Source organism: Pyrgilauda ruficollis, unplaced genomic scaffold (genome assembly GCF_017590135.1).
Source record: "Pyrgilauda ruficollis isolate IOZ18807 unplaced genomic scaffold, ASM1759013v1 scaffold18, whole genome shotgun sequence".
Classification (NCBI taxonomy): Eukaryota; Metazoa; Chordata; class Aves; order Passeriformes; family Passeridae; genus Pyrgilauda; species Pyrgilauda ruficollis.
In genome coordinates, this window is record NW_024516984.1 from 1933249 (window position 1) to 2077427 (window position 144179).

At 39.3% G+C, this 144179-nt stretch overlaps 1 protein-coding gene across 1 annotated transcript in view; it reads left to right on the forward strand.

The window, feature by feature from the left end:
• The first annotated feature begins 134920 nt into the window (after positions 1–134920).
• CALB1 (calbindin 1) overlaps positions 134921–144179 on the forward strand; it is a 15943-nt gene continuing 6684 nt past the window's right edge. The window contains exons 1-2 of the mRNA XM_041464447.1: positions 134921–134992; positions 139601–139675. Of these exons, the coding sequence (XP_041320381.1) occupies positions 134927–134992; positions 139601–139675 (141 nt within the window). The 5' untranslated portion in view covers positions 134921–134926. The remainder of the gene's footprint in view (positions 134993–139600; positions 139676–144179) is intronic.

A 144179-nucleotide genomic window follows, 5' to 3' on the forward strand; every position in this document is an offset into this window, starting at 1 on the left:
GTTTTCAGTATTTTTGCCATTAAACACCTGCTGAATTTTCATGAGAGTGGGGTTGCTCATGTGCTCGGGAAGCTCTTTTGGATCAATCATTTTCTCACTGACAATTTGCCTTTATCTGTCAGCTTTGACTCCAGCCAGGAGCTAAGAGCAGTGAGCTGCTTGCTCGCTTTCCCTTGGTGGAATGGGTGAGAGAAGTAGAAGAGTAAAAGTGAGAAAAGCTGTGCATTGAGATATATTGACAGTGTAATAGGTACCTCAAAAGTCACATGCACAAGCAAAGAAAAAAAAAAAATTCATTTGCCATTTCCCATGGGCAGCCATGTCCAGGAAAGCAGAGCTCCATCAAGCATAGCAGTGATTTAGGGAGGCAAACACCATCACCCTCAATGTCCCCCTCTTCCTTCTTGCCCCAGCTTTTACTGCTGAACATGGTGCCATATCCCTTGGGTCAGCTGGGATCAGCTGTCCTGATTGTGTCCCATCCCAAGTCCTCGTGGACCCCCATCCTTCTCCCTGGTGGGGTGGTGCAAGAAGCAGAAAAGGCTCTGATTCTGTCTGAGAACCACTTAAAAATAATGGAAACATCCCTGGATTATCACCTCTGTTTTCACCACAAATCCAAAGCATAGCCCTGTACTGGCTACTGTGAAGAAAATCAACTCTGTATTGATCAAAACCAGCACAGTGATTTACTGGCTTCTTAGCTTATAAGGTTTCTTGGCAAAGTCAATTGAAGAGAACTATGTATGTGGTCATAGAGCAAAGCTCATATATTTCAGGTGGGATGTCCTTTAATCTGATTTCTGATATGTGCCTGAAATATTCCAAGTAGGTTTTTTTTTTCTTTAAACGTAAGAAGTTCTGCTGCAAAGCTGTTATTCTGTCCTGAAATAATGTGTTTTATATTCAGATAAGAGGGATAGGATACACAAAATTATTTTCCACCTTCCTTCAAATATTCCATTGCTTTGCACCTTGACCGTCTCTGAGAAACGGAGCTCTAACACAAAACTGGAGGATTAGCTTTTGAGGATAACCATGGTGTTCTATCAATACCTATTTCTACCAATGCATGCTTTCCTGGACAGTGAAGTTCTTAAGGGAAGAATTTCAGGAACAATATGGGGGCTTTTTTCTCCTCAAAGACTGGTGAAATTGTTAAAGAATAGAGAAGTTGCCATACAAGGCCACATAGTTGCTGTAAGGTGCAATTATTCTGATGTCAGTCATAGATGCTTCAAAGGAAAACCTACAAGTTTTGTCATAAACAGAGGTAATAGATCCTGCTTTGTCATGATGAAAAGGAATTAAAAGTTTGGTTTAAGAGCTGCATCATGGAGGCTAATATTTCTTCCAGAAGTGCATTGGTATGAGCTATTAAAACTCTGTCTGTTAGCAAGACAAAATGTTCAGGCTTCTTCCAAATTCAATTAAATTCCTGTATTGAGCAACTTCCTTCAGGTACAGGTTTCATGGATTATGCCTTTACTGTGGGTAAAAGTATTTTTTCACATCAGTTTTGATTATGCCACAGTGGAAAGTGATTTCCAAATACAGGAAAAGATGCAGCTCTAAAGAGCTCACATCCTCAGCTAATAAAAGAGATGATAAACAAGACACTGCAAATTTCTGTTGTCTGAGCAAAAGTGAATCACTTTGAAAAGGTTGCAGTTATGTAGAAGAGTGGAGGACAGGAACAGGCCAATACATTGACTCAGGAAATACAAAATTAATCATTATATGGGAAAACAGTGGAAATATGAAAGGTGAGCTGCTGTTTGATGTGAAATTACAGAAGTCAAAGCTTGCTTTCCTGTTCCTGAAACAATTAAAAGGTACCCTTGAGTATGTGGTCAGGAGAACTGAGAAGAGAATTATTATGGCTGACCAGAAGGCCTGTTTTTTATTTCCACAGAATTTGTTATTATGTCCTTAAAACTGTGGTTGCCAGGAGGTAATTTGACAAAAAGATTTAATGTTACACTAGAGGTTTGGAAACCAGAGCATGATTATCTGTAACCAGCACATAGTGGAGCTCCTGCAGATTGACAGCAATGCAGTTAAATATCAGAATCTATCCTAGTTGATCTGGTTCTCTATATGAGCAATGTTGCTTAAAACTGTAACACAGTGATGGTTTGTAAGGAAGGGAATAGTTGTTTTTTTTTATTTTTTTTTCTCATTGAAGCTTGAAAAAGAAAATAGAATGATGACTTAAGAGACAAAAGCAAAAGGATTAAATGCAAACCACCAATATAAGTATATTTAAAAATACGTGTTGTGTTCTTATTGCATGTGTGGGAGAAACCAGAAATAATTATTTCGAGTGAAGCGTGGGAGTATCATGAATTATCCAGCATTTCACAACAGTTACTTCTGCTTTCTCTTACTAACAGTTAACAAAGTTTGTGTCAATGAGTCTTTTCATTTGGAATCAGGGTTGAGAGTAGCATATAAAGGGTTGAAGAATGTGGTTTAAGAGATTGTATTTCAGGTAACTAACGTGATATTAAATATTTTTGCACCAACTTTCATATTACAGGTTAAGGATGTGAGTGAAGTCAATGGGACTTCACATGCCAAGGAGATCCATGACCACAAATCACAGGGAAATATCAAGTGAAAATAACAGTAACCAGGAATATAGGTAATTTTTGTGTTTTCTGAGTTTTCTTTGACATACCAGATCTCATAGTTGACCCTGCTTTGAGCAAGTGGCCATTGAACAAATGGTTGGATAACAGTCCTCACGAGACACTTTCTGACCTGAATGACCTAAGAACTGATGAGCCCAAAATGTAAAAAAATTTTTCTTTTCATATGTGCTACTTTACATCGACAGAAATGTTGTCTTATATTACACTGAAATGCCATTTTTCAATAAGATTAATGGAAAATTGTTAACTCATACCCACTGTTTATTTTTTAACCAACTGCAAATATATGTAATCATGGAGAAAATGTTGTGCATTATGACCAAGAGCAGCTGGATGATATGTTGTTTCCACATAACACTATTACATATTCAACTAATATGCTTAGAATGCAATCTACTTATGTCATTACATCTTTTAATTAATATTTCTATTTATAGGGAGATCACAGATAATATATGAATGTTTCAGTCTCCATGAATGGCTCCATGGCAGGATGACGTGATAAATGTGAAAACACAGATAGGCAGACACTGAGCTGACCTTCATTTAGCTTTTCTTGCATGCTGGCTAGTTCTGTAAAATTTCTATGGAATACTACTTCTATCAGGTACTACTTCTGTGAAAGATCTTGGTGAGTGCCCACTTGCCACTAAAACACAGCACCTTGAAGAGTATTCTGAATAGTGTATTGTAATATATTTTAAACTCAAAATCCAAAACAATTCTCAGGAAACTTGATTTCCATTTCTTAGCTTCTTAAAATTCCACAACTCTAAAAATTCCAAGAGAGTGCTGACCTCTGAAATTTAAAAAATATAATTTCACATTTTCTGCATTATTTAAACTTATCTGTTATGCCCAAAAGAATGCTAGTTCTGACTTCCATACTCACAAGGTATATTGAAAGTGTAGCTAAATTGCTTTTGTGATATTGGTACCTGCAGTCATTGACCTTAACTGGAATTGCAACTTGTTTCCTATAATGAAGATTTCAGCTTTTTTTTAATTTGATGCCTTATTTCAAGTCTTTACAGTGACATATATATGAGCACTGCTTTTGTTTGCCTCTGGGGAACTACCCTAATTGATGTTGACTGAAATTTTAATCTTTCAAAAGCTACGGGAGTTCACAGTTATTTTAGCAGAGTAAACAACTGCTGAAAGAATTATTGAGAAATTAAAGCAACCACAATAATAGATAATTTTAGTTTCTTAATTGCATAAATTAATCCTTGCTCAATTATTTTTCACACTGTCTCTACAACTCTTCATAATGATAGCTGAAAAGAAACTCCAAAATTAAGAAATTAGAAACATAATAAAATTCATAAAATGCTGTGGTTCACCCCCACAGCAGGTCTTTTTTTGTGTGAGGAATCTCTATGGAATTAAATAATTTCTATGTGAAAAATGTTCCAGCCTCATATTCACTAAAACATTCTTTTGATGATTTAATTTCTTTTTATGTGGTGTAGAAAAAATGCAGAAGTAAACATGTTTTCTTATAAGAGTTTCTCTTCAGAGTAACTACTACTGCAACTCCACTAGATACATTCTGGGGGATGGATATAAGTCTGTGCAAAGGGACTGAAAAGGAAGTTAATAAGCTTTATTGATTTGTCCTCTGAGGAATGAAACTGGGAACCTCAAAATTTTCCAGTCCTTCTCAGATACAATAAGTCAATCTCTGGTCTCCAGAGGAAAAGCCAGAGATTTTATTCTAGTGATTCTTGTGTGTGAATAGAAGCCAGTTTTGAAGATAAACACAAATAATACCTTGGGCTAAGAATAAAGCAGAAAAAAAATCTTTATCATGGAGTTGGTTTCACCACTTTTCACTATTTTTCATTCTGTTTTCATACTATTCAATATTCAAGAGCAAGTTCTCGACTTTTTTAGGCATTTTCTATCACAATTCGTGTCACATTATGGATGGTGATTGGCACTAGTAAGACATACTTTAACTAGCACAGTGAGTCAGGCAACTCCCACTATTCTGTGTGCAAGTGACCCCTACCATGTTAGCAATATCTGTTTAGCTGCATTTTTAACACAGTTTCAGTGCTTAAGGGGAAAAATTCCTGGAAGCAACCACTGCCTTTTATCAGCTTTTAAAAAAACCCGACAAACCACAAAGACCCCAACACACACACCCAGAGAAAACAGAGGGAGAAAGAAGGAAATCTTCTAGGAAGAAAATCCTGAAATAGAACTAGGTCACAAAGGCAACAAGAGAGCGTTGGATAACTCTTTCCTGGAGAGTTCCCACAGAAAGCACCAATAAATCCTGAATTCTCTTCTGCCTTTTTTGACACAGCTTTTTTGGAAAGCTGGTGACTCTGCTTTATTCAGACTGTGGAATACTTTCTGTCTGGGCACTAAAGGTGCTTACCAGAATGGTGAAACTGAATCTTGAAATTCCATTTTGGACAGGAAAGAAATGTCAGGCTTACACTTTTTTTTGGGAAGTTTGCTACAACCAGCAGACTATTATATAACGGAAAACCATGGATACATCACTATTTAAAAAAAAATTATTTATTATACACCTATTATTAATAATATATTATCTAAGTCTGTATTGAATACAATAAAAATCAACAGAGTTCAGTTTGGTTCTTTAAAAGAATGGTCTAGCCCTCTCTTGAAAGGATTCACAGCTGTGAGGATTAAAGGGACAGAAGTGCTTATTCCTTGAACTGCAGGACTTGTCTATAGCAACATCATCCTGGCACTATGTGATCATTTTGAATTAGAGTTCTTTTGGTTCAGGGTACTGGATGTTTGGGCTCTTATGCTGATCTAACTTCCTCCTAATATATCATGTTCTGTGGGAAAATCTGTAAGGTAAGTTTCTTTTTTTCGATATTTTCCACACATTAGATATTGCAGCACCTGACCTAGAAAGCTCTTTGTTCTTTAGTAGATCTAAGGGAACTTGGAAGATTATCCACAGGGATATGGAACAGGAGTGGAATGGGAACAAAATTAATTATAACTGTGCTCAGTTCCTGTGCAGCGCTGCAACGAGTGTTGAACTTGAATATACAGAATAGCCTCATCTATCTCTATAACTGGCATCTATTGAATTGTTTGAGACTGAACTTATATAAAATGAAATCCTATGATCTTCTCCCATTTTGTATGCACTTTTATTCCTGTTCAAAAACTGAAGCAAGCAGGAGGCTGTCCTGGGCTGAGAACCAATCAGCGTCTGCAACAGTCTTGCTAAGAAAGGAAATAGTTCTGTGGCTATGTCTCTAATTTTATCACATACCCAGCTGGGAAAGGATGAGGGACTCACCTGAATCCTGCTCAAAGAGAAGTACCTTTATAAGAAGAGAGAAAATAAAATGCAAGTAGAGAAAGCCAACAGTTATGCATTTGCAAGGTTGGACATAACTTTTGGTTTCTGTCCTGTTTCAGTACTAAGAATCCTTTACCTCATCTGATATCCCTCTGGAAGGAGCTCTGCATAGTCAGAAATACCATTTTTCAGGTGCTGAGGTGGTGTTACATTTGCTGATGACATAATTTCTTTGTCTGTGACAACTTTTCCTTCTTACCAAATGGGTGATGCTATGGTGAAGTGGATGTGTGGCTGCTCACCTGCTTCTCAGGAGGCCCCAAAGCCAAGCAGATATTTTCATCAGACTGCCATTTGCATATCATTTGGCTTCACAGTGAGAAGAGAACTACTGCTGAACAAAACACTTCTGGCTGCCTAATGGTGTCTGATTTGCTGTCTGTCATTACTCACAGGGTAACAGATTTTTGGGAGAGGGTGATGGGGTTGCTATTCTCCTTGGCAAGATAAATGACTCTGAGGGATGAGCTAATATCTGTACTGCAAAATTGATTTTTTTCTTGTTCCATAACTGTCCAAAAGTAGGCACTGTCACATTGCTGGGAAGGCTTCTAGCCCCACCTCTTGTCAGTCTTGCTGGATATGCTGTGTAAGATTTAAATAAAATTAGACAAGAGTTAGTCAAACTTTCCCTTGGGCTGAAGTTCCTTGTTGTGTGACTCCTCAGGTTGATTATACTTTCTTTTAAATTTCAGCCAAAATATTTAAATATTTTTTGTGATTTAGAATATTAAAAAGTGGGGGCAGGGGGGGTATTATCATAAGTGAAAAAGAGCTCTATCTTTTTTCTGCCATAGAGCCATAGAAGGAATAAGATTTGGGAGAGCAGTACCTGCTTTGGAGATCTTTCCACTGTGCTCTGCCAGCACTGCAGTTGAGCTGAAGCTACAAAGAGAAACACAGGAACATATGATGTAAAAAAAAAAAAAAAAACAAAAAAACCAAAAAAAACCCCACCACCCCCACAAAAAAAAAAAAAAAAAAAAAAAAAAAGTAGTTATTTTTCTTGTTTGTTGTAAAAGTAGGTTGGACATACATTAAACTGGTTATCCTGGGTCAACTGATAATTTTCTGTTTGATCTCTGTGCCTGTATTGGGTCTGGCTGGGGTGGAGTTTTTTCCCCAGAGCAGCCCTCAGTGCTGGGCTTTTCACTGGTTGCTGGAGGAAAGGTGTTGATAACACCCCAATGTTTTGGCTACTGCTGAGCAGTGCTGGCACAGCACTAGGGCTGTCTCCTGTCTCCCCAGCATTCCTCTCCCCATCAGCAGGCTGGAGGCGGGCAAGATCTTGTGAGGGGACGCAGCTGACCCCGACTGTCCAAAAAGGGACAAGCTGTTTGTCTGCCCAAGAAACCACTACATGTGCTGGTCCTGCTTCCTGGCAAGTGGCTGGACATTGTTTGCTGGTGAGAAGTAGAGAATAAGCAACTCTGTAGTTTTCTTTCTGCTTGTGCATGCACAACTTTTCACTTTTGCTCAGCCTACTTCTACCTTATTCTCCCTCCACCTTATTCTCCCTCCCTCCCCTGAGCAGCTGAGTGGCGTGGTGGGTGGGATCTGCTGTCTTTGTCATTAGTGGGATACCAAAACTGGGCTAACAACTCTTTCATCTGTCACAGGGGGTGGATAACTGGACTTTCTTGTTTTTTGAAAATCCCTCTATTTCTGGAAGAGCGAAGAGGAGGGGAGAGATAGGAGAGGAGAATGTGTTTATATTACATTCTCTTACATAAGTATGAGCACAGTGGGGAAATTTTTAATCCTGGTATTTCCACAGCTTTTAATAACTGATTTGCAAAGTTAATAATGTGTTTTCCATGAGGGAGTTTTTGTGATTTTTGTGCTTACAAACCCAGAACATCACAGAAGCTAAGTGTGTGCAAGGGCGGCAGCAAAGCCTCATAGACCTCATATTTTAACAAAGCCACAGCACTGACTGATGAAAAGGTGAGGAAATGCTTGTATAATAGGAAGAAAAGTGGAGTGTTCAGCTTTAGGGCATGATAGGTTTTCTGTCAAGGATAAATAAAAGAAAATTGTTTACTTCCTATATTGTTTCTTTAGAAGTTAATTTTCTTTCAGTTGTGGATTTATTAAAAAAAAAAATGCCAAGAAATTGTTGAAGAAAGAAGCTTCAACAGATAGCAATGAAAGCTTAGTACAGATGCACTACTAATAAACTGGCTTCAGGCAGCCACAAAGTAAATTTTGAAGGCTTGAATAGAGAGATAAACCATTGTTCTGGGCTCCTATTCAATCAGTTCTGAAGGACCTCTTCACTGAAAGCAAACCTGCTCTCCAGGGGATACTGTGGCTTACTTACAGCTGTAACTACTCCATAATCTTCCACATCAAACCTCTCAACAGGAGCTTTGAACTGTCTACCTCCTCGGAGAAGATTTAGCTATCTCTGAGAAAAGACCACATGTCCTTAAAATCAGTTGCACTTCCTACTTCAGACCTGGATGAAAGTGCAAACCTTCACCAACTGACAGAGAACTTTCCTTTATTCCTAAAGGCAAAATGAGCCAATGCTTCAGAGAGAACTCTACTGATAGGCACAGGGCTAAAATGTTTGTGATATGGAGTTGTCATGAAGCCAAAGGTTACCATCCTTTCCCCATAAGACAATATTCATCCTATCATCTGAAGTTAAAAAGCAAAATGGGAATCTATTGTCTCTCTTTCTTTGCTTTCCTATTTTCTTCTTTTCCACTCCTCGAAATGTGTGATTTAAATCTCTAAAACATGAGCACTTCTAAATTCTTTGCTCCCAACTTTGGATATAATGAATCTTTCTTACCTATGACATCCAAATGTGTGATAGGCATGTAACCAAATGTGTTTCCTTTACTTGGGAAAAAGTCAGCGTGGAAGACTGAGCACAGAGCTTATGCTGTGAGAATTTGTTCACATCTGCAAGGTGTGGTGGGGGCCAAGCTAGAAATTCCCAGTGCAAGTAATGGAGTGGTGTGGCTTCCTGCTCTGGAGTAAGATTTATCAGCTTGTCTGCACTCCGCTACCTGTAGAATGGCTGTTATTCATGCGACAAAGACAATACAAGTGTTCTTGAAGTTGCAACATTATAATTAATGTTCTATCTCTGTAAATGATGAAATGGGTTTAACAAAAGTTTTTATTTTTAAATAATAGCCAGGGAGAAAATGTTTTGATACAGTGTAATATTTGGTGTTGATCTTTCCTATTTTCAAATTACCTTTCTTTAACAAGTTCTCATTTCATATAATTTGTGCTAGTCAAAACCAGAAGGAAACAAGTAATTTCTGGTAAAATTCAATATTTTCATTCACCCAATATATTGTTTCCTGATTGCTATTTTGTATACAAGGCACATTTTGTTTGTGGATTTATTTATTACTTTCCTTCCCTTAAAAAACACAAAGTATTTTCTCAGTCCAGGGAAAAAAATGAAAAAAAACTTGCATTAGCAGAGCAGGAACTAATCATTTGGCAGGTTATGCTCAAACCATAATCAGTTCCAAAAGGACACCAAAGGAGAGGTGTCTGGGGATTATCTGCCTGCCCAGGAGGTTATAGGGGCAAGGTCAGTTGCATTGGCTGGGACCAGGGCAGCAGCTGTGCCACGCTCAGAGGAGGTGGCTGTCACACCTGTGTGATGTGTGGGATGTGCCCTGGTGGCACCTGCAGGGAGCTCTGTGCACAGCTGAGATGCAGCTCCTCCTGCAGCAGCACTCTGGTGCACAAGGGTCAAGGCTCAGGCGTGGAGTACAAGAATCACAAATAGGCATCCTGTACAATCTTGCCATTTATTGACCTGTTCCTCCACCCCATCTTACTCCAGGTGATTGGCATGAGGTGAACATCAGTCCACCTTTGTGGTCTTTGTGGCTCTCAGCTGGCTGGTGGGCCCCTGCTGAGGTGGGTGTGAGGCACAATAAAGTCCCAGAGCAGCCAAGAAGCTGAAACAAAACCCCAAGGCAGCAAGGAGCAAGAGTGAAATCTGCCACCTCTGAATGTCATCACCCATGTCTTGACCTTGTCCTGCTTCCCCACCAGCACCACGATGCAACTGCCTGGCAGAGGGGTATGAAGCAGCACAATGTCAGCACAGTGACCTCCTCAGCTGAGCTTTTGTGGTGCACACTGCATCACAAGGCTATCCTGGGGACTGAAACAGGCTTGCAGAACTGCCCCTCTAATCCCAGTGCTTGTGTCAGTGTCCCTGAACCTGCAGTTCTACAATATCACTTCATTATTTATAGTTTTCAGTGCTACTGCCCTACTCCCTAATTCTGTTTTCTTTCTCATTCTGCCACTACAGAATTCCATAGGATTTTTCATGCAACACAAACTCATTTTTTTCCACTTGAAACTAGCCTGTAACTCCCCTTTTTGACTAATTAGTCTCTGAACTGGCAGAGTCTCTCACCCTGAATGTGTAAGAGTGTTTGGACAGTCAGTGAACCAATCTAAAGTACCACTTATGCAGAACCATGGTTGTAACCCAGCGCTTTGGGGATCACCTGCTAAACTCCCGTGTTGGCCATACAAAAGAAAGGATGTTATTCCATCCCTCTTCCCCTCCCTGCTGTGGAGAGCACTGGGGCACAAGGACCAGTTGATGTGCTCCATGTCATCTGAAAAGCCACATCCATCTTTGTGGATGGCAGTAAGGTCTTCCAGCAGAGACCAGTGTAACACACCACAGCATGGAGCATGGAGCAGTGGCGGGGGTTGAGAACTTGAGAAGAAGGAGAAGTTGCTTGAAAGTGAAGAGTGGATCTGGGTTTTGGTTTGGGCTTTGATGCTGCTCACCCAATGTGATGAAAAGTTGTGCTAATACTGTGCATATAAAGATTTTATGAAGTTTCTGTACTTTAGAAGAGACATGGAGTTGCTTATCCTGGAAATGGGAGGGCTCTGGGGGCACCTTATTGTGGCCTTTCAGTACATAAAGAGGATTTAAAAGAAAGATGAAGTGAGAGTTTTTACCATGTCTTGTAGTGACAGGACAAGGGAAAACAGGTTTAAACTGAAAGATGGTAGGTTTAGAAATGAAATAAAGAAGAAATTCTTCACTGTAAGAATGATGGGGCACGGGCATAAGCTGCCCAGAGAAGCTGTGGATGTCTCAGCCCTAGAAGTGTTCAAGATTGGATGAGGCTTTGAGCAACCTAGTGTAGTGGAAGATGTCCTTGCCAATGATAAGGAATTTGGAACTAGATCTTTAGACATCTTTCAACTCAAATCATTCTATGATTCTATGATATTAAGAAACAACTTAGTTAACCTCTGTACTACATTGAGGAAATGTCTTATTGTTTTGAATTCTTTGTGGCATTTCAGCAATCCAGGGAGGGAAGTTTTACCCAGACTTTCTGACTTACAAATCTACTCTAATTTGATTTTGTCTTTTTTTCCTTTTAGGGCCCAATGTCTTCAGCTGGCACAACTGGAGACTTATTCTCTGTGAGGTTTAATCCAATCAGAGCTTTGCATTTAAGGGTGAAGTGTGATGAAAATAGAGTCTGAAGATATATGTGGGTGTATTAGAAGACAAAAATTACTAAAAGATAAAACTTATTAAAAACAGCTCAGAAAGTCATAGTTACCCCTCATATACACAGCCATGGCTTTAGGATAGTGTTTCTAGAATTTATGGTTTGGTTTATGAGACTAACACAGAGTGTTTTGGAATTAGGGGAGCAATGAGTGTTGGTTTGCTGCTAGGTTCCCCCTGGGGAATCTAACTTCTGCTATATTGCCCCAAATATTCAGCCTTTATTTTCAAGCTAGATATTATACAGCAGCATTTGCAATCTGCCTGCCAGATAAAAATCCCCTAAGATTACTGAAACTTTTCTTCAAAACACAGCCACAGTTAGGCCTGGGAGATGTGCTGTCTACAGGGAATTTCCTGCCTCTGAACACAGATCTGTCCAACTGCTAGAGTATGTTTGTGTTCGAGGGTGCCAGGACGAGTGAAGAGAGGAGAATCTTGACTCCATGTTTCAGAAGGCTGATTTATTATATTATGATATATACTACATTAAAATGCTATACTAAAACTATACTAAAAAGAATAGAGAGAAAAGGTCCATCAGAAGGCAAGGAAGAACAGGAGAGGAATGATAACAGAAGCTCATGACTCCCAAAGAGTCTGAGCCAGCTGACTGTGATTGGCCATTAATTAGAAACAACCAACATGCACCAATCACAGATTCACCTGTTGCATTCCACAGCAGCAGATAGTTATTGTTTACATTTTTTTCCTGAGACTCCTCTGCTTCTCAGGAGAAAAATCCTGGCAAAAGGATTTTTCAAAAAATATCATGGCTACACTAGAGTGACTCTGTGACATCAATTGTATAATTATTTACATAAAACACCTTTCAAATAAACTATTCCAGGATACTCTGCAGAATTAAATAGTACAACTACACATGGGGAAACTCTGCTGTCAGACAGTCTTGTGAACCAGGTATTGATTTCACCGGTGAACAGTTTGCAGTCTGAAAAATATCAATACATAAAAAGGTTAAAAAACACAGGCTAGAGTTTTGGTATCTGTCTTTCCATGTACAATATGGAAAGTTACAACACTGAAGTCCAGTGTTACAAGGTAAAGACATGATTTGTGGTCAACAAACCCATACAGGTTTTAACAACATGCATTTCAGATCACCACTAATTTCTACTGGTCTTGTTCTCTCAAGTGAGTGTAGTTCACTCTTCCATCTGTCAGCATAATCATAGAATCATAAAATGGTTTAAGTTGGAAGAGCCTTAATGATCATGCAGTTCCAACCCGCCTGCCATGGGCAGGGACACCTTCCACTGGGTTGCTCAGAGCCCCATCCAGCCTGGTCTGGACCACTCCCAGAAAATGGGACACCTGCAGCTTCTCTGGGCAACCTGTTCCAGTGCCTCACCACCCTCACAGTAAAGAATTTCTTCCTAATGTTTAATCTAAACCTGCTGCCTTTCAGTTTAAAGCCATTCCACAATACACAATATCACAGTACGTCACTGCTTAAAATTTATCCTTGCATTTCATTATGACTTTGCCTTCACTTCTCTCACTTCCCTACTGATTATTATTAATTTCTTTCAATTTTTGCAAAGACCTGCTGTGTTCACAGCTCCAGCCCTCACTCATACTTTGCTATTCAAGAGTGTTTATGTCCTAACTTTTTTTAATGTTCTCATAGTCTTGCTGTTGTTATGTTCCCTGTAATGTTTTTGGGTTTTTTGTTTTTTTAATAACTGGAATTATTATTATTATTTATTAGTTTCAAAAATGCTTTTCTGTGAAGCATTCTTAGTATCCAGCATCCTGAAAAATGCTTTCCAGATGAGAAAGGTGGGTTGCAAACTTGTCTTCAGACCAAGAATTCAGTCTAACTTCAGGTATCAAACCTGGGCAGTAGTATTTAGATTCTCACTCCTTTTTTAAGGCAAGAAAATTTCCATAGGGTCTTTTGAGCCCTCAGTGGGTCATGAGGAAATTTTATGGGTTTGAACACTTAAGTTGCATTTGAGTAATACCCTGCAGCTCCTGTGTACTCCAGAGGGAATGTTCCATATATTTACATTCTATAAGAGGAATTTTTTGGTGACAGAAAGAACAGAGAAAAGACTCTGCTTTTGCTCATGACTCTGCCCTACCCTGTTCATTCGGCCTCCTATTCCTTGAATGTCCTGTGAGCATGACAGTGATTTAGAAGTGTGCTGTAAAATAAAATCAGTAACCTATGTGAATGATCATGTTCTAGAGTGCAACGAGTCATAAATCAGATATACTGATAGCTATGGATTGGTTTAGAGACTGAAATCAAAGACTACCTGCCTGGTGAAATAACATCTCCTTTTAATCAATACTGTTGAAGAAGCAAGATATAGTAATGTGAAGAATTTTGCGGTGACCACTTAAGATACCAAACAGGTTTCACTAAAATCTATTCTCTGACATGTTTGTTATGACTGTATGTTACAAAAAAAAAAAAATTAAAAAAAATCACAATTAAGTTGTTACTGTCTTTTCAGCGTGACAGTATTATAATGACCAGTAGAAGAGCCACTGTCATTTTGCAGCAAAGATATTCCTTAAGCACAGCATTTACAGAATGGAAGAAATGTCAAATGTAAAGGAAACTTACCAAACTTCATACAGTTTTTCACAAAATAATTAATAAAATTATCAGTAGAGTATAAATATGTAGATTATATTGAGAAAACAATAAGAACAATTAAAAAAAAACAAAAGCAAGCAAAAGACTAAGGAAAAGTAAAATATTTTGAGTTTCAGCTTATCTTTAAAAAAGAAATATTTCTTATTCTTTAATTTTCTTTCTCTTCTTGGAAGGAAATTAAATTTTTCTCTAATTAAAAATACATCTGTTGAAAGTAGGATTTCATTGGTGAAGGTGTGCTAAAAGGTACTTTGGGTAAGGGTGCTTTGGAAAGGTTTTAATGGGAACACTCAGCTGGAGGTTATTTACATCACCTTTCCTGAAGCCATGGCATCTGAACTTTTTTTCCAGGCTTAATGTCATATTTATGATGGAAACATAAATATCTCTTTAAGAGCATATTATTAATCTTTGGGATTGCATAGCATTTTAGGAAATGCCAATGCATTTTCAAAGGCTTTTAAGGGTCCTGGCAGTTCTTCAAGAAAATACCACTAGAGGCAGAAGCACAATCCTGTCTCAGCTGAGGAGGATAAAAAAATGCCCTATCATTGACATCTAAACCAAGAAGAGAGACTAGAGAGTAGAAACTAGATCAGAGCACTAAGGATGGATATAAAAAGACAAACTGAGCAAGTAAAAACAACATCAGTAAAAACAACATGAACAGTGCCACGAAAAAGCATCAGGGGAGATTTGGAATTCTCAGAACTTTCAACCACTATGTTAAAGGAAGAGGAAGACAGACCAAAGTGCCTACTTTTCTGCTAGCTAATGGACAGGAAAAGTGAATAACGAAGAATATCAAGAAGGAAAATTGTATATATAGTTTTGAGAATGTCTTCACCAAAAAGGTGAGCTGTGACCTAATACAGCTATAGACAAAAAAAAGGAGCAAGACCTCTGAGTGCAATGTGGAAATTACAAATTAGAGAGTTAGCTAGCTAAATCACATGTTTTTAGCTCACCTAATCTGACAAACTTTATCTTAAGATAATGCATGAAGACCTAAAGGAAGGAAGCCTCTTGGAACTAGTGACAGCTTTGTGCCCCTGGGGAGAATGGATTATGTCTTTAGTAAAGAGAACAAAAAATGATACAAGACGTAACACTGTAATTATTATATTGTCAGTTTTACTTCAATCACTGGGGGGAAAAAAAAAAGAAAAAAAAAAGAAAGAGAAAATTAAATTATTAGAAGTTGTGGAAAACTAACTGGAGATGGGCAGTAGCAACAGACTTGGATTTCCTGAGAGCAAATCATGTCATACCAGTAAAATCTTCTTCTGCAGTAGCAGCTGGATTTTTGGATAGAACAACATAAATAAAATCCAATACTTAGGCTTCTGTATGATGATCGCCTAAGAAAGTTAATGATATCGTTTCCTCTTACAGAAACTGACAGACCTTACAGATTGCTTGTTTGTTTGTACTGAATTTATGCAGTTCCTTGAAAATCAGCTGTTTGTCCATTTGATTTTCTTGGACTTTTAATGTTGCCCACAGAGCAAAAAATGCACTATCTATTTGAACTAATAAAAGTAGTGATCAGAAAACTTTGAAAATATTTAAACCCACATTTCAAAACCATTACAGGCAGGGGGACTAAGGCTAGTTTTAGAGGATGTGCAACAGGTGAAGAAGCTCAGGATTGGGATTGAGAAATACTGAACATGCCATGAACATCACATTATATAAAAAAAGTACTAGGGTTAGTTTCTATGGAGCAAAGGAAGAAGTTAATTGCCTTAAAACAGAAACTAAAAATTTCCTTCTGAAGAATAAAAAACTCCTCTGTATCCCACTTGTCTGGATTCAAGATGCACATTTTTGCCCTTTACGGCCATTTCCTTTTTTAAGCCTTATTGCTTGGAGTTTCCATGGCTACCGACCATGAACTGAAATCGCTGTGTAATATAGTTTATTTCCAGCCAGAATTGTGCTCTAGCAGTCAGTTTTGAGCAATTAAAGGAGACAGACTATAAGATGGACTTCACAAAAGCCTCTAAACCTATGGGTGGTAAAATGTGCTGGGGTTTCTGGGCTGCTTGTTTTTGGCTTACAAGGTGCATTAGCATCATTACAGATATAGCCTAATGTGTAGTAAGTCTGATTATGAATGACGTCAATTTTTGCTGTTAAATTTGCTACTTATGAAGACAAAGGGCAGAGAAACAACCCCCATCCTTGAAATACTCACCCCTCCAGTCCTGAAAAAATTAGCTTGTCTTTCCTATTTTCTTAACTTGTGTCTCCTAGTTTGTTTTGGTGGAAGTCCTTCATCCATTTTGGCATGTGAATAAAGTCCTCAAATTTTAAGATCAGCCTCCACGTACCAGATGTAACCTGCCAAGTGAATGGTACCAGGTTAATAGGAAATCTAGAAAAAAAAGGAATGAACACACTGACGGAGAAGTAATTTTTGTGTTTTAAAGAGGAAGAATTTATTTTTAATTGTGATTATTTCCCATTGCACATGTCAAAATTATAATTATTCCTAATATATCTGCAGTGATATGGGTAGGCTAGGTTCAAATGGGAAAGACATTACTACTTAGTGCTGCCCTATGACATTAGCACTTAGTGACTTAAAAGGTTTTCTAATTCCTCCCTTCCTCTTTGCCTGTTTTGGTAATAACAGGCCCAGGCAAAAGGTTCCATAGCAGATCACCCTGCTCTGCTCTGAGAATAAGCACTGTCAGGCTAAAATAAGTCTGCTCTGGGACACCAGTGAGTCAGCAATGTTCCTTCTGGGTAGGAAATGTGTTAAGGCCTCACCATAACCTGTTAATACAGTGGGAGATGCTGTCCTCCAAATGTGATAAAAGGCACAGGAGAATTTCCTATTAAAAAAAAGCAGGATGCTACCTGCCTGGCCACCTACTCATGTGGGTGACACTCACACTCTCCTGCTCAGCTGATTGTCTTCTGAAGTCATCTTCTTCTTTCTGTAGTGACTATAGCATCACTTACTGTTTCCTGAAGTCACTTTCCTACCACAAAGTTGTTTTGATTCAATAGAGAAACTGTTTTCATTTGAAACAGGCTTCTCTTCAGAGAGCTGTTGTGTAGCTTGAGGAGATAAAGATTGTAAAAAACATGTAGACTCTGAGAATTGGTTTATATTTCACATTTTCTTATAGTTTTATTGTTTTTTTTCCAGAGTTCACATTTGTGTCTGGTAGATTTTTTGCAGTTGATTGAAAAGATTTTGCTCTCCAGTATAGAGCATGGCAAAAGAAAAGCTTATTCACACAATTAGCTGGACCAAGCCTGTTCTCACTTAAGTACCTGTGAGTACACTGATTGCAAAGAACTGATTAAAAAAGACAGACAGAGTCCTACTGTACAAATGAGATGAACTCTAGTTTTCCAAGACCCTGTGAGCCAAATTTCAATCCTACTTACCCTCTGTATGTCTGTGCATCCACACTACTGCATGATTGGTTCCCAGAGCAAGCACAGGAGCCTCATGATTTGAGTACTTTGAAAACAGACAGAATTCAGGCTACTTTTACACCCCACCCTTTTAGGGACATTCTTGCAAACACCATCTATACAAAACTGAACCTTTTATGTCACCTTGAGGATGGGGATGTATCCTGGTGCAAGTGACTTCTATACACTCAAGTAAGCATTTAAAAGCTGGATGTCTAACTCTGAGCTGGTCTAAGTCTATGCTGTCTTTACAGTTTCTGGAAGGAAAAAGTTACCTAGGAGCCCCTGCCCTCCAAGAAATGTGTCTGAGATCTGTTAAGCAGTGGAATTGTCACTCAGCTCCCTACAAAGAGTTATTTTGTCATCCTCCATCTCTCCTGGACCTCTGCTGTCATTTGTTTTGCTGCGCTGGCACTGACCCTGAGCAGATGAACCCCCTCTGACTTGCTTGAATTTGTTCACCCAGGAGCAGTTGTTTTCTTCTGGTTTAGTTCTCTGCCAGACTAAGTCAAAATGGCTCATAGAAAAGACTCACAAGTGCTGAGTTCAGAACAAAGCAAGTAGTAGGAGCACAAGGATAGATTCGTGAGTGATGGTGCCCGCAAGGTAGCTCAGTTTGGTTCCCTGAATTTGGAACAGGCAAATGCTGGTTTGTATTAAGGAGCACATCAAACATTTTCTGTTGCATTCACAAATTGGCCCAAAGCCTGTATCTGTGTAAAAGCTTGTGCCAAAGTCTGTGAAGGTGCTAGGAAGGTTTACTCTTTTATCTCAAGATCTGCACTCAGAATACAATGAAATTCCTTGAGTATTTTCACTTACCACTGACTGCAGTTCTCCTGGGAAAGAGGCCACCTGAAGAGGACTTATTTAACTTCTTCAAGCAGTCCTCAGAGAACTGCTAGAAATCCAACTTAATTCATTTAGCTTGTCCTTCCTCTGCTCTGAAACTCCAGTGCCACTCACTGCTATATGGAAATCCTCTTGTGCCTATGAACATTCCTCCTGTTCCTCTGTGCTGTGATCCACCAGATATTTCCATACTGCTTATAAAAATATATATTTGCATATGCAGACACCTTGCTCTACAGTTTTCCTAAAAGTTTTCAAAGCCTGTTTCCAAGTGTCTCTTACATCACTGGTTCTCTGCATGTCTGTGTCTGCTCCTGGGAGCTTTTAAAAGCCTCATTTTGCTGGAACGCAGCACTTACATAGGATTGACTGGCTCTCTACAAATTCAGTGAAGGGAAAATGGACCACCCTCGTAACTGACTGATGCTGTCCTCAATTCACTGGTCAAAAGTCTGCAGAGGGCCTTCTGGTAGATTTGGAAGCTTGTTGCTGTCATACCTGACTGCCTGCTGACCTACCCATCACCTGCTGTGCAAGTAGTCAGAACTGAAATTCACCCAATGCTTTGCTTGAGATCACTCTGGACCAAATGCCATCTGGACCTAGCCTCACACAAGTCTAAAGCAACCTTAAAAAACAAAGAGCACATTTTTATTCTAACTGATAGACAGCAATACTCTCATCCTTCATTGAAAACATGTTATGTGTCCAAAGAACATTTTAGAATAACTATGAAGGAAAGAGCTAATCCTGCACACTAGAGAACTAGTGAAAGTTATAGTGAAAGGTACCTGCTTTTCTAATTACCTCATAGCAATGTAGTCAATTTCAGTTCAAGTATGGGGCTAACATTTCTGCCAAAATATAGAATAAAAGGTAATTTCTCTTATTTTTTCCCCCCAGCCATTTTGACACTGAAAATTTTAAGCTAATTACTTGATGACAGGGATCAAAGGCAAATCAGTTAAGTCACTTCCCAAAGACAGCTTTTGATAATGCTCTTTTCAGTGTTGTTCTCTGATTAAAAATATCAATAAATTTGGTTATCCAAAGAGAAAGGGGAGGGAATCAGTGAGGAGATGAAAGATATTTTAATGCAGATTGATTTTCGATATTTTAATGCAGATTGGTTTTCATTTATGTAGATTGAAGGTAATTACGGAAAATAACTAACTTTATTTTATAGAAGAAATCCCAGAGAACTTGCTAATGTAAATAATAATGTAAATATCAGTTTTCCTTCTCTGGACTAAAAGCCACATATTACGCCCAGGGTGATATGACACTACCTTTTCATGTGTAAGTTTAGCAGTAGAGTCACAGTATCACAGAACCCATAATTCCATTCTATTCTAGAGCTGTGATGGGATCTCTGGGGCTCATTTTTTTAACCCCATGCTTAAAGCAGCAGCAAGGGCCTTGTCCAGCAAGGACATTTCTAAACTTGGAGATTCTACAGCCCCAAATTTTCCAAATTTTCAAATTTGGAAAACTTGTTCCAGCTTTGAATTGTCCACAGGGAGAAAATATTTTCTTGCACCTAACTGGAAATACTCTGGTTAGGACCTGTGCTGTTTCTCCTTGTGGTTTGGCTCCTTGCCTACAAGAAGAGTCAGGTCAATTTTCTTTATAGCAAAGTTGGAAGTTACTTTCACAGGAAAGCTAATCCATGTCCCTGTTCTCAGGAGAACTAAAAATCCTGTTATTCTCCCTGGCAAATATTTCCTGAGATTATCTTTAAAACCTTCAGTAATAAGATGACACAACTTAGATAGTTTACTGATGCTTATTGATCCTTGTGTTAGGAATACAGTCCATAAATATCTAAACTCTATCTAGTCCTTCAGAAAGTTAATTTTTATTTTCTTTCACTTTCTGGAAATGAAAAGTCATATATCACCACCCTTTCACTATATTTTCAATACTTTTCACTATATTTTCAATAGTGAATTTTTATCATGTTCTCCTATACTTCTTTTTTATTCAAAAAAAAAACCCTGAATTGCCTCTGTATTGATGGATAGATCACATTTTCTGAACATCTCAGTATTCCTGTTATTCTTCTTAATGTGCCTGCATCTCTGGTAAAGTTTAGTGCCCTGAGCTACATAGAGACAAAAAGATTAATTGCTTCATATGTTCTGAAGAAGACAGTCCTGTTCATTTGGTATGGTGATTTGTTTTGTTTATAACAACAGTGCATTTTAGTCCTGTCATACAGTTTGTGGTCCACAACAGACTTTAATACTCCAAGGTATTCTGTCTTTCTTTGGTATATATATATGTATGTATATATACACACATATATATATTTGTTTAGTTGCTTTTATCTTTCACTGGATTGGTCCTTGCTGTTCATTGATTTTTAGGTTGGGTTTTTTCTTGTTATTGTTTTCAAAGCCTTTTTTTCCATCTCAAGTAATTATCTTGAATTCTAATCCTGTCCTCTCCTCAGCAGTGTTTTCAGTCTGCTTCATGCCTTGATGTCTACACACTTTGTAAGAGATTCTGTTCCATCAACCTTCCCGTTAATCAAAGTATTCACTGGCATTCAGGTGAGTGCCCTGATTGATCTCACTTGACATGCTGTGGCAATTTGGCGTGATCTACTAATATTTACTCTGGAATATTTTATTGCAAAGCCACCATTTGACTATTTTATCTAGACTATTTTTCTCCCATTTTCTTGAAACAATGTTAGAGAACGTGGGCACCTAAAGCAATATTTGCGGGAAACCGAGACAATGAGCTCCAAAACATCAGTCTAAACAATTCTCTTTACTACCGTTCTGAGACTACAGTGTTCCCCAACACCTAGATCCTCCTGTTTTCAAACACACACTGTGCAGCTGAGAGCTAGCTCATACCTAAATCCATTCAGTATCTTGAAACTAGACGTAGGGATTTTCACTTTCTGAGGGGCCTATTGAAACAGGAGCACCTTTACCTGCATCAATAATCTTACCCCAAGACATTTATCTGTTTGTCAGCATAGCTATATCCTTCCCCTGCACAAGAACAGCTTTGTGACAAACACTCTTCCTTAAACATCCCTGTGTCTTCACTGTGGATTTTGCCAATAGACCAGTGTCAACTCTGTGGGTGATTTTCTAACACCTCTAGACAATACATGGTATGCCAGCAAAATCCTGTAGCGGAGACCTGGCTTCAATTTCTTCAGTTCCAAACAATGTGTTTGCTTTTAAAAGACTCCTCCCTTCCCCTCGGCTCTAAATTTACACTTGTCATTTGAGTGGTGACTCATACCCTTCTGACTCAGCCGCATCTAATCAGTGGCCTATTGAAAAAAATATTTTTCTCTGACTTTGAAGAGCCATGTGTCAGTTTGCACACTAACCACCAATTCATACGCTAACAGCCAACATGAAGAACAATCTAGAGAGTCAGCCCTTCATCTAGGTTCCGAATAAATAGTGCCCAAACTGGGTATTTGCTCTGAGATTGTCCAGTTCAACTAGTTTTGCAGCCCAGAAAAGAGTTTTATTATCTTCCAATACCAGGAAGGAAAAATAATGTTGTCATTTTTTGCTGAGGGCTTCCTCCATGCCAGGGCAACATACTCAAAGAAGCAAGAATATAGTGCACATCTGGGAGCAGAGTCCTGCCCAGACAGTGACAATCTCTTATCAACTGCTAGGTGTATCTACATTAGCATTTTAGTTCAGATGAGGACTAGGTATTTTACAATAACCCTGTCTTATACTTCCCATCTTCTGTTTCACATCACAGAGCATTCATGGAAGGCAGAAACTGGATTCCATCTGGCTAAAACAAGAACAGAAGATAACCTCTAGGTGTGCACCTATTTCACTACAGCTGCTAAGGCATGTACACCCCAGGGAAAAAGTTGGAGACTCTCCTGAAACACATACATGTTCATACAAAATGTTTCACTCATCAGATCCATGTTGGTCTGTGCTACTTGCCAGGGGAGACATAGTCTTTGTCAATTGAAGCACAATTTTTTTCCCACCCAGCTCCAAGATTCTTAGGCATGCTTACTCCCTCATCCCTGGCAGTGTGTTTCTGCTGTTTTCCTAGCAGTGCATTGAGGCATTGCTGAACAAGTCCTTTTCAGGAACTAAGTCATAGAAAAGTAATGTACTATTTTGGAAGGGTATTTAACTGAAATCTTTGTAAAATCACTAAGTTAATATTAATTGTTTTGTTGAGGTCCTCTATATTTCCTTTGGATTTTTAGTCTCTTACTGAACTAGTTGGTTTTCATTTTAAGAAGTCAAGTAGCTCAAATTATTCTCCAAAACAACAAATTAAACTCTACAGTCTTTTTTACCAACTTTCTGTGTTTTCAATTTCCTTTTGAAGTCTATTAAAATGTGTCCCTCTCATACATTTTTCTTTAGGTGGAGCTCTGGAGTTTTCTGCATCAGTTAAAAGGATTCACAGACACCTGCTCCCGAAAATACAGAGTTAATAAGTCATAAATTGGCAGGGGGAAAAAAAGCCATCTTATTTCTGACTTTTCTTTGTGTTCTGGAAGTGATTGTCTGTGAGTCAGGATGAAATGCTCTTTTATCATTCTCATGTTATTCTCCCTTTCAGAGAGTAATAGTTCTGGTAGGGCTTTTCCTTGCTCTCACTTACATTGAAAACCAAGTGATATTCAATAATCACCGAGATTTCCGTTCATTTGACATCTAAATTTCAACCACTCAGCCTGGTATAATGGAAAAAATTCCTACTGTAGCATTCATTCATCTTTGGCAGCTCTTTATTCCAGATCCTTACAGCTAATTTATCCTATAGAGTGCTCAGGAGCTGAGGCACCTAATTCAGAGCAGTTGATTTTAAACTCCAGGCTGCCAGATTTCTAGTCACTAAGGAACAATGGAAAAGAATTAAATCTTGAAAATTGACCACTTGATTCTCATAAAAGTCCTTGAAACACAAAACTCTTCCTCTCGGGCCATTAAAGGAGAGGAAAAGAACTGTTCTTATTCAATGTCAATAATTAAAGAAAGGTTGTGCATCCTTTTTCTTAGGAAGCTTTTTGAAATATATATCACAGCTTTACAAAATAATGAGGTTCAAAATAGCCAGAAAGGAAGTGGCTTCATTGAAATATCTATTTTAAAGTGTGTCCATTTAAAACAGCAGAAAGGGATGTAACAGTTTCTATGCTGGCTTGGAAATAGATCACAACCATCAGAATTACCCTAAACTCTGTCCTTCATTATGAAGAGTGGCCAACAATGGCTTCCTTTTGCCATGTTGATAATTTCACAATGTTTATAGGTGGCTTTAAAGCAAATGTGCAGAATTTATGAAATATGGCAAGAGAGAAGGGATTAATTGTCTTGGCAAAAAGGAGCCTATTCAATGTAGGTATGTTGATCAGATTGTGCAACAGTAAAAGAACTATTTACTTTCTGCCTAAGGAGGATGGCAGTATAAGTCTCTAGAAATTCTGTAGTCACTTCACTTGACAGCATGAGGATTTCCTGCCCACAAAAAATATAATAAGCCAAAGAAGGACAGTGATAATATCAATCACAAGCAATGACCTTGATATAATTTCAATGTGACAGCACGTCAAAAAATACTCAAAATAATTGCATAGTTCTCAAAAATTCAAACTAAAAAAAGAAAGGGTTGTTAGAGGAAAGCCAAATATTATTTACCATTTCTTTTTTTCCCTGATAAAATCTACTTGCCTTAAAAGTTTGAGATCTTTTTTTTAATTTTGTGTCTTGCTTCAAAGACTAACCCCAAACATATGAAAATGAAGATTATATAAAGGAAAATTCTGGATTGATGCTATTCTCTGAATTTAGATTCAAAAGGATGAGTGCCAAAATTTTAAAATCCTTCTGAAAGTTCACAATTTTTCAAGTCAAAAAAGTATTTTCTAAAGTTTTTATTATTATGAATATCTGTAACATTAACAATAAAAAAAATAAAAATAAAGAAATTAAGACAGTGGGAGAGATTGTCTTGAGATACAGAGCAATGTCTCAGTTTCACGGTTCAATTTATTTTAATATCACTACTTGTTTAGAATTTTACATTTCAAAAAACTTTTTGCAGAAAAGTTTGTGTTGAACTCTATAGTCACCAATTTTTTTCGACAGTTCAGCTTGTTCTTTGTCTTTTACTTTTAAAAGCTGAAGCCTCTTTCTGCATGTAAAAGCTCCAGGAATACTTTGGCAAATATAAATTTCAATACACATGTTCTTATGAATGTACATGTGTTTTTGTTTGTCTAACATCATTATCATTAAGTTCAATGTTTTCAAAAAAATGGGTTTTGACAGTGTACAACACTCATTGGCTAATACTGATTTATGAAGAACTTTGAGAGATTCTTTACACATTTGTTATGGGAAACTGAAATAACAAAGCAGAGAAAGATACACTGATGAAGGTCTTTAGGGTCTAAAGATGGATTTTCCATCCTTGAAGCTTTTCAAAATTTCTTGGTTGAAAAGATCTTCTGTTCAAGCCCCAGTTATTGTAATATTGCATGATTTTTTTTCTTAAAGGACAAAAATAGTGAAAAACATACTTTTCCTTCTCAGGCTGAAGCAAGCTCTGGAGACCATGCAAACCTCATTAAAAGGCAAACAAGCCTTTTCCATTGGCTTCTTACCTATCAGCTTGTCCTAGAGTTGTGCAACTCTCCCTGATTATTTCCCTGGGAATCTTGAGTCTTATTTGGCTCTATAATACAGGATAAATGAACCTATAGCCCTACCTCACGTGGGTTTGATGAGAATGAAGGGACTGCAGGTTATGAAGTAGCATGGAAATAAAGTTAGCTCAATAACTGTAGTAATTCCGTGAAATATCCTGAGTTGCTGCAATAAAAACATGCCTACCTAGTTGCTCAGACATTTCTGAGTGTGAACTGCATCTCACATTTTTTGAGCATCCTCCCCATGCTGGGTTTCACTTCCTTCATCTGTTTGAAGACAGAATCCTGTAACTGGACTGCTGAGAAAGATGAATGGGTTGTTTTGGTTTTCAGTCACGTGGAATGATTCAAGACAGTGTCTTCAAACAATTCTCCTTTGCTCAGTCAAAGGTATGCAACGTTTTTAAACAGAGTAGTGGAAGGTCTCTACCTTTGTGTGTGCCTGTGTGCCTGTGTTTTATGCTGAAAACTTCTTAAACTGAAGGTGGGGACTGATCCAACTGCCTGGGTCATCCTTTGCTGTTCTCCATCAGTTTGCTCTTCCCAAACAGGCTTATAGCCTTATTCACTTACCTGCCTTCCAGGAGAAGTCTATTAGCTTTTCAATATTCTTTCTGTATCAGGTCTTGACAAGGCATATTACTTTCCTAGTACCTTGTTAAAAAGCAGTTTCCAATGAATGTTCCACCTGTGATTGTCTTTCTCTCTTGGAACTGTTTACCTTATGACTACCATTTTTCTTCTTTTGTTTGCTTTACAACTCCTCTGTTTTGACATTCCTGTGACAGAATAATAGCAAGTGATGGACTAAATTCAGTTATACATATTATTCATAGAAATGATATAGCTATAAGACTCTAGCCTGTAATTTTTTCTTGAGTGATGAGAGGGCATGCTGTGGTTAAAACCTAATGTGCTGATAAATAAATTGCAACTGTCATACTTTGATGCCATGCAGCTATTGGCAGCATTTTCCAAAAGCAAAAGTAAGGCTATTCTCAACAAGTCATTGAAAGGGGAGGATTTTAAAGGATTGCCACAAATCAGATAGAAAAGACGAAAATTGGTTTTGTTGATTCAAATATAGAGGCTATAATAACAGAGTGTGTGTTAGAGGTACTTCAGTCAGATAATCAGCCTATACATCAAAGTGAAGAGGATATTTCAAACTCAAGCAAAATAGAGGGAGAGAAAGAGAGAAGGGAAGAGGGAAGCTTTTTCCCTGCGACCACCCATGAAGGGTAGAGTCCCAGGACACTGCCTCTGGGGGGCAGGGGCTGTTCACTGCAGTAGGTGGTAAGGATGAAGATGACAAGATACCTGGTGATTTTTGTCATATTTTTTTGTCCAACATTACAACTTTTCATTGTGAGCCATTCCTAGTCCCCCCCCCCCACCATTGTTTCTACTTCTGGTGCTCTTAGCTCTGAGGGGTGTATACTAAGAGGGTGTAAATTTTGCATATTAGCTACTGTGCAGATAAATTATTGGATAATATTGTTTAATTGTTTAAACTGCTGATCTTTATCTTGTTATTCAATTATTTCATTTTCTCCAATATGATTCAAGGCCTGCAAAACAAGAGGTAAGGAGTGAGGATAAAGAGGGGCAAAATGGTAGTTGCTTCCCATTAGACCCATGAGAACTCACCCTGAAAGCACTATTGAAGTTTCAAGGTGCAGGGCCATGAAGACAGTGCAAGAATAAAAGACAAAAAGGACCACTACTGAGCCTTAAAAATGCAAGTGAAAAAGCTGAAAATAGCATAACGCAGAATGTGATATCAAGTGCCATTTTGTTTCTTATATTTCCTCACAGGTTTATTTGTGAAATATCAGCTAAGTCAATAAACATTCTTATTCCAGTTTCACCTGGACTTTTAAAACTGTCTTTATTACTTGACAGCTATCATTGGCAGCTTCCCTAAATGGACATTTCAGCCCCAGGTGAATGCACAATCTCATATTTGCTACATGGCTTAAAAAATTTGCAAGTATATTACTTCCACAACATTTTTCTGAGTTGTTATAACCAATTGTTTTCTACCGTCCATGTGTCTGTTTTCTGTAACCTGTTGCTGATCAGGTTTTTTTTATTTGTCTAAACTTAGAAGGCCCTTTAGGCAAGGAATTTTTTTTTTACTGCGTATTTGCAGAGTGCAATCACACCCAAGGAACCAGGCAGAACAGTGGCAAAAATGACAAATAACAAAATAAAACACATGATGTGTTGTCACAGCATTTGTGAAAGTTAATGCACAGCAGTCCAAGATTATATGGTTGAGTATGTCCCCTTCTTAAGCACCTCAGCCAGTCTTTTCTGCCATTATGAATCCTTTTTATTATCATGTGTCATGGGTGAACACTGGTGAGATGATCTCCTCCACACAGTGTGAGAGCAGTGTGCCCCACCAAAGAACAAGGAAATGCTTTTGCATCTTCTGGGCTATTATTTTTTCATGGGAAAGAATCTTAGGTAAAAACAGGCCAGTAGACACACTAGCTTTTGTGAGAGGCATAGTACTGAAAACTGATGGGAAAACTGTAATTTTAATTTAAAAAACCAAAAAACCACAAAACACTTAAAGTGTCTGAGATTCCTCTTGAAAGGAATAAGATTTCTCTATAAGTTATCATTCCAGGCCAGAGCTGAACTGTTGGATATGATTATTATAGAAATGTGACCTTTCATGACAAGACCTTTGAAGAGTTTGACATTTGAAAAATAATAAGGTTCAAGTGGAAAGTGGTGAAAGTGGCCAAAACTGAGTATTTGTTAAAATAATGGACTTGATGGACTGTAATGAATGTAAAGATATGCAAAATTATTAGGCAAATGAACCCAAGTGAGATGAATTAGAGTAAATTAAAATATTGCTCAACATTGTAAACAACCTTTCAAAATTTCATGAGTTATCAGTAAATTTGATAAAATCCAACTCTAGCCCTGAAAATTATCAAAAGTAAAATTTTACACTCAATTGAAATTTTGCAAACGCCATAAATTTAGAGGAATTTCTCTGATTTGGTAGAGTCCACATGGAAATTGGTGTAGGAGTATCACTCATGCTGCCTCTTCCCTTCTAATGCAGTTATTATAGCTCCAGAAACAGCCCACATCTTCCTGTTTATGCTTTTTTTCAAAAAGCTCAGTCATTTAAAAGCCTAATCATTTTCCAAGCTGGTTGTTGCTACCGGTAGCAAAATTGCATGTTTGCTGTGCATCAAAGCAGAAAACCCAAACCTAGCCTTCTTCTATCGCTATTTCTTTAGTTAGAAAAAAGTCTTACACCCTGTAATCAGGGATGAATATTATATAAAGACTAGTTACTTCCACAAAATAAAGAAGAGGATATGAATGGGACACTTTAGAGAATTTTATTTCAGAAGATCCTATAGCACTTTGTATATAAAATTAGTTTTTTTCAAAGCTTCTTAAGAGGGTTCATCTGGTGAGGAGAATTCACATGTATACATGGGTGATCGGAGAAGATATGCACTAACTTCAAAACTAAACTATAAAATTCACATGCATTAACTTCAAAATACAGAAATTAGTTGCTAAGTTATATTATGCACAAGAAATGTTGCAACTCAGGTTTTGTGTGACCTTGTCCTTTGGTTTTGCTCTACATCTGCAATTGGTCACAGTCTGTTCCATGCTCCTCAAACACTCCTAGGCTTGTAACAGCCTTGTTACTCTAATTCCTCTGCACTTGATTTTTTTCCACTTCATTCTCTTGCTTTGGCAATCTTTTCCCTGTGAGAGATACATAATTTTGCTGTAGTCAAGTTAGGCTTTTCAATCTTCTTCCCATCTCTGGCACCAGCAATTAGAGCCTTGCAAGCTTGAAAGAAGAGTGATTCTCTCTGTTTGAGCTTTGCATCACAGTGCTCCAGGCAGAAAAGGAAGGGCAGGGTGAATTTATAAAATTCAGTACCCAAGAACTGAATTTATAAAATTCAGTACCCAAGGCTCAGAGATGGCCTGTGCCCCTTACAGGAGGTGCCTGCAGGATTTACCTATTGATTGAATTTCAATCATGCTCTATTGATGCCTCATAAATTTAACAACATGAAAATGTTGTGAATTTAGAAATGTTCTGGTGGAAACAGGAAAATAAATGACAGCAGAAGGGTCTTCCTATAAAGACTTTTTAAATTCCTGCTCCAAAGCTAGAAATGATCTGTTAAGATTGGTAAGGTGTCTTCATTCACAATATCTTGTTCAAACCCCATACTCAACCAGAAACAGCTAGAGAAATTTGTCCAGAACCATATCCATATGCATTCAGAATATCTTCATTAATTCAGCCTCCACAACATCTTTCACACTAAATAGATGTTTTCCTGTGTTCAGAGAGAGTTTCCTGTTTCAGTTTCGTGCCCATCAGTTTCTTCTCCTGTCAGTGGGCACTAGTTAGAACTGCTTGACTCCCTGTTCTTCATTACCTCCAGTCAGGTATGTATTCACATGGATAAGGTCCATGAACCTCCTCTTTTTCCAGATGAATAGTCTCAGCTTTTTCAGCCTATTTTTGTATGCAAGATACTCCTTTAATCATCTTAGTGACCTTTCTTTGGCTTCACTTCAGTAAGACCATGTCTCTTCTCAAGTCCATGTCCAGTCTCTTTGGAGTGCCAGGACCAGACCTGGCACTCCAGATGTCTGTCCTCAGTGTTGAACACTGAGAGAAGAACCAGCTCTTCCCACCTGCTGGCAATGCACTTTTTAATGCAGCGCAGGCTGGTATTTGCTGTCTTTGACACAGGGACACACCAGCTCAAGGTCAGTTGCTTGTCCACCCCGACCCCAGGTCCTTCTTTCAGAACTGCTTCCCTGCCAGTCAGTGCCTTCAGCCTGTCCAGGTGCCTGGGGTTACCTCTCCCCTGATGCAGGACTCAGCATTTCCTTTTGCTGAACTTCACAAGATTTCTGTCAGCCCATTTCTCCACTTGTCCAGGTCTCACTGCATGACAGCACACTCAGCTGGTCTATTATCCTCTCTTCCCAGTTTCGTATTTTGTTGTGCATTAGGCACCAAACAGGAAGCTTCTCCATCAGAAATAGCCAGACTACGTCAGGTGAAATTTTAAAGAAGGAGGTCATTTCAAAGCAAAAAACAGCATGAAGAACATCCAAACTATTAACAGTCTGCAAAATTTTAAGCAGCCAAAAATACAACAGGAAGCATCAGGGTCACCATTATTACCACTGGAGCTACCAGTTCCATTTATCATATCCTCATCACTGCCACTGGCAGAGGCAGCCAAGCCAGAACTCAGCACACTCCCACATTGTGTTCCACCAGCCGTCTCACACTGACCCTGCAAAAACAGGAATGACATAATTGAAATGTACAGTATCTTGGAACAGATAGTCTTTTTGTCCAGACATTTCTTATCTTTGATGGTTTCCCCTCTTCTCTCACTATCTATTTTTTGCCATGGAAGGCAACAAGACATCTGAAAATTTAATGTAATATTATGACATGCCATGCACAGAGAGCCCCAAAATATTAAAATGACACATTCATTCACACTCATCAGCTCTGCCTTGCTAATTTAAGTATTCAATCAATGAGGTAATTTATCCCTTTCTGAAGAGGCTACTCTTAAAAGAAATTTTTAGAAACATAGGATCATTGAGGTTGGAAAAGACCTTTAAGATCATCGAGTCCAGCCATTAACCCCACACTGCCAAGTTCCACCACCAAACCCTGTACCTAAGCATCACACTTAGGTGGCTTTCAAATACCTCCAGGGATGGCAACTCCCCCACTTCACTGGGCAGCCTGTTCCAGTACTTGACAACCTTTTCCCTGAAGAAAATGTTCAAAATATCCAATATAAATGTTCCTCAATGCAACTTGAAGCCATTTCATCTCATACCGTACCTGTGTTCAGAAGGAAGAGCAATGAGGGTATTTTTAATGAAAGATGGATGTACTTCATCCAGAAGTTAAGATTTGAACAAAACACACCAAAAAGTTGAACAAGGTTGGCTGGACACTTAAGGAAGTGCTGAGATGGCTTTGAAATGTGGTTTTAAATGGAGTTATGGCACCACAGCTGATCTAACTGCTGTGAATTATGGCCTCATTCTGGAGAGGCCCAAGAGACTTCTGCCTGAAGCACAAAAACAAGGCACAAGATTTTCATAAAAGTGCTCAAATTTTGTTATGTTTTAAAGAGAAATCTCCTATTTTGCTGTAGGGTAGACAATTCTTGCAAAGAAATCAGCAGTATCAGATTGAACTTTAAATCCCTCCTTACTTACTCCCAAAAAGACTCTTAAAATCTGCTGATAAATATGAAAGGGGAAACTGGTTTATTTTTTTCTTCTTGTTCCCCACAAGAATGGTGTCTGGACCTTGTGTTTTGCAAAGGAGTCACAACTGAAGCATAGCAAATTGTGAGGAAATGATGCCTCTTTTACGCAGCACTGATTATTTGTGTCTGTGCTGCTCCTGCTTTCTGTCAGCTGGTTTCAGAGTTTTCTGTGTGCCCCTTCATCTGCCTCATGAAACAGAAAACCCCATGTGAGCTCAAAGAAGGATTAGAGTATGTCTGTCCCCCTGAGTCTGTCAGTAACAGCAGCATAAAGGTAGGGATGCAAACTGATTAATGCCAGTTCTGTTTTCTTCTAAAAGACAGTCAGGAAAGTATGAAGAAACACCCCCATAAAGTTGAGGAGAAAAGGAAAAGGAAAAAAAAGGAGAAAAAAACCAAAAAGAAAAAAAGAAGGAAGCTTTGTGTTACATCAGTGTCTGTCTATTACCTGTTCCAGGAGGGACAGAACTGACTTATAAGACAGAGCCTTGTAAAGAGTCTGAATAAATAGTGGAGGTCACAACTGTGGATCTTTTATTTGCAGCACAAAGTTATGAAATGATGGAGTACCAGCTTCCTTAATTGGTGAAATGTATTGAAAGATTTGTTTTTCTTGATATTGGTAAATAGTCTCATCTAACAGTGACATTTTTAAAGTAGGGATGTTAGGGGTTGGATGCTATATTGACAAAACCAAGACTGCAGGGCTGGAATCCTACTGTTGGAAAGATGAAATCATTTCCATGGTAACCATGAATAAATTGTTTTGTGAAAAAGGAAGAGATAAAGGAGTGTGACTCAAACCAGAACTGCTCAATCCATCTCATAAGTGAAATAAAAACCTTGCAATGTTTTAAGCAAGAGAAGACGGAAATATATCATATGGAAAGTGTCTTAATAAGCTTCCTTTGGAAAACGTACTACTTCTCTTTCTCGGTAATAGCCATTTATTTTTCTTTTTTCGTTTTCTTCTTGAGTCTTTTGGTATATCGGCCATCTTCTGTCTTCCTCTTCTCTTATACATTTTAAATAATTGAGAAGGTAGGTTGATTTTTGGTTTTTTTGTGGGTTTTTTGTGTTTTTCTGTGGGGAGGGGGACATTAAAAAGATCATTCCAGACTGGGGCCTTAAGTCAGATATAGTTCAAATCTCAATGACTTTAAAATTACAGCCATTCAAGCCAAACAATTTATCACTCTAGCACTGACCCACTGTTATGGGCAGCTCAGCTGGCCCTCTGCACTGGTCACTTCAGCTGCCTCTGAATTCATGTCAGCTGTCAGTGTTTCAGCACTGCCACAAAAGGGATCAAACAGAGAAAAAGAAATTGTTAATGTGGCATTTTTAGAGATGAACTTTCACTTAGGCCCGCAAAACACACAGATTTTGCCTTTGCTTGCCTCTTCTATTTTATCATCTCTCGAATGTAATGATTTTGGGATAACAGGAACAGTCAAGTGTTTTCCCACATAAGTTATCAGCATGAATTAAAAGGTTAAAATAAAAGGAAAAATAAGTTTAAACTTTCTAAATACATTTTAGGCACTGATTAGGTTCAAGTATGGAGAGACTAATGAGAGATGCCAGGTAAGGATTGCATAATTCCTTCTTCCAAGTTACACTACTTTATCCTTAAAGCTAGGTTCTCACATAGAGTGAAGTAGCAACTTCATAAACAGTTTTCTTTCCTCATCTTGCCTGAATTTCCAAATGAATTCATGTGACAACAGCAGTGTCATGGTGCCACATGGTGCCTCTTAGCCTGCCCTTCTGGATGGATGGATAAATCTGTCAATGGCCGGAGCAGCTCATCCAGGTTAGGTACTTATGGGCACATGATGTTGTTTTAGGTGAAAGCCAAAATTTCTGAGTGGTTTTGATGCCGAATCATTCAGTCTGTATCCTTTCCCTTGCTGTGCTGTGGCTAGCACTGCAGTGACCATGCTATCACTGAATTTGATGCTGATTTGGTGAAGTTTTATGTGCTCACTTATATACTGTAGCCTACATTGTACATTTGCTTCTGTGTGGCTGCTGTTGCTTTGTGTTTGTACTAGGCCTTACCAACCATTTACTTTTAGTTATCATAACATTATTTTGAAGTTCTTCCTGTGAGTCACTGCTTGTTTTCTCGGTACATTTTCACTTGGTTTTTCTTGTCTGTAAACTTTGACATAATGACTTCCCTAGTCATAGCTTTTGTAAATGACTCAATATATTGAGAATTAATAATTAGAGGTTGTTTTTTTCTTCCCCCAAAAATCTTCCTTTAGTTATAATTTCCTAGTTTGTGTTTGTGCATTTTGCACATACTTGGTGCTGTCTTTCCTTGTAATTTTTGATCTTTGCTGCTTGGAGGATTATGTTTTTCTGCATCTGTAAGAAAGTCTATTCACTAGGTTTGCTCACATCTGTATCCTTGGAGAGTCTGTGCACATTCTCCACACTTTCATATACAAACTCTTTTTGCCTTATTCCTAATCCCCTATGAAGAATTCAATCTCCCAAGAACTAGGAGCAGGGTTAATGTTGGGATGTAGCATTTCTACTGATCTTTGATTATGTACCTTGATGCAGTCGAGCACTTCCACTATTTTCCTGGGTCCTTTCTCTGTTGTCCATATAATACATTGTGGGTAGAGAATGCAATAGTGCAATTGTTGTTCTTACTGTTTCCTTCTTTTCTCCTGGCCTTTTTCCATTTCCATTCGTATTCAATATTATGTATAATTTCCAACTAAATCCCTATTCAGGCCCATCTAATCAGAATATTTTCCCCTTTGTTTTTGTATTTTCTACATTCCCCACTCCTCCATTCTCCCATTCTTTTTAGTCTCTGATTATAGATCTTGAAAATCCTGACATATTTTAGTTTCCGGAATAATTTCAGGATTTTAATTCTGCAAGTGCAGAAAGATATGCAACATCTAGACCTTGTACAACACTCTAGATGTTCTTTCACGGTAAGCAGCTGCTGAAAGCACTTACTGTTCAGTGCTACTAAATTAAAACACAAACCACAAACACCTTGGCAAACCTTGAGATGTGAACCTGAAAACATCTTGTAACAATCAAATGCTCTTGAATATTTCTTGCTAGAGTTTATGTAACTATATGATTCTTTAGGCTTGTTCATAAAGGATGTAAGCTCAAGTTTCTCTCTAAAGCATTCCTGCCATGTCTTTAGAAACAGAAAGATCCTGAAATGGGCTGCACAAACCTCAGTTTGGGTGTGGCTCCATAGACCTGCATGCAGATTCGCGTAGTTCAAAAATCAATGCTGGAGAGCACAGGGCTCCTGTTATGGGGGAATGGAGGAGATAAGAGTACCATCCTATTCCACATGTCACAAGGGGAAGAAAGTGCTTCATAACATAAAAAATCACCTTTTAAAATGGCATTTTATTCCATAAAAAATTAAATTATAAGGAATAACTTGATTCTCTTCTGAGAGATTTACCTGAAAAATATGAAATTGTTTTGATGAGGATATATATTCCTTGTTGATGTTAAAACAAAACCCAACCCTTCAGTTAACTTCTCATATTATCAGATTATTTAACATAGTGTTTGAAGCTGTTGCAATATAGTGCAAGGATCATTAATTTCAAAGCCTTTCAGAAGCAGTTGTGATTTCCCAAAGGATCAAACAATTTAGGAGATTGCATCCCGCTTTCAGAGGCAACAGGCGTATTGTAGCCATTTACAATGCCATGATGCTGCTTGCTACCTGAGCCATCCTTGGAAATGAAGCTTAAGCTGCACCATCTTTAAAGATTATGGCACTAAATCTGTGTGTCCATGCTCTTCCCATAGTGACTGGGCTCCTGGTAGAAATTTGGCAGCTGGTTAAAAATGCCTGCACCCATATGGAAGGATGGGTACATTCTCTCTGGACTGAGACATGTTCTGATGAAGGCACAGATCACATTTTGAGGAGGTGTGTCTCTCCCATTAACTGAGGCTGCATTCCAAAACAATAGTTTTTAGACCAGATGTTTTTTGGAGGTCTAAAGTTAAGTAATAGGAATTTAATTGTCAGTAATTTTCTTCTATTTCCCCACCACTAAAATCCAGGCATCTCACCTAAACTACTGAGGCTTGTGACCCTTTGTTTACCAACATCTTTCCCTTGATTTGGTTACTTTTTAATGGCTGTTTTCTCTACATTTAGCCACAGGGGCGTATAAAAAATGTGATGCATCATGTCATCTGGGCAGAGACTAGCAGTACACAGCTTGCTTTGCCATAAAGATCAGGGCAAGAAAAAGCCGTCTGCAAACCAAAACAATTGCTCAGAAGGGCATGACAATGTGTTTCAATGGTTCCCTGTTTGGATATTGACTTTCACACTACCTGTGAAAGCACATAAAGCATTTGGAGAATGAGGCAGGCATTGATTACCTTTCCACAGCTCTGCAGGTTGGCCACACAGCTATTCATCTTGTCTGACAAAGGATTTGAGAGGGCTGTAGCAGGAGACTTTGAGGCCAGCCTGGCAATGTCAAAGCCAAACACAGCTGAAAGAACCAACAAGAAACGTTGAACTGGATATTTGTGTTTATTGATCTTAAATACCAAGTGGTGTGGGGGAAACTGCAATTTCTGAGGTGCCGTAACTGTTTCCTGCACATTCTCAGTTAAGAGCTCAGAGAGTCCTTGGACCTAGTTAAGAACTCTGAGGTGCTGTACATTACTTCATTGTTGATAGAGTAGCAAAAACATGTGGGTAAAATCCCCCATGTTTGTGTTGGCTTCATCAAACCCTCACAGAGCAAAGGCTTCAGGGTGTCACGTGAACAAATCTTTGCCAGATCATGCAACTCACGTGTGATGAGCCCTGGGGCATTGCTGCTGTCTCTTCTCTGCAGATTTCACTTTCCCTTGAAGGAATACCTGTGCAGACCACGTGGCTGCAGCTGTGCTGCCATATTTACAGCTGAACATGCTGTGATATCTTAGCTATGCTAAAGAAGGGATAAATTCTTCTGGAATCTGCTGCTGTACAGGATGATGATGCTTGGAGCAAGTAAGGCTCCCAAGGGGTCAAATTCCCCATGTAGGCAGTCATGGACTCACAGGCATGCATACATATCTACAGCCCCCTGCACACCACAAACTACAAATTGCAATTTTAAATAACCCTTTCCTGCACAGAAGCCACCTATCTTATAGCATCACTTATGATCCTGCCCCAGGAAGTGACTGGTGCTCGCTGATCACCTCACTAGGTTAAAAACATGTCAGAACACTGTGTTTCAAGTAATTTGTACTCCCTCAAATAAGCTTCCCTGTCTTCTTTTAGAAACAATCAGAATACACGGCAATGTACTAATGTGTCTTAGCCCAGAATTTGAAAAGTACCAGTGAAAAAGTTTATTTGTACCCCTTTCCCTCCCTGGATATTTCTTCCTGTTGTTGTTGTTGTTGTTGTTGTTGTTGTGTAATGAATGAGAAGCACAACTGTTTGCAGCTCCACTTCCAAAGTTCAGCTCCATCACCTGTGATCCCTATGGAGCATAGGGAAGAGTAGGAATCTCATCAGATCCTTCAGTTCCTGTCCAGCTCGAGCTGTAACCTTTAAAAAAATGCCTGGAGGTGCAATTAGGTGCTGTACAGTTTGGTTTGGTTTTGTTCTAAGTTGCCTGAGACTTCAGAGTGTAATAGACCTTCAGACTACAGGGATGCATTAAGAACAAGCTTCTTGACCTTTTATTCTTCTTGTAAATCATTTAATGGAGCTTCTACTGAACTTTTTTAAGACACCAACGTCTGTTCTTAATCTTTGTGCTATCATTTAAGTATCAATCAGACATGATTTAAAATTACTTTAAACTACTACAGACAGGGTCTTTAAAGGAAATCTGCAGTATAGCACAAAATTTCTCATAACCATCAGAAGATAACATAAGAACACATCATGGGTAAGTTCCTTTGGAGAAGAAGAGATGATGAATCTGTACATGAATGTAATCAGTGATTAGCAGCCACCCAAGAATTGCCTTTGTAGGGGTGTGTAGGCAAAGGCAGACATCAATAGGGACCCCAGGCAGAGATTAGTTGTGACAAAAACCACTGGAATTATATTTTGTAACTGCTCAGTGTCATATATGCTTTCTCTTGGGTGTTCCTAGTAACCTTTCCTATCCAGGAGTTCCCAGTAATTGAGGTTTCTCCATCACAGCTTCACTGCAGTTAATCTTATGTGGTCATCATGATACTAAAGATTTATAGGGTTCAGAAGAGGATTTTGCAGAGATCAAAAAGCGAACCCTGCTGTAACACAAGCCACAAAAGAAGTAACAAAAGTTACTGGGAATTCCAAGTACCCAATATAGTCTATTTGTTTTAATAGGGGTCACTAACCTTTCCTTGCATTCATCTTGTACCTTTTTGTGTCACAGGAACAAGGCCTCTAGCCTCTACATTAGGATGAAATTTTCCTCTCAGCAAAGTTGATCTTTTACTACAATTATCAAAGGTGATCCTTTACAGCAGTAATCAGATCTACAGCTACAGCAGCTCAAAAAGGAGAATACAGAGATGACCTTTATGCCCCTTTAGCCTTGATTCACTCTGTGTCTGGAAAAAAAAAGAAGACTTCTACACTAAAATTAGACTTTTATTGGCCCTCTGTTCAGAGCTGACTTTCCCATCAGGCTATAGATCTCTAGAGATAGTGTCATATGACACTGATGTCCTGGTTTACCTTTTTTAAATAGGAAAATTTTTATCTGTATTTTAACTTTACCTGCATTTTAATTATCCCTTTGGATAATTGCTACAGAAAGGCAGCATGCCTTTTCCTTAGCCATTTCTCCAATCTCTGGGAATATGAGGTGATACCAAATGTTTGGAGATAGTTCTTAAAGTTATTAAAAAACAATTTTTCTTTAATTTTTTTTTTTAACTGATGTAACCAAGATTACACTTGGGTATCTTCAGTTTTAAACCAAATTTTTACAAGGAACTTCAGGAAAACTTTTACCTTTACTTCAGAAAGAATCACTCTAGTTTCACTGTGTTAAGAAAGCAACCACTCAAGAATTCTAATGCTAGACTTCTGATTTTTCTCCATGCAGATTGATGAAGAACCTTAATGTTATATTATCACTTTTCCAATTTGCTAGCATTCATTGTGTGTGGGAAAATAAAAGACATCCTGCCACTGCTCTCTGTCCCACAAACCCCCAGGGGTTTGGCAGGAGCAAAGCCTCCAGTCTCTGGTGGCCAGTTTTGGCAGTACCATGCAGACTCTTTGCTGCAGTTCCAGTTGTGTTTAGAAGAAAACACTTTGTTTTCTTGCTGAATTTACTATGGTTCCAAAGCTTTTTCAATAAACCTGTCTGATTTTGGACACAGTCCTGAAACTTTTGTGCCTGAGGTTCTATGGTGGTTTGTTGTCTGTAATGAATATTTGAGGAAAAACCCGGCAAAACAGCTTGATATTCTGCTGCTTTCAAGTTGAGGAACAGATGGCAAAATAGTGAGATTATCCAATTTTAATTCTTCACATTTAATTTGTAGGCTAATGAATATTGAGCAATGTTGGCTCAAGTAAGATGCAATGAATATACTTAATGGGAAAGACTGCTTGCAGGCAGTAGATACAGCTAACACAACCACAGGTCTCCAAGCTGCAATATTATGCATCTAGCTGGCATCTCTGTCTGTACAATTTATCTTTTTAGACATATGTACATGCAGTATTTGAGAAGCATCAAATTACTTTTCACATACCGATCAGCATGTTCTGTATGAAGGACTGTTATCAATTTACATTGTGTCAACATCTGTATGTAGAGAACTGATAGAAGACACTTTCCTCGTTCCCCTTGTCTCAGTAGCCCCTGTATACATCTATACATCTATCATTTTGTGAATATAGAAAAATGGGTCTTCTGAGTTGCAAGTAGAATCATCTTGTGGAGAACTAACGCTGCCACGCTTGCTGGCTGTGATCCCTGAGCTCTGCTCAGGTCAGAGAGGAGCAATGGCCACACTCAGATCATGCTTCTGACATAAACATGGCCACTGATGTGACTTCAGAGTGAGCTGGTGTCAGTAACTAATTAGATATTAGCCATAATCCCTATCATGTTTTTATATTAAAAGTTCTTTTATATGTGTGGTGGATCTTTCCTTCAGGTGCTGCCATGTCCACCATGCAGAGGTTACCCTCAGCAATTTGGAGCTGTGTCTGCCAAAATCAAAGCTGGGCCATGTCACAGGCCTTGGTGCTGCTGGCAGCCTCAGCCACCCTGTGTGAGGCTGGATCCCTGGAGTGATGCCTCTGATCATCAGCCTCTGACACAGCCATCAGCAAGAAATGAGTACAATGACATGTTTCTAACAGCCCATGGACACATCTCAGTTGGCTTTGAAGGTCTCCTCACACTGAACTGATGCTTCTGCCACCAGCTACACAGAGGTTCTTGAGGCTGTGGTCAGTTTATTGCCTCAGAGACGCTGACTCAGGGTGAGTTTCACCATGGTACCTTGTAGCTCCAGCATACAGTGAAAGCCTCTTGCCCAGAAATGCTTCTAGAGATGATGGAAAGTGATGACCTCCTCCAAGGTGTGATTGACTATACCAAAGTAGAAGTGTCATAATGCCAAACTGCTTCCCTGCCTGCAATTAACTATTTCCCCATAGCTGTAGAAGAGTCTGGACCATCAGTGGACATTTAGTTTTCCGGATGACTGCAACAAGGTCAGAAGTAGACAGAAAACAGTACCTTTGGGAATTTCTGACTAGTTCACTCCCTCCTGAGCATCCAGACACGAGGAGGACCAATGATACCAAAACATGATGCCTACATTGGTGTTTGCCTGCACGCTCAGTGCTTTATCTAAGGATCTAAGAAGCAGAGCCCAGGAGGTGATGCAACTCTTCTTCCACAGACCCCATCTGCACCATTTGCTGGCCTCCCATCAGCTGGTGACAAGAGTTTCTTTTGTTGTAGCAAGAGTTCAAACCCCCCGTGCACACACAGGCACTGAAACTTACTGTGGGCTTGATCTCACCCCACACATGTGCAACAGCACTACCAAGGAGTAGGAAATAAAACAGGATCAGATATAAAACTGAACCTAGTAGAAGCCAGAGTCCTTTAATTATATATTTTGCTTCTTACCTAACCTTGAACTCTGCTAAAAAAATAGTATTATTCAGGAAAAAAATTGCCAAGAATCAGGTTTTAGATGTGCTGCATGATAATGTCTCATCCAGAAGATGGAATCAACAAAAAAGGATCACATTACCCTTTCCCTGGCATCAGTTCAGTCTGTAGAAAATTTCCACAGAAGTTCTAGAAAAAAAAAGCTATTTTCCAATACGTCATTTCCATATTCTGCCAATCCATTTTGTCTACTTTCCTTCTTTCTCGTTCATGCTGTGGATTCCTATGTCTTATTTGATGAGCTCAGGTGAAAGGCCAGCAAGAGAAAACACATCTAAGATGAAATTGATAGTAACTTTAAAAGTGTTCAACAAAATCATCTGCAGTGGAAAAGAATCTCTGTCTATGATGATAAGCTACTGTAAAATCAATTGCAAAAAGAGGCAAAAGTTTTCAAAGCTAAGTTTTGTACAAATATCTCTCTTTCACCCATTTGTTCACTCTTTGCTCCGTAGTTGGTGGCTATCATGTACTCTTGGGTATCATTTTTTTTCCAGACCAGCATAAAATTATACCATGCCAGGTTTATTTCTATTACATTATTATACTGCAAACAATGTCTCAGATCATGTTGCTTGCCTTAGAATGACACAGTGTGACTAAACTACAAATGATTGCTCCTCCCAAGAAACCCATAGCAATATATATTTCCAGATGGAAGACCCGCTGTGGATTCGTACAGCAATTTTCACAGTGTGAAAACAACAGCAAAATATCATGGACTAATAAGAGCAAATACATGTAGTCAGCATTACCAGGCAAAGATTGCCACTTGTGTTTGATTGATTGGGAGCTGTTCACTGACACAGCTATTTTTTGACAGTGTGTCTTCTATGCCATTTGGGTGTGAGGCAAGTAATACACCAGGGTTGGGGTTTTTTTTCCACTGACAAGCATCTTTGCAAACACTGAAAGAAACAGGATGCTACAGATTGTAGGAAAATAAGTTTACAAGGGAGAGTGACTGCAAGTAGCAATTATCTCCAGTAAGCTATTTGAAGAAGAAAGGGACAGGGGAAGTGAGACATTGCAGACTGAAGCTAATGCTTTTGTGCTTGCAGTCCCAGCACTTCCTTTGCCTCACTAGAGCTTCTGTTGTACGTGGAGACAGAAGTCTGACTAGGCATGGCTCAGAAAAATCTGTTCTCAGGTACCTCATGCTGCCACTGTACTTAAAGTACTTAAAGTAATTTGCTTGCAAGTGTTTGAAGCTTCCTGTATCATCGACTGAGTCAGAGGCGGTAACCATTGGTGGAGGAAATGCTGCATCTGGGGTGGTCCTGTGAGATGTGCATTGAATATGGGTCACAGCAGGTTATTCTGACAGAAGAAAAACAAGGTGTTACTGCCATCCTGCAAGGACTGTGCAGAAGCACCATCAGCCTTCAGGAGGTTTCATTTCACTCTCTACAGGATCAGGGTTTCAGTCTCCAAACAAAAGCTAGTGCTTTCAGAAAAGAACCTTAGCAAGTGTCAGAACCTCCTTCAATCTGCCACAATACTTTTTATCCAAGGGAAAGGAATTAACTTTTGCTGTACTGCAGCTCAGTTACCAGGACTTAGTGATCTTTTCAAATGCTTCATTGATGGCATGGTTGGTAATTAAAGGGATTAGTGCCTTTACCCTCAAGTTTGACATGGAGATACAGGATGAGCTGACATTTGGCCATGCTGAATTGGCATTCTCTTTTCTAAGCTCAATCCTTCTGCAACCTGTGTTCCTGCTCCTTGGTCATTTGCCTTGCAGTTATCTGAATCCACTGAAAAGGAGCTTTGGGTGCCTTTGGGGATGTTCAATGGAGACTGCAGGCCTGCCCCACCTGCTGAGGAGGAGGGGGGACACAAGTTTATGGGGCACTTCCTTGCATGCCTAGGGCCAGTCAGTGCTTCTGAGCATCCTGCCAAGGACCAGTCTCAACCAGGGCCAGGTGCTTAACAGGATGGTCCAGCAAAGACATAGACTGTTTTAGACAGTCACACACTGCTGTGGTCATTGAACATTTCTCAGGGCTGAGCCACATTTGTAACCCTCCACTCTTCTACTTATAAGTTCAGGCAAAGTGTTACCAGTAAATGAAGTTCTTCATGATTTTCATTTTGTACCTCTGTAGAAATAAATTGACTTCACCACAGTATTTAAAAATTTAAGACATTATAAGTAATGACTAACTCTGGTTTAGTGTTATTAATGAAGAATCACATTGCTAAGAATGTATTTCCAAGAGAGAATGTAAAAACCTGAAATTTATTGTTCAAATTTTCTATGTGTGTCAAATATGTGTTTATTTTGCTAGCAAACTGAATGTTTTGTGCCAGAGATAGAAATATTTGTCAGCTGTTGTTTCATTTCTGTCATTTTCATTTCTTGTTTTCCTTCTCTCCATGTAGAACTTCCAGCACCAGAAAATCTTCAGCACAATATAGAAATTTTTGCAGCTTTTGTTTATGGATACTAGAGAGAAAAATCTCTTACTTATTATATCATAAAGGCTATTATGAAAAAAAATCAGTTTAATACAAACCTGGAATGTTGTAAACTTTTTTGCTTTATTCTGAGGTATTTAAAGTCAGAAATGTCAATTACAGTATTAATTAAGATTAATTAAGTAAATATCTGTCACGGCAAGTGAAAAGAGGATCTTAGCCTGAACAGAAAAAATTGAATTTTTAAAAAAAAAAAAAAAAAATTTTGGTGTCTACTGCAGCCATGCTAAAAAAACTTTGCTTATAATCATGAGACCTATTGAACGTCAGTATCACTGCAAAGCAGATTAATACACAGTAAGTATGTTTTTAAAGAGTTTTGTTGATAATAAAGCTTTTTGTGTTGTGATCCCAGAATCGATATGCTACAAAAGCAATACTTTATACTGGAAGATTGTATCTTTACCTCGTGCAAAGACTTGTGATTGTAAATCAGTGCATTCACACACTGCTGTTCAGGGTGTACTACAGGGAAACCATCCAGCAATACTCCAGGATTACATCATCTACCTGGAGGATAGCCTCCAGGAGCACTGGACACCTACCATAATAGGATGCACTCTCGTAGGTAGATCTGTGAAGAAGTGATAAGAAGTAAACAGTAGCTGTATGCAAAAAAAATCGGGTATTCAACCCAAGGAAGAAGACTGTGACAAGAACGACTTCTCCATCTGTCTTCTTTTAATTGATACTATCACACTAAATGTTTTCTTGTCACTTGAAATCTATGAGAAAACCCCCAGGCTGTTTCCCTCCCTCTCTGTATTTATGTCTAGCATTTTTCTGGGAAAGAACTTCAGTTCCTGTGGTTATTTTCTTCTTAATGACTCAACTGGATGAAGTGGTTTGCTCAGAAAGAAATATATGTGTGTCCAGCTTTGCAATTTTTCACAGCAGATTGAAGTGGGGAATGAAGGCCATTGCTAAGTCAAGCACTGACCTTTACTTCCTAAAGCTAGGTGAGGTAGCTGGTTAGTCTTGTTCCAGCTGAAAAATTAAAAGTTCCTGGTATTTTTAGTATTCCCATTTTTAGTATTGCCAAGATTGCAGTGGAAAAAACCCCCAGTGGGTATTGGAAGGGAGCCCTTCTTATTCCTGTCCCTTGCAGTGGTCCCTGCGCAGCCGCAGAGCCAGCGACCCTGGCTCTCGTGCCCTGGCAGGGGGAAGGTGCCGGTTCCCATGGAGACTGTCTGCATCTCAGCACAAGAGGAAGGCAAGCCGGGAGGGATGGAGACGGAGGCACTGGGAAGAGCCAGAGCAGCCTGCATGCCTTGTCACCCTTGTCACCCATCCTCTTTGTGGGCCATCCTGTGTCTCAGGAAAAGCGGAGTCTCTTGCTCGGTCTCTCGCTGCCCACAGGGGTGTCGGTCTCTTGCTGTGCTGGATTCACCTGAGTGCACCTTCTCTGCAGCTGTGGCTCCTTGCAGTGGGTTATGCTCAGTCTTGCTTTTCCTAATTAATATGAGCCTCGCCAAAAATTACTCTATTTACATACTAAATCTGGGGGTAAATTTCTTAACAATTCCTGTTATTTCCAGATGTCATCACAAGACTTCAGTGAGGGCATCACTTGAACACAAATAAAGGACTGTTTAAGATTCCCCATTTTCTTTGTGTTAATGATCCATCTTTAATTCATGAACTTCTATTAAAATGAAAGGATTTAATGAATTAATGTTTTAAGTTCAGTAGTCTCAGTGTAAATAATTTTTCAAATGTCACAATTTTATATCCCACAATTTGTGGTATATTAATTTAAATTATGAGAGGAAATGTAAGACACACAAAGTATTTTGAAATTAACTTTTCCATATCTGAAATGTGATAGTTGAAAATTCTACTATAAAGAGTGTTTGTTTTAAATGTTTTTATTTCTAATGGTTAGTCACTGTGGCCTGAAGGCTTCATTTTAAATCAAAACATCCTTAAGGTCAGGATGTATTTGTGGGACACACAGAAGTTATTTGGACTGTGTAAATTTGAAACCTAGTTAGGAAGCTTAACTGAATCAAATTAGTTAGGACAGTGAAGCTGGAAGTGATGATGTGGTTTAGCTTACTGGTCTGAGGTAGAACCAGATCCTTTGTGCCCAATATTATCTGTCTATAATTCCCTCAGTGGAGGAGACTCTGCACCCTCAGTAGTTACTGTCTGCCTGAATTTCAGTGCCCTTATAGAGTCACAGAATCATAAAACGTCTGGAGTTGAAAGGCAAATCATCTCATTCCAACGCCTTTGCCATGGGCAGGAACCATCCACTAGACCAGTTTGCTCAGAGACCCATCCAGCCTGTTCTTGCACACCTCCAGGGATGGGGACTCTTCATCCCCTCTGGATAACCTGTTACAGTGTCTCACCATCCTAATAGTAAAGAAATTTTAATCTAACCCTGCTCTTCTTCAGCTTAAGACCATTCCCCCTTGTTCTGTCACCACATGTCCTTGTGAAAAGTCCCTCTCCAGACTTCTTGTAAGCCCCTGGTCATTAGGAATTTTCTATATGCTGTCTAGGTTTCCAGGCAGTAAAACTGCGTATAATTAAACTCTACTTTAATAGCACCAACAGAATTTTTTATTGGTCACTGAAGAGGGCTTATGAGAAGAAATCTGATGTAAACCAATTATAATTTCCATAATTTTTCACAATGTGTGTTGTTTTGGTTTTTATTCTTAAGAAATTTCACAAACATTGCTTCAAAGATGGAGTTGCAGTGAAACATTTGTCTTTAAACAATGGTATTCCTAGAACAGGTACCTCAAAATCTTGTCGGAGGGAAGATAATCAAGGGAATACCTAACAGTATCATTCTGCCTAACTCTATCAGGTTGCCAGAGCAGGTTGTACTAATGAAGGAGGGTGATATTAAAGAAAAATTAAAATGAAGCAAGGTAAATCCTGCAGAAATATGAATCTTTAAAGTATTTTGTCTAAGTAGGAATAGTTTCTGCAGTACTGATCACGCAATCAATATGGTGACAATTGTGCTACAGAATGGTAAGGGAAATAAGAGAGATTCTGAGAGCAGAAGTATTAAGAAAAGCCAGAAAAAAACCCAAACACAAACCAAAACCAAAACAACAAACAACCCACATTTTTTGGTGGGCTTTTTTTTTAGACATCATCAGTGATGGAGCTATAATGAAGATGGTCAGAAAGTCTACAAGAGGAGATGTACATCTTTGGTATCCTTTCAAGCATTGCACAGGATCTGGTTCAAGATGCAGCAACAGAAGGCATTTTACCATAGTGACTATCTCTGTAGGAATAACAGAAACCAAAATGGTCTGACATGGACATCTTTTAAAAGCCAGGATCTAAACAAAGACAAGAGCACATCTTAAAAGATTGTCAACAATAGTTAAGAGAAGAAAAACTGTTGAAAGAACCATGAATGGTTAATGAGAACCAAATGGTGATTCAGATTCTATATACACTCTTAAAATTAGGATTTCATAAAGACCAAACACATGCAGAAAACCAACTCAATGCTAAAAGAGATACTGCCTTTAAAAAAAACCACGTGCAAAAAAGCACAAATAATTATAAAAGGTAATGAATTCTGTATACAATTGTATGCAATAATTTCATGCCAGAAAATATTTCCAGAAATAATTTGCTAAATGGCTATAAAAAGTAAAAAGACTTTTAAAATATCTAAATAAGAAAGTGTCCCAGAGTCCTTGGGGTCAGTAGAAGATGGAAGTGTAAAGTGGAGCTACAAAAAAATTTTGCATAGAAAATCATAATTGTGGTTTTGGTGCAACTTTTCTAACTAAACTACTGGAAGTATGACTTGTAATTTTCCAGGAGTTCAGCCTCCTGAACTTACAATCACTGCTTTGTAAATTCAGATCTCTGCTTTTACAGGTAATAATGATCTGACATTTTTACAAATGGCCATTACCTTTCAAGATGATTATTTCAAAATGCAACCTCACAAGAAGATACGAGTGTATAGGAGACAATAGAGGTCTATACTTTCCAATGGGAATGATAAGACTGAATTTAAGTTAGTTTTCACAGTTTTCAGCCACCTAGGTGTAAATAAGAAGGTTCATGTATGCACATAGGTATACGCATTTCACCTTGTTCATTCCCAAGAAGACTTAATGGAAACTGCAGTTTGGATAAAGCCAATCACAATCTCAACATTTTATTTGCACATGCTACATTATTTGTTCAGTTAGTTATAGAACAGCACATCTACTTTTAATTCATATTTTTCTGAGCATCTAGTAAAATGATACCAGCAGTCCAAAAATGCATTACATCTGTTTGAATAGGATTCAAGGGTCAGTAAAAATAAAAATAGTTATAGCACTCCTTGAAAAAGACAGTTAATTACAGTTCTATGAAGAAGAACAAGACTGCAGAATAAGTACCTGCTATATTAGCACTCTCATTTCACATGTATCATGCAGGGTCCTTAGGCAGCTGAGCAAGAGTACTTCAGATTAAATTGTCTGGCATTTGTTGGCAAGGACCCTGCTTTAATACCAGCTCCCTCCCTAGAGTTATTTCTAACCCTTGCTTATCTGTTTTCCCTACCTTATTTTTATTTCCTTCTATAGGTTACAATATGTGATAAAAGCTTTTTCACCTGGTATTGTTTAGCATTGTTATGTGACCTTAACTTTGATGAATTAGAACAAACAGAAATGATCCTCAGAATACAGCCAGGAGGGAGAAATTTATTTTAAAAATGAACAGGACTAGGTTTTATGCTCTCAGAAAGGACTCTGGCTGCTCACATGTCACTGTGAGAAGTAAAATGGGGAGTCACATGGAGAGATTATTGTCCCTGCTCTTTTTTCCAAATACTGCTGTGGCACCAACACCTAAAGACTGCAGGTCCTAGAACCTTTCTGAGCCATCCTACGACAACCATTGCCCTCCCAAACTGTTTCTGGGCAGATTTGGGAGATCACATGTGTGAGAACATCTCCCAGTAACAGTCTGGTTACAGATGGACCATGTGGAGAACATGGAGACCATGCCAGGTATGGAGCTGGGGTGAGGAGATGAATACCTCATCAAATCTGCATGCCAAGTGGCACAAAATGTTTCAATACTAATAAAGTGCGTATAAATATATCTTCAAATTATGAAATCAGATTTTAAAATAATCCCCCTCCGCAAATAATGCACTTTTATTTTCTCTTAGCTCCCGATTTCCAAGTTACAGGTTTGACTTCCTGCAGAATTTTCTCTAGCCACAGAAGACAGAAACTTGTTTATGCAACTCATAAATGCAAGCTGAGACTCTTACATAATTACAGGTCTCCAAACAATATGCATACAGGAGCTGGCAAGGCTACACTGGATATACAGTTTTAAGACACAACAGCCTTTGAAACAAGCAGAGAATCTCATTACCCAGTTGCATAAATCCATGGTTCAGTCACATCTTGAACTGTTGTGGGCATTTCTTCTCCCCAAATCTCAGAAAATACAGAATATAACTGGGAAAGATCATGAACAATGTGACAAGCATATTAAAAACTACACTGTTGAAAATAATATATTAAAAATATTCAGAAGCTGGAAGTATTTTTTTTTTTTTTTGTAATATGGGACCTTTAATAAGTAAACATTAACTGGGAGTGAGGAGTAAGGAAAAGTGTCATATTAAAAAAAAAATGCACAGAGAGGTACATGGGGAATGGCTGCTCACAGTCTCTGGCAAAGCAAGACCTACAGGTTAACAGAAGTAAGCAGATGGCAGACTCAGAGAAAATGAAAGAAATTGATTTTTGACATTGTGCAGTTAAATACAATTCTTTTCAAATGCAAAGTATCTACATGAATTCAAAAGATGAAAAAATAATCAAAAGAAAAAAAAAAATCAGGGCTGTTAATTACAAAGAAAACATCTTGGACTCAAGGAGTCTCTAGAGCCAGAAAAATATTCTAAGGAAACATCATTATATTTTTGACCTTTTCTTTTTTCTTCTTCTAAGTATCTGCTTTTGCCTGCTTGGTGACAGGATATTAAGGAAAATGGATACTTCCATCCCATGCTGTGAATACAAAATCTTTTGTTTGTTTTAGAACTGCCAAATTAGAAATAATCAAAATTCTCCTCAAGATTTTTTTCCTCTGCATAACAACTCCAGAAGGTATGATGTAGATTCTGGTTTTGTTTCCCCCCATTATTTCTATGAAAACCACAAAGTTGCCTCCTGGGCCCTAAGCCTTTTTCTCCCCAGAAAGCTCTGAAAGTTGCTTGGGGACCCTTAAGTGACAAGGCAAGCTCAAGTGTAAAGGACATGCAAGACGTAAAGCTGCTTTACAGTATTTCATCACCAAGACTTTGCGTTTATGCTGGTGCGTTTGTTCTGAGAGTGTCAGAGAGCTCTGTGTGCTGCTCCTCCTTTACAAGGGCACTGCTAGTTCCAATACAAAGCTCACGAGAGCTCACTATAAGCCATGATGTGGGTCCCAAACTAATTCACACAGCATGAGCACAGTTCCCCTCCTCCTGCCTTGGACTGGGAATCCAACCTCTGCCTTGGACCTAATGATTTTGTGAACTGAGCAAATGATGCTAGGAGGCAAACTACCCTTTTACGGACTGGTCCAGGCACACAGCTTTTGCTCTTGTTTTTGTAAGGCAAATGGGACCAGAGCACTTGCATGAGGGAGGATGGACTTGGTATTGTGCAGCCCGGCATGGATAAAGGAAAGAAAAAGTTCTGCCTCTGGACAAGTGGGCTGGGGGATCACCCTCAGGGGTGAATCTTGTGTTTGGGGAAATTAGCAGTTATTCTGAATGAAGAGTTGTACTAAGACACATATTTACACAGAGAGATTTAAAATTAGGAAGTAGCATAAAATTTCTCATTTCTCTCTTTAATCAAAAGACTGCTTCATGACATTAAGGAGGCAATCAACCTACAAATGATGTCTCTGAAGGAATAACTGCATGTTGTTCATGATAACAAGTGCATCTTCTGTGAAAGATTGAAACAGTAATCAATTGGCAAACAAATATCTCTGCTGTCATTTGTAAAGGGGAGTTACAGAATTAAAGCAGTGTATAGTATATCTGACATAAAAATTGGCAGTTATCTAAAAATATGTAACCTCTGGCTGGCAAGTAGGTAAATAACATAGAGCTTAGCAGGGATCTTTATGCCAATACTTCCTCCATCACTTCGCATTGCACAATTTTGCTTTCAGTGTTGAGATACATACTGCTTCATTTAAAATTAAGTCCCTTATTGTCTCAGTGGGTATCTCAGGCAATATTTGAAGTAATTATGCCACTTCAAAAGCAGCACAGGAAGACAATATTGTGCCATTTTATTTTCTTCACAGCTGTCCAAACAATGTTAAATGAATCAGAAGTGCCTTGCATTTAGAGAAACAATATAAATTCAAAATCTCTCCAGCACAGCAAGAGCCATTGAACAATTAGCAGGAGTCCTTCTGACTAAATAAATATATTTTGCACTTCTGAAGCCATCCAAAGGAAATACACACCACCAAAAATTAAAAAAAAACCCACAATCTTTAACAGTATTAACATGTCACACAATAGAGATTATTCAATAATTGCTTCAATTTTATTTTTTTACAGTAGAGATGTGTTTCTAAAATTTAGCACACTAAATGCCATCCTACTTAGCCTGCATGAAAAATCATTCACATCTACTTTAGGTTTTTTTACTTGACAGTTATCATCTTTGTTTCTTCAGTGTCCTCTGTCATGCTCCAGGTATCTGCTTACTTAAAGTGGGGTCTGGAAATCATACCTTCAATCATAGGTCAAATGAAACACAAAAATAAGGAGATCTTACAACCTGACCTGGCTCCACACATGTTAAAGTGCAATATAAGTAAGTATGTAAGTATTTAAAATATGAATACTGATAGTAATAATTGCTTGTGACACAAATTGAGCTGTTGAACAGCTTTCTTGGGGAAATGGCTTTTTTCCCCCACTTTATACTGTTATGTTCCTGTAATACTGTTTCAGAGATTGGGGGAATCACAATCAACAGAGTCTGAAAAAGCAAGATATAGGTAAATAGAGAAATAACTAAAATGAAAATAGTGATATGAATAATCAGTGATGCCACAGGGGACTCATACCAAATAAGAGAGGTGCCACCAACAAAGGTATGACTGGAGCCTCAGCCCAGCACACTGCTAAAGCTAAATTTAATAAAATGAGTGATTTTCAGTCAGTGAAATGCTTATGGATCATGTTTATGAAAAAGATAACCAAATGAAATTAAATTCAACCAAATTCAAAGGTATTTACTTGGTGCCTCATTCAAAGCATCTAAGTAGCATTTTTACTGAGAGATAATATTCTGTGATCCAGATGTGGTTAGGATTATGTTCACGAATATGTTTGAATGTGTTCCAGACAGTTGCTCCTGTTGGAGGCTGGACTTCAGATGGACAAATTGAAGCTTTCAGAGCCAGTCTAATATGCATAAGAGAGATGGAAAATACAGGTATAGCTACCATGTGATGACTGGCACTGCTTAGCATCCATTTGGATTCCAAGCTACAATGGAGAAATGGTGCAAAGTTTGGATACACAACATTTATCAACATGATGAATAAAATGTAATCATCTTCTCTTTTCTCTGTGCATCATGAAGGAAGAAAAAGTCCAAATCTTATTACAGAAGTAAAATCAAAGGCAATTTCCACACAAAGGGGTTGTTGCTCAAAAAGCATTTGCAGGAGTCCTCTGAAAGATGAGAAGTTCTAATTTTTTTTCCCTATTGCAATGGGCAGGTCAGTTCTGTGCTTTCTTTTCCCTGTTTATAAAATAAGGACAGAGCAATAATGAGCTCTCAGGCTTTATGGTTCACTTAATGTTTGCATAGCACTTTAAAATACCAGGAGTAACATTAAAAAAATAACTACTGGATGTATTACAGCAAACACAAATACCTCTATTTCCAGCATGCTACCTTGTATTATTTCTATATTTTCTTGAAATATAACATGATTTTTTTTATTAAGAAATAAATTACTAGGTAGCATACCAAGTAAAAACTTGGCATGAAATACTTTAAACAGTAATTTTCATCCCAGGAGAAACAAAGGTATTTAAAAGATGCTTTTACAATAAAAATAAACTATTAAAAAGTTGGCAGAAATTCTCTGGGCATAATTGCAGCTGTGCTTGTTTCAAAATGCCTATTAAATCTGATTCACCAGGACTGTACTACTAGCATGCCTCTGCCTATGGGAAAAGCCTGGGCAATAATTTAAAAGACTTTAAATTGAAAATTTAGAGCTGTTGTAATTAATTGTGAATCATTAGAAACAGCTCAATTATATTAAAAAAAAGCACAACAAAACAAAACAAGATTGTTTACAACACAACAGATTATTAGGAAACTGCTGCAGAATCCAAGGATTTGCCAGAATACATGTAGTACAAGAGAGAAAAGAAGAGAAAAAGGCATATCACAGGCATAATCATGCTTATATATCAAACATCAAATTTTCCATCAAATCGTTTCAGCACTGAATCTTCCCTGGGGTTTAGTGGAGCCCATCCCCACATGTTTTTACAACCCCCAGGTAAACCTTTGTGAATGTTACCTAAACTTGGGCTGAAGAAAATTTGGAGATCTAAAACAGCCTGGCTGCCCTCTGATTTGTGAGGAGAGGTTATGAGGATCACTTTGGGAGGCGGAGTGATGAGGATGTACAAACTATAAATACACCTATGTGTTTAAGCCTCTTTTTTGTCCTATCAAGTAGTTTGTAAGATGAAATATGGGGTTTTCTGTGTGTCTTAGGATTGATGAGAAGGTTTAGCAAGTGCCACGTGGTGCTCATGCACTCGTGAGCCTGCACAGGTTCCCTCAGAGAGGGCTCCGTGTCCGTCCCAGGCCCGCAAGGAGGGCCATGTGTCAGCTGGAATGGGGCACGGTGCAGAATGTTAAAAGGCCTTTTGCAAAGTAAATGACCTTTTTTTTTTCTATTTTCTAATGCATGACAACTGCATGCGCCTATCTTCTCGGTATTATCTTGATAACTTAAACTGTTGTTTTTTTCTCCTTAAGCACATACTTCCATCTAGGAAAAATCTTCTGTTGAGAGTCACATCTGCTGAAAAAACCATTAAAAACCACGAAAACCTGGAAATTACAAAATCAAGGTATCAAAGTATATGCTTGGAATTCTAGCAGAAAAATGTTACCCTTTAAAGCTTGTATAGTCAGCGAAGTCACACGTAGTTCATAGACCTGATGAAGCTGAACCTGTATATTTAGTAGAAATCTAATGGCATATGAGCTTCTTGGCCAGTTTTACAGTTGTGTAGTCACTCAGCATAATCACATTATACTTGACTATTTTGAAAATATGGGAATCATTCTGGCAGAACAAACTAATGCCTTACATTCTGCATTGCATTGTCAGAAGTGACTTGCAGCAGGAGTTTTTCAGGGAAACAGAAGGAAGAGATAACCCTTCCCCTTTCTCTGGGTTTGTCATTTTCTCCTGTTAGGTAAAAAGCAGCTCCAGCATTGGCTGGGAAAAGCCTCTGTGACAGGACAACAGAGCTTATGGCTATTCTGTTCCTAGCATAGTTTCTGCAATTTAAAATAGAGCAATAGACCAAAGAAGAGAGTACAAACTGTGGCCAGCTGAAGTGAATAGACTCTGTCTGAATGGTAATTTAGAGACACCTTAGCACTGTCTTCAAATGTGCTTCAGAATGTACTTTTCATAAGGAGGAGATGCAATTAAATTAAATTCCTCTCCAACAATAGTTTACAGCTACCTATTATAAGCTTGTGAAAAGTGGAGATACTGAACACATCTCTTGCTAATTTGAACTTCTCTTAAAAATTAAATTTTCTGTACATTTGCACAGTATTATGCTGTTTCTGTCTAGCAGTCCTTTCTATTCTTTTCTAGAGGAGCTGTGTTCTATTATTCATGGCTAATTTTAATTACTGTATCTGTAATTTCAGCCACATCCTAATTTACCACATTGATTATCCATTAAGATCCTGTGAACTGTAAACTGTTATTTCCATCTCTTCCTCAGCAATCATGACTGTTATTCACTCAGTCTTCCCACTGCAGAGTTTTCTATTCAGAGATGAAGCTGGTTGATTATTTATTTTTGTAGTAATGGTGTCCAACACAGTTAATGTTCAACTGACTGCATATTTTCCTCACCGGAACAGTAATGGTTTCAAGCTGCACTATGTAAGACTGAAAGTCTGTACAATGAGAAAGGAACTCATTCTCTATGCTCATTCTCCTGTTTGGAAAAATACGCTGGTTTTGATTGCATGGAAAGCCACACTCTGAGTCATGTACCTTTCACAGCCATTTAAAGTCTGGGAAGAGTGCTCTGAGCATGGAGATGTCAGTCTTCAGCAATCACGGTCACTCCTAAGGAAATTGTGGAAAAGCTGTCAAGTTTGGGGGTTAAAACTGCTTGTTATGGATGGCTGGGAAGGAAGACCATGCCTGTGAGAGATATGAGCTGCTGTGGGTTTATTCTGCATTCCCACCTGCCCGAAGCTTGCCGCTCGCCTCTCCTGCCCTCTGGCCATGGCTCTCCACTGCAGCTCCCAGCAGGCACTCTTGAAGGAAGCAGGTGACCCCAAGCAAAAGGGATATGAGATTGTTGCAGCACCCCACAGGTTAAGCAGGCTCCCCAAAAGCAGGGCAGTATGGGCTGTAGTGACTCGCTTAGAAACACTCCTGGCTGTCCATTTTGCCAAAGTTTTGGTTATAGGAGATATTTCCTCCCATCACACCCAGGCCCCTAAAAAATCGGACTCACTCTTTCCACACAGAACGTACACACATCTGTTGAGAACCATTGTACCCTCTTCATTCATCCCTGGGAAATAGACTTGTCTTTCTTCTGTTTTCTACCTTTCCTTTTCAATAAAGTTGCAGCTGCCAACATTACAGTGTTTCCACACCAGTTCCTCTAACCATGTAATCCTTACATCCTGCTTCAATTTCCTCTTATAGCACATCATGTTCTTGATTTCTTAGACTCTTTAGTTCCATTTTTCTTATGCTCAACTTTATTTTCTATCTTGTTCTCCTTTCCCAGCTCTGGGCTTATTTCAGACACCCCTAATTGTGAGAACATCTTTCCATTTACTGTTTTGACCTGGTTGTATTCTTCCATATGTTCATCCTTAGGAGCTCCCCACAGCTCATTGGATCCTCAGTGCCTTTAGACTGTGGATAAATCAGTGTGAGGACCCAGTCTGGCCTTGACACGCTTCACCTGAAGTGCTGCATAGCTCTGGCACACATTTTTCTATATCAGTTTGGGTAAGTCATGTATTTGCAGGACTTTTATTCATCATTTGAAAAATGAGGATACTTTTTTTTTTTTTCTTTCCTTTCCTTTGCTATCTATTTTTCATAATGGAGTCAGCCCAACAACTTCAGAGCTGGGGCAAGGACTTCTGATGAGCTTATGGAACTAATAGCAGATTTTATTTCAAAAAGCCCACAGGAGTGCAGCAGGTAGTGTTTCTCCCTGTTCCCACCTACCTTTACTTAGAGCTTTCCTTAGAGGAAAGTGCAGAGTTACATTTGAAGCAAAAGCCCCCTTGTGTCCCCATGTAGATGGGACCTGGGCCATGGACATGACCTGAAACATCCTCTTGAGCTGACCCTGCGTTAGAGCAGGGGCTGGCTGTGTCTCTGTGGTTCCCTACACTCTCCCTCAGCCCACCAACAGGTTCCTGTGAAGGATCCTACCAGGTTGAGTCCTGCTGGGTGCTGGTACTCCTTTCTGTTTCACCCAGAAAATGAAAGCTATCTATGTTTTTCTAATGGGACAAGGAATTTGAACTTTCTATATTAAGTGCACTGATAAATGAGTCAGTTTTGTTTGTCTAATAATCCTGCTTTTCATTTTCCTTTGAATGGATTTGGGAATTTTTAGCCAATACATATACAAATTCTTATCCTGTATTCTTCTAGTGACAGCAAAATATACTTTAGAAAGTAAAAATAATGCAATATAGCTACAGAGATCTGATAAAAATAAAGCAAAAGAAATTATCATGAAGCAGAGAAAGGCCAACTAAAACTTCTTCAATTTACCTGCTGTGAAAAGATTATTTTCCTGATATTATTGCTGGAGCTACAGAATCAGGAATTAAGATTTCTTTAATTTTTTAATTGCCAACAACTCACCACCCTTTAGAGTTTATTATGAGTAAATAACTACATCAGGCATTTACCAACTCCATTTGGGACACAGACAAGTGTTGGAGGTTTGGATAGTGAAGCTGATTTCAAATGTTTGCAGATGCACCATCTGTGGCTATCAAAACCCTCTGCAATACCATATGTGAGACCAACTCAGATACACCATGAAACCACACTGGGAGAGAGAGCATGAATTGTTGGAAGCAAACATTTATCTGAAGACAAATAAAAGGCAAAATGGCACTGAATGGAAAATATTACCACTAGATTTCTCTTGGAAAATGAAGGAGGAGCTATTCTTTTCTGGACTGGGTGATGACCAGGGTCTCCAGCTTTCTGGGTATCAACAGGAAGCCAGTTATTGTGAAAAGTCTCAGGTCTGTAATGCCATCATGCAATTACTTGATTATCACATGTTTTTTGTGCGTGCCCATGATGCATTTCATACCCATGAAGGTTCAAAGCATCCCAAAAGCTTGAGCGTGAGAGTGCCAAGGATCTTGACTGACTGACATGAGAGAAGTGACCTGGGCAACCTCTTCACCTTGTTGCAAGAAATACCCGATTTGGGAAATTATTCTCTTCTGTAGATGAACAGGTCTTTTTGTTGTCCAGCTGTAGGCACAGGTTTTTAGTAAATACCCAATATGATCATTCTCCTTCCAACTTGATCAGATGAAGTTTAAAGCTATTGTCGTCCTGACACAGTTCTCTCCCTCCCTCTCTACTAAGAAAGGGCTGGTGTCCCACTGTTATTTAAGAACCCACAGAGGCACCCACTGGGCTGGGAGCCCTTGGCTCGCTGGGCTATTTGAGACTCTCTGTAGGGCTCTGCCAGGTAAAATATTTCTATTTTAGATTACTATATATAGTCTGTTAAACTGTGCAGAAATGTCAGATGCCAGCATGTGCACATGCCTCCCGATACAGCCTCATATGTAACATATCGAAAAAGTCCTTTAGTTAAAATGCCAGCACATCTGATGTGGAGGAATAGGAGAGACATTTTTTTCTTTTCTTTCAGTAAAGTTTGAAAAAAGATTTTGGAAAAAGTAGAAATTAGTGTTGTGGGACAGCATCAATGAGAAACATATTTTAAAAGCATTTATAAAATGTTTGAGCCAATGGAAAGTGAGACCTAATTTGGATTTGAAAAGAAAAAATTGAATAAAAATTTAAAAATTGAGAGCTTTTTTTCAGAAAACTAACTGCTTTGCAACATCTAAGTAATCTATGACACGTCTTCAGACAATGGGATGTTCTAACATATCAATTGAGAGTTACATGTCAAACAATGTGTCAGTGGGTCAGAGCACTTCAAAGAAGGTAATGAGCTTGTTAGCACAGATAAATCAAAAGGGAGACTCTCATTCAAAAACAAGTTTGATAATCCCTTGCTTTACAGTTGGGAACTATTTAAAGCTTTTCAACAAGAATATGGTGTGTGGTAAGTAATCACCATTAAGTAACAGATATTTTGCCCTGAAAATACTACCCTAACATAAAATGAAGATCCATTCTTTGTTTTGGGAGGTGTGAAACACATGAGCAGGAAGGCTGAGCAAGGTGATTGCCCCTAAGCCACCCTACTGCCACGTCCCTGGAGCTACAAGGTAGCCCTGAGCTTCTGTGCTCATTTGAAGGGAGAAACAGCATCTTTCTAACACTGGGAACAAGGGTATGCTTGGGGCTAATCCTGATGTCATTGCCAGGAGGGCTGACCATGCTTCCCTGCAGCAGGAGTAGATGCCCACCAAGACTTCCTTTTCCCAGATAAATGCTCAAAATATTTGTGGGATGAAAAAGATTTCCTCCTTGGACCTTTCCTTTGTGGAACAGTTCTAGTGTTTCTCAGAATAACAGAGAGTGCACATAACAGGAAACCATTTACTGATTATCTATAGATGCCTACAGGGCTCTTCTTTAATATATTCTCTGGATTTTTGATCATAACATTATATATTGCTTGTCATCAGAATAATTTAAATTAAAGCAATGGTAGTTCTTAAAAATATGGCTCTAGAGTCTAACAAAAGTATTCCTTGTCCTGATGCACTGCTTACTCACACTTGCATAGAAAGCTGAGTTGGAAATTAAAGAATGCAAGTGCTTTCTGAGTGGGCTGTTGACTAACAATGCAAGAACCTCAACCTTTCCAGGTCACCAACTCCTCAGTTTAGGGGACTGTCACTATAAATTCCTTAATTGTGTCAGGTCCACTGAGTGAGTGAGGAGATGAGATTTTGCTATATTAACTCCTTTGGACAAGGACTTACATTACACCTACACCTTGCCTAAATTTGGCACAATTTAAGAAACTCTGAAAGGCTAGGGAGAAAGAAAGCTTTCTCTTTCACAGCAGAACGTGACTCACAAGAGTCCTGAAGGTCTCTAGGCACCTCTAAAGTCATTCAGACTCATCTCAGTCTGTGGTACCTAAAGTACTTCCCACATGTTTTAGAAACTCCTTGGAAGCTTGAAGATCTATGAAATTTTCTTCTTCAGTGAAAGTCAAAGGAGAGATGATTATGTTTAGTCCAGTAAAAATTATTTAAGCATACTTAAAAATTTCTGCTATGGTTATTTAAAAATTAACAAGAGCAAGCCCAATGTATCTTTTACCAGGCTTCCAAGTGGCTAGAATACTTAGCCAGAAGAAACCAAGTTTTTGTTTTCCCTGCTTGAGGCATTTGAATCCAAAGTGTGTACATGACCACAGTCACGGAAAGAAGAGCCACCTTCTGTAACAACCCTTGAAGCTGAACCACTGCACAGCCAGGAAAGTCTGAGAAACAAAGTGTGGCTGTATTACCTGATGAGGAAATATTCAATCAAGATGATGCAGTCCAAAGATCTCTCCTCCTGGATTTTTCCTGCATATGTTGTACTAGATAATCACTGGATTCAATGGCAGTACCAGCATAAGAAACATTTTGCATCATTACCTGACACTGTTTTTTCTGAAATTTAATTGTCTTTATCAGTTGATTCCACCACAAGGTGAGACACATGAAATGAAATTACATATTTTAAGAGGGGTTAATATTTGCTTCCATCATGTTGCGTTGTTTTTTATCCTCTTCCAGGGTATTTGACTGTTCAGTCTCTGTCCCAGCCTCTCAAAGGGAGCCCATAGGGATAAGCATGATGCTTCTTAGCCCTGGTCAGGATATACAAGAAAACTTTGCAATCTGATGCAAAAATGAGGGAACTTAATGAATTTTTCATGTACAGCTAAGTATTATGCTAAACAGAGCGATGCTTAATTGAAAAGAATACCCAAAGCTTCTAGTTTGGGGGAAGGCAGAACAAATGATCACTTTAATATTTAGAAATTCATAAAAAAAGGGAAGATTTCAAAATGAGAACCACTGGTCTCAATGACATGTGCATGAAGATTAAGAATCATACCTGGAAGCAGACAATAAAAATATAGCAATATTTCCAGTCCAGGTGTAGACATTTATGGACAACTGTTGAGGAGATAAAATTGTGATTCTAATGAAATCCCCATCTTGCTTTTCCTTCTCAAATGAAGTTCTGAGAAGCTAATTCTGTCTGTGTAGTATATTGTGAAGACATGACCCCTAATTAAGCAGCTGCAGTAACAAGACACACTGAATTACACAAGTGGTCAGATGTGGTCTTTTAACAGACACGCCATAGGAGGTAGAAGACTGACAAGAAGGTCAGCCATGAGCATCCCAGTCCAATTAGCAGGATGAGAACTGAAATGTTATTATTAATCATGCTGTCATCTTAAGACTGAAAGTAAATAATTGAGCAAGGCCCACTCACTGTGCTTGCCTAGTTTGAGCAGCATTGTCTCAAGATGTGCCAAGAGCTTTTCACATTTTCCATTCAAACATGAGGATAACTCAGACAGCAAGATACCACAAATAAGAATAGGGGATCTCCTGGGGATCATAAGAAAGTTGGGTCAATGTCCAGTATTAAGAAACCTGAATGTGAAGTGTATCAATGAAAGATAAGGGACACTTTTCTAACTGTATATACACTGAGGAAATATTTATAGGAACATTAAAAGTTAAAGATATATTGACGTAATTCTAGACAAAAGGTTGGAAGTCAGAAAGCTTTTACAAATCATACACTGAGACATTGTAAGCATCATAAAGGTTTACAGGTAAACAAGGAGGTAAAATTGATGGCAACCTGGATGCTGATATTTAAAGACAGCAGTTTGATAAATTGTCAAGCATTAAAGGCTTGGTCAAAACAGATATTGATAAAAGGAAGTCTAGATGTCACCAGTGGAATAAATATTAAGGGAATAAATATTAAGGGAAAATTATCAGAGTGTGTAGTGGCTGATATTGGAAACAGTAAACATCACAATCAGATATTAAACAGCTGGTGGCCTAAGGTTGTTACAAAATTAGTAAGCTATGCAAAGATAGGAGAAAAAATGGGTAAATTTTAATTACCCATTTTATATAGAATCCAATGAATACCTGAAAATATATTAAAAAACAATTGGATAAAACAATTGCTCAATAATCTGAAGAATGAATAATGCTGTGATAAATGCCAACTGACTAGCAGGGAAAACACATACTTTGCTTAACACTACTATCAACAACTTAACCCCTTCTTTTGAGAAGAACTTGTGAAGAAAAGCCTCTATTTTCAGCATTAGTCCAAAATCTGATGGCGTAGACTAAAGGTAATTCTGTGCCACATGTAAATTGCAATATGAATGGATTAGTGTTCAGTGCGGATTGATGAAAGCAAGTCTGTGCTCATTCATGAAGAGCAAAGGTGTTCATTCACTGTGCCAGCAGACAGCGCATCATTCACTGACACAGCAGTCTGCACAAAGATCCAGATTATGCATAACAGAGAAGTGATGGTTAAGAAGATCAGCAGAGGCAGAGAATAATGAGAATAGCAGTCCAGGTGACTGGCAAACTTATTACACTGAAAGCAAGTCAAAGGTGCATGAAATGAATTAAGAACTGACTCAGAGACCCATAAAAGTTCTGCTGTGCACAGGATTTAGGAGTCCTGCACAATGTGAACACTTCTGCTTAAAAGTATATACAGTCTACAACAAAGTTCCTAGGGGAACAAGCCTGAAGGTGTCCTTACAATTTTATTGTCTGGTTGGGGTTCCTTCACTATGGCTTTAGAGAGAAATATCCCCACAGGGTTCTATGCTTTGGTTTTTTCTGGTTTACTGCTTCATATTTTTATAATCTTATGCAAATTTAACTGCTCTGTCCATTGACATAGTAGATAGATCCAATGTTTTGATGTATACCAGTTGAAAACGTCACATATGTCTCTGGCATGTCTTTTATGATACCATGATGTCTTGTCCTAGCTAACAATGCTACAAGAGACCTTTGATTTTCTTTTCCCCCCTCTTTTTTCTTATTTTCCTGTAGGATCCTTACAGACACCACCACACACCTTACTTGTTTCTCACTTCTACCAGTAAGAAATTGCCATGGCCCTGGCTTCACTCTTGTTTAGTCTGTACCCTAAGTTCTTTCTCCATAACTCTCAGTCCCTTAGTTCAGGATCTTTTTCTCTCTAGCTACACTGGCAGAGGCAATTCCAGTCTGCTCACAGCTGCTCCCCATGACCACAATCCTAGCCAGATCTTTGACCAAAACTTTCTTCTGCAGAAGAACACTCTTGTGGCTCTGCAGCTCCATTTTCTGAATAGCAATAAACTTAGAAAAAAGGACAGAGTGTGGTCTTGTCAGGTCCTCCCCTCAAGGTACCCATTAACAGATCAGATTAACTTAATTTTCCTCCTTCTCATCTCTGCTGTAAGTTCTTCTTTGAGTTGATTATTTCAAAGAAAATATAACGCTTGACAAGAGCAAATATTTTTGCCCCTTTTTTTCTGTCAAATACTCTCACTATTCCCAAATACTTCCCTATGTGTACCTTTTGTGCAAAAATTACCCATTGTGTAATTTTTGAATTGCAGTCTCTTCTGAGGATGTGTATTTGTGTAGCACTTCTCACAAGGAGTTCTCCCCACTGAACTTGTTTTGAAATTCCGTGGGGCAAAACCCACCCACTGAACCAGCAGGACAGCAGATAGCAGTCTGTATTTCTGGAGCAACCACACACACCACAATACAAAATAGCATGAAATTTGTCAGCCTGTCAGTCTAGGGTTGAGTTCTCCCCTATTCACCATAAAAATAAAAAGTGTGCACCTGTTGCACACATCCCCTGAAGACACACACTGTATGGCAACCGTCAGTGAGATGCAGGACAGTAACAGTCCAAAATAATATGCTCCTTTTTACCGTGTGAAAAATAACTTTGATGGCTGCTGTCAAAGTTGTACACATATCATCAGATGTAAGTTTTTCCTTTCCATAATTGACCACCAGGGTGCTTTCTAATGAAATTTCCCCTTCCTACAACTTTATGTGAAAGGTATACATTAACCATTTTCTCAGGAGTGTCTGCAGTGCACCAGGTTTGCATTTGCTCTGTGTTTACTTGCTCGTCAGAAAATAAATAGAAGTGCTTCAAAACCAGGATGGAACTCTTTATCATTTGTGTATCTAAAATTTACAGTCCAGTTTTGAAAGGGATAATTGTAAATTTAAAGGGATAAGTCTCACTGATGCTACTGAGAATGTACTTTCCCAGGCACATAATTTTAAAAGGTTGCCCTAGTGCATGTCTATTTTAAACACAGATATGCAAATAAATCATCCCTTTTTTTTCCCCTAATACCTGAACAACAAAAGCTGATTTTCTGACATGCAAACCCACAGCAGCTGTCTGATCTTTTAATCTGTTACATATGCTTCGTCTGGTGCTCTCCCTGTAGGAGAACACAAAACTGCTGTAGACATCATTACACTTCTTGATCTGCAAATTCAAGACCTGTGCCCTTTTATACTCCCAAAGTGCACAGGGGATCTTAGTCAAAGCTGCTTAGCAACTGAGGGATTTTGAAAATACACTGTGCACACTCCTCTGGCCACTGAGCTGTAGCATTTTGGAAGCAGCTCTCTCTTTCTCTGCTTATAATTTTAATCAATTAAAAGGGTTGTCCATCCTGTGCTAATCTCCCTTCAACTCTTACTAGACTCCAGCTGATTATTGTGGAGATTAACAGGATATCAGACAAATGTTAATTTAGATGTTACAAAGTCAGTGTCAGTATTCACTGAACATCTCTAAGGTCTGCTGAGCAGAGATGAATACGATTAAGAAAGGAAAAGGAAGAAAGTTTGAGGTATGGCTATTTTTGTCTTCTCCAAATCCTAGACATACATGAAAGACTATCTCCTCATCTCTCTGCTCAAGGAGCTGAGATGGGAAAGAAGCCTTTGCATTTTATTTGTTCAGACCCTGACAACACAAAAAGCACAATCCAAACCCTATTTTCTTCTCTTTCCCATCACACACAATCTAGGAGTCAAAAAGTACCTCTGATATTAGTAGGTAAAAAGATTATGGGATAGAGCAGTAAGAAGTCTGGGTGATCTTGTAGAGTCTCTCATAGTCTAGTTAGAGAAGATCTTATTTGCATAAATTTAGAATCTTTATTTTAGGAAAAAAAGCCCCCAGCATTGTTCCACAGAGAGTGGGAATAAAAGATCAGCCTGTCATGCCAAACTACGTGGTAGCTTGGGGCTGCAGGTGTTCATCTGAGCAGGGGTAGATGATGGAAAACTTGAGCCCAAATGCCACAATCTAATTTGGTGATATTTTATCAGCAATAATATCAGCTTGCCCTTAGCCTTGTTTCCATTCCCACCTGTCCAGCTTTAGCCCTGCCTGATTAGAGTGCTGGTGGACACCACTTAAACATCAGCTCCTCACGTGAGTCTTGAGCTAACACTTGACTTTACCAGCAGGCTGATCTCTTACAAAACTCTGGGGATGGTTTCACTTTTGTGCAATGTTAGTGACAGGACCAATACTGACATGGTGTCCACTTGTGTCAACCCTACATTGTTCAGACCATAGTGAAAATTGAAAGTGTTCAAAAAAGGGCTGGAAAATTATTTCCCATGTGGCACCCATGCCTGAGAGAGAGATGGAGAGACTTACAATGTTTTTTCAGGAGAAATTAATTACTTGCTTTCTGTCTGCAGATATTTATCTGGGGAATAGATCTTTGATTATAAACAGGTCTTCTGTTTGGAAGAATAACACACAGTGAGATTCAGTGATGAAAAGTAAAATATAAATGAGGTCTAGGAACAAAGTCTTTATTTTTCTACTTATGATGACAACTGGTGTGTTCTCCATCACTGAAAGGCTAAATTTGGGCTTAAGTATATTTCTAAAAGTTATCCCATAGCTCATTCAGTAACTCATTCTGAATTGGATGCTGATATGTGTGCACTGTTATGGGATATGGATCTCTGGCAAATATTAAGCATAGTATCAGGTTGTTTTACAGCAAAAATATGTCCTTGCTTTTTAAACCTGTTATTCAAATGTAAGATCTAGAGGGTGTGGACACATTCTACCATAATGTACTCATGTTTGCATTGAGACTTTCTAGCCCATGACCTGTGTACAATATATAAATACCATATTCTTTTGATAACTAAATATAATCATATTTTCCTCTTGCTCTGTGGATGTTAAACAGCCCAAAGCAGAATTCTGCTAGGACAGTGTTTCATTGCTTCCAAAGCACTAAAGAAACGTAGGCTGCAGAACCTTTGTCCTGCTTGCTGTTCACAAGAACCATGTTGATACCATGGCAGAAAGCAGTTCTGAGAACTTTATTACCAGAGACACTAATATATAAATGAACTTCAGAATGCTTTGAGTGATTGCTTCTTTTTTACACCTCTTTTTGCAATATCCAAGGCATGTCCTTTTTGTTGAGTTTAACATTTTAGCAGTGCTTTTGCACATCAGCAGAATATACAAGATAGAGTAATCCTCAGACAAAGAGATCCAAAGAGACCAGCTTTTTGCATCTGACATCAGCCACTACAGTGGAGTTTATTTTTTCAGTATGCAAAACATCAAAGTAGGTATGTATGAGGAAATCTGAATCCTTAGGTCACATCTTGTCTAACTTATGCCAGGCTTTTGTGTAATTTATGGATAAGCATATGTACATATATGTTTTGTAGCATATGTTATACATTCTATAGTATATGCATATCATTCTATAAAGTTTATACATAATATGATTATTGCTGATAATTTTTATCTCAATATATTCCCTATATATATTTAAATGTGCCCTTCCTGCAACTTAATGAAGTGTCTTTGAGATCTCCTTGTTATGAGACAGGAATTAATGAATTTTTTACTCTTCTTGCTAGGGGATTTGTTATACACACAAAGTTGTAACATTAGGGTGCAAGGTTTGAAATAGGAAAAAGCTCTGTGCAGTTCCACCATGACCAAATTCTTTCAACAAATGTTACATCAGTGCAAAAAGAGACAATCAATACATCTATCAGCTGACATGTTTTTATTTATCTAATGAGCTCTGAAATTCTTTACTCTGTACTGGCTTGCAGTGGAGGCATTCCCAACAAGTGCACAGTCCTGAAACAAGTGGTCAGGGTAGTGGGCATGGTGCTAGCCTACTGTTTGGTGAGATTTTTTGTTCCTTTAATGATGGATTCTGAATGTCAGGGTCATCTGTCTTTCTTGAAACAAGTTCTAGTTTTCCCATGAAGTAACAGCACTTCAGTTTCTACAGAAGCAGGGTACATGTTATTTGTGCTATTTCCAAGCACACCTTTGTACCGTAAAGAATGTTTTCCTCAGAGGTGTATGCGCATATGAATGCAGATTACTCAGTGACATGCCTGACAGAAATACCTGGGTCTTTTTGGGAACAGGGCTGCAGCAGCAGACGCAGTCCTATGCTCCTCAGATCCTGTAACCCTGACAAACCTGTCTCAACTGCTGGAGCAGCAAGACTCTTCCCTGGCCCTGATGTGCCAGAATGGCATTCTGTAGCTTAAAATGACACCAAACTCTCACTGATCAGGCTAGAAACAAAGATATTGTAGGAGAATATTTGAAGATGTAGGAGACAGCTGTGCTGGCAGGAGGATGTGAGGGGCAGTAGTGCCTGTGCAGTGAATTTCCTGCTCATCCTGCCTGTGGGGCCACACAGTTCTCTCTCTACTCTGTTTGCTCTGAATTTCCAGCCCAAGGGGATTAAGGAGGGTGATTTGGAGAGTTCAGGGCATGTACAGGCTTGCTTCTACATGGTGCCAAGATGTGGCTGGGGAAAAATCAGGCAGGATGAGATCTTTGTGAGTCATCCAGGTTAGGCATAGCTCGAAATGCAAGATATAAAAATTTAGGTCTCCTTTTAAATAGTTCTAGGTGGCTTCTAGAACTTTTTGTCTGAAGTTGTCAGTGTTTGCTCTAATCCCATTTTTGCTATTGTGCTAAGGCCTTTAATACTTCAATTATTCAGCTGTGATTTCCTCTTTCACAATCCCTGGGAGAGACTGACCTAAACTGAGAAGACTAACACTATGGTGAGAGAGATGAGCTTTCTAAGCTATGTCAAAGCTTCAAAGCATTTAAGTGTGTATTAAAACCAAATCTCTTACCCAGTGAGCTGTCAATCCCATTAAGAATGATTCAATTTCATTTTTCATTTATAGCACAACAGATTCTCCAATCTGAAATGCACACTGCTCCTACACACCTAGCTGCCAATAATGTTAACTTTTCTGCATGCTATAAGTCAAAATGCTAAAAATTAAAAAATAAGCTAATAAAACATCTGATTTAAATTCAATCACAAGGCACTATTTGAAGTATATTCTTGAAAGATATTGATCCAAGCTTTGTGTAAAGTCACAAATATCTATTCATCAACACCTGTTGATAACCATACATCATCGGGTGAAACACTTACTGACCTTGCTCTTTATTTCTTCCAAAAGAAACAGACTATAGTCACAGCCTGCTCTGTACATTGAGGTCATTATTCTCATTAAAATCTTGACAAAGTTTCTTGGTTCAAATTATGAGATGGAGCAGGCTTGGCACTGCTTCATTTCTGCGACCACGTATCCATATATGGCTGGAGATAGGTCCTTGTAGCAGCATACCTGCAAATGTTCTCTTTTTCATTTTTCCTCTTCCCTGTTTTATCTCTTTTTCCCCCCTAAAGGAGCCTGGCTCCTTCAGTAAGCCCATCAAGTGGACTTGCAATGTAGCCAGGAGAAATGCCACCAGAATCTTTGACTGAAACAGAAGTTTTCCTTCTTTTGTGTTTCTTTTTCACAATCATTCCTTGCTGAATTTTTGTTACCCCTAGCAGAGGAGGGAGAGCCTCTTCACATGCACTTCAGAAGTGTAGGCATTCTCCTGGAAGTGAGGATTGTGCTAAAGATATTCAGGTTGCTGCAATTCAACAGAAGCTTCAAAAGACACAATAGACATGTAACCCAGCATGATCTCCTTTGACCCAGATGAGGGGCTGCAAATTCTAGTTCCTTCGTTTGATTGCTCTGGGGAAAAATTTTTAGTCTGAAACCAAACAAAAAAATAATTCCAAAATCAACTTTCAGTAGCCATGACCCACAAACTGTCTGCTCTGAATTCAAACAGTCTCCTTATGTTTTTCAATGATTTTTCCCTTCACCTTTTATTACCTAAGTCAGCATTTAAGTAGAAACAGCAAGAAACAACACACTACCTATAAATGTATACTACACTGGTCAGCATTTACTGTTATTTGAAAAGTATAGAATTGCAGTTAACATCTATAGTGAATCATTCAATACCCTTTCATATTGGGAAGAGTCTCCAAAAGACACAAGCAGGAGTTACAAATATTACTTACACGTGGTTGGATTTCCACTTCTGGTAAGTGATGCAGGAGTTCAGGCTGGGGAACAGAAGAGGACCTAGAGGCTTAGAATAATGTACTTTAATGCAGGCAGGCAGGGACAGCTGTGATAATCTCAGTGAGCTTCTGTATCACAGGCCCAGATTTCACACACTAATGCCAAGGCAGTACTTCCTCCCAGCCAGCAAGGATTTGGAGGGAGAAAAGGTGGCGAGGTGCAGTAGGAGCAGCAAACTCTGGACACCACAATGTGTACCTGGCACGCAAGTGCCCTGCACAGGCCAGCCCTAATACAGCTCACTGCTTTATTTCAGCTTTTCCATTCCAAACTCCTCTGCATCCTCTGTAGTCCTTCACAGCAGCACAAAGCAGGGATTTGCAAAAGTTGCCAGACTGCTTTAAACCTGTGGAATCCTAGGTAATCCTCACATCCACATGAGGCAGGAAATGGTTCTGGGGTATGATGTATCATCAGCTCCAAGTAGAGAAGTGAAGGTGGTTGCTTCTGTTTGCTGCAAGAACTAGTCAAGATTTTTAGCAGTAAGTACCTAATCCATCATTAGGCTACTCAGTAACTGTCTGATTTTTAGCATGTTTAATATTCTGGGAAGATCATCCAAAATTGTTATGACAGAGGATGGATTTGTGATTCCTCAACACTAAGGTCATATGTGGCAATCATGATAAACTGGCACAAATTCCTCTTCAGCACAGGCCAGAGACCTTGTTGAAGTGCAGAGCAACAGAGGGTGGACACCCACATGCCTCTGGAAACCACTGAGTGATGTTTGCCCCTGGTCAGCAGCTTCCTGGGGAGTCACAGCACCTGTTAAAGACTTCTTATCCAAGTGTGATGCATCTGAACATGATCGTGAATCCAAGACCCACCTACCTCAGCCAGCTGTTCCAGCAGTTCTTAAACTGCCTTCCTTAAAACACACCCCCTAGTTTCTGGTCTGAACTTTTCAATCCTCCAAGTCTGTATTTTGTTCTTGTTTCTTATTTCAGTTTGTTTCCTATTTCAGTTTGTTTCCTGGCTCTGACATAGGCTTTCCTAAATAATCTTGGGTTACTCAATCTCTTCTGACATTAATTCATTGTTGCAATGGGGGAGTTTACAACATTTCTCTTCTCTAACCTCTCTTTCATGTCAAGATCAAAGACTCCCTAGGGCACTGATCTTTTCTGCATCTTGACACATTTTCTCAAATGAAAGAACTGTTATTTCAGATGAGGCTTGTATAGTTGTGCCATACTAGACCCTAACAAAAGTTGCTTTTTGCATTAAACATGTCAGCATCTTTGCAACTTTGTGTTATTTATGATGTAAATTAAGAAACAGTGTAGGTAGTTGCATAAAGTCCTGATTATTGCAATAACTCTCCTTCTCCCAGCACACACCACAGCATTCACCTATCTTCCTAAAGCTCCATATTGTGAAAAATTAATGCTTTACCATCTTACTTCACATCCTGTCTGCGCAGGTGCTTGGATCTGGGTCTTGCAGAAAACCATCCTTTCTAGGAGAGGCAAAGGAAAAACTAAAAGGGCTGCAATCCCTCAGTTAATCTAATCTGGGTGTTGGGTTCCAGGATTCTATCCCAAATACTGACCTAATTTTTGAGGAAGTCAGGTACATAAACAGACAGTAAGAGTATCTCTGTTGACTGCCTGTGACTTTGCCATCCTGACTGTTCCTACTAGATCTCTTATTTTATTGTTTTTCTACCTGTACGACCAGTAACAAAAACTTCGACCAAAATCCCCTTGGGCTTTGTTGATCTATCAGATGTGTTAACCAAAGCCTAATTTTATTACAGACACAGGATTAAAAAGAATAAAAACAAATTAGTTTACTAGTTAGTAATTATGCCAGTAAAGTATTACGGAGATCTTTGTACGACTTCATGGAGGTGATGCTGTGACGTTGTAAGGACTGAGTGTTATTTTAATGTCTTTTTAGGCCATCCTACGGAGCTGGAAAACCAGATCGGGGACACTAGTGATGATGTATTTTATCCTGCACCAGCTGGAGGTCTGGTCACTTCAGGCTGAGTAAAGCAGAAGGCACTGTCCCGGTGGCTTACCCCTAGATGGCACTGCTTGGCAGCCTGGCTCCAGCTCCCATCCTTTGGCTTCGCAGCCAAGGTTTTGACTTCCCTCAAGGCTGGGTGGAGAACAGCACAATGAGATGAAGGAATTAAATTTCTGCCACTCTTGGCTGAAGTGGGAAATATTGCCTTGTCTGATACTTGCAAGTAAAAGAGGAAATAAGTTTTCAATCAATGCGTTAAAAGGCATCTCGACAGTGTCTCTTTTTTGTGCGAGAAGCAGATATTTTTTCTGACAGGACTTCCTGCTGTTAAAACTAATATTCTAGAGGCATCAAGATGGGAAGGTTCATTGTTATAAACTTCTGGTGTATTTGATTCTACTGCAGTTGTAGGGAACAAGGATTGATGTGACACGTTTTTCCAAGTTACCCAGCTTTCCTTATTAACACACAGCTTGCAGTTTTGTGTGCTCTAAATTATTTACCAATATTTTAGAGCATTTTACACAGAATTAGAAATTCCTTGTGAAACCTGATGGCAAAGAGATATCTGAATATTTAGGGTGTTTGGATTTGATTTAACAGGATGGATTTCTTGTGAGATGATTGCAGTTCTCACATGAGTAGGCGGACCAAGTTTTGAAGTCTAACAATAATCCTAAGCAATTTTCCATTTTTTAATTTCTGTAATTATTTCAGGTTTATTTTTTCACTTGTACATTTACAGTGAAAATACAGCAAAAGAGAAAAATATCTTTTTTTAAGGGCTAATATCAGATATTACCCAGCTACCAGTAATACTTTTTATAATCCTTTCCCAACCTATCCCTAAGTTTCCTTTCTAGCCCACAGAATACTTTTGTGAGAGTATGTGTAGGCACATGCAATTGCATCCTTTGCACCTTGCAGAAGATGGTTAATCATTTCTCCTCACGGTTACAAATAGTAGCAGGAAGCCCACCATGCTTACACTCTTAAAAACAATAACAAAAAACACTGTGAGTTTTCTCAGAAAATGCATCAGTCTGGGCTGACTGGCTGTTTTAGAGGTAATGCTGAGTCAACTCGCTCTGCCAGCAATTTACCCTTCTCTATTACCTCAGCCTGCCACAGTCCACTCTAAAATACTGAGCCCATGCCAATAATCCAGTCACAGGAATGGTCTTTGGTCTTTCAAGGACTTCTACTGTCATTTTGTTTCTACCAAAAGTGTCGTAGATTGCACGTAGATTGTGGGCTAGACTTCCACCCTTTTCCAGCTCTTCTCACACAAGTTTTGATCAATGAACACAGGCAAAAGAGCACCCAGGCAGCCTCCAGAGCCCAGTCAATGAACTACTGAAGAATCCGCAGAGGGCCATGTGTCTATACCAACCAGTGTAATTATTAATGAATGGATAAAAATAGATTGTTCAAAGTGTCCTATCATCAAACTCTGAAAATCCAAATCTGCATTTAAACCATTTGGGCAACACTCTCTGACTTCAATTCAGTTCAGACAGCTCAGACATACCATGATAGGAAAGAACTAGGAAAAGGTTTGTGTTGATACTGGTAAATGCACAGATTCACGCATCTTCCAAAATGCAGCTCTATTCCTTGTCTATCAACCTACTTGGTAATCTTTCACACTTGGCAAACTTTTTCAACCTTCATTATAGAAGACAAATATAGACTTGTAACACTTGGATATGGCTGGAGTTCTTTCGTAATCTTCTTTGGCAGTGAACTGCAAGTTAAAAGATTATAAGGCTTAGTAAATAAAGCAGCAGTCTTTCACCTGCCAGACAGATTTCTCTCTTAGTTTAACCTTGATTTATGTGATGACTTTGGTTTTAGTATGCTTTTAAGCAGATGTGAATTTGTGTAACCTGAAACTGTTGTACTACATCCTGGATAAAGGGAGAAGCTTGGTTCTGGAGCCTGAAAATCCAGGCTAAGATTTAAATCAACACACACTCCTAAAGAATAGATCTACACATGCAGGACAAGGTTCACACAGGCATTGAGGTGTGCTTCAGATACACCTTCAAAGGAAGCTATGCTATTTGTGCATATCAAAGATAAATTTTAAGTAATCAGGAAATGTTTTTAAGCTCTGAGCACCACATTGTCAGAAATTCCTTGTTCAGTGTTGCACTGAGATACTCAAGTACCTCCCTGTCACACCTCAGGGATGGCATCCGCTCCTCAGTACTGCAGGTGTTGACATCCCAGTCTTAGGGTCACAGAACCTCTGAGCCATAGGACTGTAAGCACCTGTGGATTTGTTGATGAGTCTTAGTGTCTTCTACGGCATCTGCATTGAATGATACAACTTTGAGATCATGATGTTTGCCCACAGGACTATTCATATGCTGAATTTCTCTTGAGTCTGTGACCTGGAAGAGAGGAGGTTGATGACTGCTACCAGGTGGGTTTCTAACCTAAGGAATGAGCATCACACAACCAGCATTGTATCAGAGTGTACTCGCCTTTTTATTGTTTGGTTGATTAAATTCAGTATGAATTAAAAGGTGTTAAAAAGAGTGGGCTAATTCTGAGATTTCTAATTAAAGGTATAAAAATGTGCTAGTGATTGTAATTGTCACCTCTAGCCATGAGTGTAGTGTGTTACTGTAACTCTTCAGGTACTATCTTTTGAGTTGGCCCATAAATACCCCCACAGCAGTGCATGAGAACAGCAACAGTACTGTGGTTGTGGGCAAAGGAACTCCTTCTCTGTGACAAGGGCAGAGCTACAGCTCTCGTGCTAAACACCCATGGGCTACCTGCTCATGTGAGAAGCTGTTGTCAGCATTGCCTGGGCAAGACAGCCAAGCCTCCCAGCGTGGCAGTGGGACCCACCCTGCCTGCTGCTACTGGAGATGGACCTCAGACTCGGAAATAACTGGCTCATTTTGTCTTCAGCACACCAATTTCCACCAGTGCCATAGCATCCCTGAAGGAGAATTAACCTGAATATTATTTTGGTCAGCCACTCCCATTTTACCTTCAAAATTAAATCTACTTGCTGAATAAGACAGAATGTAAAGTTTAGTGCTGTTCAAAATTAGAGAGCTTTTCTTTTGTGTGTGTGTGAATTTGGTGGGCTTTGACAACATAATTTTGTAAGTTATGTACTTAATATTTTGCTGGCTTGAGGACATGATATATAAATTTCTGGCAACGTATATTTCACTAATTCAAATATTTTTGAGTTTGTGTTTAATAACACTTTGCTAGCCGCAGGCCTACTGTTTGCGAGAAAAAAATTAATTATTTTTTAAGTCCTTTCCCTGTTCCACAGGCATCTCCAGACGTCCTAAAGTAATCCAAGAAGTGAAATGCAGTAGGTCAATAAGTAAGCACTCAGATGTACTTCAGCTTACAGGGTTGAGGAAGTGCATCCCCCCAGGTGCTCTGTGCCAAGTTCCTCCTGCTGGGAGCCCACCAGTACAGCTTGCTGCCAGCTGTGGCACTTTCTTCTCCACAGGTGCTGCAAAATCAAATCCTAGTGTGTCTGAGGCCTCTGCAAGCAGCTTCACCTCTGGTCTGAAACTTTAAATAAAGCTGCAATACTTCCTTTCAAGAGGAGATAGGGAACAGAGGAGAAAATGGAATTCAATGCAGTTTTTAAGAAATAATGAAAATGCAGTAAAAAAGTAACTTCCAAAGTAAGATGCTGTTAAGAGGCATTGGTAAGATGGCACTTATGGATGGCACTCTGTGTCTAGTTATCCATCAGACTTGCAGAAGGTCCAGAATAAAGAATCTGACAGTACTATACTTTAATGGCTGACATTTACACAGCTCATTTCTATTTGGCATCTGCAGAATGCTTATGGGGATAATAGCTATTTAATATAACTTTTGACAGTAGTAAAAAATAACATAAAGACAGGCAGAGAACCAGAGGCAGAGAAAAGATTTCTGTATTTTTGGGTTGCATTTTAAAAAACACAAAATTGCAGAAATATCTTCATGTTTTCTCTTAGGACTGTTCCTGGGCTAATGCTAAATCCAGGCTGAGGAGATGTTTCAGAAAGTGCTGGTTGGCTCAGACCAAAGGCATGCTGATGACCAGGGCACACATCAGTGGCCTCAGCACATTTCTACTGCTGGTTAATTCATTAATATAGATACAGTCGTCGTGCCAGTTCCCTTCTCTCATCAAAACAACATAAGGGAAAGACCTGATGCTGGGTTTACCATAATACGATTAAAGAAAGCTCCTCTCAGAGACAGTGCGACAGAAAAAGCTTCTGAAGGAGCTTCTACTTGCCTGAAATTACTACCTTGATTTGCAGCCCTCTTCTAATATTAGGAAATTTTTAGGTGTCATGAGGCAGCAATTTCTGCCAGGAACACAGTCAGAGAGGCAGCCCTGCTTCAGCTTCTCTTAGGGCTTCATGTTGCTCCTCTACGAGAGGTACTAATTTGCATAAACTTTCTACGAGACCCATGAAAACACCATGTGAGATCAAGAATATTAAACCAATAAATGCATTTTCTTTTATAAATTGTTTGAACCTTCACTGTTGTACCTTTAAAATCCTTGAAATTCTTATTTAAGGCTTCCAAGGTCTCCGGTAAATCAACCTCTAACAAACAGTCAAAAGTAAAGGAAGTTTATCAGTATTTCTCTGAAGAGTTTCATGGTAAAACTTTGTTGTTTATAACTCACACATCAAGCTGTGTGAGCACCTCTTCTACACCTCTTTTGAGTGGTCAGGGGAATACTCAGGGCTTGGGTACAGGTGGAAGGGTCACAGCTCAAACCATTTCTCCCTCAAGAAACTGCTGTGAGTCTGCCTCCTTGCCTTGCAGTCTGTCAGATGCCTGGTTCAGGCAGTACAGCAGCTGACCTCGGCCTCCGACATGCTTGTCAGTGAGCATTTTCAGGTATTAATTCTTAAAACCTATGGGATTAGGAGGATAGTTTTCACATTTTCTCTAAGGAATATATAAGGGGATGGGGTTAGCAATATCCAGGGTTTCATTTGAAACTATTTCGCTCGTAAAAAAGCATTACCTTTTTGAGAGAAGTATAGTTTGATGCAGAATTTTTTGCCTTCAATAAAATATTATCTTCCTATAGGCTCAACATAAGTGTTGTATATATCATACATGTCAGATTTGAAGTATTTTTTGTGCAACATGTTTGTATACAGGTACACAATGCCTATAAATACTCACATGCCAGATGTATTCAATAAACATGCAAGAGTACAGAACAACGCTTTAGAAAATTCCATTCATCTCTCATGAAAGAGGGAATTTTTTTTCAAAATATCTAAAATACTTTTAATGCTCTCATGGCAAGAGGCAGAGAATCAGTAATTTGCTGGTGGCAGTTTTGTAAGTCTATTTGTTCACGGCTATTTATACACTTGTCCTAAGCAGAGCTATAGGGAGCTAAGCAACCAAAAGTTACACCACTGTGTTACGCTGCAGTCTTTCAGACTGCCAGAGTCAAATTCTAGTTCACATCATAAAAATAGTGCCAGCAAGGATTGCATAACCTTGTAATCTGCAGCCACAATACCAACCTGTGCTGGCACCTGTGCAGGGGAGCTTTACCTGCTTCAGACATAATCCGGAAACACACACTCGGTGGGGAATTTGCAGTGCCAGGTCACTGAGGGCATTGATTTTCCTGCCTTGGAAAGTCATCAGCCTAATGAGCAACTCCACCTGCTCTTCTCATGACTGGTCCCAAAGGAAGATGTGTGGCAGTGGCTGGAGCAATTGCAGCAAGTTGGTGATCACCAATATGCTCCCCCAGAGAGGCATAAACCCTGCGCACTCTTCTTTTTTAACTGATTTGTGTGTCCCAAGTAATCCTAGATTAACATGAATTTAGGTAAAATCTCATGTTTGTGAGAAAAGGCAGAGGGGAGAGAGTTCTCCAAAGAGTGGCTGGGGAAACAGATCCTCACTGCACCTGCCAGTGTCTCAGATGTCCCAGCACTGCCCACTGCGCAGCAGCGGGGTACGAGGTTTGATTCCCTCCCATCATTTGTCACCTCACTATAGCTACCCCGGGTGGAAGGCATGACACTCTGGAAGACAGAGAGTGCTGCTCTTATTTGTCCCTTATGTAACTGCTCTGCACAGAGTTCCACAATCTCAAGAGTAAGGGCCACCAAGTCAGTAACCTGCATCAAGGGAGGAGTTGCACCTAGCAGGGAAATAGATGGTTCTTGGGCATTGCTCCAGCAGGAGGGAAGCATGAACATTGGGGAGTGACTGAAACTAGGCTAGAGCTCGGTATGGTTTTATTCCTGAATGTTTCTGAAAGACCAGCTCTATATACATATCCAGATGCTTTCTTATTGTAGTCATGTTAAAAATAAACATGTTACTTTATGAAAGAAAACAAAAGAAAATAATTTTTAATAGCTGAAAAAGAGGAGAAGATAATGTTCTTTGTGAACATTTGGCATGACTGTACTGCTTACATTTGCAAAGCCAGTGTATTTACAGAAGCCTAAGACGAAATAGAAAGTTAAGTCCAGGATGGATTCCTTGATCTGAACTTTGAAACTGAGGTCAGAAAATTGCAGTGTCAGTCATGGAGGATGTCTGGGCAAGTGACGAACAGCAGCACTCACACTGCTCCCTTCTTCAGAGGTGAGTTCTCAGTCCCCAAGATCTCACAGACTGCTGAGCTCTCTCACCAACAAAATTTAATTGAAAATGTGATAAGCTACTCCCTCTCTGTGGGAAGCTACCAGCACTTAGGAGATCACCAGGGTAGAGCACCTGTCTCTGGGGATCCCTGCGCACTGTATGAGGCTTTCCTTGAGTGAGAGCCACAGTTAATGATATGGCCCCTCTTTCTGCAAAGAGCAAATGCCTGCAAATGAGGATAAAGGAATGAATGACCTGTGGCTTGGCAGAAGTTAACCACTCAATCACAGGGAAAAAACTGAGGCCAGTGTAATGAGGCGAATAAAAATAAATCTTGGCAATAACTTCCATGTTTTTGTCTGAGGCTGAGACTTTCAGATCCATCAAGAGTTTTAATCATCATACAGAATGTTGACATTTATGAATCTGAAAAAATTGTCCATGGCTGAGAAAAGAAGTAAACTGATTATGGTCCAGGATTGATTTTGGGCTGGGGATGTTTGTGAATATATAAAGTAGGTATTCAGAAGGCCTGACAAAATCCTTTGCCTTTTAAAAATCAGTGATTTTAGCAGAAGGAGTTTTAGAAAGCTAACAGATATATGTCTTGATAAGTCTTCTACAGAAACATTCTTTAAAAAAGAGGGGAAGTTTAGTGGCACGTGTTTCTCAGTCTTCCTATTTTATGAGGAGCAGGAATGTCAAGCAGCAAACACTAGCATGAAGGGATTAGGGCAGCAACTGTTTAAATACAATGGACTGAATATAGTCAAAATAGTGATGCACTATTAACCAAATGTTGCTATGTTTCTAGAAGGAATATTCTGCACAAGTGCAGAAGTGCACTAGTGTGTGTTACCACTTGTGTGTATAAACATTCTTAAATAACTGTTCACTGGACACTTGGAATAACAGCATGTGAAGTCACCTGATGTCCAATAGTGTTAGACACATTAATTATCCTACTCCCAAAAATGTTGCATGGATTATTATCATTTTTCATTACAGAAACCTCGCCACATCCTTTGCTGAGGTGTGTCCTTTACAGTTTGATTTTCTGCACACATTTTAAAACATAAAAATAGATGATCTGGGTTCAGACAAGGAGTGTCTACCTGGGTTCTAAGTACTGGTTATTTACTGAGTATAGGAAGAAGAAGATGAGCTATATTTCTTATATTACTTCTCTGCTCACAGACAGCAGTAGATGAGAGACTTCCTGAGCAAGGCATGGCACCTGCATCTTTGGAGCTTTACTGGACACCTTTTTCTATTTTCATTTACTCTGTTGCCAAACTTATTTGCACGTTGGTATCTAAGACATTGTAATTTTTACAGTTTCTACTAATCTCCCCAGTTCAAAAGTACAACTTCCTAGTCCATGATTTCTAAGGTTCCCCAGGAGTTTTTATTAAAAACTCGCCTTGTATGGACTATTTTCTTTTCCTTTTTTTTGCAATGAGTTTACTTGATGTGCAGTTGACAAAGCTTGACATGCTTGTTTTGAAACTGTTGCAGACTAACCACGTTTAGTGTGCTCTGGTTTAAGCTCATCTTGCTTGAAAGGCATGCCATACCTCTGATCACTCTCCTGGCTCATCTGTGATTGTATCTTAGAGGGGAGATAAACAAAACCCAGAATGCAGGAATGTGATCAAGTTTGTTTGTTACAATAGTTACATTTAGAAGCTAGATCTCTATGTATTGCCTGATAGTACTTAACCTTGTGTTTTTATTTTAAATTATAGGGAGTACTGAGATGACATAAAACAACCCACAATAAATCTGAGATCCATCTTTTGACTGAGTAATAGGTAATGTGAGATATTTTTTGTAGGTGCATTTCTTTGCAGCTGTCAACAGTTGTTCAGTTCAATATATTCTGCAGTTCTTTGTGATCAGTTTTATTTTAAACCACTCTAAATAATTTTGTGAAGTCAGAAAACTTATGTCTTGAGATCAATTTATGTAACCCCTTTTCTGGCTCGTGTATGAAGGAATACCCATCAATAGAAGTCCCAACACAGTACTTTTGAAAGACATAATTTCTTCCTGTCCTCTTTCCTATCTTCAGTGTAGCTATTACTTTTGCAGAAGGCCTTCCCTTTTACCCCATATCAACCTACTTTCTCTAAGTTTATCTTTTCTGGGGTGGTATATAATCAAAAGTCTTTCTGAAATCCAAGCCTGGTAAATAAACCACCTTAATATTGATAAGCAATAGTTTAATTAGTTCTCCAGGTACTGAAACAGGCTTGAAACTCATTACATCTTCCTGCAAAAATTATATTAATTCTGCTCTATTAAATCATGTTAATGAATGTATTCATGTAATGAATGAATGTTAGTATTGTTAGTTTTTACAGTTTCTACTAATCTCCTCAGTTCAAAAGTACAACTTCCTGGTCCATAACTTCTAAGGTTCCCCAGGAGTTCTTATTAAAAACCAGCCTTGTGTGCACTACCTTCCTTTCCTTTTGTACTGAGGCCAATTTAAGTGATAGGTTATCCACCACAACTGAAAACACAAACATTTCAAATCTGAATTATCTAAGACCCACAGGGCAAATTCTATCAGCCCTGGCAGTGCTCCATCGATTTTTTTAAAATTGTCCTGAAACATCTTTTGCTGACTATTCTGACTGAGATGGTTCCCCTACTCTTTCTCCTGTAAAGAAAAGCTGTGGGAGTAATATCAGACCCAGGCTTTGAGAATTGACTGCTAATGGAAATATTGCACTTAGCTTTTCTGCTGCTTCTTTATCTTCCTTGAGCAAACCTTTTACAAGTCAGCTATCTTTCAGTACCTACAAGTTTCTAAAAGATATGCCATTTCTGGATATGGCTGGAGAAGTTTTGTTACTAACATTCACATAGCAAATCGAACAATTGGCTGTTTGCTGAATTTGTTCTGTCCTGTCTCCAAGTATTTTTACATTCAGCATGCCAGAGTATGTGATTCTTCTAGTTTGGAGATTGTTTCCACATGCCTTACACCCAGAAATGTCTTTTCTTTATGTAATCTTCCTCCCAACTATAATAATTTTATTCTCTTACCAGGACTTTTTCATTTCCTTTGATAAACTATATCATCTTCCTGCAGTTCCAAATTTTGAAGCTAAGTGATACTGGAGTGTGGGGCTAGGAGTCTTTTTTCCCGTCTTTTGGGAGCTTTCCACAGTTCTACATGGCTTCTGGGTATAAGTAAATTGAAGTCAGCATTACAAGATAGTTGTTTAATAATGCTTCAGACTAGGGCTTGTGAGATGATCCCATGAGGACTACATCAAATCATGCTTCTCTGTTTATGAGTTTTCTCCAAACCAGCAACTGCAAGAGCTAGTAACTTTAAAACACCTACTATGTCCAAAAATGTAGCTTCAGTATAATGTCCCATGAGGTACAATGGTGCAAAAGGAAGTGGGGATGAATGACACCTGTCTTCATTTGCATGTTTTCTGCCTTTTTTGGATTCTCTCCTAACTGTCTTAGCAATTACAATCCATGTGGTCTCTGCCCTGGGTGATTATAGGGCATTTTCATACTGTCAGACTGAAGTTGCAGTTGCTGGGGATCCTTTTAAATTGGCATGAATATACTGATAAAGAATGTTGTGCATTGACCAAAGTCACTAATTTCCTTCCATAATTTCCTTAATGTATAACTGTTGCCACATTCTCTTCACAGAGAAAAGCAAGGCACAATTCTTCCCAGGAATATTTCTGGGTTTCACATTCTCTGAACATCAGAGAAAGGGGAAACACAATTCTTATCACTTGCTTTGCCTGTGTTGTGCCAAAGTAGAATGCAATATGGAGATTGTTTACCCAAAGTGAGGATGTTTTGTTCCCTTGGCCTATTTAGGGCCAAGAGTGCGTGTGTGTGTTGGACTGTCACAAGACAGTCACGGGAGAATCAGAGATGAGTGCAGTGCTGTGCAGATTCAGTTTAGATGAAACTCATATGTATAGTATAATAAAGTCATTAATTAGCTTTCTGATAAGCTGGAGTCAGATGCATCATTCTCTCTTTCCTCGTCGGAGTCGCCTTTGCTTCGATATATAACATCCCACCCCTGCTTGAACAATCCATTTTCAAACTCCTATTCTCTTGTGTGATTTATATACTGTTATGTCGATTTTCCAAGATTATTTTTCTTCTATTGGGTTTCTGCAGTGCCTATGTAATAATAGTTATATATCCTTGACAGCTCTTTGAGCTGGTATATGTACATAGACTTGTTTATGCATTTTAACAAGCTTGGGTCTGCTCAGTGGACCACAGTGCTGGTTGGAGCTGGACATGCCAGCAGCAGGTCTTTAATTGTTTCTCCCTGGAGATAGTTGTGTCAGTGATATTCCCACTGCATATGCAGAAATGCCTGCTCAAGTATACAGATAATAGCTTTCCTTTTGATGAAAAGAAAAACACACCCTTGTGTACTCATATACCCAGTTTCAAATGCTTACTGTCCTGTGAGACATAGGATAGTCTACTCCTTCAGCCTGTATCATTCTTCACATTTGCACCACCGTGTCTTTTTAAACTGTGTTTCAATTAAAAAAAAAATCAAATTTAGTCAAAACATTCAGGGGAGAACAAGGAAATACTGTGTCCCAACAAAAACAAGCAACCAAACACAAAACAGAGCAAAAAGCATTAGGAAGTGGGCTTTTCAATTCAAGGAAGAAAATTTTCTCAATGGGTTAGATACAAAATCATTGGCATAAGAGATATTAATATTGTCTTGATAGGTGTGAGATGAAAGGACAAGAAAAGATGGGAGAAGAAAGTGAGAGCTAACATACAGCTGTAGCTATTTGAAGTGTAGAAATTTCATTCCAACATGCTGAAGGATGGGGAACTGCAGAAGGTCTGGGAAGCAGCATGAGGAATAACACCAGGGCTACCAAAAGAACAAAGGACTTCAAAAGATTTCTTTCTAGAAAGGAAGACGTAGATAACAAGGAAGCCACTAAAATATTTGCTTCTGTCTTCTATATTTATATTAGTTTCATCCACTAGGAGGCATGGCATGAGAAACATAACTTTCACATTAGAAGGTACTCAACTACCCCATGAAAACAGGAATGACCAAAGCACATGGGAAAGATTGTTTCACAGAGATCATGTGAAAGATGCTGGCTGTTTGGTGGAGGGAAGAGCTCCCAGTAGGAGGGGTAAAAGAGAAGGATGGTGGAAAGACATGGAAGGTGCAGTCTCTGGTCTCTTGAAGATAGGAAGGAAATATGAGAAGAGTTGTATGCAGATGTGAAATTAAAGGGTGGACTTTGAAGTATGACAAGTCAGATTTGAACCTGATGTGGAATGAGAAGACTTTAGCAGAGATATCTCAGAAGGAAAATAGTTCATTCTGAGTAGATACAAGGTGGTGTTTTGTTGTGTTTGGAAGGAATCTCTGCTCAGCTGTGCTAGAAAACAGAACTGTGTTCATGATAATGCACAGCTATTTTGGGTAGTGGCCGCAACCACGGGTATGGGAATACTGAAGATGTAGGAGGAAAAGAAACACCTGTGTCTTGTGATGGAATACAGTATATATCTATACATCCCTTTACACTTATTTACATATTGCTACCTGCTTCTGTGCCGCAGCTGTGGTAGAAGCCTGGAGCTCCAGGTCACCAGCAAAAGGCTTGGTGCTGATGGAGGGGGAGCTCTTCTCATGGTCACCTTTTAGCATGCACAGCAAAGTGCCTCAAATGGAGGATTTCACACCCTTTCATTCACTACCACAGTTTTCCAGGGATCTCCTGATCAGCTGTCGGGCTAGCATGAACTCAGTGACTTGCTGGGACCAGCAGTGCTTCCTCCCTCACTGGCCCCTGCAGAGGTTGAGCAAGTGGGGGTGTCAGACTCTGCCTCTGCTACAAACAGCCAAGAAAGGAACAAGCTTACATCCTGATGAGTGGAGGTGAGAAATCAGCCAGGGGAAATACAAAGGTATTATATAGGTATATAACCATACTAAAATATATATATAAAGGTATATAAATATATAAGGGTATATAAGTACACTGGTTTATCATGTAAAGGATTCAAACGCAAGAAAATATCCAAAACTGCACACCGCAATGGATGCTATTATTCAAGAGATCTACAAATCTCTGTTATGTATCTCACAAGGCATTTTTTTCCTCATTGGTAATTATATTCCAGCCTTTGATTTTGTTTAATGTACATAATACTAGTTCTGTGAATTTTGTACAGGTAGCAAAAACCTAAAGATATGCCTGTGTCTTATTGCATATTACTGACACTCTACTTCTGAGTGGATAAAACAAAGGTAATGCATGGAGGTGTCTTAAGTAATACATGATTATTTTGAGGTATATGTTTATCTAAAAAAAAGCTAGTTTTCAAGGCAGAAAATTATTGTTTTGGAAACATCTGCTTTAAAATGCCAACACGCTGTTTCTAAAAGCTTGATAAAGATGATGAAACCTATAGGTCTAACTCAGATATACTTTCTAATACACCAAAACTGTCGATCTCCTACAGATTTTATGCCAGAACTTAAGAAGTTTTTAATATCACAGCATTAACTGGAGGGTACTGACCACTCCAGAATTCCACCACTATGACAGGGTGCATCTTCCAGGAGAACTTGTGTGCCAGTATATGAAAGGGAGAGTGATCCTGACAGAAAGGGACAAATGAGGGAAGAGCACTGCATCTAGACAAAACCCCAAAAACAGCAACCAAGAAACCCACCACTAACAAATCTACTGAAAATCAATGGCTAGCTGCTGGATTATGAAAGCTGAAGCTAGAGAAACAATTGACTTGTCTCCAGCAAAAAGATTATCTGGCCTATCAGCACTGAGAAAAGAAAACACAATAAAAACTCTCTTCCCCTCCTCATTTCCACTGAGAACTGTCTGGTTAGGGGTGGCAAATAGGCAGTAGAGTTTGTCTAACATAATTGTTAGGAATTAGAAGTAGGAAGGTGCCTGCTAATGCCATCATTTTATTTTATAATATAAAGATGGAGACTGGAAGGATGTTCTTGTCAAAAAAATCCAGTTCATATAATGCCTGCCATGGTTGTAGTTGTTGTCTGCTCTTAAGGCAGAGGGAGCCTGTTACATTGCTTTACACAATTTCTGCTGCCATGCAACCATTTTCAGAAGAAGAGCTGATATTGTAAGGTTTTAGCTAGCAAAAGCAGTAGAAGTTTGACATAATAAAATCTAGTTGTAATTTTCCACTGTACCAGTAGCTAGTACTCACTGGATTAGAATGTGCTTGTTCTCTTTCAGTGAATACAACTCAGAATATTTCATTTCAGTTTGTCCAGCATGAAATCTATCTAATGGGAAGGATTTATTTCTGGATCAATATTTTGTTTAGTCTTTTTTTGCAAGCACATAAAGCATGCAAATAAGAAAAGAAAAACTTTGAATGTTACATCAAATAGTCTGGATATAGAAAGTCAATATCACCAACATTCTGTTTTGACTTTAGAATTCAGAATGAATTATTATTTTGTTTAAAAAGTACTTCTGTCTGCAAACCAGGCTCATGTGAGGTATGTCCTCAGTGAACCATGGTGACATACATCATCAATGACAGCAGAGGAGATAGGTAAGGGAAAGTTTTTGTCCAGCTAGCACGATATAAAATCTTTTTCAGTGAAGGACATAATCACTGCCAGGTGAGAAGAGCCATAACCTCCCTGTGAGCAAGGACTGCAGGGAAGTCTCTGGGAAGCGGGATCAATGCCTTCCTCTACAGCAGCTACTAGAGGGTACCCTTTGACAAATTACTTACCTTCTCTTATCTCAGGCTTCCTCCACTAAAAAAATAAAGATAACAATATTTCCATACTTTACAGAAATGTTTTGAAGTTTAGAACAGCAAAAAGCTGAAATATCCTGGTCCCTTTACAATAGGCCATGTGAGTGCATAAGATAGATGCTACAGCAAAAATATTTTTGGCCCTGTGAGTTACCATTATTGTGCTAACAATAAAACAACTGACTTCTTCAACAGCACTATCAGAAAATCTCTCATTTCCTTGCTGTAACAACAACATAAATCTCTCAAATCAGAGTATGTTCAGACTGGGTTTGAACTGAACAACTACATAGCAGCATCTAAGGTGAAACACAGGAGGTTCCCTCTTGAGCATCAAGAAATACTTGTTTACAGTCAGGGTGACTGAGCACTGGAACAGGTTGTTCAGAGAGCAAAAAATGTGGAGTTTCCATCCTTGGAGTTATTTAAAAGTTGTCTGGACTTGCTCCTGCACAAACAACTTTGGGTGGCCCTGCTTGAGCAGGAGTGTTGGGCCAGAAGACCCCTGATGTCCCTGCCAATCTCATCCATTGTGGAATTCTGTGAGATTCTGTAGCAGATGTCAGATCCAGAAAAGATAGCAGCAAATTTCCAGCACTCTTCAGTTAATGCACTTAACTGATAGAAAAAACTGTATGTGATTTTCCTTCAGGCAAAAATCATTTGGGGAGATGTGGTGTGGTATTGGCAGGAGAATCCTAGGAGTTCTGATAGCAGAACTGGGATTTTAAAAGGTTGTTCTACATTTACTAAGAGACATGTGAACTTAACTGGGATATACAGATTTAGGAGGTTTTATGACTCTTCTGCAATCACTGTACTCTAAAACCAGGTGAACATTTCATACCCTTAGGAACTGTACTACTGGTCTCATTATCATTGCAAAGCTAATCACCATTCCCATCTAGCTGAAATCTTTTCTTGAATAAAAATATTTTCTGTAATCTAAATTATTTAGAATACTGGGAAAAGGCTTTGCTCAGATTTATTTTCCTTGAAAACTTTCTGTTATCATTGCAAGTTTCAGAAAGCATTGTCTTTTAAGTGTAAATAATTGGAGAGCTACATGCCCATATGAAAAGGAAGAGAGAGCTCTTTCTGCTCCTATGTGTTACACTTCAATATAAATGCAGACTCTTTGAAAGTAAAGAATAAAATTATGCAAAAACTAAATTTAAATTTTGCTTAGAGATTGTCAATAATATAATATTGACACTTAACAATAAGCTAGGAATTGGTATAGGACAATTAAAAACTTGGTACTCTTGAGCAAATCCCATGGAAAAAATAAATGAAATATGCCAACCATAAAACATTCACCTGCCTAATTATTCTAGATATAAATTAATTAAAATAAAAAAAAAGAAGAACCAAAAAATAAGTCCATGACTTACCAGCAGAAAGGCTGGTAAATCATTGTGTGAGTAGTCAAAAAGGATACAGTCCTTTCTGGGAAGGCATTCATCAGCTTGTCCTAGATTTTGAGGTAATTTTACAATATTTGGCTGAAGAAATAAGATTTTAAAAGGATAGTGCCCATGTGGAGGGGAATTTTATTTCTTTTTTTTTGTTTTAGTACTTTCCAATGTATGGTATGCTCATGAGGACACATTACCTTTTTTTGGCAAAAAACCTGTTTGGTGGTGCAGCATGCATATTATGTTAATACAATGGAAAACCAGAGCTGAGGCTGGCAGAGCTCCTGGTTGCTCACACTCACTCTACATTAGTTCCCTCTCTGGCTTTCTTTCAGAGAAGTTAAGTATGGGGGCAGCTCAGGCATGGTGCGCCCTGTAGATGTGCTTTGCTCCACAATACGTGTCCATCTCACTCCAGAGCACTCGAGATATATAATGGGAGCCATATCGTGGTGCAAATCCCAGCTACCTCTTTTAAAGACCCATGAAATACCTGCATTGAACAGATTGCTTGGAACCCTGATCTTATGAAAAAATACACAGGTGACTGTAGGCAGTCTAGAAGCCATGGCAGGACACACAGAGCACCACGACCCTGCCACATCTGCTGTTGGATGATAAGCAAATGTGTCCTGTGCACTACATCCCAGGAAAGAGGAATGGGGGCCTGCCTGTGTTTTGAAATAGACCTCATGAAGATGTGCTGAGCAGCTTAAAAGAGAGGAAATTTTTTCTTCCCGGGTGTGTAGGAAGGGATTTCTCCAGCTTGTGGGGAAGGTGTTTTGTGTCCTGCAGTATGAGAAAAGCTGTGGCACTGTGTCCTGGCATGGATAACCTCACCATGAGAACCCTTTGAGGAGAGGTCTAGTGTGAGAGATCAGGTTCACCAAAATTGTCCCTTGGTTTAGTGGCTTAGGATACTGAGTGCTACTGAAAGTCAATCTACTTGAGCTCTTGAATTGATTATGTATTACTGCCCTGCTCTGCAGAGAACAGATTGCTCAGTACAATCTTCTGATGTTAGTTCTGCTTACTAACATACATTGCAACCTCACATCAAAATTAAAGAGTCTATTTTTATTGTTAAAAGACACTTGAAAATAATCAGTGCCAGATCAGATGCAAGGACTTTCTGGACTGTAAATGGACAGCAATATCCTACTTTGACTGTTACTTTCATCTTAGCATTTGTAGAGAACAGGTTGCTCTTACATTTGGTGACTGTCCAGGGGCCAGGCTTTCTATAAATATAACACACCTAATTCATAACCATGCAGCTAATATGTACTTGTTATCTAGGGGATTGAATTTATGCACCTAACTCTTTGTAACACTAATTGCTCTGTTGTAGGTTGCAAGGTAAGTCCTCTGTGCATAGGGGAGAAGAAAGCTTTCTCACTACCTGCAAATCAGTAGAACACAAGATTAAATTCATGTAGAGAAAAACTCTTTCTTGATCATATAGGGCTAAAAAATAATTTCAAGGCTCAGTTTGAAGAGAGGATAATGAAGAACAATATGTCCCAGAGGAAACACCGAGACATTCTGCTTCTTGGAAATGCTTGGAAACATTTCAATGCCTGAGAGTCTCACTGTATGAGAAGGGTATACTTGCATATACTCTTCTCATACAGAAGACTGGTAGACAGTCCATGTCTTAGTGCCCAGCACCTTTGTTTGGGGACCTGGAAAAGGTGATTAAACAGAGCCTGTCTCCCCTCAAGCAGTGCTGACGTCTTGGGGAATATCACCTGCAGGGCGTTATGGGACAGAACAGGAGTGGTGAGCAACTTTCTTGAACCTCAATTTCCTTGGTCAAACGTTGACTTTTGAAAGACCCCTCAGAAACAGATAAAAAGTAGCCTCTCCCATTGCATCCTCTGCCTTTCCACCTTCTCTTCTCCTGTTCTGCATCCCCCTGCAAGGATCAGGAAGACTTCAGCTTACAGGGATTATCAAGTATTCACTGACTTCCTAAAGAGGAGCAATAAAACAAGTGGCCCATCATGCTGCAAAATCAGAATAATGGAGGTGACAGAAATTAGAACATAACCCACATTTCACTTGGACCCTTTTGGGATCCTTAGTCACCTTTGTTTCTTTCATAACACAGACACACACAGAGCTTTCCAGAGAGAGCAAAATGGACAGTAAATAAAAAAAGGCAAATTCTGTCTTCCTCTCTTTCTTTTAATTTCATACTATGCTACAGTGACTCAGAGCTAAAGCCAAAATCCAAATTTTTAGTTTTGATTTTAGCATACAGAAATTATAGCTATTCTTGACCAATATAGTTTTTTTGCAGGAAGTTAGAGAAGAAGATTTTGAGATGTTTCAACATCCACTGCTCCATGTAAGGAGTTGCTGCAAGTCAATTAAAAGAATCAGTTAAAAATAGCTTTCCCTTGATAAAGGAGATCTTTCTCTCATTAGGACACATTGCTACATTCTATAACCTTACAGGGAAACAGCATTATCAGCTAAACTGCCCCGGTTTACTTTCTTTTGTCTAATTCTGTAACAACCCACGTGTCTTACAGGGGAACCAGTTATGGTAGGTGTGGTGGTGTGTTTTACCAGTATTTGTCCTGGGACTTGATGTAGATGAAAATAAAGAAAATGTATCCAAACTCAGGGGAAATTAGAAAATTGTCTATTTAGAAAAAAAGGCTTATGCAGTTTTAGGATAAAAATTAAAACAGTTTAATTTTGCAGAAGGAGGAAGAGAGACCCTGCAAAGCAGCAGATTTGGAGAGAGTTACTTGTATAAACCAATATAACTACAGGGAAACTTGGACAGCTATGGCCCTTGAGAGTGCTCCTTGAGCTGTATCCCTAAAGAGGTGGCCTGAAGGCTTCTCCAAACAGGAGCCCTGCACTGAGAATGTCTCCAAGAAGCAGAGATGAAACAGGGATATAGGCACACAGGCCCACAAGAGACCTTGGATCATCAGATCCACTTACCTGCTCCTGCAGACTACCAGGTGGTACCACTCTATGCATCAGTGTATAAAATCCATCTTACAGCTAATCAAGCTGCTGGGTCCTGCTACTGGATCTGAGATTTCTGTCCAGGAGTGCTGCACAGAGCAATGGGATCATCAGATCCACTTACCTGCTCCTGCAGACTACCAGGTGGCACCACTCTATCCATCAGTGTATAAAATCCGTCTTACAGCTAATCAAGCTGCCGGGTCCTGCTACTGGGTCTGAGATTGCACAGAGCAATGCTGCCAGGTGTGGTACCTGTTGCTCTGCAGATGTTTTCCCCTGCGCCCTTGTACAACTGCTGAGGGCTCTCTCCCATTGGGCTGTGGACAGAGAAGATGCTCTTGACCACAGAGTAATAGTTTGGGCTCAGTTATCAGGTTACCTGAAGCCGAAGTGTATTTTTTGTAACAGTAAAATCTGCTAGTGAATTGATTTATTTTCCAGTAAAAATGCAGATAGTTTAGAGTGGGAGGCTTTCTCTGTGTTCAGATATTTCTTTCTAAAACTGAAATAAAATATTACTTTCATAACGTTTTAGTTTAGCAGGTAACATAGAAGCTCTCTTCATTGTAGCTTTGCTCCTGCTTCTGCAGGGAAGGGAAAGAAGTTTGAAAGGTGGAAACTGCAGGAAGACATGCAACACTCGTAGGATTTCTGATAGAGCTTTGAGTCCTGCTTTATGTCTTTTTCTTACAATCTCAGAGCAAGCAAGTCCATTGAAACTTGCACACATGAGAAGCCCAGAGCTCAGGGAATCTGCTTTTGATGCCATGCTGCAATCATCTGTACCTGCTCAATCTGCAGTGCCTCAGCAGGCAATGCCCTTCTCCACCCAGCTCCATCAGCAAATTTTTAGCCATAGGGTTTCAGTGGTTTCTCAGCCAAGCCCATCCTCCCTTTTAACTGGTGCATGGCACACAGAGTGGTCACTGCTGGTGGCAGAGAGAGTAGCAAATGTAGAACTGAGACTTAAGTTTGCCATTCACAGAGCATCTCAGCCCTGTGCCAAAAATCCCCAAGACCATTCTGGTAACACTTAACACTGAGTTTATTATTCCTCAGGCTACCCAGGCAGAGCTTGCATGTGGGCAGATGCTCCAAGAGGGGCATGCAGAAGGAGCTCTCACATTCTCTGCTGCAGCTCCTCCCAAGGTGTCCCCTTGGTCAGACTCTCTACAGGCTGTGGGATCTACTTCTGCACTATGGACACTGGAGATACCTTCAGGAAAGGCTCCAGGGAAGTATGAATATTAACCAATGCAGGGACTGGACTAGGAGGAGACCATGGAACCCTAAGGTCTGGCAGAACATTGCCATATTCCCAGGAATTCCTGTCAAAGTATCTGCACACATTCTCACCCATGGCTGGCAGAGAGCTTTTAGGTGTGTCTCATAAACAAGATGCCTCTTTGACCCACACACATTTTCCATCTTTGTCTGAATGCATGGAGATTTTGCTGTAGAGACAAGAAAAAGCAGTTCTATTTCTGCCCATCAAACGACCAAGAGCAAGCAACCACCTTTCCTCTTGTTACACAATATTGCCATGGTTTCACAGAAGAAAATAAATATATATTTCATCTTCTGAAAAATATAATGATTTTACATTTCCCAAGTTCCTCCTTATACAGTTCTTGTCAGACACAGGAGCACAGTTATTTATCTCACGTCTGTGTTTACAAAGTCTTGCAAATAGTCATATAAGATTTTTGACACCTAGAATTATGATTCGAGGGCCAGGATGTTTTCTCTGCTCCAGTAACACACAGCACCTGTACAACTGCCTTCATTACTTTGCTCTTGGGGATTTCTCCTTGTGAATCCATGGTTTATAAATTGCTCTGGATAGTAAAGTATACTGATCCCCAAAGAATCAGTTTTTGCAGCCTCACTCAGAAGGTGTGCCATATCACTTAATCATCATGGATTCCAGTGCTGAATACTGCAGCAGCTTTGTATCAGAATTTAGATTTTGGAGAATATCTGCAAATAACTGAATTCTCCTTCCAGCACCAGAAAATGTCTGTGAGTCAGTTCACACAGTAGTTCACCAAGAAGCTTGTAACAAATTATTTCCAGGGCAATCCTTTCGGGTCAGCAGTTTGCAAAAAAATTTTCAGATACAATTAAAATGTTTTATTTCCCCATGGGCATAATAAACAGGATAATAAACAAAAGAATCCCTGTACTCAATATGTGTCTCCTTCAGAAATTCTTCATTTTCCTTGGAATCTGGTCTGAGATATCTTCTTTAAATTTTAGTATAGGCTTTTGCTTTTTAAATGTTTTAAAGAACCATTTAGTTAATGCATTCATTAAGTTAGATGAAATTTAGTCTCTGAAAGGTGGAGATTATGCCTGACAGAAAATCCTTGAGTAAATAAATTTGTGCAAAGAATACAAGTTCAGATGCTGTTTTTGTAAATAAGGGAGCAAGGTCCAATTTTTTGAGGTTGTTTGAATTGTGAGTTCAAGGAAATTAAGACCCCTGATGCTAAGAGCTATTCAAATAGAGGCCTTTTGAAGAAATAGCTACAATGTCTGCTGCCTGTTTCCCACAATGTTCTGGTAACAGCAGATTCACTAAAATGCCTTTAAATTTTAAAGAGTAAAGTATTAAAATGAATAAAACACTACAGAACCCCAGGTGTCCAGCTAAGATTCCCTGCAGCAGAAAAACACCCAAACAGAGCTGATTTTTTAATATCTTTGATGTGAGAGAAGGCATAATGAGCTCAACAGTTTTAGTTTCTAAGGAGACACATGCAGAAATTAGCTCCATTTGGCTTAATAAACTGTTAAACAAAATGGTTTTGATGTTAGAGTTGGTGAAGATGAGATTAAATTTTTTTTTTTTTCATCTGCTCTCTGGGATGTTCTTATTTGAACAAAATAAAACTCATCTCTCTAAATTAATGAGACTCTTCATTTCAGGATCTTAGTTTGTAAAGTCTATATTAGATCTAGTCAACATCTGTTAAATTAAAACAGCTATTCAAGTACAATTAAAATTTTTCTAGCAATTTTTCGCTATGATCCATGTTATAGTCTGGTGCTGACAAGTAGATAAAGTGACTCAGATGAATTCATGCTATCTTCATAATAAATGTCATTTTCTGGAGCTTGTTAAAATTTTGGGTTTGAGGAGTTCACTAACAACATTTTCACAGTGAACCTTACCTTTTTTAACAAATCTTTTTGTGTTTTGGAGTCATTTTACTATGTGTAAACGAAATCTTTGGAAATCTAGAAAAATAAAGAAATCAAGTGGCATTTAAGCAACTTAAATAGATTTTTCTCCAAACCTAACAAGTGAAGGAGATACTTCCTCACTTGGACTTGCTTTCAAGTATGGAAAACTGGAGCCACTTCCACAGTGAAGACAACTTCCTGCACAGCAGATTCCCACTCTTTTCTGCAGGATCTTCAGGGCAGCACGGCCAGGAGGGGTGGTGGGTTTCCCAGTGGGACACAGGGTTGCCCATCATTCCCATTCCCAACGGTAAGGAATGGCACACTGTCAATAGAGCTGCTTTTAGCCCAGTTCTTTAGCCACAGTGAGGGGGTTTAAGAAGAAGAGCTCAGGTATTTCAGCACCACACTGAGATGACAGTATTGGCACACTGCATTCTTCCAGAAATTTCTGCAGTATTTTTAAGTACCTTCAGTTCAAGCAACTAAGGCAGCAATTGTGGAGGCTAGCTTTACCTTGGTTAGAGTGTCTGACATCTATATAGTGACTATAGAGGGTTGAAAAGGTTATTTTCCCTAGTCTGTTCCATTGCTATTGCCTGCTTAGCCATCAGGATATGCTGATTATTTGTTAACATATTAAATATTAATTTCTGTGGAAAATTGGGTTCATTCAGGATATATCCACACCTGCATACCTGTCCATAGATGCATGCTAACTACATGCTTATGACTGAGCTAAGCCCTGAGGAGGTGCAGAGGAAGTTGTGTTCTGGTTCCAGCAGTAACTTCTGCATGGAGCTGCCCAGGGAAGTCTGCCCTGAATCCCTGGGGATGTCAATCACACCAGACAGCCTGTAGTAGAGTTGTGGCACTGCAAAGAGATTTCACAGACACCAAACCACATCTGGCATCACAGCTGGGGACTTGCTGTTGGGGCCTGATGCTTTACTCAACATTCACCCCTTTCTAAGCTGGAGGGAATATTAAAAGCAGAGATCTTTAACACATCAGCCAAAGTTTCAAATAGCAGATATCACTAATGCTTATTCAATTCCTTCTGAAGTTTGTCATTCCAAGTCTAATGCCACTGTCATTCTCATTTTTTTTCCATAAATAAATAAGCTAATAAGCAACCTTTAGACCCATGGAATAACAAGTGATATAATTTCTTTTAATGACTACATTTTTCCAAGTCAGTGGAAGAAAATTTGCTGTGTTCTAGTCTCTCTGGCTCATTAACTCCAGAAATCTGATAACAGTTTTAATGTAAAAGAATCATGTTAAGTTTTAAATGGGGACAAAATAAAACATGCACAGGAATAAATTAACCTGTTACATCCCCTGAACAATTACTTGCCCTGACCTGGAATTTGTACAGCCAAGTGCCTTACAAACAAGTGCACAAAGCCATAGTTCAGCTCAGAATATTGAAAATAGTTGGAAAATTCTGTCCCTATAGATAGACCCTATGTTAGATGTCTTCTGATCTTGCTCTTTTCCATAGTGTCTCCAAATCCAGAGCAGCACACAGTAGCTGCAGCAGGTACAACGGAGCAGAGTAAGAATTAAGAAAGAGCAGAAGCACATCTTGCTCCTTGGAGCATCAAATGCAAAAGCAAGCAGCATTAAGGCTTTTATTAAATCACAACAGTCACAGCTGTTATTTCCATTCCAACTTCTAGTGACTGTTAGTCAAGAAGTCTCATGTTTTAACATGTGTTTTGAGCTCCAGTTTTGGTGTAAATACACGTTAGAAGAACAATCTCTTGGTTGAAAGGTGGTCGTCCTTAAATGTGATGTAAGTTGAGGACCGCCAAACTTTTTGTCTTCAGAATTAGCTGGAGAGTGGATTAAGGAGAGCTATGGAAGATTACAGGAGGTTTCTCAGAAAAGAAGAACAAAACTACTCTGGGCATCATCTAAGGAGCTTGACAGTTTGAATTGCAGAAGTCAAGAGGCAATGAGCACAAACTGAAACACAAGAGGTTCCTTCTGAAGATCAGAAAACATTTTTTCACTGTAAGGGTGACTGAGCACAGGCACAGGTTTCTCAGAGAGACTGTGGAGACTTCACCCTTGAAAATATTCCCAGGTTGTATGTACATGTCCTGGACAACTGTCTCTAGGTGGCCTTGCTTGAGCAGGGGGGTTGAACCAGATGACCTCCAGGGGTCCCTTCCAACCTCAACCATTCTGTGGTTCTGAGAGATCAGAACAACTAGAAATGAGCTAATGTAATGATTACTAGGTAACACTACCTAATAGGTATGCATTTGCAATGCACATGAGGAACTGTTCCCACTGACCTTCATGTGTAACCTCAGCCAGAGTATAAGCAGAAGAACCTCAGAACTGCGAAGTTACAAGTTATGTCGAAAAAGGGAAGTTTAAGAAAAACTTAAAAAACAACTGGAAACAGATTTATTGAATCCTCAGGAAAAACCCTGGGAAGTCATTAGACAATTAAGGCTTTTATCCAAAATACAGTTCTTACTAAGGACTGCAGAAGCAAATTTATTTCCACTGTTCAAACTTGGTAAAACCACCAGCTCTGCATGGAGAGCATGGCTGTCCAATACCTTCAAAATGGTTCTGTTATAACCTGTCAGAATGAGCAAGAAAAAGAAACTATGAATGAAAATTTGTATTTGAGAGAAGAGTTTTTTCTGAAAGTTTGAGCAAGGCTCAACCAAATCAGGTAATCTCTTCATCTACTCTCTATCCTTGGCAAGGTCTAAGCACATTTCACAGGGCAATGTGTTCCTGCAGGATATATGGGCAGCAGTAGAACATTTTCCACTCCTAGGGAAAGGAAAAAGGCTACTGCATTTATGTGTTTTCTTCATGACAGTGCTGAGAACTTCAGAAAACATTTTGACATAAGTATTCCAGAAGAAAAAAAGAAGGAAGTAGGAAGGGAGGTTTTTTGTTGGCTCTTTTTCCCAAGTGGAAGTATATTAAATACTTCATCAGATTGAAGGCACTGTTTGGCAGTGGAAGGAGGAATTATTCTGTAAATCTGGTTTGGAAAAGAGTTCATGTGTTGGTGAGGTCTGTTTAGTGAAGGCTAGGTGTGAAGCTGCACCTCCAGAGGCACCAGGGAACCAGCCAAAATCACATGCTGGGTTAGTAAGAGCCTAAGAAATGGAGGAAGACAGCAACTGTTGAGTTTGCCAGCTGGAGTCTTAGGGAGGTAGATAGGGCACACATCTGTGTTTCTGAAAGCTTATTTATCATCATCACATGCTTTGTCTTGAAAGATTTCCAGTTGCTCCAAAATGCACCAGGGAATGAGCGATCTCTGGGATATCCAAGTCCACAGGTCTGCAGTGAGCATCTTTGTGCCTCTCCTTCCTTAAAGCCAGCAAGCAGATCTAGCTTTAGAGACGGGATGCACCCCTTCTTCCTGGTGCAATTGGATCTTTAGCTTATATCTGAGGCACCCATCACTGCAATGTAATCCTTTGTGATATGTAAATCCTTATGTGGTGAAACAGGACTCATTTTAGGAGTATCCTCGTCCACCAGGCTCATTCTCTTCATTCATAGGGGAGGGAATTCCAGGTTCATCCTCAGATAAAACACCCTGCTCTGAAGCAGGACACTGATGTGATGACAAAGCATATGGTAACTGTGGAAAGGCAACATGATGCCATGACATGTGATGCCTCTATCCTCTGTCTGCAAGAACAGGAACACCATCACTTGCAAACGTATCAGATTTTTCATCAGTTAGAAGTGCAAGATCTGAAACATGCTGCTAGCTCCATGTCCATACAGACCAGCTTTTGGAATTGAGACATGCACATCCCTGGTATGGGCTAAATCAAGTTTGCTGCTGGTCTACCGCTAAGCAGTGCCTCTCTCTGCTCCTTTCAGAAATGTATCCACCACTTTTGGGGAATCTGAATTTAAAAGAAACAAGCTTGTGTCCTGTCCATCATGCAACTGCCCAACACAGGCTGGGTTTGAAGGCACAACACTTCTGGAGATAACAACTGTGGATGATTCAGAGGTCAGTATGTGCTAGTGACCATTCCCAGTTAACAATATCTTGGTTTCCTTGGTTTTACCTTTCTTTTTGGTTAGGTGTACAGATGCTCCTTAAGCAATAGACAATCAAATTCCTCTGGCTCCCCATACCACAGTGAATACCACAGCAACTCAGAGAAACCCCACTGGCAACAAAAGTTATATAAAACTTGTACAAACACTGACTAAGAAACCTGTCCTTTCTTTTGCTGGTCAAGTGGTGATGCTTTCCACTCATGAAAAGTGATCTATGGGTAACTAACTACTTCCTCTACCTTTTCTCATACTGAGATTATAATCTTTAAACTCCTTAGTGTGACCATGGGCAGAGAGAGCTACATGGACAGGAGATGGGAGTCTGTATCCTAAACATGATTCTGCCCTGCCTCTACTTTGCCATTGGTTCAGAAACCAATGTTTGGTTTGGACTTAACATAGCAGGAAGCCACAAACCACAAGGACAAGACACAGCTTCTCTGGCATCCACTCAAACTTTGTAGATGAGGAAAAGCTAGACCTAAAATCATGCCCAGGATGGTCTCTCTCCAACCATCCTAGGAGTGTTGGAGAGAGACCATCCTGGGCATGAATCGGAGTCTTCAGGGGAGAAATAGAGCAGAGGCATTGCCTTCAATTCTGGATCTTTCTAGTTACCTAAAATGGAAGGTTGAACCAGCCTGCATAAGAAACCACCTGTGCAGGGCCTCATATCCATCCTAGTTGGGAAGTTTGACTGAGGCTCTGCCTGGAGTGCTTTCTGTCTTACTGTGACTCTGGCCAAGGACAGCAATGTATTGTAATAGCATTCTCAGCTGTCTCCAGAAATATTCAACACCCACTTATGGGATGTGCTGTCAAATATAAACTCAAGATTGTTGGAAGCGACTACTGACACTCTTCATGTGTTTTTGAGCAATTATCCTGGGGTGACTGAAGGAACTTTATTTCTTTAGAAAAAGAGGAACAACAGCAAAAGTTTGGGGGTTTATTTTATTTAGCACATGGAAATAATAATTACAAAAATAAGCTTTAAAACTGCTGAAGACTCTCCATGAAGGCAAACAAAAGAACAAAGAACAAACAAACTTCTGTTTGAGAATGTACATTTTTTTAAGCGTTTGTGTAAATAGAAAAAGGGAAGAGGTCTTTTCAGCCAGGTTGCTGAAAGGGGCTAACTCATACAAAGTGACATTTCCTCCTCCTACTGGATTATTTTTCTGCTACAAGAAGCATACAGAGAAGGATAGGATGACAAAAACCAGCTTTATCACTTTACAAAAAAATCCCCAAAAAACAACAAACTCGCCATGCTCTGGAAAGCGGGACAGGTGAGTGGTAAGCAAAGGACAAAGCGAACTTCTGAAAGCCTCATTTTCCCAGTCAGCATGTAGCAGACCTTCCTAGAGGCTTCTCTTCTCAGTTTACCATGGCAAAGGAAAGAATCATTCAGCAGCTTCTGAATGCCCTGGCAAAGTAGGCAAGTGTAGTGACCAAAGGTGGACGGAATTGTGAGATATTTATGAGACAGTTCTGTATGAATCTCTATTTTATAAGCACATGATATCCCAAATTAGATATATCCTAGAGGTAGCCAGGCACTAAATTAGAAAGAGGATCAATTTTGCACAATACACCTTGTTCGAGTTGTATGCCAGTAGGCAATCAGCAGCTCCCTGGAAAGGTGACTTCTTTTTTACAGACAATTGGTATAAGATATACTTTTTTTTTAAATTGCTTCAGATTTTCAGAAAATGGTGGTGTTATCAAGCAGCATTCTGAAGAATCAAAAAATGTCTTTCACATGCGATATAGTTCAAAGGTGGAAATCTGACACAGGGTGTCAGATATCAGTGCATTTGGCAACACAACAGATTGCTGGAGAATTTATAGATAGATGCAGCTTTCTACTCCAGAGATCTCTAAATGGCTATTTTTTTTTTTTTTTTTTTTTTTTTTTTTTTTTTTTTTTTTTTTTTTGTCCACAAGGAAGAAATTATGATAGGGAAAGAGTAAATTAAGGAGCAATATCCAGGAAGTTATACAAAAAGAAGCATCAGCCAATCATGTTTGTTTTTTACACAGTGTCCAAGATTTTCATTACTGGGTGGTGCTGGAGACACAGCTCTCTGCACAGTTTTCTCATTCATTCTTCAGTTTGTATATTTTTATCGTGACAGATATAATGATTAGATACTTGTGTGAATATAAGATACCACTTATCTTGACTGTTTCATAAGTGCTCAGCCACCAGTGCTCAGCTCACTTCCAACCAGAGGTAAGAGCAAAGAGGAGCATGTCATAGACATCAGTACTTTGGCAATGCTGATAGCCAGAATACCACATTTCCACTATTAAAGACCTCTATCTAAAAAGTAGGCAAGTTTGCCCTTCATTTGAGCAGGTCTCTTGAGATTTACATGGCTGCATAAAGTTTAGAATAGGTGGGAGGGCATTTTAAGTACTTGCTAAAAGAGTCACAAGATTTCATAACAAAATTCCAGGATTAACCTTATCAAAGTTCCACAGCTACCTAGTTAGCCTTTGGTATGACATGACTCAAGAAATGAGAAGATTCACTGAACCATTCAAGGTCTTCATTCCCCCAAAAAAAAAAAAAAAAAAAAAAAAAGCCCAAAGAAGGTGAAATTGCATACAGGCCAGTCAGCAGGTTTGGTGTTTGTGTTTGTACTTTCTTAATTGAAGCTAACAGCTCTGCCTGCAAGAAGTCAGCTGACAGAGATCCTGTTCTGCACAATTTACAGTTTGTGGACGTACAGATTAGAGCTGACTGCAGAGTATGCACAAGTATTATTTTTTGTGAAGCCATTTGCCTGACAGCTGCCTTCTCAAGAGGAACAAGATACAAGCGGGTTCCGGTTTACAACTGATGGAGGAAACAAGAAATCCTTTCTGGTGTTTGGGTGGAAGCCAGGCATGAATGAATGAAAATGTAGATCTACATTTTTCTTACACTGACAAAGGATGTATGCCTCTTTCTCTACTTTAGTACAGGGAACAGCCTGCCATCAGCTCTTTGAAAATCAAAACAGATTTTTGAAGGAAGCTTACCATTTATTGATTCAAGAAGTGCACAAAAATCCTATCAGCTGTACAAAACTTAAGGAATCTTCCCTCAAAAATCTTCTGAAAATTAAAGAAAAGAACTTGGGAAACATATGAACCATTCCCCTATTGAATGATTGTTCAAATTACAGTGAAATAAAAGTTAGTGAGCAAATAAATAAAGCCATTCCCACCATTCCAGAACTCCCATTTTGCTAATTATGAATGTTTCAACTTCTGTACTAAATTTAGGAACTCTACATGAAATCTTGGCTCTATTGAAATTAATGGGAGTTTCTGTCATTTCGAGGAGGTTCTAAATTTAGCTAAATGAATTTTCTCCTCAGTAGTTCAGTGCCTTCTCATGGTTTTGCTGACACTAGCCAAATCTACATGTCCTTGCACTAAACACTAACAGCCAGTGTTTTGGGGTTTTTTCCAAATTAAATGCATGTTTCAGCCACTATTTAATTATTGTTCCCCACATTCTACTTTGTTTCCATACATCTGAGAGAGGCCTTTACAATTTGACAACTCTGAATATGTTCCTAAAAAACTGACAGAATATATTCAGTGCTGAATACATAAAGGTGTCAGGCATAAAAGAATTTAGAGCCTCACAAGGCAGAGTGATCTGTAAATCATAAAACTGCATTTTTGCTGTCCCATAGTGAAATAATCTGTCTACTGGTAGTCTGAATAATCTTTCAAAGTATCCTAATCGCTCTTTATGTATATTAGACCCCTCTATTCTTGCAAAAGGGGAAATCTTCAAAGATGGAAGAAGTTTGGTAATTGGCTTATTTTGCATTTCCTTCTGAATCAGGCTTGATGAAAATTGTATGTCACAAGTTGATGTCTGTAAAAAAATCCTTCCCTGATCCTTAGAATTTCCACTGGTGAAGTTGGGGCTAAATCAAGAAACAGAAAGCAAAGACCTCGGGATGTCCCCAAGTAACCTGCACAAAAATAGATGAGAGACAGCAGTAATGACCAAACTGTAATATTTTATTATTCAGAGGTAAAGAACCAGACATGGTGGGGACAACCTCAAGTTATTTGTGTTCGTATTTATAATATAGTCTTTTTCTAACAAGAAAAAGCAGTACAAAATGTCAACACACTAACACCAGCACAACAAGCATTGATGAAGCACATGTCCAGAACAACTTGTGAGAATAGGAAAATGGAACAGGGATTTCCTGGTGGTTTTTTTTTTTTTTAAACTGCAGAGAATCATGAAGTTTCTTTGCATCCTAATTGTTCAGAATATCTCAAATCATCTCTAAATGAGATAGTTAAAGAGTTTAAGTCCTTTAGGAGGTAAATCAGGGACACAAATGCATCTGTAATGCTACTGGGACTCAATCTGGTACCTTTTTTCAGATCTAGGATTTCCATTCTTTCCCCTCCTGTCACTGAAACAGCTGCATGCTTTTCCAACAGTATTCTTTCTCTCCAAAGCACTGTAGGTAGAAAAGGTAATATCAACTTCCTTCCTTTGCAGAGGGTAGATTTAGGATGAGGCTCTTACAAAACCCGTATTTAGTGATATTTCTGAATTTGTGTGTTAATTGCTGCCCCAGGAAAACATGTAAAACCGGTTGAAATTTTGCAGATCTGTCTTCCTGGGCAGCCAGAAGACACCAATGGACTCCAGCGTCCTAACAGGTCCCATATTCCCATGCTCTCAGGCAGGCTTCAAAGCAGCTCCAGGTGTGGGTGCGTGGCAGGCAGATCACACCTGGGTACCGTGGACAGAGCCATTGGCCTCACTGGGACTTGTATGGGCAGGAGCTTTTGGATCCACTGCCTGTGGGAATGACCTGCAGGCTGCTCCTGATACCACGTGAAAAGACAGACACAGTCTCCAGACTTTAGGTTCTATTTCCATACAAGAAAGGCTTATAGATAATAAAAGAAGAACCCACTGTAAGTATTTAAACAAGTTGGTTCAGGAAATATTGAGTCTCACATTTCAGAAAGCTGAGATCTTGGACGACATGATGCTCATGTCCCTTCTGTATACTTTCCCCAGTGCTGGTTATCATCAAAGAAGGATGATGGGACACAGAGATCTGCAGTGTGTCTCAAACTCTGGTATTGTCTGCATATTTCTTGTCCAAATACAAGGTGGAGAAGCACAGAGCCTGGTGATGATCAGACCTGGGTTTTGGCAGCATTATCCTAACTGGCATTTGGAGAGGAGTCAGTAATAATATAATCTGTATATCTTTCACAGATGGGCAGCAAAGGTGAGGCTGGAGCCTAGAGTAGCTGCATATGAGAAGTTTGATAAATACAAAATGCAGAGGTGGAGTTAAGGAATTAGAATTAATCTAAGATTGATGCTTATTGATCCAAGCTCGCTGCTGTACAGGGCTCTCATTCCTGGACCTCCTGCACATTTCATTAAGAGATCCAGTGGTTAAAACACACTGGTCTAACCTGAGTGTCTCACTGTCCTCTCTTGAAAGACTTCATAAGAGTCAGAATCTGCCAGCTTGGAGAATTAAATTAATTGTTCCTCCTCCATAACTTGAAGCTGTCTAAATGAGTAAGCTGAATAAAGCTCTGTCAGTTTTCTAGCTAGCAAATTTACCCAAAAATATTTTATCTGTCTTTGTAGTCAAATTTCATCCTTCTCCTTCCCTACTCACCCATCACACAAGGAGCAAATCTTGAGATCCTACCTTATCCTAAATATCTTTATCACATGCACATCATAGCAGAGCAAACATAAGGGCTGTAGTGAAGGCTAAAGGCATTTAAGTACTAAAAGTCTCTTGACAAGAGAAGCTGTTAAGAACCCAAGGAGACATTGATCTTTTTACACATTGAGTCTCTTGCAAATTCAGTTTATTGACATGCCAACAGATGCAGTATACAATGGGGGTTTTCCTGCTACAAGTTTTATTTAGAATTGGCAGATTCCAGCAAAGCCAATTTTGGCTTAATTCTGTTCATACAGATGTAACATTGAAAATCTGTTGAGATGCTCAGTTGAGCTCTGTGTTCAGAGAGTTCAGTTCTGTGTTCGGCTTCATTTCACAGTGGAGTTTCATGGTAGTAACACCAAACCTCATCCAGATAAGAACCTTTAAAGATATGATGTGTGGGTTTGCATTCAAGCCTGAGGACTTGGCCTATCACTCATTAAAAATACTGGATGTGGTTCAAAAACTCACTGTGGTGGATGTGTTAGACCAGATAATACAGAGCTAGCTGAAATTTTTAGGTGAACAATTTATTCACTCAAATATACAGGGCTTTTTTGGCTTAAATTCCTAAAGAATTTTTTAATAAATCATATAAACTTAAAAAACCCCTAAATTTAGAAAGGACATTTAAAGCCGGTTGTCCAATGAACCCTCCCAACACACAGACTCGGTATATCATTCTGAAGCCAACTTAAAGCTCGGCAACTAATTCAAAGTTAAGAGATTTTTAACTTTATTACAATATGTCAGAAAATATAAAATTGACAGTGAATATCTCATTTAAATTATTCTACTGCTTTGTCATGAAAACAAATGGGATTATTGTGTATCACTACTGAAATTTGATTCTTTGTTGTAAACATAAAAAATCCATCTGAAATTATTGCTTTTTATAAAACTGAAATCAACTTTCTAAGCTTAGTCTAGGGAAGATGTAAAATCTCCTGGTGGGAAACAGCTTCACCAGAGCAGAGAGAACCTTAGCAGCCCGCGACCCTGCACACACAGGGGCAGCCAGGAGGGCAGGCACTCACTGCCCCGCAGCAGTGTCACACAGCCACAAACATCCTGAAAGAGACTTTTAAACTTATGTATATTTTATCCTTTATTTTATCTTTTATTCCATTTAGTCCTGTTGTGGACTTAGGCAGGGACTGTTGTGAACATAACTGAAAAGACTGAGTTGTAAGAGCCTTTGTCCTAAAATGGGCTGAGAAATATTGCAAGGCTGGGGTGTAAACAGACCCACATTCTTTCTCACTGAAGCTTTAAGTGGACCTGGGAAACAAGATTTCAGCATAGAGCTGAAGTGTAGTTGTTTGTAGCATGTCAGTGTTAAATACAGAACCCCAAACCAAACTTGCTGCATAAAAACAAGTATCTATGACATGAAGTACAGTTGTTAAAGACTCGTCTCAAGTGGGGATTGAAAAGCTTCAGCTGGAGCTTATGCAAAGAAAATAGATTTTTCTGCATATCCTGTTGAATATCTTTAACAGGATCAAAGTTGAAAACACACAGGATTTCCATAAATTGCACTTTTGGTCAAAGTGTTAATATACTCAATATATTCCTTCATCATCCTGACGCTGTGCAGGTTGAAATAAAGCAAAAGACAGACAGTAAAAACACTGAACAGAAAAATCAGTATTGCTATTGTGCCTGTTTATTGTTTGAAGCAAGAATTTGAAATGTTAATATTATTCCTTTTAACTATGAATGACTCACTTTTAGCCAAAGAACAGCAGTTTTGAGCCATTTTAAACAGCTGATGTCATCTTTATCTTCATAAATCAGGAAGCATGAAAAGAGATAAAAATCAAGCTCTCCAGAGAGTGATGTTAGAAAAAGAATGACACCCACACCCCCTAATCCATCATACTCGACAATCATACACAAATGTGAGCAATAAGAATGTTTGTGTATAGTGTGAAGAAAAAAGGATTTTAGGATGCTTTCAGGGAAATGCTTTCATTCCTGACTTCTATTAATATCATGTATATTGAGATTGCAAAGACAAAGCAACAGACTTGGACCCTGGGAAAACGGGATGAACAGTGAATTGGATTAATAATTTCCTAGGAAAAGAGACTTTTTCTCTATGCAATTTAGAATGGCCCAACATTCAGTGTTCTATCACTTAGGTGTAGTTTCCGGCCTGGCAGAGTTATTCAGAACCCACAGTTGACCACTGTTGTGGAGATGGCCAAAAGGCTGAAGATATTAACTCAACTTACACTGAAGGACAAGGTGACTTTCAGCAAACACCCTCTTCACAGAGGTGGATGAGGGGCACTACTTGTCCTGTGGCAAGAGGCGCACAAGAAGCCAAGCACAGCAGCAGCAAGGACCTGAACCATAGTGCCTCAATTGCTGGCAAGAGGCAGACTCCATTTCAGGGTGATGCAGTCTCTGTGACATCCAGCTTGGTGTCAGTCTGGGCTGTCAGACACAACACAGTTTCTTTATTTTGACCATCCTGATCACTGTCCTGGCTGCCTAGGAAGCCCCACGATTGCATAGGAGGGAGCCCTGCTGCTGCATGGCCATGGTAAACTCTCCAATTCATGCTAAACACTTATATTACATAGCTGTAGAGGGCAGCCTGAATCCAGTTCCCATTTCTCTCCAATGCTTAGAGAAACCAAGTCTGGCAGTGTGGACTATCAGGTGTGCTGCCCTTGAGTACAAGATACAGCATGAACACGTAAATCTTCAGTACATCTGAGTGAAGATCCTAATTTTCCTCGTCTGGAAAGCCCTGGGCTAACCACGGATCAAATAAATAAGCAGATCACTGTTGCTAAGACAGTCTGGTCTCCAGTTCTTTCTAACCTAGGTCTTTCTATTGAAGCTGTTAACAGAAGAACTAATTATAATGTCAGACATTTTTTTGCTGGGACATTCTCTGTCAGGAAGTAAATAAGGAGCATTTAACACTGCTCTGTGGACAATTAGATGATGGAAAGGCATGATTGCAGCCAATCTGCATCAGATTTGGTTTACTTTAAAAGAAAAGCATTTGATGTCCTAATTACAAGACTCAGACTGCATGGCAACCAGGTCCATTTTACTCAAGCATGTTTGTTTGTAGCCTTGCAAAAATGCAAAGGAGGGTGAAAGGTTTGAAGGTCAAGGTAAAAGAAGAGGTCACAAAGAAATACAAGAGGGACATTGGATAAAATAAACAAAACAAAAATATGTAAAACAGATATAAAAACATAAAAACAGATGTGAAAATATAAAAATATATTAATTTTATTTTTCCTTAATTAAATTACCCTTATTTATTGATTAAAACTGAAAAAGACATTTAAGAAAAATTAAAGGAAAAGAAAGAATTTTTCTTCATAAATGAAAAAGAGAGGCAATCCTGATTATCTCCTGTTCTCTTAACTTCCAGGAAAATATTGGATTTACCATAATGTATGATATCTGCTCTTGTATATAGGAAGGTTTCATGCTGTGCATATCAACATAATATCAGGGTCATCAAGGGCAGGAACCAATTTGATTTGCAAACTCTCCTCCTGCTAAACTAGGACTTAATGCAAGTGGGCTTTGTCCTCCAGGTTCAAGAGCAGAGCCTTGGTCTCCTATAAGCTTCAGTTCACCTTAAATCTTATCAGTTCAACTGTGCAGCAGTTTTGTGAGATCCCATATGGACCTGGAAAATTACACACATAATCTCAGGATTCAGGCTGGAAGGCTTGAAGTAATCTAAATGTGAATGACAGAGGAAAGCCTTTGCTTTAATCACCACCCAAATTTTTCACCACACTCTAGACAAATTTCTTCATCCTTTTTGGCAAGTAAGAAGGTTAGAAAGTAAGACCCACAGATTTAGTATCCAAAAAAGTTCCTTGAAGAAGTTTGCATTATTTTAGTAAAGAACAGGAGCTCAAGATAATTGCCTCCTTTGCATTCCTGCTTTGGGGATAAAAATACTAGAAGACACACACAGTGCTTGGAGATCAGAATCCAAGATTTTCATAATTAAAAAAAAATAAAAAGAAGAAGAACTGTACTAATTTACTGGGAAAAGAAACAATATAGCTTTGGCCGCTGACCAAAATGCCTCCTTCTATTGAACTACCTTGCATATGGAATGCTTCTCCCCATCTCATCCCACAACTCTGATGATGGTGATAACCTAAACTTTGGATATCATGCTATGCCTGCAGTCTCTGTAACTACTCTTTTAATACTGCAGCTGTTTTTTACCCCTGAAAAGAGACATCAGGGCGGGGAGAGAAAAATGCAAACACATCAGGTTCCTGTACATAAGCCCTGAAAACTTTTTCAGCAGTGTAGCATGAAACTTTGTGTTAGAAGGTGAGATGGAAATCAGCCTTAGCTGTGAAGATTAAAAGCAATCAGGGAGTTATCTCTTCCAACAGCTGTTGGACTCCCAAAATCTTACATCAAGAAGGGGCATAAACAACTTGGTACTCAGCTTCGCTATCTCATTGTGCTGATTTACTTTCAGGATGTAACAATTATTTTACGCTGGGTGAATGCATGCAGATTTTGGAAGTATTTCACTCACAAATCCCTTAATAAGACATTGCATTCCCCAGCATATTGCCTTACCCTGCATCCCATCCTGATTGCACATGCTTCAGCTTAAGAACAAAGTTGGAGCCAAAAAAGGGAGCTTAACTTGTATTTTTCTCATTGATACTGTGTTTAAAACAGTCACCCCTTTTAGTGTGAAACTTCTGCTGAAAAGAGGGTAATGAGTGGGTAAGGAACAGAGATCCAGCTACTGGCTGGATGCATAAATTCATGTTCTCTGTTCTAGATGCATTTAATTTCCTGTAGATTCATTTCCTATTTGATTATTCCAAAGTGGTCTCAGTCACCTTATTATTTATTTCTTAATAAGAGTTTAGGGACCCATATCATTTACACTCTGTGTAAGATTCTACATAAGATTCAAAACATTCTAAGCAAGGGTCTAGCTGTGTTCCTTAATGCCTTGCACATGTTGTGCTGCCCAGGATCGAGGTCTGCCTGTGCTAACACCAGTGCGGAAAACTCCTGCGGAGGAGGGTAGCCTCCCATGCATTCCTGGGTCCCTGTGGGCTGCACAGATGACACAGCTGATGAGCTAATCACAAGTCATAGTTTGCCGTTTCAGCAAAGCCAGATGTCCCTGCACTTTCAACCCCTTTCTGGCCTCTACTCACCCTCTCTGGTATCAGCCTTTGTCTTTTTTCTAAAGAAATTCTTTCAACTTTCTCTTATGTCTGGGACCATAGTGCCCATTTCTCATCTGCACATACCCTCTGGGCAGCTGAGTTTTAGCACCCATAAAGTGCTCCACAAAACTGTTCCCAGTGACAAACTCAGCACTTCAACCACTCTTCCCATAAACAAACCACTACTTTTTCAGAAGCAGGAACACAATTTATTACACCAGGAAAAGAGCACATCTTATTTAAAATTTAACCACTCATCTTCTAACAGAGACTGAAAGATGTATTGCTCTACAGCCAGGTATGTTTACATTCGAATTATGCCGTTTCTTTATCACCAAACAGACTGTGACTATGGTGTTAAAAAGCCTCCAAGACAAACTGTGTGTGGGCAATAGCCCCCAGCTTGCACTGGGCCTCAGATTTCATGGAAGCTGTATGGAAAGTGGCAGCTAGCCTGGGCTGCAATGGGGACAGTTTTAACAGTCTACCATTGTATATAATAAAATTTTACTGTCCAGTGACATTTCCTGACACCATTTGACAGAACAGACACTGCAGGGAGCTCTGTTAGCTGCTGGCCGGTAGAGGAACCATTCTTTAGAGGTCCATGGAGAGTATGTGTGGCTTCAGTGTGTCTCTATCCTAGCTGTAAAACTGGGAATTCTTCCTTTCATGGTGAAATTCTTCCTGTTTTCCTATCTTTTTCCTTCAAGAGACTCTGTATGGAGAGACAATCTAGATTTAAACAACTAGACTTTAAAATCATTCAACTGTATATGCCCATTAGAACAAGAGGAATACTTGTCTTGTCCCTTCATCCCTGCTGCTGAGGAATCCTTCACCATGGTCTAACAAGGAATTAATGAATGTATGAATGAAGAAAAAATATGGTACTTGCAAGGAAGCCAGATGCACAATTACTCAGTGAAGGGGTGTGTTTCCCTGCTAATGTTCCCACAGAACTGGGTCGTGTCAGATATACACAAGTATGAAAAAGTTGTGCATTTAAGATCACGAGTTCTCTGCCTTGCAAAAAGTTTGATAAAAAGTCCCATGCTCCCTCCCACCACATGCTTGTGGAGGTCTCATGCATGTAAAAATCAGTTTCAATTAACCTGTCACATATGACAGTTTCTCATACCATCCCACAGCCAGGCAGCAGAAAATTCTGCAGAGATGAAGATATGAAGATGCAAGACACTTAATCCTCTAATACACTTCTCATAATATCAAGGAAATTTAACACTCATAGGGAAATGCTAGAGGCAACCAGCACCTTGCACTTAACCTCTGAATATTAACATCAGGGTCTGCTCCTGTACAGGCAGACCCACCAGTCCCCATCAACCCTGATGCAGAAAGACCCATCTCTGAGCTAAGAGATTTGGTTACAACTCTGGGCTCCAGCTGAGACTGTCAGATTTGGGGCCAGCTATGGTCATGGAATTTGTGATGCCACTCTCCATCCACACGGAAAGGAACACCTTACAGAAGTTAAAGCATTGTGGCAGTTTTAAGTACTGCTAACAAGAACTGGGTGTGAACAAGTTAAGGGATAAAGGGTTAGTTATAAACACATCTATATGTTTAAAGGGGAAGAAAAACTTTGGTTGATTCTGCTTATCTGATCTTCACCTGCTTTCCTTGAATTTTTCACATGGTGTTGAAGCAGGAATTTGCTGTCAGTCCTCATCAGAAGGCTGCACCATCTAGTATATGGAAGGTATATGGTTTTCTGTAGGAGTACACTTTCTCCTGCTCCCTCTCTGCAACCAGACTGCTAATGAACTTACTGCTTATTCAGTTACAGGGCTTCTCATGAAAAGCTGGGAGGTGTTTATGGCTCCAAAGGCTCATAAATGAGAATGGTAAAATTATTCCTGCTGACTGCGCAGCAGGACCCTGAGAATACAGCTAGCTCTAATAATACTGTCCAGATACCTCATGCTTCCAAGTTAAAGAGCAAACTACCTAATTGAAGCAACACATATGTCCAAGATAAAGCATAATATCCCTTTAAAAGGAGTTTCCAGTAACTTGTGTCCTCAGCAAGAAGTAGTTTATATGCACTCTTAATTCCACTGTCTTGCTTTTTTGTTAAGCAGATCGCTGCTGTTTTATCAGCTTGATGATGACATCTCTACTATCCCAATTCTACTTTTTGGGAAGGATGTGGAGACATCTTGTGCTCTTTAAATGACTAACTTTTCTGAAATGGAATGCCTAATGAATCAACATTCAGACATGAATTTCTGAATGTCACTTCCCTGACTGAGGGTTTTGCAGATCCAAAGAATTAACTGTAGTTTTGCTTTAAAATTTAAGAGCCCAATTTTCATGTTGAGCAGTGTTACAGACTTAGACTGTTCATGTTTTCTTAAAGGAAGGCAAATACACTAGTAGAGAACAAATGAAAACTGCTCCCACTGTACACTCATAGAGACTGAAGACCATTAATTAAAAATCATGTAGAACTGATTAATGTTGCACATCACTGCAGCTGCTGCAATGTGAAAAATATTACCATATTTTTCAAAACTTTCTGGAGGTTTGAACAAGATCAATTACATTATGAGGCAGCAAAATGTCCTTAAGTCTCTGAAGTGCCTTACACTTACTTGTAACACCTCAAGGTCAGTATTAAACAGGATTCAGTAGGCTGCCCAGAAGTCTTTTAATCATAGATTCATAGAATACTTTGGGCTGGACAGAGCTGGCCAAACTGGCCTTGAATGTTTCTAGTGATTGGGCATCTACCACCTGTCTGGGCAATCTCTTTCAGTGGCTCTACCACCCTCATTGTAAAAAAATTCTTCTTTTTCCAGTTTAAATAGACCCTCCTTTAGATTAAATCCATTACCCCTTGTCGTATGTGAACAGGTTCTACTAAAAAGTTTGTCCCCATTTTTTTTTTGTGCCCTTTAAGTATTTAACATCCTCAATAAAGTTTCCCTAGGGTTTTCCTTTCTCCAGGCTGAACAGTCCCAACTATCTTACAGGAAAAGTGCTTCATCCCTTTGATCATCTTCATGGCCCTCCTCTGGTCCCTGGTTCCACTCCATCAGGTCTTTCCTGTGCTGAGGACCCCCAAGCTGGACACAGTGATCCAAGTGAGCACAAGGGCAGAGTAGAGAACCATCTCCCTTCACCTGCAGACCATCCTTATTTTGATGCAGCCCAGGACATGACTGGCTTTCTGGGCTGTGAGTGCATATTGCTGAGCCATGCCCAGCTTCTCCTCCACCAGTATCCCCAAGTCCTTCTCCACAGGTCTCCTTGCAGCCCCTTCATCCAGGGCCTACATGATACCAAAGATTGCCCTGATCCAGGTGCACCACCTTGCAATTGGCCTTGTTAAACCTCATGAGTTTCCCATGAGCCCTCTTCTCAAGCTTTTCCAGATCCCTCTGGATGGTATGCTACCTTTCAGGTGTGCTGACCACAGCACTCAGCTTGGTGTCATCTGCAGACTTGCTGAGGGTGCACATGATCCCACTGTCTGTGTCACTGATGAAGATATTAAACCATAAAGACTCCTGAGGAATGTCCCTTGTCACCAGTGTCCATCTGGATATTGAGTCATTGACCACTACTGGCTAGTGACCATCTAACCAGTTCCTAATCCAACAAACAGTCCGAACTACAAATCCATCTCTCCTCAATTTAAAAGAGAAGGATGTTGTGGGACAACATCAAATACCTTATAGGAGTCCAGGTAGATGACATCTGTAGTTCTTCCCTTGTCCACTGATGTAATCAATCTGTCATTAAAGGCCACTAGGTTGCTCAGGCAGGATTTGTCCTTGATGAAGCCATGTCTTGGCCAGCATTTAGTTTATAATGAGTTCTTTGTAATTAAGAACATCTTATTGCTACAAGGAGGTTAAAAAAAAATTGTTTTACCCATCTGTTATTTGTCTTCAAACTGTAGTCCTCTAACTTGTTTCTCATGGAAGAAGTGACTCTGCACAGCATTTTACCTCTCTTTAGTCTACTAATTAACCAGATGTTTACTAGTAGCATAGAGTGAGTCCATTGGGGAGGGAGTGAACAGACCTGCCTATCATTTTCATTAAATCCTTTTTTTTATGTATATGATTATAGAATATATACATATATATATATATATATACACATATATACACACACACACACACAGTTGTTTGCAACTGGCATGGGGATCTTCCACTTTGATGTTGCTTTAATGTTGACAAGCTCATGCTGACACTGAGTTCAGTGGCTGGAGAGGATATATATGTGCATGACTACTTCCATTGGAATAGTGTGACTTATGAACTGTAATGTACATGCATGAATTGTGTGGGGCATGGTGCTTTTCCCATCCTTGGAAGTGTTCAAGGCCAGGTTGGGTGGGGCATTGAGAAACTTGGCCTAGTGGAAAATGTCCCTGACCATGACAGGGAGGTTGGAACTAGATGATCTTTAAGCCCCCTCCATCCAAGCTTTTTTATAGCTCAATGAATATATGATTTTAAAAGTCACTCCTGTTGCATATGGCATCTGGAATAGAGCTCAGGGTCTTCATATTCAGAATTCAGCAAGCTGATGGAATAGGTCTTCACCCAGAATAAGGAGGTCACAAGTACAAAAACTTCTGAAAAGACCCATTTATACAAAACAAAAGAAGGAAATTTGAAAAAAGGATTTTGCATTTCTTTAAGTCTTTTTAAGAGTGTTAGAGACTCTGGACTCAGTTTTTCCAAACAACTGGAGCAAACCCTCCAAATCCTGCATTCCAAGTCATACACCAGGACTTCAAAGCCTTCCCTCAGCATGCATCAAAGTCCATTCATCACTGATATGCCTCAAAAATATTGCTTTCAGACATTTTTTTAAATAGCTTCAGGATGTGTAAAAGATTCAGGTTTTTTCTCATGTCATAGAAGGATGTTTGGATATGGTAAATTAACTTTTGCCTCTAGTCCTCCGTTGCCCCTTGCTGGGATTAAAATACAAGATTTTGTAGGGAGCTTGACTGCTGTTGCGAATCATTCAGTTGTTTTCCTCCTTCACTTCAAGTTACTTGTAAAGGATGAATCAAACCAAGCTGTTACTGAACTATTCGCAGCTAAAAGAGAACATTTGTGAGAGAGTGACTGACACAATGGCTGACATACAGGATGTGATATGTCCTGAAACCTTCTTACCTGTATTTTCAATGTCCTCCTTTGAGGTGATCATCTAAATCCAGCAAAGAACAACGTGAAAATAACACAGAGCTGGAAAAGATCTCCTGGACACTGAGTCTTTCCTTTTTTTATTTCAGGCAGGGTGCCACATGAACTCTTTACTGCCCTACTGAGACCTGTACCTGCTCTATTGCACCACAGTCAGCTGTCAGGCACCATCTCACAGAGCCACCATTTCTCCCTTGCCATACAGGAAATGCCAAGTTTAAAGTTCATAGGGATAGGAGGATATTTTCTCAGCAAACCAAATAATTACAAAGGCATTGTGTTGCTTTTGTTACTCAAAGAGTTCACCAGGCTAACAAAGAAACCTAGTGCATTAATTTCTCCTCAAAACAAAAGCAGCAAACTGCAGGATGAAGTAAGTGTATCAATAAGGCCAGCAACAGCTCAATACCCAGAGCAGAAAAAATCCCAGGGAGACAGTAGCACTGTTGAACAGCAGGATCACATTTCCATCACCTGAATAAGATGGTGAATTTAATGGGTGCCTGCTTGTTGGAGAACTGCAGAGAATCTCTGTGCTGCATCTGCTGGGATCACCTGGGAAAGCCTTGGCCAGTGAGTACCTGAAAGAGCTCTTCCACCTGACTTCTGCTAAGTGCCCTGCAGCAGGTGTGAAGTCAAAACACACATGGGCTCCAAACAGTGCCACTAGATAATGAAAAATTTACTCTCCATTCAAATTTGTTTGGGGATCTCCTCAACCAGATGTGTCAAAAGTCTTCTGAGGTTTTTGATAATTAACCTGATGCATAGAAGACCAACTAGAAATATTTCAGACACACAGTCAAAGTGTGGTCTTTCACAGAGTTCTCAGAGAGCCAGGGTCTGCTTAGGGCTGGGGACTTCAGGGGCAGGGCCAGGCAGCCCTCAGCCATCCCAGTGCCCCAACCAGGGAGCAGGGCAGCTGGGGCAGCCCCAGGCATCAGGCACCTCCCTGGGCAAGGACACAAGCTAATACGTCCTCCAGCAACATTTAGGAGGTCACCACAAGAACAAAGGGGTTTGTGGGCTCTGCCTTCACCTTCCCTTTTCCTCCATTCCTTTCTAAATGGCCGGGCCAATCCCTGACTGCTGCTCTGCAGGCTGGCAAACCTGCTCTGAGGAAACACTGCAGGAAACCCTTTGGATGAGAGAAGGTGGGATGGAAAGCATCACTCAGTGGATTCTACTATCAAGTCCCGCTTTCTCATCCTCTTCATGCAGCTGAATCACTACGGAGCAGCAGCTCACAGCTGGATTGAAAAAGCTCCCTGGGGACCTGAGACAGGCAGAGACCTTCACAGAGCTGCTCTGTGCAGAGCTCAGCTGAGGAAAGGGTGGGGTTGATATCCAAAGTGGAGTGATAAGAGATACTCATTGGTGAAGAGGAAGGATGCTAAATGGCTTATTTACAACATCATTTCCTCTTGACTTGCAGATGCTATCAATATTTGTGCATGTGTGATATGCTTCTCTATTTCCCTACAATTATGTCCATTTTCTACACCCTAACAAACAGATTTCCTACAATTAGAGAGAGCTAGCAATTGGATGTTCTGCCAGAACAGGGCACTGCTCTGTGATTTGGAACTGAACCTTGCTCAGACACTTGTGAAGAGCAGTCCTAGACATACTGAACCTGGCCTTTTTTTGCTGCTATTACTTACCTGGCAGAGAGTTTACAATTGTCCTGGTATGTTTGCCCTGGCAAAGCTTGGCTCTGGACACCTCTGTGAACTCTGGTAATGGAGTATTCAAAAGAGCATCAAAGACACAAATTATTTCTACTCTGAAACTGCCCCATTCTTTTCCCTCTGCTCTTAGACCCGCAGTAGAAAAACTAAGATTTGTACAGAGATAATAGGAATTTTAGCAAGGCATCTTACTGAACCCTTTCAGGAAAGACAAAGTGGCCGAACACGACTGAATGGCCCAATTAACCTCAGCATAATATCTTCAATTGGCAATATAAAAAGCAAATGCTAAAAGTTCCTCATCTAATATCATTCAATCCTCTGCCATGATTAGTTATATTTTAGAAATGACCAGAGCTCAGACGCAGTTTAGATACTAATTTATGGAGCTTTTTTTTTCCTGTCAAAATAACAGTGGCAGAAAAAAATGCAATTTGAAACTAGCCCTCAGTCTGGGAGAAATTCAACTTTTGGATATAAATAGCAGCAAAACCTGCCTAACCTAAATGCTCATTTTACTTTAAACTAGTTTAATTTAAGCAATAGAAGTTACACTTACTTTTAATGGGCAGCAGCTGTTCATTAAATTTATAATGACATTTGGGTACCCTGGTGATAGACATTTAGAAATATCATATACATAGAGACAGAAATTCATTAGTAGCACCACTGAGATGGCTTGGAAGTGAAATTAACTTGAAAAGAGACACTTGTTTCACCTCCATCTTCAGTTTGAAAACCTAGACTGTTATCTGAGGCATATAAATGCATCACAGAGTGGTATCAGCCAATGCCCATCCTATAAAAAATCTGAAGAATTTTCACTATGAAGACATACACATGCTTAGAATTTTTCTAAAAAATTATCATGGTACTACTACCACTGAAATATACATTGGTTTCACTTTCATTTATATACAGAGACATACAAATCTAATACAGAGATTTATATATTACCACCACGGCAGTGGTGAGTGCATTAGAGTTTATGCATGTGATGGCATTTGCCTGTCAGGGAACTGCTCATTTCTGACGGACTCTGTCCTTCTGATGTCAGGTGGATTGTTTTTAACAACTTCAGTAGACAAAAGGGTTGACCCACACATTATGAACTAACACAGAAAGTAATTACAGAACTCTAGTAACCTAACAACTTTAGTCTTTTATGAATGCTGTCTCTTGGTCCATTAATTATACATTAAAATCCACCCCCAATCTCTTAGCTTGGGTCTCTTCATGTCAACACCATTTCTCTCTGAAAGTAGTACTGCTAGGATCTACCTGTACCACCTTATTATACATATAAGGTGTGTGCATTACAGCCCAGAGAACTCAGCAGGGGATCAGGACAAATGTAAAAATGTTATTCTTACTTGCATTAATAAGGCAGCCAAGGTCAAATACAGCTGCGTGTATGAACTCCATGGCATTTCAAAGAGTCTGCAGTGAGACCTTTGCAACCTTTTTTACTTCAGTGAACTTGCCAAATGTTATCCTTCGCATTTCATAAAGCAAGACTGTTGATTATACATAGGAATGGACTAGAAAATGACAGGATTAGAAGAAAACTTGGAAAGTGACACACAAAACCAAAGAGCAGCTTTGTTAGTTTGGTTCAGCAAGAACTGATGATACAACCTCCATCTGTATTATTTAATTGTGTGGATCACTAGGAGTAGATTCATACAAGGAAAGAGTCTGAGAACCCAATATCCACACGGTAACTCTCACTGGGTTTTGTTTTGCCTTTTTCTCCAGAGCAGCTCTAGTCCAGTCCCACAGACTGAAGACCTGTTTGTGCTTGCAATGCATTAACTACACTGCTAGAGAGCATTTTCCCCTTTAGTTTCATGCAAAAGGAATCCAGTTCAAGTTTCAAATATATGACAGGAACCAAAGTGTGAGCAGAGACAGTTGTTTCAAAACACTCTTCTGATCCAAAATAGTGCATTAAAGTAAATAAAAAGCATATAAAACAGGGTTTTTTCAATGTATAGAAGTGACAGCTCACACTGGAGCTGCTCTGAGGACTGCACCTGAATAACTCTGATTATTTAGAAGTATTATACGCTCACATAGTTCTCTGTGGATTGTTCAAATTTTTTCTGTTAAGTCCTCCTGTGGCAGGAAACTCATTAGTAAATTCTTTGCTGAAAGTAATGCTTATGTAAGTTGAAGAAAAGCACATTATCAGAAGAATGTTTTGATGAATTTGCTATTCATTATCAATACACCTCCATGGCTTAGAGTAAGTTCTTGTTTGAAGACAACTATAATAATTATACTCAGGTGCATTTTTTAAAGAAATGAGTGTTCTGAGAACATTTAATCACTTCTAACAAATGTTTGGTCTTTGTTTACTTCAGGTCCCCATTTAAACCCTAGCACACTGTTGCAATATGACTGGTAATCTGAGGTCCCAGAGGGCTTCTTCCAAGAAAGCTACAATTGCAGAGCCATAAAAAGTCTTCCTGGTGTTAAAAGGTGACCAGGTTTGTGTGTCTCGTCAACCATGAATCAGAGGTAGAGAACATATATCAGTTTTAAACAGAAAACTTACAGTAATTACTTTTTCCAGCAGGTCAACTTGGGTGCTTACTATGATGTACCTTAATCTGGATCATGCTGGCTTTACTTCCAATGCCATTGCAAATCCAAAACTTTGACCCTATTTCTTTAAATGATATGCACCTTTTCATGACCTTTGTCAGAATACCTAGCTTGTGTGACTGCTAAACTGGAAGTAGATTTCTTTCTATCATATTAACAATTAGTGTTCATTGTGAGGAAAATTAGTGTTTATTGTGAGGAAAAATTAAAAATAAATTAGTAGCTTTGCATTTTTTCCTGGGGAAAAAAAAAAGAGTTTAAATGTCAGCTTTATTTCTGCACTGCATCTGTGCACCTCTCCATTTTAAGGGGTATTGTGGTGATGAAGACATCATCAGTGTTTTGACAACATCTACTAGCTACAGGTGTTATATCACTCCCAGTAAAAATAGCTGCCCTAGTAACAACACTGTGCCAAGCTGGTACGAGGTAGTTATATTTGGCCAACATAACCTGCTACTAGATAGGGTGCAGTGCCACACTTCACTGCAGTGCTGCCATGCGGGGTAATAGAAAGGCCTCTTTCATTCACTTATTGTTTCTAGGGGTAAAGCAACACAGTTGTCACACTCTGTGTGTATTTCTAGGTTTCTAAAGAGGTTTATAATGCCTAGTATGAGAACATGTCTATAAATATAAGTAGGCATACTCTCATTTTCTCCAGAGTTTATAATCTGCCTAAACTTTTCAATAGGTTTGCCCAGAATATTTTTTTTCTAGCACTTGGTTTCAGCTAAGCCTGGTCTGCTCAACAACCTGCTCACAAGGCTCACTCAGCTGAGCAAAGATTAGCTGGAGTGACTTACCAGTTAATAATTGATTAAAAGAAAATGGCTCTTCCTCCTAGACATCTTCTCGCTTTTCCAGAGTGTAACATCAGACGAGCGGGAGCTGCAATGGTCTGCTATCACTGCTTCCACTCCTGTTTCTGCTGGAGCAAAGAGGGCAGAGAGTACTGACCAACAAAAAGACATCAGAAACACAGCATGGTACTAACAGCTCTTGATCATTAAGGAAAACAAAGGGCCATATTTCAGGCTAACAGCACAACATCTGCCAAAAATCTGCACAGAGCAGTTATAAACACAAATGGGTGCTTTGTGTGCACGCTTCAACCAAATAACTTGAGTGAGCAGGTAGTTTTCCAAATGCCTTCCTAGCTTTAATCCCCAGGCAGAATGCTGTGCACAAATCAAGCAGCTCAATAGCATTACCCTATGGAAATGTGTCCCCAGGGTCCAATGTTCCCTCTTCTTTCTCTAGTACCCCGGAAACGACTTCTGTTAAAACCAGAACTTGTTGCAGAGATAAAAAGAGCTTGAAGAGTTTTGTCCTTACATTTTCACCAAATAAAAGGGAAGAAATTCAGAAGCATGATGCACAGAGAAAGTCAGTAAGAACATCATGGAGCTCTGTGGAACATTCCTTCCTGCCCTGCTGTTAAATCAAGTTAAATATTTGTTTCATTACATTCTCTATAGACAGAAAAGATTTGAATGCCTTCAGTTTTGAACTATTGTTATGAATACCAACAAAGGGCTAGAAACACAAGGGATCTTAGACAGTTGTCCTCTAGCCCTCCAAAGTAAGGTCCTGAGAGGGAGCTTGCCTGGCTTACACAGGCTGGAAATAGAGCAGCATTTCTAAAGAGATAGGCAAAACTGGTAACCCAGGGGAAAGCCTCCTAAGTCACCAAAGCAGAAAAACCCCAGAGAGGGTGTCTTAAAATCATCCCTTTTGGCAAATGTTAGCTCAAAATCTCCTCCCATACAGGTAAGCACTGAGGTCCTCAGGGAGATGGAGGTGGCCTTTCAGGAACTGGTGTCATACCAGGCAATCTTCTCCTGCCTGCAGGAGTTACACTGGGTGCTGCTTACTGCTGAACTGGTGCCACAGTGCTTGTGAGTCTCGCTGAAGTTTATTTCTTTTCTAAACTAATCATGACACAACCCTTTCATTCAAACCTTTGATGGGGATCTGCTTTCCCTGTTGGTGTCTGCAGCTGCCTAAGATGCAGAGATCTGCGTTTAGCTTCTGCTTTTGTCCTAACAAGGTTGAACTCAGAGCATGAGAGGGCCCTGTCTACACTTTTTTGTGGCCTGCAAAAAAGGCATCTCCTCCCTGCCATAAAAGCCATTCATTTTGGCATGGAAGAGGGGAACAAACATATTCCCTGTCTAGTGGTTGAGGAAGTTAATATGAGAAATAAGAGACCTAAGAGTTACTATGGGGCTTATATCAAGTAATTTTCAATAAAAGATTACCACAGAAAATCCGAGGTAATTTTTATAACTATTCAGGAACTAAAAGGGGTTGGTTGCATAAAATATTTCACCTTTAGTAGTTACTGCAAATGAACCCATTTTGCCTCAGTGGTGCCATGCTAGTGCAGCACTTCACACTGCTGCCACAGCTTACCCAGCTCCAGGTCCCAGCTGGAGCCACAGGAATGGGTCAGGTTTCTTTGCATGGCACTGAACTGCGTGGCATTGAACTTCCAGTACTTCTGCGTAGAGAGAACTTGTTCAGAAACGTTTTGTTCCCCATCTGAGCCATCTCACTGATTCTAATACTCCTGCCAGCTGACATCCCGTCCTTGCAATGAAAAGCAGGTATGCTTCAGCAGAAGTGGGACATAAATTCAGAGCATTTTTCTCCTGAGCAAATATTACAGGAATGGTCATGAGTCTTTTGGACTCTGCAGCCTGCAGACAGTCAAGTAAGTTCATTACCTTAAATACATATAATAATTTCCAGAAGAATGCAGTGCAATTTTCCGGAGGTCTCAAGAAAGATTAGGGACTGTACAGTTTTGGAAACAAACCTTGTGCTTTCAAATAAGGTTTCTTACAGCCTTTCATATTACAGAGCTAGCTTAGCATATCATGGGAAAACAAGAGGGACTTTGACAGAAGAGCATTGTCAGCCCTTCCAGTTTTCCCACTACGCTTCTTTAATCCATTCAGAAGAGACTGACCTTTTTTCTTTTGTATTGGTCTTCTATTCTTACCATATTGCACAACTGAAAATCTGACATCCTTAGCTTCTCAGGTATTCATTTTCACCATACTGCTCCAAGAAAGAAAATTCATGAATGGGGAATTGAAGCACCAGAGATCCAGAGAGCTCCCAGAGCCATTCAGGGAGTCAGTTCAGGGAGCACTGAGTCCAGACCTCCTAAGTCTAACAGCAGGACCTCAGCTATTCAATCATCCTTCCTTTCAATTGCACCATTTACCTGTCCAGAGATCACTTTCACATGATAAGTCGTTTTAATTTAAAAAATACGTATATTTTCAGTGTATGTTTATAACAAGAGAACCAGAATATTTTTACTGAATTACGTTTATTCTCTATCAGTAATTTATGAACACCAGACCCATCTCTCCTTATTCAATAAAACAGGTATGTATTAATTTAAATTAATGCAAATAAGGACCATTGATTCCTCTGACCCCTTTAATTCATTAGCCAGGCTGATTAGTTTTTTAGATAAAGTTGAAGGGAAAAAATATACCCAAGGTGAATTTTGAAACAACTGTGTCAAACTGAAACTGAGCCTGGAGTGATCCTTATCTGCAAACTACAGGATATTTGTTCCACTGGACGTCAGAAGGATAAAATCTGTCTAAAGTCTCATGTTAGCAATGGACAGCCACTTAAGAGCTCTGCATCTGAGAACAGGCTTTACTTTATTGACCATAAAAGTAAACAATATGTTTTATCATGCTCCTACTTAGGCAGCAAAATACTCTGAGATGGCAAAATACTCTGAGATGGCAAATTTTACATACTGTAAGTATACAATTCTTAATGGGCCAGTACTTTGTGGAAAGACAGTCCTCAGCACAGACCTTGTAAAACCCATCCATTGTGCCAGTAAATGTTCTGGCCATGTATTCTGACCTTTGCCTCCAGACTTGGGAGCTGGGAGCTGGATGAAGGCAGGGATGAAGATTCTTACAAACCAAGTGGAAATTTCCAGTGCTCAGTCTGGTTGGGGCCACTCAAGCCCCGAGGGTATTCCTCACAGCCCTTAAATGCTGGCTGTATGATGTGATAATGGGGAATTTTAAAGCATTTCTCCTCAGAATTGGTATGTCTACTTTTACAGTGTAAAGAACACTTAAGAATGAGGCAGCCACAGAACATAGTCCTTCTCTTTGGACAAAGGAACATGCACCTACACAATTCAGTGTCAAACAGCTGCAAGGACAGGATGGCAGAGAGCCCCAGCCTGAAGTACCCCACCATGTGCTGACTCATAGGCAGAAAGAAGAGGGCAAAACTGCTCTTTACAGTTTTGGAGATGCTGGAAGAGAAAGGGAAGAAGTACAAATCCTGGACTAAGATAGATTCCTCACTAGAGTCCACAAGAATGGGAGTCCACTGAAATCTGGAGCAACTGTAGTTCTGGTAATGATTCTCCTCTCCTGAGCTCAACCATACCCCTCAGCAAAGAAAGAGGGATTCGAGGGAAACAGAAATAAAGAAAAGTGACATCTAGGGCTGCACTAGCAGGTGTCACAAGCCTAGGAAAAGCAGCACTAGGGTTTAATATCTGACATCCAGGAGAAGACTTGACAAACTCTGAAGAGAGAATTGAGGCAGAGGACCCATGTGTCCCAGCTTGATGGTTGCCTTATGGTCATCAACTCTACACATCAGTAAAAGCACACCTTGCATTCCTTGGTTATTTAGCTCTGAATCACCCATGAAAATGGGAAAATATTCCTTGAAAAATGTACCTGTGCTCTTTATACACTTATTTTCAAACGTGAGTCAGAGACTCAAATGCCTTCTGGATTTTTAGGTTATGCAGAAGAAATGAAAGACAAGACATTCCTGTGGATAAAGAGAATTTGTCACATCCATGCCATACCCAGCTGTCACCATGCAAGACTTGCTAACAGGGTTTGAGCGAGCAGAACCAGCATGGAAAGAGCTCTGTGTCCTTCACCAGATGCAGTTCTCCAGCAGGAAGTTCACTTGTACAATAAAAATTTAATTCAAACCTGTATTAATCAAATTGGCACTTTTTATGTCTAACATGTAAATAATGAACTCTATGTCACATATCTTAGAAGACTGATTAATCCCTTCTTGCATTTCATATTACCCAAGTGAACTAGATATGAAATAGTGCCTTGGATGGTTTTAAGAGATACCTTTAGAAACAAATCTGCACACCTGGGACAAATCTGCACACAATTTTCAATATAAATGCATTTCAGGCTTCACTCAAATTCCTCTGGAGAACATAGGATTCTTTTCTTTTGGGTCAGATTCTTGCTTTGCAGGCAACATTTGTACTAATATCTTGTAAAACAAAGTATTTCTAAGCTTTGTCTACATACAAATGAAGTGGGATGTGTTAATTCTGGAGGCATGTTTATCACAGCTGCAAAAATCTTGAATACTGACCCTACAGGTCTTGAAGCTGTAAATGTCAAGAAAATACAAATAACAGCAACTAACTTAGAAGTGATTCCCACTGATTGCTTTTTTCTGAATTCCCTTCCTTTATTAGATTATTATCTCTATTCTGCAGGAGTTGGCTTTCCCTCCCAGAACCACTCTTTTTTTTTTAAGCACAGGTGGGAACAAGAAATTGCCCAACTCATTTACAAGCAGGTCAGTCACTAATCCAACAGCAAACGTGAAGTACCATGCAGTGAAAAAAAATTAGGTTTCAATGCATTAACACAAATATATAGCTACAGAGACCTGTGGTGCTGCTCATCACTTCAATGAGGAAGCACTTAGGCAGCTTTTATGCCCTCTGACCTGGGTGTTCACCCTCTTCCTACCCTTCCCCTAAATGTCCTGTCCTGGTCATTAGAGATGCTGAAGGATTTATCTAATCACTGAGAGTGATTTTCTCACCTACCCAGCTGCCTTGGTCCACCGAGGTGCCATGGCAGTTGTCAAACGGATTTTTCTCAGTACCAAGGTCACCCCAAGCTGGGAGTCATCTGGAGGCCAGTTAATCTGATGTTAGGGCTGCTTTGTGTGGATGACACAAAGCTGAGCTAGGGGAGTGTTTGGACAAGAGTATGTGGGACTCCTTCCAGTGGTGTGAGATTTCTTGGGCATGGTGACCTGGTACTGGTAATGAGGTGCCTTACTGAGCCAAGACTGCAGGAGCTGGTAAAACAAGGGTATTTCCTGCTAAAGCTTAAAGGACCTCTCTCCTTACCTTCTCCTAAAAAAAAAAACCCTGAGGGGGAAAAAAAGAAAATGAGCAACTACACCACAGAACACCACAGAAACACATTTGAAAGTTTTTGTGGTCTTCCTGTCTCCCCCCTCCCACCTTCCCCAAACTAACAAAATAAAAAAGTCTCCAGAATACTCTGAATTATACACAAATGCACAAATGTTTGCTTAGAAAAGAATTCAGATCCACAGGGAGATAGAAAAAAGAAACAATAAACAGAAAAGCTGATAGTGGAGACTGAAGCCAAGGTACATCTCCCAGATTAGCACTCCCTGACAGCTAACAGCATTTGCATTTTTATAAACACCACATACTTAAAGGCATTAGGAAGACTTCAACATCATTAAGAAGAGCTACTAAAACAATTGCACCAAATTCCCTTTGATGGTTCCAGATATTTTTATTTGCCAATCTCAAATACTTATCAGCGATCACTCTATAGCTGCTTTGCCTCGGCTTTAAAGAAAGTGACTGTACAAAAACTATATATGCTACTAAGAGAAGGAATGAGAAATTTTACCTGGTAAGGACAATGCCTTCTAACAAAAATAGAAACCTATATTTAGGTTCTGTTACTTCATGCCTGGTTAATCTGGAGAGCACGTCCGGGAGAGCAACTGGTGTTAACCAGTCTGAGAGTGTGATGCCTGCAGCAACACAAACTTGTTAATCTTAAGTTTAAAATAGATCTTCACTAGCAATTCAAGTTAACTATATCTGATCCAACTAGTTTTATCTTAGACTAGTCACTACATTTCATCTCTTCTCTTTCGGTGCTAGGAAAATTTGATACAATGTCTTGATCATTTATGTAGCCTGCACTGAATTGTAGATACAGGAAATGTATGGACTTTCCACATTTATAACTTGAGCTCAGTGGAGTTAAATGAAACATCAGACACCTAAATATGAAGACCATTCAGGCACAGTTATGCGTGTTTCAATGGCCCTTGCAGTTGTAATCATAAATTAGCTATGGTCCTAATTTAAAAAAATATTATTCCACTTAGGAAATTCACTTTCTTCCATCCTGAGCTACAGTACACACCATAAAAAAATCCTAAAACTGATAAGGATGATAATCTTTACCACCTTCAGGAAAAAGCCTTCAGGAAATGATGGTGAGCATCTGCTGCTTCTAATGCTTAATAGGAACTGTGTGTATTTGAGTTTTGGAAAGTCCTACAGTGTGTTCACAGGTGCCTAGATACAGACTTTGGAGACAGATACATATCTCTAAACTGTATTGCCTTTATCGGGCAATTTGACTAAACAATATGTATTATTCTAATGCCAAACTTTCCTCCTCTTAAGAGAAAGAAAGATCAACTTGAAAAACTGAGCTGCAGAGTGTTATGTTTTTACTTGTTTTGTAGCACTTCTTAACAACTCTGGTTCCAAGAACAGAACATTGGGCATTCACTTAGCTCAGTGCAAAGATCCTGCTTGAACTTGGGCTGCTCCACGGGGATCACCTCTGGCGGGATTTCCTGGGCCATGTCTTCAACGTGCAAGTTACAGATACTTTCTGGTTGCCAACAGTTTAGCAGCACCCTGTTGTTGTTTGCTTGTGCTTTACTGTTTTTTAATTATATGGAGAGAGAGGAGATCATGAATTGCAATTACCGGTGCTCTCCCCATGAAGAAGTGACCATGAAGAAAGTTTCCACCGACTTTGCTGCCTAAAGAATCCAGCCTGCCCACTATGCCTCCTGTGAAATCAAAGCCTCCTCCCACTTTCTTGAATTGTATCTGCTTTGTACATTAGTTTTAAGAACAAATGACCTTGAAGCTGTATGCATAACAAAAGGGAAGAATATGAGTCCTGTGTAAGAAACTGGAGAAGTATTATGGCTTTTATATCAGCATGCAAGCATCAACAAGCCAGACATACACATGTGCATTGTGAATTAAAAGAAGTCCTGCCCTGGCATCCAGAGAAAATGCAGCTTGCAGTATTTAAAAAACAGATCTTCAGGTTACTAGAAACATTAATGATAAAGATTAAAGATTGATCCCACTCTAAGAACTTGGTTTGTCAATGAAAAATGTATGGTGAAAGAGGTTGTTCTAAGTCTTTAGAAACAGTACTGAAAAGGCTCATTGAAGTTAGCAAACTTGTCAAAGATAAAGGTTCTATGTGTTTCAGAATCTGAAGAGCAGACATGTGAAACATTCCTAATCTGTACACTTGAGAATGTCACAGAGAAGAGGAAAAGTGCCACCCCAAAAGGCATTAGGATATCCATGAAATAAAGGGAACAATAAAGTTTGGCAAATCAGAATGACATAAGAATGGCAAATCAGAATAGGCCTGCTCTAAGCTATGTGAGGTACCCACAGCGCAAGATTTTGGTCAGTCAAGCATATGCTCCATTGCCTAAATGCAGGACTTGAATGGAGCTCACCACCAGAACAAATATTTACTTTCTGGTGTGTCTGTTCCTTTAGTCTGTCCTTTAGAATGAATTCAAGAGAAGCTACTGGAGCTGTCTGCATCAGAACAGTTCATCTTCTTGGCTGGATAGAGTCACCCCCCATACAGGTGGACGGAGAATAATAATCCTTTCTTGGGTCCTCCTTCAGATCTAACTCAGGCTCTGTCAGGCTGCAACAATGCTGGTGTTAAAGCTCACAAGTTCCACTATTTCTCAGTTGGTTGATTAATTTCTTTTGTGGCTTTCTGGGATATTTTCCTCTGTCCATTCTGGTCACAGATTCATATATTGTTTTAGGCTGTTTCACACTCATTTTGAGAGTATAGCTTTTATCTGTCATTTTGCCTTTTCCATGCTTTTCCATGGCACAGAGGCAAGTACTTCCTTACCTTCTTCCAGGCTGTGGGAAGAGTAGGGATATGGTGAGAAGCGGAGGGAAAGACATTTCAAAATAGTAATTTTGAAACTGAGTGACTGATACAGCCAGTGAGATGTCGCTGAAAAGTTGTGGGAAACCTCTGGCTGTTATTCTCATTCCCAGCAAGTCTGGGATAAGTTCACTGCAGACAAACTGGCATCTGAGAGCCAGCCCAAGCACCTGAATATGTAGGATTCCCATGCTTCATGTGAAGAGCCCTACTACAGCCAATGGTGGAACATAAAGAAAACCTGTGTAAAAATCCTGCTGGTGGGACTATGGAAGACAAGAGGCTGTCTGGAAGTGTCTCTATAATTCTCATACAAACTAATGTGGGACTAGAAACCTGGAGCTGAGGTCAGTCTTGTGCTGCAGTTAGTGAGACCAAGACAAAACAACCTGGGCAAGTAAGTCTGTGCCCTGAAAGTACAGAGACCAACTGAAGTATGAATAACAATTTTTCCTGTATGATTGAGTGCAAAATTTCATTGTTTTTGCTTACTTCAAAGCTATTTAAATATAGGATGAACTTTTCCTGATTTACTTTGCTTCCACTTGGTCAAACTGGCAGCCCTGCTGGTGGCCACAGCTAGTCCTTAGCTGAGAAGGGAGAGCAAACTCCTCAAAATCTTTCCATGAAGGTAATAAATACTCACATTCACTGATAAGGAATAATGCAGCAGGCTGGTCTGCACAGCCCTTACACTTCTGCTGGCTCCCACAGCAGCAGTGCTGCACAGGGAATGGTGGGAATGGCTGTGCAATCCAGGTCGATCTCAATCAAAAAGTAACAAAGAACTCAGTGAGTTTGGAAAGAGGACTGTGAGGCTAAAGTTGTAAACTGATAACAGGTTGGACACACTGCACTGTTGTGTTGTGAAAGCCTAATGTTTAGCTTCTGTTTGCTCTAAATTGTTAACATTTTCCATTCTCTGGCTGTTGTAAATGTCATTGCTTTCCACAATCATGAGGTGAGGGTTAGGATTCTGATCTTTGCTCAGAAAAGGGTACAGCTTTTATATCAAACCTTCTAATCATAATTTTACTGCAAACCTTGGACAATTTTGATAAGTGGTTATGTTATGAATTGTTACAAGGAAAGCTTCTAATCTTGAACTTGAATGCAGGCATGTAGAATGGATCGAATGTCAAAATAAAGCAAAATAGATGCTTTTTAATGCAACATTTACAAATTTCCAAGAAGCCGCTGTGTTTATCAGATGCTGTAATCATTGCCAGGAACTACTTAGATGAAGCTGTCAATTCCCTTCAAAAGTAATATGCCTAAGAGAATTAAAAAAGTGTTTCCTTACTAAATTTCTCTTTTCTAATTTTGAACTCATCTACAAAGTAAATTATTTTATTTCTAAATAACTTTTTTTTTTTAATAGATCAGGGGTATGGAAAACAGTGCTCTAAATTCTGATTGCACAGTGAAACATTCTATATTCTTTGAAAAAATCACACACATATTTTAATCTATAGATAAGAAAGAAGATAAGATGGTGGAAATATGAAACATAGAATAAAAGTTAAAAATAGAAGAATGCAAAAATCTATGTAAAAAGAGCTCATATAATTTGGGAGATAAACAGCATATAGAAGAGTTATTCTCCCTTTGATATACAGGACAGCCACACACCGATCTTCAGTGAGAACAGTGCATAAGAATGGGCTTTACAGCTGAATTATAGTTATGGTATTTGTATGGAAAACTCAACAGAGTTACACGCCTGCGTCTGTAGACTTCTAGTTGCAGTAATAATTGATCACACATATTTTTATCCATACCAAGAACTCACAATGCTGTGCAGCAGCATGCAGTGACTGAAATGTTTATTACAATGGCACTTACATCATTTTTGCTGAGCTAGTTTTGAGTTCAGCACAGTTGGAAGATGAACCTGTTCACCTTATAATATTGTTTGCTTTATTTATTGTTTTTTCCATATTACCCTTTGAGACTCTCACTGTGTAATTTTATGGCTTTGAAGTTGTTTGGGTTGACCTATAACTGTAATAAAAGAATTTGGAATGAGATAACACAAGTTTTTCCATTACTTACTAAAGGTTAAGGCTACTTATTAAACAACTTCATATTCTGTAACTTTGATAAAATTAGTACTTTTTCAAGCAACTGTTATGTTGTGGTGGACCCTTGCAGCACATAGATTGTATGGGATAGGCCTGTGCTGTGAACCCCAACAAGAAAAGACTATGGTTTATGTTTTTAATTCAACCTTTATGAAGAACACTGCATTTCCTAGTTACAAATTAACAGTATGCGATCATCCTACATAACTACTCTGGGACACAGGTTGTGTTTCTCATGATTCATGTTCTTTTTAAAGAGCATTGAGTTCAGCTCAGATGATGCAAAGAAAGGAAGGAAGATTTGTCTCTCATTCTGTCCCCAGGGCATTGACCTACCAAACCACTCAACATGGATCCCATCACATCTAATGTACCCCTTAGTACCACGCCTTTGGTCACGCAATCAGCTTTTCCTCCAAGTAGAATAGTGTCCTGTGGATGTGCCTGGACTGCAGGGCAGGTGTGCCCCGGAGTGCTCCCCACAGCCCTGCTCCCCCACTCACCAGGACAGCAGGACCTGTGGGTGTACTACTTTTCCTTTTTCAACTTCCACGCAAAGTTTTTTGAAAAAAAAAAAAAAAAAAAAAAAAGAAGTCAGTGCTCAGGAAGTGAGGACTCTGGGAACAGGGACCACTGACACACACCCAGCTCTCCTCCCACTGCAGAGCTAATGCTTGGCCAAAGCATGCATACTGCCCTGTAAACTAGACAGTCTGAGTTCTCCAGAATGCAAATGTCCTAAATACTCTACAGGAGCTCTAAAATCCTCAAAAGAGGCAGGCAAACCTTCCAAATTAGGATCCTAAATTTCCAGCTGTCTTCCAGTAAAATGTCTCACAACGCAGACCTCAGAAAGCTTCAGTAACTACAACCACTATTAGTAGCACTAACATCCCAGATAAGTACTTGCTAGACAATTAAACTCTGCTGAATTTGCTTGGAATTGCATGCAAATATACATTATCCAAACAGTGGAACAGGAGAAAAGTCCAAACAAAAAGAAGATAAAAATCCAGTCTGTCCTATAGCAACAGAAGCCACTAAAATCCCACAGAAACTCACTGAAAATCAAGGTGGACATTGATGTTAGTGAACACTGATGTTAGCACACACTGGATCAGGCTCTCACACATAGCACTGGGTCCAGTGATCTGCAGCCCATCCTCAGTCAGTCTGTGCCATGGAGAACACTCAAGGCAACAGCTGAAGGTTTCCTTGTGGCAGGAGTAGCTTTGGCTGTAGCAGCAACAGCACAACACCTCACAGGCCACCAGGGTAAAGGTATTATGGGATGTGGCAGGTGGGCAAGAGGAGCTGCTTTTCCTGGCATGAGTTAGGTCATGCCCAAGCTGCTTTCTACTGATATGAGTTAGGCCATCCCTAAGGCTCTTTTAAATCTCATAGTTAGCCAGAGGCTTAGCAGCAAAATACAAGACAATACAAGGTTAGGCATTATCTTGGGAAAGCTGAGGCTAAATACAAGAATGCTGCATAATTTCACTTGTTTTCTGCTTGGCTGTAGTGGGTCTATAGTACCAAACATCAAACAGATCCCATCCACATCAGGTGCTATTTCTGGTGGTACTGGTACTCTGACAGCCCAGTTCAACCTTTCATGCATGAACATGGTGTTGCATTCCTTCAAACAAAACAGCTGTTTCCCCATGTCTGGAGCCACAGGCTATCATGCTCCCAGCTTTTGGGAATGCCTGGGTTGGAGTCAGTTCAGTGCCACCTGTGAGGTCTGTGCTGGGCATCTATTTAGTTCTTGAAAGAAGGGAGCTGCAAAGTAAAGAATGAAATGTTCTGATGTCTCTGAGGTTCTTACAAGGGATCCCTTACAAGGATCTCTGAGGATCTCCAAGGGAAGACACAGCAAAGCATGGTTGCATAGACTATTGACCTTCTAATGCTAACAAACCTGTTGTTAAGCATTGCCTGGTCATTATGCTTCTTCTTGGTAAGCTACTGATGAGACTGTAAAGATATAAAGTAGATTAGAAAGGGATGAATTAGGCTCTAGCTTCACCTGTCAGAAGGTTAAGGCTTGGATTATGCTGCAATCTGAATTCACAAATGACTCATCAATTCGCACTTTCTATTAAAATATATTTTAAGTCCTCAAAATTATTTTGGACAATTCTGTCTCATACATGAAAAATATATTCTGTCTCTACATAATACTGTCTGCAAAAACCAGCAAAGGTTTGTGTACCATTTACATAATATATTTCCTGTGCCAATAGTGGTTTACCATAATGACTGTATAATCCAAGGGCAGCTTAACATAGAGAGTGCATTTCAATGCTGCACTTTCTTTTTCCTTTTTAAAGAATACAAATACTAACTAAACTGTAGATAAAGAAAAAGTAAGCAATAAACTATTCAGTAGTATTAGCCAAATATTCTGAAAAGACACATTCCCCCAGCCACAGGCAGCCATACTTGGTGATAGTTGCACACATCTCAAGCTGCATTCTAGAGCCCAATAAATTCTGCCACAGTCCAAACCAGGTACCAACACTATTCCAGTTTCCCTGCCTGGTTTATGTGTCAGGCATAAGCTTGGGAATCTTATTTGAGTATGTGGATCAAAGATTTAAAAGAAAAAAGTCTTCCAATGTTTGGGTTCCAAGGATCACTCTATAAAGCTTATCTATCATCTGGTTTGTATATCTGTCACCATTAAGACTGACAATAGCAGTATTTATTATGCTATGCTATGCTATACTCTATACAGATACAAGTGTTTTCCCTTTTTGAGAATTAACATAATCTTCATACTTGTTCTCTTATGAAAGACTTCCAGTTATGATATTTTTCAGATATGTATTTTAATGTTAGAATGTAGAAGAGCAAGAGAGATCTCTGTATCATGAAAAGGTTATAATTAAAATTTCTGAAACCACTTGCTTCAAAATGCTTCTTACTGTTACGGTTCCATATGGAAAAACTGGCAGCTTCAGCCCAAGACCAGGATTTCCTTCCACATCTTTCAGGAATGACTGTGCTGCTAATAGTCACTAAGGAGCTAACAGGAAAGAAGAAATTCATAAGGTAAATCCAGCCACAACTCAGGATCACACAAGAATGTGGCCTTTCAAAAGAGAGGCGACAAAAAAGCCTCTGCCTTTGATATAACTTCTGATGAAGGACTGAGAATAGCTAAGTAAACAACTTCTGTGGTCCTCATGGAGCTTTTGTGTCATCCATGTTGGACATGTTTATTTGAAAGTTCTTACATTTACACCTCTTTTGATCTCTGCTCAACAAAATCAAGTTTGTGATGCTTCACATGATGCCTAAATTTTTGTATTTTCTGACTGAGACTTACTTGCCTGTTATTTATTTGGGAGATATTCTGTGTTATAATTGGCATGTTTGATTTCCACACATCTTGAGAAATCCTTGGGCTGTTATCATTAGGTGCTTCTGAGAGTGAGGAGAAAAGTCTGGTAGCCAAAGTTAAGAAGTCTCAGAAAAGCCACATACAAAAAAAAAATTAATAAAAAGCATTTGAACAACAAATGTTTTCAAAGAAAATCATCATCACTGGGATACTGGGTCAAATTCCCAGCTGGCTTCAGTGTAGGTCTTCTGATTTCTGCCAGATATGGATCTGGCTCATGTAGCTCTTGTAAAAATGAATGACAAGGTTTGGGCTTCTCAGTAAAGTAATTCATTAATCAATACCTGCTTATCATACATATAATTTCTGAAAATGAGAATAATTTTGTCCTTGCATAAAGCCCCCTAGAATCACTGGGAAAATTTGCATGGACTTCATTGAGTTATGGATCACATCCTGTATATATCTACATTTTTAAATCTTTTCCAATGCTTCCTCTTTCAATGGAAATTAATAGCTTCTTGAATTGAAATGACCAGTTTCCAATTTAGTTTTGCATAAGCAGAGTCCAGTGGGATTAAATATGAATGCTGGCTTGCTTATTCATTAATCATAAAAATATGGTATTCAGTTAGTTATGTAAGTGATTATTTTGGCACAGAAATGTCTGCTACTTTTATGCCTGTGCCTAAGGATCATGTCAAGTGCAGCAGAGAACTTAGAAACCCATTCATCTTGATATACTGTTTTGTAAAGAACACACAAAGATGCATAAATGCTCAGGAGCCAATACTGATTTTGTAGATGTTAGCATAATGAGAGGTCAACGTGTCCAAGCATCTGCATTCAATTGTACAGTTACAGGGAGAAGCAGCAAAAGTTCGTGTGAGACTTCTTTTAAATCCTCCTGGCCACATATGACCTATGTAAAATATTTTATTCTGAGAACATTTAAAAATGTAAACATTGCAGCTCCTGTTTGTTTAAAGTCTGAACAGTCAGATGAACAAGGTTGAACTGGCCCCAAACAATGCTAAATTCTTCGTTCCCATTCAGCTACAGTCTTTTGGGTCAAGGAAAAGGGAAAGAACAAGATGTGATGTGCCATTGGAAAATGGTAAACAGCAAGGAGCATATCAACATCAGATGCAAGTCAGAGGTTTGTTGAAACAGGTTCAGTACTTGGTTTCTTTTCCTGCAGGCTTGCTGGAAGCTGAAATTCTGCACTGGACAGGGTAATTCAATACGCTTGGCATATAAGAAGTTGCCTCACTGGCACAGACATCTTCTATCTAAAAATGAAGGAAATGCTAGTTCCACCTTTGTCTCCTTCCAGTGTCCTTGCGTCACTGGCACCCCATTGTCTTTTCCAAGTACAAAGAATAATCCCAGGCTTGATTCACTGTGGTTCCATTTATTGAGGCCAGAGCCTGCCATGTCCTTGCTCCTTGTAAAAATAAAATTCATGAATTCTCTCTTTTCTGGTCATTATTGCTACTTTATAGAAGGAAATGTGTTAGGTTTGGATTTTTATTTTCAAGAAAAGATGTAGGCAGATTACAAAAGTTTCATTATATTGGTCCCACTGAAGTCTCCTTCTCTGAGAAAGACATGGCTGAAAATTAGTTCCTAGATGAGAAATTGGTCCAGTCTCGATTTTTTATTTCTTTTTTACATGGTGAAACCCAGAGCCTGATTGTAAGAAAACATTAAAATTTCTTCAGCCCTTTTGCAAGTATAATGGGTATCTGTGATGGCAAAACTAGTTTAAACATTTTTAAACTAATACAAATAAATTTTAAACTAATACAAATATTTTGAACTGAAGAGATTAATAATCAGTTTCTTGTGTCTTTTCTCTTAGCTGCTGTTTTGTTCAGTAGCTAAAAAAATACAGGCTACCCTGGTGCATCTCTTGTACAACTCACAGCGAAACAGCAGTGCCAGAAGGAGAGAGGGCTGCACATAACATGTGGAGAAACAGGAGAATGGAAAGATGGAAGGAATCAAGTATAAGGTCTCATGATTTCTTAATCACTATGTCCACATCTTGTTCCATAATGCATACAAGATTTCAGCCACCCAATCTACTGAAATCCCTCTCACAACTTGCAAGCCTTTAACTAAACATCCCACTCTCATCCTTGATGGGTTATCCATCCCCATTGGCATTGTGCTGTCTTCTGCATTATCCTGGGGTTTTTTTATGCTCATGCTATTTGTGAGTCTTAACATACTGTTGCCCTACTGTTAGTCATGCTGATCACTAAACACATGGAGATTTCTGGGTTTCCCAGCTGTTTGCATCTCTCATCTTTACTGTACTACCTACTGCATTTGCCACTGTCCTATCAACCAGTCATCCTGACCATCAAACCATCGTAACTCAGGGTAGTATCTGAAGGATACTGCTGAAAGGAGAAAGGCAGTTTCAGTGCTTCAGAGTATCCAGGTAGCCCTAATGACTAAAATTAATCATCCCAGAAGGGATTCAGTCAGAATTACCAGCAGAGCACCATGTTTCCCCACTGCAAGAGGAAGATTTTTATAGGCTGCTCTGTTCCCTTCCTCCAACTCACTGCTTATAAGAGAGCAAGCCTCCAAAGCCGGTCTATGAAAATGGAGCTCTTGCCCAGTCAGAGCAGACTGTGGTAGTGCCCCTCATGCCTCAGCACTGTTTCTATGCTGTCTCAATATGGGTATCTCAAGATCCCATTGTATCTCAGAAGGAACATCAGGTAAAGAGTTGCGGCTCTTCAGAGATCATCTCTCCGCAAAACTGTCTGCAGGTCTGGACTGGGGATGGACCAGCGAAAAACGAGCTCCTTGCAGCCCACATGGTGCCCCAAGCGTTGTTTTTTTGTTTTTGTTTTTTTTTGTTTTGTTTTTTTTTTCTTGTACCGGGACATCCTGAGATGCTGCAAGCCACGCTCCAATATTCAGGACCCTCTTCCACGTGGAAACCCCACGGCTAAACTGGGAGGCTGAGCTCCCCACGTCTCATGGGCATGCTCTCCACAGCAAGGGATGCGCAATAACTCCTGAGTGGGTCGTTCAGCGCTGCTCCCTCTGCTCGGGGCTCCTCGCTCGGCACCCACACACCCCTCCCACGTCGAGGGGTGTCGGTTCCCGAGGGCTCCGCCGCCGGGCCGGCCGCGGCCAAGGTGCCGCCGTCGGGAGACCCCGGCCCCCCCGCGCAGGGCGGGGAGGGCGCGCCGGGGCCCGCGGAGAGGGAGGGCAGCGCCGGGGGGAGTGGCCCGGCCGGGACGGCCTCATAAATAGCCCTCGGCGGGGCGGCGGCGGGAGGAGCCGTCGGAGCCGCCGCTGTCGTTCCGCGCCGGCCGCGGTCAGAGGCGAGTCAGGACCGCGGACAGGGGGCGAGGGGGGCGAGCCCGCGGGAGGCTGGGGGGACAGCAGCGCTGCCCGCCCGAAAGCGGCCCGGGCCGCGCCCGCCGCCCGCAGCCCCGCAGCCATCGGGAGCGGGGCCGGTGCCGGGAGAGGGGCGCGGGGAGCCGCTCTCTGCCGGGAGGGAGCAGCCGGGTCGGAGACGCCCCTGCCGGCGCTGGAGAACGGAGAGAGTTTGGAGGGAGCGGTGACGGCAGCCGTAACTCTTTCTGTTGTTCATTCAGGCAATGGGTTCATGGACGGGAAGGAGCTACAAAACTTCATCCAGGAGCTGCAGCAGGCACGGAAGAAGGCAGGCTTGGTAGGTTAATGTTTCGCCCCACTTTTCCGTCTTCTTCGGGAAAGAAGAGTTTTTCTTGAGCAAACTCCAGTGCCCCGGTTCCTTCTGTTCTCTCTTGCCATCCCGCGGTTCATGCACCTGCCGCAGCGGGCAAAGGGAAATAGCTTGGTTAGAAATGAGCAAGTTGCAAATCTGATAAATCGTCTGCTTTGGAAAGGTGAAACCAGGGTCCACCTCACTGATGAGCGGCTCCCGCTCGTACCTTGCAAGGCTACAAGCTGATACCTCTGACAGTGCTTAAAAAGAAAAGTCAAGAAATGTACGGATGCTGTTTTTTGTCTTGGATGGGACCTTATCCCATTGCAATTAATCTTATCTGATCGAGATATGTACTCATTAAAACTGGCGGGGAAAGTCGAGTCAGGACCGCGGACAGCGCCCCCCCCGCGCCGCCCCGCGCCCACCATGACGGCGGAGACCCACCTGCAGGGCGTGGAGATCTCGGCCGCCCAGTTCTTCGAGATCTGGCACCACTACGACTCCGACGGTGCCCCCCACACACCCACAAAAAAAAAAAAAAAAAAAAAAAAAAAAAGGACGAGGAAAAAGAGGAAGAGAAAACCCCATCACTTCAGGGTAGTTGGACCCTTAATTTCTTAATTTCGCACGTAATGGGCAGCACGGGCTGAAATGCGTTTCTGCCCCTTGGTGGTCACTAAATAGATCTGCAGATGACTCCTAAACACTTATTGCTTTCACCAGGAGTATGAGTACCAAATCCCGGCTGTTTAAATGGCTCAGAGAGACAGCAAAGTTTTTGACAGTGTTGTGAAAACACGTCTGTGTATGAGTTATTGAAACATTAATTATTAATTTCCTCCAAATTATACCCATGCAGTGGGGGAAAAGAAAAGGGAGAAATAAATAAATTAAAGATTCTATGTAAAAATACAGCCACTCTTAGCATCAAAGCCCAATATATAACTTAATGAAATCAGTCTAAATGAATCTATGCTAAAAGAATTCTGAAGAAACAGAAAAAAAAATAATTTAAGTTGATGTTGTGTGCTTGGAGAAAATAGATTAATACTTCCTAATAAGAATGCCTCCAAATTGAGAAATAGCTTTTCAATAATTAACTTTGCTTTGAAAGTTCTATATATTTTAGACCTAAATGCAGAAAAAAAATAGTTAATATGAACCTTAATTGTTTTTGTGGAAAATTGTATAATATAAATTGAATCAATACAAACTTTACACATATGAAAATCTGTCTCTCAGCAGTGCCTTTTATGTTACTGCAGTCTAGGTAGCAGTTAATTCTTGTAAGAGATGTTGGTGTAGGCTCTCATTTTCCTGAGTGTAAGTTCAAACTAAAATGAAAAATAAAATAAAGCAAAATTGAAGTTTAAAAGACCCCAAAACAAAACAGAAAATTGGGAAATCAGTGTGGGGGTTTTTTTGAAGGAAAAAGTCTTATTTTTTTTCACAGAAAAGATTAATCAACTTCAATACATTTCAAGTATTGCAACGGAACAAATCTCTCTTCTATGCTAAAGTGCAGGAAACTTAAGTATGCTCAGTTGAAAGAAGATATTAAAGCCTCTTTATATTTAGTATGAATGGCACTGTTAGTAGAAATGCTAATATATTATTGAGTAGTTGAAAATTGATTAGAAGCTCAAGGTAAAAAATATTTATAATTTTAAGGTCAGAATATTTTCTCTCTTGAAGCAAGTGTGCATCTCTAAAAAACATAGCCTACTCAAAGCAACACAGAAACCCTTGCAGGATTATTCTTATCTGCTAGAAATGTTATAATGTATGTGGGGTTTTTTTTAAATAACTCCTGCCGGTATCTGACACTGTATTCTACAAATGCTCAGATGTTTAAGTTTTTCTGTCCCGTTTCTCTGATTCAAACCTAGTTTTGGAGTGTTCTGCTGAAAAGAGCAATCTACAGTAGCAAAACCAAATTCAGCACCTGGTCTGTGGGCTCTGGAGTATGGCTATATGTCATCTTAGATTTCAAATCTAACCTGGTTCTTGCATTTGAAGGCTCATTTGCTAAACAAGCATCTCATTAGTTCATTTCTTGTCTCATGGGATACTAATTCAGTATCTTTGAATATCTGTTCTTTTGCCAGGAGGGACACATTGAGAAACTAGTGTAGGTTATATGTAATTTCCCTGTCTGTCCTTCTTTTAACACCCCAAAGCTTCTTTGTCATCATTAACTTCTGCATTTCAGGTCGCTCTTCTGCTCACTATATTTGAAATATTCAATTATGCATTCTCCATAGCTGGATTTTACATCAGTCATGCCATATGCATTAAAGAATCACATTGATGCTGTCATTGAATAGAATGGTTTAATATTTCCCAATATTCTTCCCAACTACAGAACTGTTCTAATTATGTTCTGATTCTAATCCTTGCATTAATCCACTCAGTAAGCCTGTACTTTCACAGCTGCTTTTTCTCAGACAGAGAGGTAGCACGCAGCTTGATTCAGGCTAGCCCCCCTGGAAGGGGGGAATGTCTACTCAGAAGGTTTAGTGCTTGAGCTTTGGAAACATGAGGCCTTTTTGTTTCATACATTATGGTAGATACTGGTTGACCAGGTATAACTTCAGCCATGCTAAAACTCTTTTTCAAAGATAAAAGCTACAAAAGTGTGTAAACATAGTTTCTGTTTATTGTGACCCACATTTATGCAATACATTCTCTTTTTGGGAGTGCCAATTGCCAAAAGAAACCCTGGGGTATAAGTGACCAGTGCAGAGGTTGATAAAGTGCCAATTGGTGGGTCTTGTCTGACTATTCCAGATCAATTTCTCACTTTCCCTGCCTGTATAGATAACGACAACACTTCTCCACAGAAGTATGTTATTTATGAGTACAATTATGTGAGCATTTCTGTAGTGCCAATTATCCTTACATTGTCAAATCATATCAGAAAAAGCTAATTTTTTCCACTTGTTGGAAAAATATCTTTTCTGAGGTGTCTGACTAAGGCGTGAAGGGCTAGTTTCTTAATTTCAAAAATTGAGCACTGCATCTCTATCAGGTTTAGGACTAGTCTTGGTTAAATTTAGGCAATTTTTTGGTCAAAAATATTTATTTGAATAACATAACTCAAATAACTCTTCAAGCAACTCATGAGCAGGTTAAGTGAGCACCAAAAAACTCACCATAATTTCTGAATAATGAACTAGAGGATAAGTTTCCTGGTTTGTTTAACCTGTAATCAACTGTGCCTCCTTCAATGGATGGACATTGTCCGGCACTGCAGAGCTGCTATTAGAAAGATTAGTAAAATATTTAATCAGGACTAATTAAAATCCAAGTGTCTAATTCTCCATTCTATCTGCTAAGCAAACTTGTCCCCACTTTGGGATCATTAGATGAAAGGTGACTTTGAAGTCCATTGTATTAATAACCACATCTCTAATTAAAGCCACGGCAAATTACTAACTTGCTATGGATGACTTTGACAGAAATAGGATACTAGGCCGTGACTGTATCAGCTACAAGGAACTGACATTTTAGTTAGCTTTGGCAGGTGAAATTTGGGACAAGCTACAACAGACTTTGTACAGCTGAGAGTCCCCGTGTCTCCAGTGAGAAAATCACTTAGGTCCTATATAATCAGATCTATTATAACAACTAAACCTTTAATTTCCAAAGTCTGATGTAACTTAATCTATAACTGTAGAATTGTCCATTGTTTCAATATAACTGTAACCCTATTCTTGCTGAATGGTTTCACTAGCTTCCACCTCTAAGAAATACAATGAAAATTAAAAGTTCAATCAGTATTGAAGGTTGATGACATCTCATATCAAAGAAAGACAGGTCAAGCTGAAGTGTGAAATCAAATCTATAGATATTTACCCCAGGCTGGCACTTCTTGCCGTAGCCTGGAATGAGAATAGTCTTTAGAGGACAAATGTATAGCAGAGACAGTAATTTATATGTACAATGATGGCTTTATTCTGTCAGATTTAAGGTACTACTTAAAGTTTTCTCCTGACTAAATCTCCCTTTCTACATTTAAGCAGTGACATTTTGACTCTGTTTCCATGATAACCAAATACTAAATAGTGAAAAATATGATATTGTGATGAGATTTTTAAGACTAAAATAGCATCCATTGTTCAGGAAAAATCCACTCAAAGACGTGGAAAGACTATTTTGGCATTCAGATGTATAATACTGAAATTTTCTCCTTATTTTGAAAGATTCTGCACTGGCTTCAAATTACTAATTTAAAAATGAAAACTGAGAAAATGGAGTAATAATTGCCTATAAACTTCACTGTCACCCTCTCAAACAAAGGAACTGTTAGACACATCTTCTAACACATCTGTCTTTACAATTTTTTAATTCTGTAAACTAAAATAGCATTCTAAGCATTTAGATGCCAATCATTCACGCCAGCTATAATATAATTCCCTATGAAGTAAAATGAAAAGAAAAATTAATTTAAACTTGATGAGTGTAGCTGCCATGTGTGAGTACTTCATTAAATGTGGTATATTATTTGGCATATAATAGATTATTCAAGTATGTTTATATATGTTTCTTGTATTTTAAAGTAATGATTCTATCATTGTAACTTTGTAGGATTTAACACCTGAAATGAAAGCTTTTGTGGACCAATACGGGAAATCTACTGATGGAAAAATAGGTATAGTTGAGGTAAGACAGTTACTTTGTAACTTTACTTGAAGAAAATACATTTAGCACAGAACAATGTGAGCATAATATGCCAATACTTAGGATTTATAGATACACAGAATATTTCTTCTTCACCCTTAAGATCTTTTTTTTTCGTTTCACTAATGAAACCTTTTCATTAACAACTAATGTATTCCTTACCACATTCCAGACATTTCACCACAACTCATTTAACTTTTCTCTCTTCATTCAGTGCAAATAAGCATCAATAGAAATTTAAGTTTTTTACAAAACAGAATAAAGGTCTATTTCAGAAATTTAAATTAAAAAGGTAATTTGATGAGAAGTAATGTGATGTAGTGCTACCTGTGATTTTGAGCTCATGCTCTGTCACCATTCCTAATAGTGCTGATAACATCTGAGTGAAGTTAATTGGGCAGTTACTGTATGTATTCTATTCTAAAAATGCCCAAATATGTAACCCAAGTAAGTCAGCATGTTAATCATGACTAGGAGTGAATTTCTTAGGATTTCCTTTCTTGAACTTTAACAGAACTGCAGGCAGAAAATTCTCACTTTCCTTACTCCCATTTTCTGAAGAGGCTGAAGATAACCAGCTTCTCCTCGTACAGCTGCTCAACAATTGTATAACTTAGACAACTTGATAGGAAGGGGGGAACCATTGTGTTTTCTCTGAATTTCATTCTTCAGCACTGTAATTCAAAAAGGAGAGTTTGTGAGGTTATAGGGTTACAGTTTGAGAAGTCACTTTTCTGAGCTTAAATCAATGACTCATTTATGCCACTCCGAGTGCAGTGACACTGCGGTTTTATTATTAAAATATACTGTATTTTTTTCCTGATAATAAAAAATTTGACCTAGAGAGCTAATTAAGAAACAGCTGGAAACAAGCCAGGCCTGCAAAATTTCTACAGTGACCAGCTTTGGTATCTAATTTTAAAACTGAGGACTGAATAGAATCTGTAGAAGTCAATAGAAAGTATCACTGCTGATACAATAGATCGTTTCAAGATACCTTTTTTCCTCTATCGTATGTCTGAATTTTATATACTTGTTTAAAGGCATATGTAATTATGACTAAACTACCACAGAAATGTGAACAATTTGTTACACTTGCAGCCACAATTGATTTTTGAAAGTGCATCTTTTAACAATACTTAGCATTGATCAAATAGCTTTGCATCTAGAAAGAAGCAGAGTTTATTTAGTACAACATCTCTTTTTGTTTTGGACTAACAAATGCTAATTTATTTGTTATTGAAGAATTTTATTTAAATTAGTCTTTTTGAATATCTGTGGAGCCAGCACTGATGCAAGAAGAATGTGTGAACAGTGCCTGAAAAAGACTGTGCTTCTTCACTCAGTAAAGATAACTGGAAGTTTTACCTTTCAAATTCTATTTCTGATTCTGATATTGACTTAATGAGGGACGATGAGCAAATCCAATAGGGTCTGATATGGCTCACCACCCCCAGTGAAGGGCCAAGCATGTTCAGCATTCACGGAAGCAGCTGAATAGTGATAGTATGGAGCTCAGTGACTGAAGGGACTTTCTCCCTTAATATAGCAGTTTCCAAACCCAATAGCTGTATTTTGTTTCCCTTACATCAGCATGAAGCTTGATTTGGAAACTGCTGATGGGACTCATGAAATAAATGTGTGGTACGTGCAGAGCAGTATGATATTAAAGTTGGTACTTGGACTTGACTCTCCTTCTTTATATTAAAAAAAATATTCAGTAATTCCAGATTGTTCCCATTTACATAGTACATCAAATAGTTTTTCTGAAAACTGTGTGAACGCTGTTCAAGAAAACTTATGTAAAGCCATTCAGATTCCCAGCCCTTAAAATGGACACCCAGCATTTGACAAAGAATGAATATGCCAGCCAATAATGAGTTTTCAGGAAAGGTCTGTTGACTGAGATAAAGAGGAGGCCAGGGTGGCTTCACAGAGGAAGAAGTGGATTTTCAGCTCAGATCAAGTGTTGATTCTGTCTTTGCAAGCACACTGCAGTTAGTTTGCTGGCTATTATCCAGTGTCCTCCAGCTAAAGGCAGAGCCTGACCTGCCCACTTTCTTTCCATTGTGTAAGAGACCTTTAATTCACCTTTTGTACTCATTGAGACCAATGCTTTTACTAAAATGTGGCTGTGAAACCCAAGGTTTCAAAACTCAGAGCTGCAGCAATTTCACATTCAAATTATTTGAAGATTACTGCTGCCAAAAAATCAACTACTTATTAGCCTAAAATATTCTTTGTACTCCCATGCTCTATTATGGGATTTTAAAAAGCAAATTCACTCTATCAGGTGAAAGGAATTTTAAATAGCATTAAATATCAACGGAATTTACTTAGAGAACAATGTCTAGAAAATAGTTCTGATATTGTTTTAGGTACTGAGAGTATTTTTTCTGCTAGGTAGCCTATAAAGACACACCTCAGCCTGCAGCTGACCAAAGAGAAGTCAAATCAGTCTCAGGCTTTGTAGGTGTCCTCTATTACTTGCGATCCAGAGATAACCAACATTCTCCATAAAAGCAGCAAAGCTCAAGGCTCACTAAACTACTATTACTGCCATACACAGACTTGCAGTGGTCTGCACTCTTACTCAAACATGCTCACAAAGCCCCCCTATGCTTATCCCCACAAAGAAGTGATCACTTAAAATAGCACCAGGTTTCCATCTTTCTTCTTGGTAGTGGTACAAAACTGGGACTGGGAATTTGAACCAGTTTCCACACAATCTACTCATCCCTTTAACACTGCGGAGTTTTCCACAAAAAGCAATTTAATGCTTTCCCCTGAGACTTACAAAGGGTGAGAGGTATAGCTTAAAATAAGGTAATTTTCTTTCAGAGGTAATGCCTCAATTACAGTTTTATACTCCTAATAAGCTGTTAATGATCCTTTGGACAGTTACTATTTTATGGTGCCCTTGCAAAATTCACAGGAATTGGCTATGTCATTGAACGACATCTTATTTATATTTTCCACACAAGCAAATACTTTCCCATTGTTATAATCAGTCACTTCACTCAAACTGTCATTTTTTTTCCTGAATAGTTCTTCCATTCAACATTTGCTGTTAAATAGGAGCATACTCTAAAAATCAAAGCTTTTCTGTCATGAGAGAAATAAAGACATTTTTTCATAAATCAGGACTGAGTTACACACATTTAGCTATTGCATACACATAAATATATACTCACCCATACGTGTATATTCTGTTTATAATGGAGTAGGTTTTGAAAGCTGCTGACAAAAACGCATTTCTTGGGTTGATTTTGATTTCATGTTCAGCCACTTAGCAGAAGCACTCAGAAGGCTCTGATGGGCCTGACAGCCTGTCATCAGCTGCACCATTTCTGTAAGGAGAGTGCTCTGATGTGTCTTTTCAGCTGTACCAACACTAAAAGAATTTAACTGGTTCCTTGCACATATGATTTTAGAGAAACAAGAGATATGTCTCCATAACTTTGTTGTGTCTGTGAGGTGAGAGCTGAAGTCACTTATAGCTCTGCTGGTTCCCAATAAAAAAGCCTCAGCAATTAGGCAATAGCACTGAAATAGGCAGAACAAAAGATTTGAGGGTGTGAAATGAAGGCAGAAAAACAAAAATTTGAATTAAAATTTTAAGATGGGACTCCAGAAAGTCTGCAGATGTCATTTTACATAAAATAATGCAGCCTAAGAAATCTGTCTTTCTCCATTTTCTCCATAGTAAGCACAGCTGGTCTATTCTTCAAGTAAAAAGTTTTTTTTTTTATTCAAAACATATTTCATACATTTTGAGGACAGAAAAAAATTGGGCTTTTGTTAAAAACAAATCATGAATTTACATTAAATTATACAGCATACTTTCCATCTTCTACATTTGTCACTTGCCAAAATTGAGTTATAGTAAATGAACATTTTCAATAATCAGTACAATAATGTCTGATTTTAAAAAAAGCCTTTTGTAGAGGCATTGGAAGAACCATCCCTGGTTTTGCAGGGCTAAAAGCCCTCTTGATTTCTTTCTGGTATTTATAGCTCTTTTTGAACATATCTCTGTGACTGACAAATGAGAACTGCCATCCCTTACCCTCCCTATTTTCTGGGTTTTTTTCTCTTGGCTTTTCCTTATATTTAACCATTTCCATTACACATATGTTCTTCATGTCAGTGTTCCTTTCTTTCTTACTCTTCCTTGGTATCTGAGTAGTCTATATTTCTGTTTTCTAATTCATAGTCCTTCACATTTATCCTCTGTGAATCCTTGTGTTATGCTTTCCCTTCATGCTGATTCAATGGATTTTAATACAGATTCTAATTCTGCATGGGTGAATCTTTTCCCCCTTTCCCCAGCTCCCCTTTTAGTAAAGTGCTACCTCACTCCCTTCTCTCAGACCTCAAGTGCTGTTTGACCTTGATGACTATGACAAAGCTGCAAGCCAGAAGCCTTTCAGAGGCATCTTCCAAACACTTCAGCTAGCAGGATGAAGCTTCCAAGTGGCCACAA